At 45.5% G+C, this 144,179-nt stretch overlaps 2 protein-coding genes across 3 annotated transcripts in view; both read right to left on the bottom strand.

Annotated features, from left to right (window-relative positions):
* The window catches only part of LOC130340273 (zinc finger protein 436-like), a 17,073-nt gene extending 592 nt beyond the window's left edge, over positions 1–16,481 (bottom strand). Inside the window, exons 1-6 of the mRNA XM_056554165.1 lie at positions 16,337–16,481; positions 15,363–15,542; positions 10,769–10,895; positions 10,621–10,685; positions 9,893–10,454; positions 1–1,009 (exon numbers count right to left, since the gene is read on the bottom strand). The exon at positions 1–1,009 is cut by the window's left edge and continues 592 nt beyond it. Of these exons, the coding sequence (XP_056410140.1) occupies positions 1–1,009; positions 9,893–10,454; positions 10,621–10,685; positions 10,769–10,895; positions 15,363–15,542; positions 16,337–16,414 (2,021 nt within the window). The 5' untranslated portion in view covers positions 16,415–16,481. The remainder of the gene's footprint in view (positions 1,010–9,892; positions 10,455–10,620; positions 10,686–10,768; positions 10,896–15,362; positions 15,543–16,336) is intronic.
* Positions 16,482–74,335: 57,854 nt separating this feature from the next.
* Positions 74,336–129,313, bottom strand: LOC130340272 (gastrula zinc finger protein XlCGF26.1-like). Of its 2 annotated transcripts, XM_056554163.1 has the most exons (5): positions 87,417–87,606; positions 82,310–82,489; positions 81,140–81,266; positions 80,478–81,056; positions 74,336–76,984 (listed from the first exon to the last, which is right to left on the bottom strand). In XM_056554163.1, exons 1-5 carry the CDS (start codon positions 87,492–87,494, stop codon positions 76,083–76,085), a joined length of 1,866 nt encoding a protein of 621 aa, XP_056410138.1. In that variant the 5' UTR covers positions 87,495–87,606; the 3' UTR covers positions 74,336–76,082. The 2 variants fall into 2 exon arrangements, with proteins under 2 accessions (XP_056410138.1, XP_056410139.1); XM_056554164.1 differs by lacking the exons at positions 80,478–81,056; positions 81,140–81,266; positions 82,310–82,489; positions 87,417–87,606 and adding exons at positions 117,764–118,891; positions 129,258–129,313 and having other exon boundaries at positions 74,336–76,780.
* Positions 129,314–144,179: the final 14,866 nt, after the last annotated feature.

Below are 144,179 nucleotides of genomic sequence, written 5' to 3'. Positions count from 1 at the left end.
GAAAATGGCTTCTTGCCTTTGTGAGTTCTTTGATGCCTAACAAGATCTGATTTCTTAGCAAAACATTTCCCACATTCTGGACATGAAAATGGCTTCTCCCCTGTGTGAGTTCTGTGATGTTCAACAAGATGTGATTTCTTATTAAAACATTTTCCACATTCTGAACATGAAAAGGGCTTCTTCCTTGTGTGAGTTCTTTGATGTACTATAAGATGTGATTTCTTAGTAAAACATTTTTCACATTCTGTACATGAAAATGGCTTCCATCCTGTGTGAGTTCTTTGATGCCTAAAAAGATGTGATTGCTGAGTAAAACATTTCCCACATTCTGAACATAAAAATGGCTTCTCTCCTGTGTGAGTTCTGTGATGTTCAACAAGATGTGATTTCTTATTAAAACATTTTCCACATTCTGAACATGAAAATGGCTTCTTTATTGTGTGAGTTCTGTGATGTATTACAAGATCTGATTTCTTAGTAAAACCTTTTCCACATTCTGTACATAAAAATGGCTTCTTGCCTTTGTGAGTTCTTTGATGCCTAACAAGATGTGATTTCGTAATAAAACATTTCCCACATTCTGGACATGAAAATGGCTTCTCCCCTGTGTGAGTTCTGTGATGTACTACAAGATCTGATTTCTTAGTAAAACATTTTCCACATTCTGAACATGAAAATGGCTTCTCTTCTGTGTGATATCTCTGATGTGTAACAATACCTGATTTCTGAGTAAAACATTTCCCACATTCTGAGCATGAATATGGTTTCTTTCCTGTATGAGCTCGTTGATGTCCATCATTCTTTCTGTGACCTTTATTTTGCTGAACATCCTGTGATGACTGAGAAGACAGGACCTGTATATAAGGATGAGATGACAGATCTTGGCTGTGAAGGGCTGAGGGTGTATCTGGGATAATGGAATGTTCTTCATATGTATCTTGTGTGATATCATCATCTGCTTTATAATCTGAAGATAGAAGATTCTCCTCTGATCTCCTGCTACAAGAATCTGCAGAGAATAACACAGATTTTATTATCAGTATTAACCTCTTAACGACCCAGGACCTTTAAACTATTGCATTTGTCATTCTTCCTCCTCTCCTTAGAGCCATAACTCTTATTTTCCCGTATACAGAGCCGCTTGAGAACTTGTTTTTTTGGAGGGACAAATCTTACTTTGTAATAACACTTTTTTATTGTACCCTAAAATGTACGACAGAACCAAAATATTACTATTTGTGAGGAAAATGGAAAACAAACACTTTTGCTATTTTTGTGTGGTTTTGTCTTAGAAATGACATCTTCTCTTTATTCTGTGGTAAATATGATAAGTTTTACTATTATACTTTTTACAAAATGAGTTATTCATAAAATTGCCGTATTCCGACCCCTATAACTCTTATTTTTCCGTATACGGGGATGGATGAGGAGGATTTTTTTGCGCTGTGATTTGTAGTTTTTATCAGGACCATTACCCATCATATATCTGACTTTTTGATAACTTTTTTCAGATACCGTATATACTCGAGTATAAGCCGAGTTTTTCAGGGATTTTTCGTGCTGAAAACGCCCCCCTCGGCTTATACTCGAGTGAACAAAAAAAACTTTCTGGCTTTAGCTGTGAGGGGATGGTGCGGCCCGTCCATCTCTGCCTGTCAATACCTTCTCAGTGGTCTTCAACCTGCGGACCTCCAGATGTTGCAAAACTACAACTCCCAGCATGCTGGGAGTTGTAGTTTTGTAACATCTGGAGGTCCGCAGGTCGAAGACCACTGAGGCCTTCATCATCATCCAGACCCCCCTTTAGTTTTCTACTCACCTCCCCTCGGTGGAAAAGAAGGGTGAGCTGGTCCGGGCCATTATCTGTGCTGCAGGGACCGTCTGGTGGGGAGGGTTAGTCGTTCCGGGCTGTCCATCTTCACCGGGAGGCCCTCGGGGGGGGGATGACGGGGGGGGGGGATGATGACGGGGGCGATGATGACGGGGGCGATGATGACACGGGTGATGATGACACGGGTGATGATGACAAGGGGTGATAATGACGGGGGGTGATAATGATGGGGTGTTAATTACGGGGGGATGATGTATTGGATGATGACAGGGGGGGGGGATGATGACATGGGGGGGGATGATGTATTGGATGATGACAGGGGGGGATGATGACATGGGGGGGGATGATGTATTTCCCACCCTAAGCTTATTTATTGTCGAGTCAATAACTTTTCCTGGGTTTTTGGGGTGAAATTAGGGGCCTCGGCTTATATTCAGGACGGCTTATACATATGATGGACCCAAAAATCCGCATTTTTGGTGTTTGGTAATGTTTTACATTTATGATGTTCATCATGCGGAATCATAAACATTATGGGGGAGATTTATTAAAACCTGTGCAGAGGAAAAGTTCCCCAGTTGCCCATAGCAACCAATCAGATCGCTGCTTTCATTTTGCAGAGGTTAAAAATGAAAGAAGCCATCTGATTGGTTGCCATGGGCAACTGGGTAACTTTTCCTCTGGACAGGTTTTAAAAAAAATCGCCCCCTATATTTGAATACATAAAAATAAAGGATTCACTTAACCCCTTAAGGACCGGGGGTTTTTCCGTTTTTGCATTTTCGTTTTTTGCTCCTTGCCTTTAAAAAATCATAACTCTTTCAATTTTGCACCTAAAAATCCATATGATGGCTTATCTTTTGCGCCACCAATTCTACTTTGTAATGACGTCAGTCATTTTGCCCAAAAATCTACGGTGAAACGGGAAAAAAAATCATTGTGCGACAAAATTGAAAAAAAAATGCTGTTTTGTAACTTTTGGGGGCTTCCGTTTCTACGTAGTACATTTTTTGGTAAAAATGACACCTTATCTTTATTCTGTAGGTCCATACGATTAAAATGATCCCCTACTTATATAGGTGATTTTGTCGGACTTCTGGAAAAAATCATAACTACATGCAGGAAAATTAATACGTTTAAAATTGTCATCTTCTGACCCCTATAACTTTTTTTTTTTTTCCGTGTATGGGGCGGTATGAGGGCTCATTTTTTGCGCCGTGATCTGAAGTTTTTAACAGTACCATTTTTGCATTGATAGGACTTATTGATCGCTTTTTATTCATTTTTAAATGATCTAAAAAGTGACCAAAAATGCACTATTTTGGACTTTGGAATTTTTTTGCGAGCACGCCATTGACCGAGCGGTTAAATTAATGATATATTTTTATAATTCGGACATTTCCGCACACGGTGATACCATATATGTTTATTTTTATTTTTATTTACACTGTGGTTTTTTTTTATTGGAAAAGGGGGGTGATTCAAACTTTTAATAGGGGAGGTGTTAAATGATCTTTATTCACTTTTTTTTTGCAGTGTTATAGGTCCCATAGGGACCTATAACACTGCACACACTGATCATTATTATCCCATAGGGACCTATAACACTGCACACACTGATCATTGTTATCCCATAGGGACCTATAACACTGTACACACTGATCTTCTATGTTGATCACTGGTTTCTCATAAGAAACCAGTGATCAACGATTCTGCCGGATGACTGCTCATGCCTGGATCTCAGGCACTGAGCAGTCATTCGGCGATCGGACAGCGAGGAGGCAGGAAGGGGCCCTCCCGCTGTCCTGTCAGCTGTTCGGGATGCCGCGATTAGCCGCGGCTATCCCGAACAGCCCGACTGAGCTAGCCGGGAACTTTCACTTTTAGCCGCGCGGCTCAGCTCTGAGCGCGCGGCTGAAGGGTTAATAGCGCGCTGCGCCGCGATCGCCGCTGCGCGCTATTAGAGGCGGGTCCCGGCTTCACTATGATGCCGGGCCCGCCGTGATATGACGTGGGGTTACTGTGTAACCCCGCGTTATATCAGAAGAGCAGGACCAAGGACGTACCGGTACGTCCTTGGTCCTTAAGGGGTTAAACAACACAATGTAACTCCAAGTCACTGACACTTCTGTGAAATCCCACTGTCCACTCAGGAAGAACACTGACAATCAATTTCACATGGAACAGACAACAGGTGGAAAATTTAGGCAATTAGCAAGACACCCTCAATGAAGGAGTGGTTCTGCAGGTGGTGACCACAGACCACTTCTCCTTTCCTATGCTTTCTGGCTGATGTTTTGGTCACTTATAACTGTTTTGGCCACTTATGTAAAAAGCGCATAAAGCTTCTTCACTCAGGTACCATAATCCCTATAATATAAATCCCTCCTCCCCCAAACAAAAAATAGAAAAGAGCATAGTCTCTCAACGTCCTTGAAAAGTGCACTAAGGCATCTTAGGAGAAATTGACATCGATCACCACGCAGTCATCATCTGGTAAGAAATAGGTGTTGTCGATGGGGAGACAGAGTTACCAAATGCCTCCCCCGGCCCCAAACCATGTAGACAAGCATAAAGTGCAGCTCCTCGCTATGGGAGCCTCACTCGGACCCTGCTGGTGCTCCTCTGACTCCCAGGGCATCCAAACCGAGAGCCATAGTGCTCAAAATAAATGGTCAGCCTGTATTCAGTATTATGTATCTGGAAATCTTAGCGCCCCTAGAGAACCTCTCAGAGATTCCACATTGTACCATGTGGTTGTATCTAAATGGTCGTACAATCTCAACGATCCCCCGAGATTCAAAGTGAGCAACAAGAAAGGATTTCCATTTTTAGAAAAAACATTTAGTGCCAGTTTCTGAATGTCTCTCGGCATCTAAGTGATCTACGTCTAGAAACGATTTCAATTGGGCAATCAGCATAGGCAAATTTGGAGTGGTAGTATCTAACCATTTAGACAACGCATGGCAACTAAATGGACTATATGGACAAACCAAAGAAACCTCTCCTCCCCTTCCCCTCCTCCCTCCGGTGGGCGCAATTGGTGAAATAGGAGCGATTGCGGTGTAAAAGGGACCCGCACCTTCCAATGATCCCATATGTACGATTGTATGAGACTCCAGTATATCGCTGAGTGTGAGCACTCCCAGATGCCATGATACATGTTTGTAAGTGGGGTACTTCATTTAGGGCAATGAGTGATCCTATCTGGGAAGTTATGGGAGGGCAAGATGTTGAAGCCAGATGGGAGGGCAAGATGTTGAAGCCAGATGGGAGGGCAAGATGTTGAAGCCATATAGGGCAGCGTGAGCGACCTTGAAGTATAACTCAAAATTAATGATCACAAGGATCAATGACCCTAGTGAGGGGTGGACTAAACATATGTTTATTTATTAACCTCAACTCAGCCCAAAAGGACTGAGCAAAAAGTCCACTTTTTATCCCTCACTTTGATAAAACTTAACTTTTATTTTTAAATAGTTAAACAATAATGTGAATAAACAGAGCTATAGGTGATTTTAAAAAACCCAGCATTTTAAGCACCACATGTATTGATGTAACTTGTTGTCCCTAGGGACCAACTGGAATTATAGGATCTACTCAGCACATCTGCAGAATGTGCTGATTAAGGGTGCTATGCTGATATTTAAAATACTCTCACACTGTCCCTCCTAACATGTTTCGCCAGCAAAGTGACGTCTTCAGAGGTTAGGGAACAATGGTTCCCTAACCTCTGAAGACGTCACTTTGGTAGCGAAACATGTTAAAATGCTGTTTTTTTTTAAATCATCTATAGCTCTGTTTATTCACGACCTTGAAGTAGGTCTCCCTCCACCTCTCATAGATAAAAAATTTTCGTACAGATGCCCACCCGCTCAACACTACATCAGTAATGCTTGTGTCCCCTGTCCATCTTTCCCACGTCCGAAATACATGTTTAGGATCAAGTTTTAGGAAGCGTTTACAGAAGGCTGCTTACAGGTCAGAGATCGACCTTCTCTGGGGTTCATTGCCTATAATGTCATCTAAAATGTTGTTTGGGGCTTCCTTCGAGAGATTCCGATATCTAGAAGAACAAAAGACGTTACCTGATTGGCATAAAGAGTGTGGGACAGGGGAGGTCAAACACACGGAGCATTTCTCCAGGGTTGAGCCATCTATGGTCATCACTATGAATCAGTTACCCCACCGTCCGAGCCCCTCTAGAAAGCCACAATTTCAACCACAGAGAAGATTTACCCTGCAGGAATTCTGGGTGGTCAAGCAAGGGCATCCTTTTGGATACCAGAAACGGAAGGCCAAAAACTTTTCGCACTTACTTCCAGGTCACTATGGTATCTCGCAGTAGCACTGAGCCCCTGATCCCTACCGGAAGTATAGCTTATGAAGTGTGAAGCAGTGTCGGTAGAGACCATGGGGCGGCCAGTGCTGTTTCCACCGCTAGATTGGAGAAGTAGTCAGAGGAGTGCAGCCATTCAAGTGCTTGGCGAAACAAACAAGCCAAATTATAGCCCCTGATGTTTGGGAAATGAACACCCCCCCTCAACCTTGCTAAGCATGAGCTTCTGTAAAGCTATGCGCGGGCACTTGCCCTGCCATAGGAAGGATTAAAAGGCTGCGTTGAGGTGTCAAATGTCATCATGCCGAAGTAGAAGTGGGAGAGTTTGCAAGGGGTACATCAAGCGGGGGAAACTAATCATTTTAACGAGATGGCATCTACCCAGGAAAGATAAGGGCAAGGTCTCCCAGCGCTTCAACTCCACAAAAATACGCTGAAAGAGGGGTGTGTAGTTGAGTGAATAGAGCATGTCAGGAGTCTTCCCTATGCGAATGCTTAGATACGTTATGGAAGAAGAGGCCACTTTAGCACCCAAGGCATTCGCATCAAGAAGCCACCTGGGAGGAGTCGCACCCAAAGGCAGTAGCATACTCTTGGCGGCATTGACCCTGTAGCCCGTGAAGCTTCCGGTATAAGATAGAAAGTTCAGAATTTTAGGGACAGCCTCATTGGGGTGGTTGGGTAAAGTAATACATCATCGGCACACATGGACAATTTGATCTCCTGGGTGCCCACGGCTATACCCCTGTAGATATCAGAGGAGATCAAATAGCGGGCCAGAGGTTCAATCGCCAGATCAAACAATAAAGGCGATAAGGGACAACCCTGACATGTTCCTTTCGCTAACTGGAGGGGAGTGGATAAGATGCCTGGGGTATGTACCCTAGCCCTGAGACCATCACATAGGCCATCTATAAAGGAGCTAAATCGACCTACAATCCCAAACTTTGTCAGGACCAGCCGCAGCCAGTCAAACCGAACATTGTCAAAAGCTTTTTCAGCATCCAAAGCAAACAATGCGGGTTGGGTTGCTGTCTGGGACTGGCCCCAAACACTATCCAGTACTGCCGGTACCCTCCTAATGTTCATGACCGCTGAACGGGTTTTCACGAACCCCACTTGATGGTCAACAATAAGGGAAGGTAAAAATCTAGGCAGGCGATCTGCCAGGATCTTAGATAATAACTTCCCATCCTGGTTGATCAGAGCGATAAGAACCAGGTTCTAAAGGGTCCTTGTCAGGATTGGGGAGTACCTTAATATATGCTAGTTATGCAGCCGGAGAGTGTACGCCTGTGCCATTTTGTTAAAATATGCCATAAGGGGGAAACAACCTGATCAATCAGGGGTTTGCAAAACTTGCCAGGATAGCCGTCTGGCCCTGGCGCTTTCCCATTTGCCAAAGCGCGTATACTAGTGACTACTTCTTCCATTGGAACATCGCGTTGAGCTCCTGCTGCTGCTCATCAGATAAAGATGGTAGGGGGAGCCCCTCCAGAAACCGCGCCCCTTCCTCAGAGCGGGGGGAGAAGAATAGAGAGCAGCATAGTAGGAGTCCAAGACGCCATTAACTGAGTGCGGCTCATGCATTACTTGCTCCAATGAGTCACACAACGTCAGTACATGCGCAGGCACGCGTGACTCCTTCACTATACGCGCTAGCAAACGTCCCGCCTTATTGCCCTGCCAAAACATAACTACTTCAAAGTGAGACCTATGGATTCTCTCTTTCTTATCCAACCAGAGTTCATACAAGGATTTTGCTGCCTGCCACTTGAGTTTATGATCTACGGTGGGGGACTCTAAAAAGCAGGAGTAAGCTTCCGCTAAGGCTGCGCTTGCCATTGCATGACCCTCCAGAGTATTCCTTTTGACAGAATTACTATAACACATAATTTTATCCCCAAGTACCACCTTAGCAGTTTCCCAGTACAGAGAGGGATTGTCAGATGCATTGTCCGTTTGAAAATCCAGCTACCACCCCCTGAGAAGAGAAAAGATTAATCTTTCGTTAAATAAGACAAAAACCGCCACAAGATGTCAGAACCCTTTGTGCATGATGGCAGGAGCTCCAAGACCACCAGTGCATGATCCGAAATGACCAGGTTCCGTATGTCCACCTCTCCCAAGCGAGAGCACACAAGGGGACTGACTAGGAAATGGTCAATGCATGAACCCTGTACGTGAGAAGTGCGTGTACTCACGACCGTCCGGGTGTAAATGCCGCTAAGAGTCTATCAACCCCGTCTGTGTCAGGAAAGGTGGGAGGACCCTGTCACTCTGATGTGGGATGGTAGATATGTGAGCTGAGCGTCTATTCACTGTATTTAAGTCCCCTCCCAGGATGGTGTGCGCTCCATTAGAGCTATTGACTGTATCTGCTAAAGATGCAAAGAAGGAAGAATTATCACCACTAGGAGAATAAACATTATAAACGTGATATGTGGTACCATTATGGACTAGATGAAAATGAGAAAAACACCCCTCGTCATCCCTTTCGTGTGAGAGAATGTGGTACAAGAAAGACTTGTGAAGCAACGTTACAACTCCTGATTTGCCGTCCGCCGCTGCGCTGCCAAACACCTTGCCCACCCACAACTTCTGGAAATCCTGCTCCGTTAGATGTGTTTCCTGGAGAGGGACTATGTCCGGACGCAGGCGTTTCAAAAAGCGCAGAATTTTCATGCATTTTTGTAGGGAGCATAAACCCTTAACATTCCACGTCACCAACTTACACATGGTGCGCTAACGTCCCCCGGGGGGCAAGAGAATGCAGCGGGGAACATATACTGAGGAGACAATAGCTATGAGGGTGAGGAGAGCATGATGGACAAGAGGACCAAAGATGGGTGAAGGCGAGGAGGAAACATTGGATGGAACCAGAAATACAAGGAAGGTAAAACAGAAAAGGATCTGACATCATGAGAAGAACATGGGGGAGGGGGAGGCACAGAAACAAACAAAGACAACCCGAAAAAGGGCAAGAACAGAAAAATAAAAATCGACAGACAGACCAATCCACAGAATAGAATAGGGGCGGCCATAAATTGGGTAAAGGACTCCACTTTTTTCGGACATGTGGGTGGCTAGAACTCCCACCCCAGACCCCCGACATAAACCAATCAACTGGGCTTAAACGAAAGGGGAAGAATATACACGTAAAGAGGGGCCTCCAGGGGAATCCTACAGCAACTATAACTAGATGGGTACCTATAGGAAGGGGATCCCTCAGTGAAACACGGGGAAACTCATGACCGGAGGAGATTACCCAACCACTACCCTTAAACAGCAAGAATAGTACAAAACCGGGCAATCCCTAGAAGGAACCGTAGAGGTGCGGTGTAACACAACCATTGGCACAGAAGAACAACAAATGGCATTACATACGTTACAGTGAATAATAAATGACAATAAACCCCTAAACCACAGTGTAAAATGATCCCCTGGGACAGTTAAAGAGGTGCCTCGTGGGCCAACAGGAATTAAAACGATTCAAGAGTGGCATATCCCCCACATTAAGTCTATGGGAGCGGGTGTGATGGCCTCGTACACATAGGGATATTTCTTCTCCATATTCCAGCTGTAGTATCATATTAGTTTGCATTTTGGCTAAATAGAAGAATATACAGCAAGAGACAGGACAGAGAGATTAAAGAATTCTACACAATTATTACAGCAGAAGAATCTGTGACTCTGCTCTATATTAAGTTGTTACTACTCACCTGGGCGGTTACCTGTAGGAACGTCCTCCTTATACTGCTCATCACCACTCACATCTGTCTCTTCTTCTTCCTCCCTATCTGTAGCATTAATCTTGTTCAGATCTTTCCCTGTAGGAATGTCCTCCTTATACTGCTCATCACCGCTCACATCTGTCTCTTCTTCCTTCATATCTGTAGCATTAATATTGTTCAGATCTTTTCCTGTCAGAATGTCCTCCTTATACTGCTCATCACAGCTCACATCTGTCTCTTCTTCCTTCATATCTGTAGCCTTAATATTGTTCAAATCTTTTCCTGTTGAAATGTCCTCCTTATACTGCTCATTACCGCTCACATCTGTCTCTTCTTCTTCCTTCATATCTGTAGCATTAATATTGTTCAGATCTTTTCCTGTCAGAATGTCCTCCTTATACTGCTCATCACAGCTCACATCTGTCTCTTCTTCCTTCATATCTGTAGCCTTAATATTGTTCAGATCTTTCCCTGTTGGAATGTCCTCCCTATACTGCTCATCCCCGCTCACATCTGTCTCTGGAGCATTAATATTGTTCAGATCTTCACCCTGATTCATAAGATGTGGAAGAAATATAGTAAACGTCATTAGACAGTAGGATAAGTCACGTGGGATGTTATAGATGAGCAGGAGATGAGGAGTCATGGAGGGTGAGGGGACTGACCACAAGAGCTTCACAGCCCTTCTACAGATCATAGGGAATATCTCCATCTACCTGATCATCCTGTGGAAGAAGAGGACGGGGACACCTCTCTGGTGCTGTTCTCTTACTGGATCTGACTGTAGGGGACACATACAGAGACTGAATTCATTCTTTACATACAAATAATGAGAGGACGTGTGTATATAGTCATGTCTATTACCTGGTGATGTGAGGGGCTGCTGATCCTCCATCATCACCTGATCCTTGTACTGATCCTTGTGTCCTTCTACATACTCCCACTCCTCCATGAAGAAATAGACCGCCACGTCCTGACACCTTATAGGAACCTGACACATAATGATACAGTCATCACCCCGACCCCTCCAGTGGTGTTACTGTATAATGTCCCAGCATTCCCAGCAGTGTCACCTCTCCAGTCATCACCAGACCCCTCCATTACTGTATAATGTCCCAGCAGTGTCACCTCTCCAGTCATCACCAGACCCCTCCATTACTGTATAATGTCCCAGCAGTGTCACCTCTCCAGTCATCACCAGACCCCTCCATTACTGTATAATGTCCCAGCAGTGTCACCTCTCCAGTCATCACCAGACCCCTCCATTACTGTATAATGTCCAAGCAGTGTCACCTCTCCAGTCATCACCAGACCCCTCCATTACTGTATAATGTCCCAGCAGTGTCACCTCTCCAGTCATCACCAGACCCCTCCATTACTGTATAATGTCCCAGCAGTGTCACCTCTCCAGTCATCACCAGACCCCTCCATTACTGTATAATGTCCCAGCAGTGTCACCTCTCCAGTCATCACCAGACCCCTCCATTACTGTATAATGTCCCAGCAGTGTCACCTCTCCAGTCATCACCAGACCCCTCCATTACTGTATAATGTCCCAGCAGTGTCACCTCTCCAGTCATCACCAGACCCTTCCATTACTGTATAATGTCCCAGCAGTGTCACCTCTCCAGTCATCACCTGACCCCTCCATTACTGTATAATGTCCCAGCAGTGTCACCTCTCCAGTCATCACCAGACCCCTCCATTACTGTATAATGTCCCAGCATTCCCAGCAGTGTCACCTCTCCAGTCATCACCAGACCCCTCCATTACTGTATAATGTCCCAGCAGTGTCACCCCTCCAGTCATCACCAGACCCCTCCATTACTGTATAATGTCCCAGCATTCCCAGCAGTGTCACCTCTCCAGTCATCACCAGACCCCTCCATTACTGTATAATGTCCCAGCATTCCCAGCAGGGTCACCTCTCCAGTCATCACCAGACCCCTCCATTACTGTATAATGTCCCAGCAGTGTCACCTCTCTAGTCATCACCAGACCCCTCCATTACTGTATAATGTCCCAGCAGTGTCACCTCTCCAGTCATCACCAGACCCCTCCATTACTGCATAATGTCCCAGCAGTGTCACCTCTCCAGTCATCACCAGACCCCTCCATTACTGTATAATGTCCAGCAGTGTCACCTCTCCAGTCATCACCAGACCCCTCCATTACTGTATAATGTCCCAGCAGTGTCACCTCTCCAGTCATCACCAGACCCCTCCATTACTGTATAATGTCCCAGCAGTGTCACCTCTCCAGTCATCACCAGACCCCTCCATTACTGTATAATGTCCCAGCAGTGTCACCTCTCCAGTCATCACCAGACCCCTCCATTACTGTATAATGTCCCAGCAGTGTCACCTCTCCAGTCATCACCAGACCCCTCCATTACTGTATAATGTCCCAGCATTCCCAGCAGTGTCACCTCTCCAGTCATCACCAGACCCCTCCATTACTGTATAATGTCCCAGCAGTGTCACCTCTCCAGTCATCACCAGACCCCTCCATTACTGTATAATGTCCCAGCAGTGTCACCTCTCCAGTCATCACCAGACCCCTCCATTACTGTATAATGTCCCAGCATTCCCAGCAGTGTCACCTCTCCAGTAATCACCAGACCCCTCCATTACAGTATAATGTCCCAGCAGTGTCACCTCTCCAGTCATCCCCAGACCCCTCCATTACTGTATAATGTCCCAGCAGTGTCACCTCTCCAGTCATCACCAGACCCCTCCATTACTGTATAATGTCCCAGCAGTGTCACCTCTCCAGTCATCACCAGACCCCTCCATTACTGTATAATGTCCCAGCATTCCCAGCAGTGTCACCTCTCCAGTCATCACCAGACCCCTCCATTACTGTATAATGTCCCAGCAGTGTCACCTCTCCAGTCATCACCAGACCCCTCCATTACTGTATAATGTCCCAGCAGGGTCACCTCTCCAGTCATCACCAGACCCCTCCATTACTGTATAATGTCCCAGCAGTGTCACCTCTCCAGTCATCACCAGACTCCTCCATTACTGTATAATGTCCCAGCAGTGTTACCTCTCCAGTCATCACCAGACCCCTCCATTACTGTATAATGTCCCAGCAGTGTCACCTCTCCAGTCATCACCAGACCCCTCCATTACTGTATAATGTCCCAGCAGTGTCACCTCTCCAGTCATCACCAGACCCCTCCATTACTGTATAATGTCCCAGCAGGGTCACCTCTCCAGTCATCACCAGACCCCTCCATTACTGTATAATGTCCCAGCAGTGTCCTCTCCAGTCATCACCAGACCTCTCCATTACTATATAATGTCCCAGCAGTGTCACCTCTCCAGTCATCACCAGACCCCTCCATTACTGTATAATGTCCCAGCAGGGTCACCTCTCCAGTCATCACCAGACCCCTCCATTACTGTATAATGTCCCAGCAGTGTCACCTCTCCAGTCATCACCAGACCCCTCCATTACTGTATAATGTCCCAGCAGTGTCACCTCTCCAGTCATCCCCAGACCCCTCCATTACTGTATAATGTCCCAGCATTCCCAGCAGTGTCACCTCTCCAGTCATCACCAGACCCCTCCATTACTGTATAATGTCCCAGCAGTGTCACCTCTCCAGTCATCACCAGACCCCTCCATTACTGTATAATGTCCCAGCAGTGTCACCCCTCCAGTCATCACCAGACCCCTCCATTACTGTATAATGTCCCAGCATTCCCAGCAGTGTCACCTCTCCAGTCATCACCAGACCCCTCCATTACTGTATAATGTCCCAGCATTCCCAGCAGGGTCACCTCTCCAGTCATCACCAGACCCCTCCATTACTGTATAATGTCCCAGCAGTGTCACCTCTCTAGTCATCACCAGACCCCTCCATTACTGTATAATGTCCCAGCAGTGTCACCTCTCCAGTCATCACCAGACCCCTCCATTACTGTATAATGTCCCAGCAGTGTCACCTCTCCAGTCATCACCAGACCCCTCCATTACTGTATAATGTCCCAGCATTCCCAGCAGTGTCACCTCTCCAGTCATCACCAGACCCCTCCATTACTGTATAATGTCCCAGCAGGGTCACCTCTCCAGTCATCACCAGATTCCTCCATTACTGTATAATGTCCCAGCAGTGTCACCTCTCCAGTCATCACCAGACCCCTCCATTACTGTATAATGTCCCAGCATTCCCAGCAGTGTCACCTCTCCAGTAATCACCAGACCCCTCCATTACAGTATAATGTCCCAGCAGTGTCACCTCTCCAGTCATCCCCAGACCCCTCCATTACTGTATAATGTCCCAGCAGTGTCACCTCTCCAGTCATCACCAGACCCCTCCATTACTGTATAATGTCCCAGCAGTGTCACCTCTCCAGTCATCACCAGACCCCTCCATTACTGTATAATGTCCCAGCATTCCCAGCAGTGTCACCTCTCCAGTCATCACCAGACCCCTCCATTACTGTATAATGTCCCAGCAGTGTCACCTCTCCAGTCATCACCAGACCCCTCCATTACTGTATAATGTCCCAGCAGTGTCACCTCTCCAGTCATCACCAGACCCCTCCATTACTGTATAATGTCCCAGCATTCCCAGCAGTGTCACCTCTCCAGTCATCACCAGACCCCTCCATTACTGTATAATGTCCCAGCATTCCCAGCAGTGTCACCTCTCCAGTCATCACCAGACCCCTCCATTACTGTATAATGTCCCAGCAGTGTCACCTCTCCAGTCATCACCAGACCCCTCCATTACTGTATAATGTCCCAGCAGTGTCACCTCTCCAGTCATCACCAGACCCCTCCATTACTGTATAATGTCCCAGCATTCCCAGCAGTGTCACCTCTCCAGTCATCACCAGACCCCTCCATTACTGTATAATGTCCCAGCAGGGTCACCTCTCCAGTCATCACCAGACCCCTCCATTACTGTATAATGTCCCAGCAGTGTCACCTCTCCAGTCATCACCAGACCCCTCCATTACTGTATAATGTCCCAGCATTCCCAGCAGGGTCACCTCTCCAGTCATCCCCAGACCCCTCCATTACTGTATAATGTCCCAGCAGTGTCACCTCTCCAGTCATCCCCAGACCCCTCCATTACTGTATAATGTCCCAGCATTCCCAGCAGTGTCACCTCTCCAGTCATCACCAGACCCCTCCATTACTGTATAATGTCCCAGCAGTGTCACCTCTCCAGTCATCACCAGACCCCTCCATTACTGTATAATGTCCCAGCAGTGTCACCTCTCCAGTCATCACCAGACCCCTCCATTACTGTATAATGTCCCAGCAGTGTCACCTCTCCAGTCATCACCAGACCCCTCCATTACTGTATAATGTCCCAGCAGTGTCACCTCTCCAGTCATCACCAGACCCCTCCATTACTGTATAATGTCCCAGCAGTGTCACCTCTCCAGTCATCACCAGACCCCTCCATTACTGTATAATGTCCCAGCAGGGTCACCTCTCCAGTCAGCAGCTCCATCATCTTGTTGATGAGTTCTAGGATCTTCTGTTCATCCATTTCCTCATGTATCAGGGAGTGAGGTGGGGGCCCCGGGATTGGGCTCAGGGTTCTTCCCCATCCTTCACACACAGGGGCCCGACAGCGCCCACTAGAGGACTTCTTCACTACTGTGTAATCCTGTGTATGGAGAGACACATTAATATCACTACATACATTCCCAGAATCCCTCACCTCTCCAGTCATATCCATCTGTTATTACATAGATAAGAATGAGGTCATGTGACATCACTCCCAGAATCCCTCACCTCTCCAGTCATATCCATCTGTTATCACATAGATAAGAATGAGGTCATGTGACATCACTCCCAGAATCCCTCACCTCTCCACTCATATCCATCTGTTATTACATAGATAAGAATGAGGTCATGTGACATCACTCCCAGAATCCCTCACCTCTCCGGTCATATCCATCTGTTATTCCATAGATAAGAATGAGGTCATGTGACATCACTCCCAGAACCCCTCACCTCTCCAGTCATATCCATCTGTTATTACACAGATAAGAATGAGGTCATGTGACATCACTCCCAGAATCCCTCACCTCTCCAGTCATATCCATCTGTTATTACATAGATAAGAATGAGGTCATGTGACATCACTCCCAGAATCCCTCACCTCTCCAGTCATATCCATCTGTTATTACATAGATAAGAATGAGGTCATGTGACATCACTCCCAGAATCCCTCACCTCTCCAGTCATATCCATCTGTTATTACACAGATAAGAATGAGGTCATGTGACATCACTCCCAGAATCCCTCACCTCTTCAGTCATATCCATCTGTTATTACACAGATAAGAATGGGGTCATGTGACATCACTTCCAGAATCCCTTACCTCTCCAGTCATATCCATCTGTTATTACATAGATAAGAATGAGGTCATGTGACATCACTCCCAGAATCCCTCACCTCTCCAGTAAGCCGGAAGAGTATCTGTAGGGTGAGGTTTATGATCCTGTCGGCCATCTTGTTCCTGTCTCTCTCCATGGTTGATGGGTCATCCAGGAGAATTCTCTTATATAGAAGATATCAGCGGAGGATCCTGGATTGGAGAAACCTGAAGGGAAGAAGAGGAGACGATGATAAACCGCACCAGATTCTATGGAGAAATAAAATCCATTTCCTGGAGATAATCTGGGGAAACATCTGAGGAGACATTATAGGAGTTTTCACATTTCTCTATAAAACAAAATCCATTGTCCGAGGGCTGTAAAATAAGAGACTAGAGCGCACTCCCCTCTCCCGTCCAGTGGTGGCGCTCTGGTCCTCCAGGTCTTCTGAGGTCGCTCTCCCTGCTCTGCTGAAGACGTTGTGAATCCATTTCTCCTAATCTCTGAGGCTGCGGTGTATTCAGAACGTCTTCATCAGAGCAGGGAGAAGAATAGAGGGATTCAATATGACATTGTCCAATGAAGAATAGTGAAATGTGTCCACTAGGGGGCACAATATACATCACAATTACATCAGGATTTTATGTGAATTGTGATATGTCCCCCCGGAAGAACCTGCTATTACCTGCAGCAGAGGCCGAGCATCATATACCGTTACACACGCAGGGTCTGGGCCACCACCGGAGTCAGTGTTTCCCAAGCAGGGTGCCTCCAGCTGTTACAGCATTTGGCTGTCAGGGCATGCTGGGAGTTGTAGTTTTACAACAGCTGGAGGCACGCTGGTTTGGAAACACTGTCTTAAGTAATAATAGGGGTGCGGGAGAAACTTAAAAAACCTGATGCTTACATAGTCCTGTATGGAAGAAGTGGCTGATACCCGGAGAAAAGAGACTGATCAGGTGACAGGATGGGCGGGTAAGTGACCTGATACCTTCACCATCCAGACATCCCCTGGGGGCAGTATAGGTAGGAAATCAGGCAAACAACCGCTGGTCGGCACGGCGCTCCCTAGAAAAACAACCGTACAGCGCCATGTCTAAGCCACGCCCACCTACATTATTTTATTACAGAAATGGGATATAAACTTATTAGGGGAGGGGCTTCTATTACAAACCCTGAATAACGCTCTGCCATAGTGATCAGTGTTATCGGTGCTCGGCTTATACAGGCTGTGGAGGTGTCTGTATACTTAGAGCACCGATCTGAGCACAGAGCACGGTAAGGGGCCCTCCGGCCGTCATCTCAGCTGATCTAGACTCCGCCCCCCAACAACTGCATTTTACTAATATTAGATCCTGCAATCGATGTTGATCATGGAATCTAACGGGTTAATGATGATGAGCGTCATTAGTGGTGAGTCCTGGCTGCTTATAGCTCCTGAGCTCACCTCAAAGTCCCATATGGGGCACAGAATGTAAATATACATCGTGTCCTTAAGGGTTAATAATAAACATCCCCAATAATCCTGATCTGATGGTGACCGCACACACATACCTGTATCTGTAGAGGAGCCGTGTGCTTACAGGACCTGCGATGATGTCACCGTCATGTGATCAGTCACATGGAGATGGAGGAGTCACATGATCGGGGCTGCTGCTCTGAGAGATCTCCACACACAACACAACAGCAGTGACTGCCCCACCAGGACCTGCTCTGTATCCGCTACATGCTGGAGGTGTAGGACCTGTGATGATGTCACAATCATGTGACCAGTACATTTTGGGGCGAAGTTTAGCAGTATAGATGAGACTGTGGCTGAAGGACCTGTGGGGTGGATCATGTGACAGGAGTGGGCGGAGCTCAGAAGTGCAGGATAGAAGAGATTGTAGTTGAAGGACCTGTGATAATGGTCATGTGACAGCAGAGTCCTGCATACACTGAGCAGATGAGCCTAGAGCTGCAGCCCCTGATCATGTGACTCCTCCTCCTCCATGTGACTGATCACATGACGGTGACATCATGCAGGTCCTATAAGTGGCTCCTGTACAGCTCTGCAGGTGGAGGTATGTGTGTGGTCACATGTGGAGGCTGTCAGATGGGTTTTTGAACTATTAACCCCTTCAGGACTCGGTAGTTTTGAGTTTTAACCCCTTAAGGACACAGTGATTTCTCTTTTTAAATTTTTTTCCCTTCTAATAGCCATAATGATTGCAAATTCCTCCTTACAAATCCATATGAGGCTTCTTGTTGTTGTTGTTTTTTTTCACCACAGATTTGTACTTTGTAATGACATCACTCATTTTACCTCAAAATCTACAAGGGCCAAAAAAATATGAATTGTTGGGTGAAAGTTATTTTTTTAATCTGGGTTCTTCTGTTTGGACGCAGTGCACATTACGGTAATAATTCTCTTTATTCTGTAGGTCCAAACAATTACAATGATAAATGATTTATATAGGTTTTATTTTAACACTTTTAAAATATAAAAAAAATTCGAACTTTTTGTACAATAATGATTATGTATCAGATTGTCCTACCTTGTCCCCTATAACTCTCTTATTATTCCGTATACGGGGATGTATGAAAGTCATTTTTTGCGCCGTGATCTGTAATTTTTATCGGAACCACTTTAGTTTTGATGAGACTTTTTGATCGCTTTTTAAGAATTTTTTTCTGGTCCATGAAGTTGTATTTTTTTACGTTTACGCCATTGACCGTGCGGTTACACATATGTTTAGATTTATTTTTGTTTACATTATTTTATTTTAAAAATAATTGGTAAATGGGGAAGATTCAATCGTTTATTAGGGGAGGGGCTTATTCACAGTAAGTTAATGTTCTTTTTACCTTATTCCCAGTTTTTTAGTCCCCGTAGTAGACTATTACATGGAATCTATAGATTACATACACTGATCAATGCTGTGATGCTGAGGCTGCCTGCAGGATTGGAGCGTCGTTCAGACAGCGTGGAGCGAGGTTAGGGACCTCCACCCGTTCTCTCAGCTGACCGGGACCCCGCTATTTCACTGTAGGTGTCCTTATCAGCTCCACTGAGCTACCGGAAATAGATTTTTGGCATTGGTGATGTCCGGCATTAGCAATGAGTCCCAGATGCTGATAGCAGGTAGGACCTAGGGACTATGAATCGTGCTGAATTCCTGACTGTGCGTCATAGACTGGCAGCAGCCTACCTCCCTTCCAAATCTTATCACTTTAATGACAGGAGTCCCTGCTCTGAAAGGGTTTTCCTGCACAAGAGCAGAAGATATGCCAGATTTGATGCGTCTCCTGCTCCGGAGCTGGACCCATGGCTATACATTATATACCTCCTGCCCAGTCAGCCATGAAGGAGTTAAATGGTGGTGATGCATTGCCACTTAACTTTTTTGGGGCCACATACTATACAGATAGCTGCTTATTGTCCCTTTACTCGCTGGGATAAGAACAACCAGTCTAGCTAGGGTTAAGTGGCGCACAGCACTGCCAATTCTATCCTTAGGGGCCAGACAGTAAGCAGCCATCTATATAGTCCCGGGGGAGGGGAGCAGTGATACTATGAAATATCACTTAAATGGGCGCTGTCATGAAAAAAATGTTTTATATGTTGTAGTACTTAAGTACTACAACATATCTCTAATATACTTTAATTTAAAAAAGTGATTTTAAACCAGTTTAAAATCACTTTTAAATTCGGCCACTAGGGGTCGCCCTCCTAGTGGCCGAATGCATTCGGCAGTGACATCACTACAGAATTTCGACTCATTTAATCCTGGCAATGAGTCGAAATTCAGTGCGGTGCTCGCTCCCGCCTGTCAATCAAACAGAGAGCGAGCACGCTGATAGCTGGGGCTGCGCGCATTGGCCAGCTACACTGGCTTCGCGCGCAACCCCACACGCCCCCGTTACCCTGTCCGGAGGCAGCGCGCGCACTCATTGCTGCGCTGATCCTCCGGATGGGTAAGTCTGATCTGAGGTCTTATATTACTTTACAAACTTTACAAATTACGGCCGGAAATTGTTTTGTTTGGGATCTGGCATCAATTAAAATATTTACAAAGATTCTTCTTGTAGTTTGCCAACTACAACTCCCAGCATGCCATGATTGCCATTAGCTGTCAGGCCATGCTGAGAATTGTAGTTGTGAAACAGCTGGAGGCCCCCTATTAGATAACACTCATGCCAGATGTATATATAGTATATCATTACATACATACATACATATATATATATTTGGATATATTTGTATGTAATGATATACTATATATACATCTGGCATGAGTGTTATCTAATAGGGGGCCTCCAGCTGTTTCACAACTACAATTCTCAGCATGGCCTGACAGCTAATGGCAATCATGGCATGCTGGGAATTGTAGTTGGGAAATATTAGGAAATGTATCATGGCAGGAATATATAGTAGAATACACATATATATATATATATATATATATATATATATATATATATATATATATGTATATATGCATGTGTGTTTGTATATATGTGTGTTTGTATGTCTATGTATTTTCCTATATATTATTGCCATTATATATTTCCTAATAGGACGCCTAATGATGTTTCCCAACTACAACTCCCAGCATTCAGGGATAGCCAATAGTTTAGCCAATGCAGAATTTTTTTTATTGTGAAACAGCTGGAGACACACTTTAAGTAAAACACTCTGGGCATAGATATAAAACATAGTATATATCCATGACATGAGTGTTTTCAAAACCGTGTGCCTCCAGCTGTTTGACATTACAACTTCATGCATGACATCACAGCTTTTGTCTATCACTGAATGCTGGGAGTTGTAGTTGTGAAACAGCCTTAGGCGCAGTATTAGGAAATATATAATGGCAGGTATACCTAGAAGAATATATATATATACGCACACAATAATATACTACATATAATAGACATTATTGTTTTCTGTACAGGGTGCCTACATCTGTTTGTTCATGTATGCTAAAATAAATAGTGTAAAAACAACCTGACCTACAAGGCTACACCCTTTAATGTCCGGATGTCTAGTGAAGACTCTGTCAAGTCTGAGTCATGGTCAAAGAATCTACTGACCTAATGATAATTTATGGCAAGAAACATTACAGAATACTTTCTTATCTCGACTTGTCAAAGAATGATGAATTAGGGTCTAGTTAAAAATTCCAACTTGCTTACGTAGTATTTTTTTCAAAAGGAATTTACTTTAGTCCGCTATTTATTAACTGTGACAGTCGCAACTGCGCAATAAAAAGTCGGAACTACCTTAAAAAATTGACTAAATTTACTCCACCATTTTACTAACCCATTTTTCATGGTTTTTATTTTCTTCTCATTTCAGATCTGTGTATCCTGTGGACTTGTTCGGATTCGGTGGACTACTTCGATGAACAGCATTTATCTTTGTTAGATTTTAATAAAATGGTTAACGAGGGCTTGTGGGGGGGAGTGTTTTTTTGTAATAAATTTTTTAAACCTGTTGTGTTTTTTTCTTACTTTACTTTACAGCTTTGCAGTGGAAGCTGTCTTATAGACGGAGTCCATTACTAACCCAGGCTTAGCGTTAGCCACAAAAACAGCTAGCGCTAACCCCCAATTATTACCCTGGTACCCAACGCCACAGGGGTGCTGGGAAGAGCCGGTACCAACAGGCCCGGAGCATCAAAAATGGCGCTCCTGGGCCTAGGCAGTAACAGGGTCCCCCCTATTTTTATTCTTAGCCAAATACCAACCAAACAGTAACAGCCTGACGTTACCAGGGTGGGCGAGGACCATTGTTACTGGCCCTCCCCAGCCTAAATAACGCCAGCATGTTATCGCCTAGTCCCAGGAGCGCAAATTTTGACGCTACGGGCCTGTTGGTACCGGCTCTTCCCGGCACCCCTGTGGCGTTGGGTGCCGGGGTAATAATTGGGGGTTAGCGCTAGCTGTTTTTGTGCCTAACGCTAAGCCCCGGCTTAGTAATGGACTCCGTCTATAAGACAGCTTCCCCTACAAAGCCTGTAAAGTAACATTTAAAAAAACAACAGGTTTAAAAAAAAAAAAATTATTACAAAAAAACACTCCCCCCGCAAGCCCTCGTTAACCATTTTATTAACATCAAGCAAAGAAAAACGCCGGTCTTCAAAAGTAGTCCACCGAAGGAGTCCACAGGATACACGCATCTGAAATAAGAAGTAAAAAAAAAAAATTTAAATAAGTACATTTATGGAGAAAAAACAGTGTTAAAAATAATGTATTAAACACACACACACATGAATATATATATATATATATATATATATATATCCAAAAATGAGAAATCCAGCAGCTCACCAATATAGTGAAAAACTGTTTGTGAAGTTTATTCACCCATAGTAAGACTATATTGGTGTGCTGCTGGATTTCAAATTTTTGGATATCCGTACCAAAAAGCCTGTACCGGCTTGCATCTGGCATCTCTGAGTTGTGCGGCTTCTTCCCTTTTGTTTTGTGTGTGTGTATATATATATATATAGCACTTTTTTTTAAAAAAAGATTCAAAGTGGTGTTCTGTAGTCATTAATTGGTTTTTGCTTATCACCCCCTGTGATAGTATGATAAATGTCATACATAAGCAAAAGCAAGAAAAAAATGACTACAGAACTCGCTTATCAAAGCAACGATGATAAATGTCCCCGAATGAGTTTATAAATGCGGTCCACCCACAGTTCTGTAAGCCAAGTCAGTGCTGGTTTAGATTTGCGCATAGGTTACCAAAGTAGCGCCAAAAGGTGCGACTAACTGACATGATAAAGTCTCACATGATAAATTCATGACCACTGCATTATATCAATTGTAACCATGACTTGGTATACTCCATGTGAAAACCCTTATAAAGCAAACGTTGCGATGACTAGTCTAATAACAGCAACTGAGACAAACTCTGAGACAAATGTATGCTACAAAACCAGGGAAATTAAAATTCCTAACTTAACCCATATTTACAATGTCTAGTAACTTATCATATCAGTGCTGTAAATTGTGTATTATTATTATTTTATTATATTATATTTCATAGTATCTTTGGAAAATAATTTTCCTGTGTTGGATTTAGAGAAAGATTTTCAAAAACCTATAATTAATTTTTTTAATAAATACCGAGAGAAACAGAGAGACAGATAAAAACATGTACATATATATTTATATTTGTTATTCTATTTTTTCAGGTTAATATTGACTTGGATTTTGCTGTTTGGTTCTTGACGACCACAGATCTATACAGGTTGGTTTGCATACAAATACTAAATATATATATAAACTATATTTGAGTTGCCCTATTAGTTCAGTGATGCAAAATTCACAATCTTTTCATGTAGCAGTATCTTGTAATACCTTTTTATTGGACTATCATCATTTAGGAAAAACAAGTCTAAACCATTTCAGAACACACAATAAGGCTGGGTTCACATATGTCCGGCAATCTCGACACAACTTATACCACAACTGATGACAACTTGTCATCATCTGTGTGGCATCCGGTATACATTGATTCTGGGCAATGAACAGGGGAATGCAGCAAGCTGTGTTCCCATGTCCAGTGTCCTCAGGCGTGTACAACTATCTGGCGTCAAAATTGAGACGCCGGATGATTGTGAACAGTCCCATATAAAATAATGGGATCAGTTCTAGCATCACTTTCCCTCCTGACGCCTGATATATGTGATTGAACCCTTAGACAGTTCACAATCATCTGGCGTCTCAATTTTTAAGCAGGATGGTTGGACACGCCGGAGGGCACTGGACATGGGAACGCAGCTTTCTGCATTCTCCTGTTCATTGGCCATAATCAATGGATGTCGGATGCCACACAAATGATGACAAGTTGTCACCTGTTCTGACAACAATTGTGTTGAGATTTAGGCTGAGTTCCCCTATTCCGGACATATGTGAACCCAGCCTTAGTTGGCGATACAGCAGGAGTGACAGAAAACAATACGGACAATTTTTTTTCTCTTGTGTGATCAAAAATAGTTCATGTCATGATTCATTATTTCCCCCTCTTGGTATAAATTTATCTGTGATAAGTCACGAGTCCGTTTTGAGATTAATAAGTCCGGATCATTATGCTGGGTTTATATCTGACGTATTGGATAAGTTATTGGAACTGTTTCTCTCCAGTGCGCGCTAGAGGGAAACGGTGATGTCCAACAATGATATGTGAACCCAGCCTTACCTAAAAATAATAAATGTACACAGTGAACTCACCAGCAGAATAGTGAGTACAGCTCCTAAATGGGCACTGTCAGATGTAAAAACGTATGAGATGTTGTAAAGCATGCTAAATCAAATGCTTGTGTAATTGCTGTCATTAAAAAAATTCAGTATTTCATAGTGAAAAATCCAAAACCTGCCCCCTGCCTCCTAAGATACATTCCAGCCGGGCTGTGTCCCTGCATCAGCACCTATGTCATGGACTTGCCTCATGATTGACAGGTCTGCAGTGCCTCCATTTTCTGCAAAAATACAGCTCCCAGCATGCCCGGTTAGCCTTCTGACATGCTGGGAGTTGTAGTTTTGCAAGATCTGGATGCATCATGGTTAGAAACACAGCTGTAGGCACATGGTGACTGAGGAGAGTAAGGGAGGGGAGGAGGGGGAGTTGTTATAACAGTGAGAGACCCGCCCCCCCCCCCCTGCTTCTGTTGGGCAAAATTAAGTTATATCAGAAAAAAAAGCTAATTCTCAGAGAAATGTAGGTTGTATACACATAAAAAGTAAATGTACTTTATCAGGATAAGGTATTGAGCAACATAGAACATTGATCAGACAGGTACGCTGAAGTAAAATACAGGATATAACTCAGGATCAGTACAGGATCAGTAATGTAATGTATGTACACAGTGACCTCACCAGCAGAATAGTGAGTGCAGCTCTGGAGTATAATACAGGATATATCTCAGGATCAGTACAGGATAAGTAATGTAATGTATGTACACAGTGACTCCACCAGCAGAATAGTGAGTACAGCTCTGGAGTATAATACAGGATATAACTCAGGATCAGTACAGGATAAGTAATGTAATGTATGTACACAGTGATCTCACCAGCAGAATAGTGAGTACAGCTCTGGGGTATAATACAGGATATAACTCAGGATCAGTACAGGATAAGTAATGTAATGTATGTACACAGTGACCTCACCAGCAGAATAGTGAGTACAGCTCTGGAGTATAATACAGGATATAACTCAGGATCAGTACAGGATAAGTAATGTAATGTATGTACACAGTGACCTCACCAGCAGAATAGTGAGTACAGCTCTGGAGTATAATACAGGATATAACTCAGGATCAGTACAGGATAAGTAATGTAATGTATGTACACAGTGACCCCCACCAGCAGAATAGTGAGTACAGCTCTGGAGTATAATACAGGATATAACTAAGGATCAGTACAGGATAAGTAATGTATGTACACAGTGATCTCACCAGCAGAATAGTGAGTACAGCTCTGGAGTATAATACAGGATATAACTCAGGATCAGTACAGGATAAGTAATGTAATGGATGTACACAGTGACTCCACCAGCAGAATAGTGAGTACAGCTCTGGAGTATAATACAGGATATAACTCAGGATCAGTACAGGATAAGTAATGTAATGTATGTACACAGTGATCTCACCAGCAGAATAGTGAGTACAGCTCTGGGGTATAATACAGGATATAACTCAGGATCAGTACAGGATAAGTAATGTAATGTATGTACACAGTGACCTCACCAGCAGAATAGTGAGTACAGCTCTGGGGTATAATACAGGATATAACTCAGGATCAGTACAGGATAAGTAATGTAATGTATGTACACAGTGATCTCACCAGCAGAATAGTGAGTACAGCTCTGGAGTATAATACAGGATATAACTCAGGATCAGTACAGGATAAGTAATGTAATGTATGTACACAGTGACCTCACCAGCAGAATAGTGAGTACAGCTCTGGAGTGCTGACCAATTAGTTGCGGGTGTGGTCGTGCTTCAGCTGTGCTGTGTGTGTCTGCTGTGTCTCCTGAGCTCCAGGGAATTACCATCTGTTCCACCTGGGGCCTGCTTCCTCCTCCCCAGGGAGGGAGTGGGTTTCCAGGCATGAGTGAGGGAGGCGAGGCCCAGGCTTCTGCTCCTCGGAATAGGCCGCAGGGGAGCAGTAGAAGCCAGCAAGCGGCCGGAACATCGGAGGATTTGGGGGTGAGGCGTTCCACCAGGAGTCGCAGCAATGCTGCTCCAACTCCCCCCACAGAGGCGAGAAGCTCCAAGGCTGGATCCACCTCGGGAAAGCTGGGTGCTTCCAGCGGAAAGCTGGGTTCATCAGGAAGAAGGCAGAGTGCTCACGGAGGTGAAGCCGACCTCAGTGAGGAAGGCTGGGGAGTGCTGAGGACCCGGGAGTCTATTTCCACCTATACCTCCCGGGTAAAAAGTCACCTCCGTGAGTATGAAGACGCCTGTAAGGCCATCAGGAGGCTCCGAGAGGAACTGCGCTGTGCCCGTGCCAGGGCTAAGGTAACTCCAAAAAAGAAAAAGACGGAGATCCAGGGGCAGATAAAGACACTAATGTCTGAAATACAAGTTTTGGAGGAGAGGAGAGCCGAATTATTGGAGAAGAGTGGTCCATTTAAAGAGAAACTGGAAAATGAGGAGCGCTTCAGGGTGAAAGAAGAAGATAAAAATAAAAGGTTGATGGGGCTGCAACCTGAGAGCCAGGTGGATGATGTGGAGGAGATGGAGGAAGAACAACAGCCAGATCCACCTGGTGGCCTGCGGCAACAGCAGCAGGCCCCGTACAGTGGGCCCCCTGCACAGCAACCAGCAGTATCACCTGCCGACTCAGGGGAGGACAGTGACAGCAGCTACCAGGGAGGGGCGCTAATGGCCCAGATCCGCATGCTGGAACCTGATGTTTGGAGATGAGCTCCCAAATGAGGCACCTGGGGGTAAGAAGAAAAAGAAGACCAAGCCAAAGCAGCAATAAGTGGTGAGTTACATCTACACCCCCCTCCCTGTATACCCTGAGTCGGCCGCAGGGTCAGCTCATTGTGCAAGCCCCGTTACCCAGCCCAGCCCGTGTTCTGTGGTGGACTCGGTGCAAAGGTGCGGGGAGAGTACAGATACTAAAAGGGCGCAGAGCTCCATGCCTGTTTGCAGTAGCAGGGATGGAGCAGAGAAGGCATCGGCCGAAAGGCCGTACAGTGAGGGCAGCCCAGCGGTGGGCAGAGAGGCAGACTCCGGTGCTGTAGTTCGCTCCCCTGTGGGAGAGGGGGGTGACTCAGTGCCGGAGGTAGCAAAGGGCATAACGGACACTCCCAAAAGTGAAGAAAAACGTTTGTTTTGTATTGGTGCCGCTGATCCCATTGATCAGCGGCGCCATGAAAAGACTGGAGATGATGCTGATGAGGCGGAGGGCACTAATAAGAACAGGGCTGGGGCCTCCTCTAGACCGGGCAAGCATGCTGCCCGGTCCCTTAAAGGGCCAGCGGAGGTTGTCCCAGCCCTAGTGCCCCGTGATGCTGAGGCCGGATTATCTGTTTCTGGTCCAGCCAGTGTGAATGAGAAGGTAAATGGGGGTATGGGGTGTATGACTGGGGAGCGGATGGAGGTTAATATTATTGGAGAAGGTGATTTTGCTGTTGCTGAAATTAGGGGTGGTGATGGGACTACAGATGATGTTATTGGAAACAATGTTGTTGGGGGAAGTGCTAATGTTGTTATTGGGGGTGGTGGGGATGTTGTCATTAGAAGTGGTGTAGGTGTAGGGTCTGGTCCGGTTGCCCCCCCAGTGGTGACAGATCATAGGAGTTATGCCAATGTCACTGCTGGGGGAAGTAGAATACTTTCCTCGTCTCCTGACTCTAGGGACGGTTTATTGTAGCGACGTCTCCTGGAGGCTCTGAAAAAGGGGGAAAGGTCGATTAATGTAGAGGGTAGAGCAGTTGATCTGTCCTTCTGGATAGAGAGACACGGTCTCTCTGCCTTCCGAGAGGAAAGAGGGGGCGATACTGTGTGGTCCCTCCCAACAGCCGGGGCAGGTAGTAACCGTAGGAATGTGGTCCGCCTTCGGTGGCAGGGCGAAGATATGTGTCCTTCAAGGACCAAAGTGGTTGAGCTCTTGCTAAAGATGGGCTTCAAGGCAGTTGATATCTTTGCCTTGATACATCCCTACGGTGCTCCTGAATTCGATATCAGTTTTGTTCGGCCAGAGGGGCTTGAGCTTCTCTGGTCGAATTATGAATTGGTAAAGAATGAGCCCGGCTGGCGAGACTTTGCCGTACAGGCATTGTCTTGTCAAAACGAAATCAAGAGAGTGACCGTTTTGACCCGTAACGAATCACTCTCTTGTGTTGACATCATCACCTGGTTAGGACGGTATGGCGAGGTAATGGGGGTCCCGCAGAAGAACAGGGACGAGTTTGGCATCTGGTCAGGAGCCTGGACGTTTCTGGTAAAACTTAAACGTTCAGGAAATACAGTTACCCATATTCCATCCTCTGCCTTTCTCGGCAGGGATCGTATCCAGATTTTCTACCGGGGTCAGCCGAAGCTCCGTCACAGATGTGGTGACCCCACACACTTCAGTGCAAACTGTACGGTGCAGAAATGTGCCTTGTGTGGGGGTGTAGGCCATCTTGCCGCATCTTGTGCGGAGATTAGGTGTCACCTGTGTGGTGACTTAGGTCACCCATTCAGTCGTTGTCCTCGTTCTTTCGCTAATGCAGTCTTGTCCCCAGCGGGTGAAGATCACGAGCCGGAATCTGCTGGGGAGGGGACTAGCAGGGGTGGAGGAACTGAGGGGTCAGTGAGGAACAGCAAGAGAAAGACACCAGCCCAACTAAGACGTCTTGATAAACGCCAAAGGGATAGGGTGATGGGGAAAGCCCGGGTTACTGGGACGACCTCTCATTCTGTCCCAGAGGCCAACCTTGCTGCTGAGACCCTGAGGGATGGCGAGCTGAATGAGGAGGTCAGGAGGATCCAGAATGAGGAAGGTGCCATCTCCTCAGATAGCGTGGAGGAGGATGATGTGGGATGGCAGAAGGAGACACGAAAGCGGGGTACAAGTATAAAAAAAAAGGGAGATTTAAGATCTTCTCCCACCCTGGTCCAGGTGCCAAAGGAAGGCAAAACTGACTCCCCTCTGGTTGGCCTTTCCAATCGATTCCGACCCCTCAGGGACATCTCCTCCTCTTCTTCGGAAGGGGAGGATGAGGGGGATGTGGCAGAGGGGCTTCAAGGGGGCGCAGAGTCCTCTTCCCCTGGGGAGGTTATGTCCTCGGGGGAAGGGACTGGCCTAGAATCCGGAGACGAGGAAAGTAAAACGACGTCTGGTGAGATGGACACTTCCATTTCTTTAAAGAGGGTGAAGAGTTCTTCTGATATGGAGGGTGAGAAGGGGAGTGGGAAAAAGAAAGCTGTTTAACTCAATCACCCTTGATGGCGGCACCCTCTCCGTTGACGCTGGCGTCCATTAATGTCGCCAGCATTAAGTCAGATACAGCTCGTTTTGCTGCCTATGATTTTTTTGCCCATATTAATGCTGATATTTTATTTTTGCAGGAGACCAGGCTTACAGATATGTCATCTATCTACAAGGCTAAAAGAGAGTGGAGAAATGGGCCCTCCTACTGGTCTCTTGGGGCCGAGCCGTATAGCGGAGTGGCGGTCCTTTTTACCGCAGCGGTAGAATGCCGACGGGTTATCGAGTTAGAAATGGGGAGGTGCCTGATCTTAGATGTCCTCATGAGGGGACAAGAACTTCGCCTTATTAACATCTACGGCCCACAGTCTAAGTGGGACCGGAAGTGCCTCTTTATGAGGATCAAGCCCTATCTTTTTACAAGTCGGCAGGTGGTCTTTGGAGGGGACTTCAATGCTGTCACGAGGCCCCAAGACAGGGGAGGTTCCAGAGACAAGCTGACTTATGATAGCGTCGCCCTTAATAGCATAGCGAGTGAGGCTCGCCTGGTGGATGTCCACATCCGGCACACCCCAGGCCACGCGGGATTCACCTATCATAGGGGTAGTTGTAGGTCTAGGATAGACAGGTTTTATTTAAAGGAGGAAGCCGTCTCTTCAGCAGTGTCTGTTGTTGAGGTGGAGTTCTCCGATCACTGTTTAATTTTGTTTTCTCTGAATGTCACAGAGACCCCCCGGATGGGCAGAGGCTATTGGAAGCTGAATTCGTCTCTCTTGGAAGAAGCGGAGATAAGACAGTCCTTTGAGGATTTTCTTCAGAGCCAGGTACCATTGCTGGGCCTTTGTAACAGTAAGTCAGAGTGGTGGGAGATCTTCAAGGAAAGGGTTGCGAGATTCTTCCGCCAGCTCTCGGGCCTCAGAAGCCTAAACAGGTACCGCTTGTACCAGGGCCTGAGGAAGAAACTTGAGAACCTTGTCTCGACTGGAGGTAGCCGAGAGGATATCTCCAGAGTGAAGTCCTTGTTGATGAAGTGCCAGTACGATAGGCACGCATCTTTGGTTTTTGAGAGGGATTACGGGAAGTACCGCTCGCCCGACCCTTACAGAAACTGCAAGATGTCAGTGAGTAGTAAAGTGGTCTCAGGACTGATTGATAGTACGGGATCCTTGAAGAGGTCCAGATCAGGGATCCTGGAGGTCGTCAGATCCTTCTACTCGCACCTCTTGGGAAGGAAGGATCTAGATCGAGATAAGGTATCAGCTTTCTTGGCTGAAACCATCCCTGAACCAGGAGTAGACCCCTCTCTTGACGTTTTGACAGAGATGATCCGGGAAGAGGAAGTCAGGATGGCTATTGATGGGCTTGCCCTCAAGAAGTCACCCGGTCCGGATGGCTTAACATCTGAGTTCTATAAGACCTTTAAGGACCCTTTGGTTCCCCTCTTGACTGCGGTTTTTAATGAGTGTCTATCCTCGGGCACTTTGCCAAAGTCAATGAGGAGGTCAGCGCTGATCATCCTGTCAAAGGGTAAAGACCCGTCCCACATTGAGAATTGGCGTCCCATAGCACTTCTCAATGCGGACAGAAAGATTCTGGCAAAAGTGCTGTTTAACCGGCTGGTGGAGTTTGCACCCCGGCTCCTTTCGGGGGCTCAGCATTGCTCTGTTCCGGCCCGCAGTACATTTAGTGCTGTGCTCAGTGTCCGAGAGGCTGTGGAGCAGGGTAGGGCTGGCCACTGGAAGGGGTACTTGCTGTCCTTGGATCAGGCAAAAGCGTTTGATCGGGTTAACCATGAGTACCTCTGGTCTGTCCTTCTGAGATATGGCCTGCCAGGGGGTTTTGTTGATTGGCTTAAGACCTTGTACGTAGGGGCAGAGAGTTTCCCGCTTGTGAATGGTTGGATTGGCCGCTCTTTTGAGGTTGGGTCTGGTGTCCGTCAGGGTTGTCCTTTGAGCCCTTTGCTGTACGTGTTTGCAATCGATCCTTTCCTTAGAAGGATTGATTGTGGACCGTTGGCGGGGGTGAGAATGGACCTGGCGGTGCCGGATTCGGCTCTGAGGGCGGTAGCGTACGCTGATGATATCACCGTGTTTGTCTCCTCACAAGAGGAGGGCAGATGGGTGATGTCAGAGGTGGACTGCTACTCGGAGGTATCCGGGTCCAAGATCAATCAGGATAAGTGTGAGAGTCTCTGGCTGGGAGGGGGAGATCCTGATTTTAACCTCCCGGACGCCCTTCCAGAGCCCCAGGAATCTGCAAAAGTTCTCGGCATCGAATTTGGCCAAGGGGATTACCCCAAACAAAACTGGGACAGCAGGCTTAAGATCGCCGCTCAGAAGGTGGATCAGTGGAAGGGTTGGTCTTTGACCCTCGGGGAAAGGGTTAACCTGATCAAAACATTCCTGCTCCCTTTACTGATATATCTGGGCAGTGTATGCATGTTGCCAGAACCTCTTTGGACCCGGGTCTACAGTGTGTTCTTCCAGATGTTATGGGGGAACAGACTGAACCTAGTGAAGAGGGAGGTTACTTACCGTACGAGGAGACTAGGGGGGTTGTGTATGGTCAACCCTGTGGTGTTCCTAGTGAATACCTTTCTTAAGACCAATATAGCAAACCTCTGGTCAGAGAGGGCTCCTCCGTGGGTATCCTCCTGTAGGGGATGGTTTTGGCCTTTCTTCCAGGAATGGGAGACAGGAGGGCAAGTGAAGGATCTTCGCACACCACACGGGCATCTCCCGGCTTACACTACCCCGGTTCTGAAGGTTATTCGTCGGTGGGGTCTGGGGATGGGGGAGATTAGGACTCTGTCGAGGAAATTCCTTGACAAGAGGGTCCTGTCTTCTCATTTCCAGAGGCCATTGGCGCTCAAGGACTGCCCAAGTCGGGATCTGGAGGTGGGTTTAGAGCTTTTGAATTCTATCAGGATCCCCTTGAAGTTTTGGGACTTGACTTGGCGCTGCTTCCACGGGAAACTGTGTGTGAGGGACAATCTGAAGTGCAGGAGCTCTGATGACCGGGGATGTCCCCGCGAAGAGTGTGGAGGCATGCTGGAAAGCATGGAGCATTTTCTGCTTCATTGTCCCTTTAACACAGAGGTTTACACCAGGGTGGGCGCTTCCATTGGTTGGCCTTGGCTGGCCAGTCTCTCCTATGCGGAATGGGCCTATGGGGCATTCAGAAACCTTGGAGGCTGGGACCGGTGCACTTTATTCCTAGTCAGCTCAGTGGTTAGGTATTACACGTGGAACGCACGGTGTTTAGTGTCGACGCAGCGTAAAATCCTCCCTGTGGATGTGGTGGTTAGGAACATTCTCGGTGACCTGGTGAAGGTGCGTTCTCTGGAGTACGAGAGGCTGGGTGCTGGCAGGGCCTCTCGTCTATGGAGGGGCTCTGCCTTTAAAGTGCCTTAGCCTGTTGTCTCCCCCTGGTGGTGGGCTGATGCTGGCACATTAGTCTTTTTGTTTTGAGCAGTTGGTTTATGGTAATATAGGGCTTGCAGGCGCTGAACTTGAGCTTTAGGGGTTTGTTGTTTGGCTTATAGTGTTATATGTATTTGTTATTGTATTTATTGTTGTAGTCTATTTGTATACTTATGTATTGTATATATTGTTAGTCTGTGTATATTTTATGTAATGTATATATTGTATATATTGTGTGATGCCACCTGGGGTTTGGGTTTAGTTTAGGTTGGGTGGTGGGTTAAAAAGGGGGGAGGGGGTTTGTATGGGACTTTTATATATACAGAAAATCCTGGACTGGTTCATGGACGTCTGGTAACATGTACTGGGGGCATGGGATGCGGGACCAGCTCAGGGCCAAAAAAAAAAAAAAAAAAAAAAAAAAGTGGTGTTATTTTGTTTGTGTTGGTTTTTATTATTTTGTATATATTATTATTGTTGTTGTTGTTATTCTTTTTGGTATATTACTGGTATTGGGTTTTTGGTATTGCAACTGGGCCAGGAAATTCACATTTAGTATTAGTGTATATAGTTTATTAGTATGGTATGGGTATTATGGGTATTATAGGAATATGTCTTTTGTAAATATTGTATATATTTGTTTGTGTGCAGGAATGAGTGTGGGGTGGACCGGTGTTGTATTTTATGCTATGGTGTTGGTTTTATGATCATTATATTGATATGTTCTGTCGGATATGATATGTTTATGTTTTGTAATTTTTTTATTGTTATGTTTGAAATTTTAATAAAAGATCTACAGGATATAACTCAGGATCAGTACAGGATAAGTAATGTAATGTATGTACACAGTGATCTCACCAGCAGAATAGTGAGTACAGCTCTGGAGAGAGGTTGGGTGTGTCTGAGCTCCTGTTACTTCCAGACTCTTCCAGTGAAGCAGTGATTTCCATCCGCCCCTCCCCAGGTGTGTGGCAGATACCTGGGTAGAGGGTTTTCCTGCTATGGAGCCCCAGGAGGCTTCATCTTGCACTCCCCGTACCCGGCCGGCGGTGGGTGCAAAGGAAAATGCGACGGCCAGCAGCCAGGATGGGGTGAGACGATCCACCAGGGCCCATCGCCATGTGGGGCCCCCTCCCCCATCCCCAGCTGGGAGCTGCAAGGCTTCCAGCAAAAGTTCCTCTGGGAAAAGAAGCTCATCCAGGCAGAGGAGTGGAGTGAAGGCTTCTACCTCAGGCTCCTCAGAACCCCAGCAATGGGGGGTAAAGGAGCCAAGGGAATCCCTGGAGACTTTCGGATCTAGAATCCAGGCAAAGATGGCCCAATATGAACAGCTTGGGAAACAGCTACGAGGTCTAAGAGAAGACATTAAGTTTGCAACTTACCAGGCGGATACAGCAGCCAAGGGCAAGAGAGCAGCGTTCACTGCAAAGGTGAGAGCACTAAAGAAAGAGGTGGAGGAGATTGTGCAGCTGAGAGCGGACATTGTGGCTGGAGCCGGCTTCTTCAGTGAGAAGATTCTTAATGAAAAGAGGTTCCCCAAAAAGGGGGTCTCCAGAGGTGCAGAAAAAGATTGTCACCAAGATGACTGCCAGAGCGAGGAGGAGGAGATGGAGGGAGGTGAGGAGGGGGATGTGAGTGAGGGGGATATGGACACGGGTTCTGTTTGTACCACCACTGTTACCCCAGACCCCCCACTTACCCTCAGTGCGGACTACATAAACCCGGCTCAGGTGGCCTTACCTCCCTCCAGTGAGGATGATGAGGATGGCAGTGACTGCAGTGATGGCAGCAGCTCGGCAGATGGGGGTCTCCTGCGTGCGATTGTTATGCAGGAGTCCCCCACCCGTCTGGAGAACTTCACTTTTGGTGATGATTTGGGCCCAGAAGAGAAGGGGAAGAGGAAGAAAGTGAAGGGCAAGAAGAGGAAGAAGGCACAAGGAGTGAAATTTGTATTTTCTTCTTTCCAGCAACCTGGGTCGGCTGAGAAGTCAGCTCAGGGTGCTGGTTCCCCAATCTGCCAGACCCCGTTTCTGTAGTGGAGCGAGGCCAGCATGGGGGATACAGTAGTGCACCCAAAATGGCCGCGGGTGCTATAGAAAAAAAAGGGCACCCTCCTGTGAGGGGGGAGGGTGTCCAGGCGCCAGAAAATAGCGGCAGATTCACCCGTCCGGGGGGCGGTCCCTCGGTTGAAGTGGGCGGTACAGGTCCTGGCGCTGCAGGGCACTCCCCTGTGAGGGGGGGGAGTGTCCGGGCGCCGGACCTTGTTGGTTCAGGGGGCGGTCCCCTAGGTGACGTTGACGGGGCGGGAGTGCGTCTGGAGGGACTGCTCCCGCCAAGATGTACAGCATTTTGTGGGGGGGCGTGGCCACCCATGTCAGAGGCGGAGCCTGTCTCTGCATCCCAGGAGAGTGTAAGGAAGAACTCTACAGCGCCAATCCTAAAACCGGCAACCCTTGTACATGAAACAAAAGACCCAGCCAGCCCAGCCTGTAATACAAGGGAGAGTGTAGGCAAGAGTGAAAGTGAAAGCAAAAATGGTAATGTGCAGAATGTGAGTTATGGTAGTGTGCATGGGAAGAGTTGTGGTAAGTGGTGTACAAGAGAGGGGTGCAAGTGGTGTGCAAGGGAGGGGTGCAAGTGGTGTGCAAGAGAGGGGTGCAAGTGGTGTACAAGAGAGGGGTGCAAGTGGTGTGCAAGGGAGGGGTGCAAGTGGTGTGCAAGAGAGGGGTGCAAGTGGTGTGCAAGAGAGGGGTGCAAGTGGAGTGCAAGAGAGGGGTGCAAGTGGAGTGCAAGAGAGGGGTGCAAGTGGAATGCAAGAGAGGGGTGCAAGTGGAGTGCAAGAGAGGAGTGCAAATGGGGTGCAAGAGAGGGGTGCTAGCGAAATTCAGGTGAGGAGTGGTAGTGGAATGGCAGAGAGAGGTTTGGTGGCTGACACCTCTGTTAAGAATAAGGGTCCTGGTTTGGTTTCTGGTTCGACTGCCCCCCCGGTAGTGGCTGCTTCTCCCAGAAGCTATGCCAGCGTCACTGCCGGGGGATCAGGGGGATCCCCATCTCCATCTGGCTCTGGGGGTCACTTGCAACAGCGCCTCCTGGAGGCTCTACGTAGGGGAGACAGGTCGATCCAGGTAGAGGGGAGGGGTGAGGTTGACCTGTCTTTTTGGATAGAAAGACACGGCTTAGGCGCCTTCCGAGAACAAAACGGGGAGGTGGTCTGGTCCCTTCCGACATCCGGGCAGGAAAGTGGCCGTAGGAATGTGGTCCGTTTAGTGTGGAGGGGCGAAGATGCGTGTCCGCCTCGGGGTAAGGTGGTTGAGCTCCTCCTCCGGATGGAATTCAGGGCAAGTGACATCTTTGCCCTGATCCACCCCTACGGTACTTCCGAGTTTGACATCAGCTTCGTTCGGCCAGAGGGTTTGGAACTCTTCTGGTCGAACTATGAGGTGGTGAAAAGCGAGCCCGGCTGGCGGGATTTTGCCGTAAAGGCGATATCCCGTCAGAATTTGGTCAAGAAAGTGACCGTTTTGACACGTAACGAATCACTTTCATGCTATGATATCATGACCTGGCTCAGCAGATATGGTGATGTGACGGACATGCCGAAAAAGAACTACGACGAACATGGGATCTGGTCTGGGGCCTGGACGTTTTCCGTCAAACTGAAGCGTTCGGGGAGCACTGTTGCCCACATCCCATCAGCTGCTTTTCTTGGAAGAGACAGAATCCAAATTTTCTACCAGGGGCAGCCCAAGGTCTGTCACAGGTGTGGCAGCCCCACTCACTTTAGCGCAGCCTGTACCGTGCAGGTCTGTGCTCTGTGTGGTGGGGTAGGTCATCTTGCCGCATCCTGTAGGCAGATCAGGTGTCATCTGTGTGGTGTCTTAGGACACCCTTTCAGCCGTTGTCCTAGCGCCTTTGCCCGTGCGACGGTCACCTTGGCTGGGGAGAGCAGTAATGTTGCCTCAGCTGGGGAGGGCACGAGTGCAGGTGAAGGTGCAACAGGGTCAGTGAGGAGGAAAAGTCCCGCCAAGCTGAGGCGGGAGGCTAATCGGAGAAGGAGCAGGGAACTGGAGAGTTCCCATGTGGCAGGGGTAGCTTCTGGCCCTGCTCCAGAGGTTAGTCCTGAAACTGCTGAGGCCCTGGGGGAGAATGTGCTGGATGAGGAAATGGGGAGAATCTGTAGAGAAGAAGGCAGCAAGGCCGATCTTTCCGATTCCTCCCACTATGAAAGTGTGGATGAGGAGGGTGAAGAGAGGCCAAAAAAGAAGGGCAGTAAAGGGAGAAAGAAGAGGTCGGAGCCCTCTAGTCCCCGTGCTACGGACCAGGTCCCAAGCGGAAGCTTACCTGCCCCCCCTCTGATTGATCTGTCTAACCGGTACTCTGTACTCGATGCCATCTCCTCCCCCTCCTTGGAGGGGGGGGTCGAGGATGGGGTGCCTGAAGTGGGGGAGCCTCCAGGGGGAACTGGGCCCTGTCCTGATGGGGCTGTTTCCTCAGGGGATGGGGCCAAACCAGAGCCAGGCGGAGATGGGGATTCAAAAATGGACCAGTCAGAGTCTAAAAAGAGGTCCAAAGGGAAAGAAGCCTCCTCATCTGGGGATGAGGGGGTGAAAAAAAAACAGAAATGAGGGGTTAGGGCCGTCTAACTCAATCACCCATGATGGCGGCACTCACCCCATTGACGCTGGCATCTATTAACTGTGCCAGCATAAAGTCGGATACGGCTAGATTCGCAGCCTTTGATTTTCTCGGCCGTGTTGAAGCCGATATTTTGTATCTGCAGGAGACCAGGTTGTCAGATCTAGCCTCCCTGGTAAAAGCCAGGAGAGAGTGGAGGCGCGGGCTTTCCCACTGGTCTCTTGCGGCTGAGCCGTATAGTGGGGTGGCGGTCCTTTTTACCGCTCCGGTTGAATGCAGATGGGTTATTGAGTTAGAAATGGGGAGGTGCCTGATCTTAGATGTCCTCATGAAGGGACAGGAGCTCCGGCTCATTAACATCTACGCCCCACAAACCAAGTGGGGCCGCAAAGATCTCTTTATGAGGATCAAGCCCTTCCTTTTTACTAGCCGGCAAGTGATCTTTGGAGGGGACTTCAATACTGTCACAAGGTCCCAAGATAGGAGAGGTTCCAATGGTCCGCTGGCTTACGACAGCATAGCTCTCAATAATATAGTTAGGGAAGCTCGCCTAGAGGACGCCCACATCCGGAGCCCCTCAGGCCACGCGGGTTTCACCTATCATCGAGGTAGCTGCAGGTCTAGGATAGACAGGTTTTATTTAAAGGAGGAAGCCGTCTCTTCCGCAGTGTCCGTGGTTGAGGTGGAGTTCTCCGATCACTGTATGATTTTGTTTTCCCTGAATGTTTCAGAGACCCCTCGGATGGGTAAAGGTTATTGGAAGCTGAATTCGTCCCTCCTGGAGGAAGCGGAGGTAAGACAGTCCTTTGAGGATTTTCTTCAGAGTCAGGTACCTTTACTGGACCTTTGTAGTAGTAAGTCAGAGTGGTGGGAGATATTCAAGAAGCGGGTTGCGGGGTTCTTCCGCCAGCTCTCGAGCCTCAGGTCCCTGAACAGGTATCGCTTGTATCAGGGTCTGAGGAGGAAACTCGAGCTTCTCGTCTCGACTGGAGGTAGCCGGGAGGATATCTCCAGAGTGAAGTCCTTGCTGATGAGGTGTCAGTACGATAGGCACGCATCTTTGGTTTTTGAGAGGGATTTCAGGAAGTACCGCTCGCCCGACCCTTACAGAAACTGCAAGATGTCAGTGAGTAGTAAAATCATCTCAGGACTGATTGATAGTACGGGATCTCTGAATCGGTCCAGATCAGGGATCCTGGAGGTCGTCAGATCCTTCTACTTGCACCTCTTGGGGAGGAAGGATCTAGATCGGGACAAGATGTCGGCTTTCCTGGCTGAAACCATTCCTGAGCCAGGGGTAGACCCCTCTCTTGGCGTTTTGGCAGAAGAAATTAAGGAAGAGGAAGTGAGACTGGCGATCGAGGGGCTTGCCCCCAAGAAGTCGCCAGGTCCGGATGGCTTAACATCCGAGTGGTACAAGACCTTTAAGGAGTCTTTAGCTCCCCTCTTGACTGTGGTATTCAATGAGTGTCTCTCCTCGGGCACTCTGCCTAGGTCAATGAGGAGGTCAGCCCTGATTCTTCTCTCAAAGGGTAAAGATCCTAGCCGGATTGAGAATTGGAGGCCCATAGCTCTTCTCAATACGGACAGGAAGCTTCTGGCCAAGATACTGTTTAATCGGTTGGTGGAGTTTGCACCCCGGCTCCTTTCGGGGGCCCAGCACTGCTCTGTTCCAGGCCGAAGCACCTTAAGTGCTGTTCTCGGTGTCCGGGAGGCGGTGGAGCAGGGTAGTGCAGGTCTCTGGAAGGGGTACTTGCTGTCCCTGGATCAGGCCAAAGCATTTGATCGGGTGAACCATGACTACCTCTGGTCCGTCCTCCTGAGATATGGCTTACCGTGTGCTTTTATTAATTGGCTTAAGACCTTATATGCAGGGGCAGAGAGTTTCCCGCTGGTGAACGGGTGGTCTGGCCGCTCTTTTGAGGTGGGGTCCGGAGTCCGTCAGGGTTGTCCTTTGAGCCCGCTTTTATACGTGTTCGCAATTGATCCCTTCGTCCGGAGGGTAGATTGTGGGCCGTTGGCGGGAGTCGGGATGAGTCTGGCGGAGCTGGATGTCGCCCAGAGAGTGGTGGCGTACGCTGATGATGTCACCATTTTCGTGTCCTCGAGAGAGGAGGTCGATGTGGTGATGTCGGAAGTGGACCGCTACTCGGAGGCATCCGGGTCTAAGATCAACCGGGATAAGTGTGAAAGTCTCTGGCTGGGAGGGGGAGATCCCACGTTTGATCTCCCGGACACCCTCCCAGGGCCCCAAGACTCAGCAAAAATTCTGGGCATCACATTCGGCCAGGATGATTATCCCACCAAAAACTGGGACGGTAAGCTACAGGATGCCACTCATAGGGTGGATCAGTGGAAGGGTTGGTCTATGACCCTCAGGGAAAGGGTACACCTGATCAAATCATACCTGCTCCCCTTGTTTATCTATCTGGGCAGTGTATGTATCTTGCCAGAGGCTTACTATACTAGGATCTACAGCCTGTTTTTCCAACTGTTATGGGGGAACAGGATGAACCTAGTCAAGAGGGAGGTTACGTACCGCACAAGGAGACTAGGGGGTTTATCTATGGTAAACCCTGTGGTGTTCTTAACAAACACCTTCTTGAAAGCCAACATCTCAAACCTCTGGTCAGAGAGGGCTCCTCCGTGGGTACTCTCCTGCAGGGAATGGTTTCGGCCTTTCTTCCAGGAATGGGAGACAGGAGGGCAAGTGAAGGACCTCCGTACGCCCCATGGGCATCTTCCGGCTTACGCTACCCCGACTCTGAAGGCGATACGTCGGTGGGGTCTGGGAGTGTGGGAGATCAGGACCCAGTCAAGGCAGTTCCTTGACAAACGGGTTCTGTTGACCCACTTCCAGAAGCCTCTGGCGCTCAGGGACTGCCCAGGTCGGGATCTGAGGGTGGGGTTGTATCTCTTAAATATGAAAAGGATCCCCCAGAAGTTTTGGGACTTGGCCTGGCGCTGCTTTCAGGGGAAGCTATATGTGAGGGACAATTTGAAGTGTAGGAGATCTGATGACCGGGGATGTCCCCGAGAGGAGTGCGGGGACATGCTGGAAAGCATGGACCATTTCCTGCTTCATTGTCCCTTTAATATAAGGGTCTACAACCGGGTGGGCGCTTCCATCAGCTGGAGTCAACTTGCCGGCCTTACCTATCCAGAGTGGGCTTATGGGGCATTCAGGAACCTGGGTGGCCGTGATCGGGGCACTTTATTCTTAGTCAGTTTAGTGGTTAGATACTACACGTGGAATGCACGGTGTTTAGTGTCTAATCAGCGCAAAGTCCTCTCCGAGGTGGAGGTCTGTAGGAACATCACCGGTGACCTCGGGAAGATCAGGTCTTTGGAGTATGGCAGTCTTGGTACCAGTAGGGCTTCTCTCCTATGGAGAGGGTTTTCTTTTGATGTGCCCTAGGTACTAGACCTTTTGGGTAGAGTACCCTTGTTTTTGTTAGGGACAGTGATGCAGGGACAGGGTTAGGGTGATAGTAGGGTCAGTTTATCTTTAGGGATATTGGTAGGGAGAGAGGTAGGGTGCAGTTAGGGAAAGAATATACATTTTGTATGTATCAGGATTGCCATCCTTCTTCCTGGTGGTGGGCTAATGCATGTGCACCCTAGCTTTTTGTTTTGTTTTCAGATGCTATGGTTATGAAGGGCTTACAGGCACCGAACTTGGGCCTAAAGTGGGTTGTATTGTTTGCTTATGTATGTTAAAGCTGGTTATGGTTAAGTTGGTTGGGAGGAGTTCTAGGTTGGGAGGGTATATTTGTGGGTGGTGGTGGTCTTTTCTTTTGGTGGACCTGGCATGGGTCAGTTGTGTACTGGACATTGAGGACTATGAACTGTATGGAAAAAAACTCTGACCCATGTACAGGAGGGCGGGTGGTGTGGGTGAAGGGTCAGTTTAGTGTAGAATGTTCTTTTATATTTGTAGGTGTGTTTTCTGTTTATTTATAGGTGTATATAGTTTGTGTATAGTAGTGTATATAGGTAGTTATGTATATAGTATGTATAATGTATGTTATATTATTGTAAAATGTATTTTTATTTTTTTAATTTTTTTTTTTTAATTTTTTTTTTAATTTTTTATTTTTTTTTTTATTTTTTTCTTTTTATTTATTTTTTTATTTATTTATTTATTTATTTTTTTAAGTATATAGTATTTATAGTAGGGATAGACATGGCAGTCGAACCAGTTTTGTTTTTGTAGTAATGTTTCTTTAGTATCCCGTTGTGGATTTATTTTCTTTGGTTTATATATGTAGTATGTAGTAAAGATGTGTGTAAGCATGTGTGTATTGTGTTTTCTGTGATATTTTCCCGAGTTTGGGTATTTTGAGTTGAATTTAATTTATTTATTTATTTATTTTTGGTTTCTTGGTTAAATGTAGTTAATATATGGATATATATGTGTGCATGTGTGAGTGTGTATAGTGTTGTTATTATTATTTTATTAATATTATTATTTAAAAAAAAAAAAAAAAAACATGGTGTGCAGTGTGAGTGCTTGTTGTGTTTTCTATGTATGATTTTTCCCGAGTTTGGGTGTTTTGAGTTAAAGCAAAATAGTGCTATTTTTATGTTTCTTATGAGTGTGTTGTTTGGCTATGAAAGGTGTAGTTATAATATCTCTAGTAGTTATAATATTTCTAGTTCTAGTAGAAAAGCTGGGCTGGCCGGTTAGGCAGGATTTTTGTTCTTTTATTTAAATGTAAAGTTTGGGTTTATGTTATTTCATGTTGTTGTTTTTTTGTTATGGCAAAGTTGTGCTGGTTTATGTTTTGTTATGATTTATATTTTTCTAATAAAAGATTTACAGGATATAACTCAGGATCAGTACAGGATAAGTAATGTAATGTATGTACACAGTGACTCCACCAGCAGAATAGTGAGTGCAGCTCTGGAGTATAATACAGGATATAACTCAGGATCAGTACAGGATAAGTAATGTAATGTATGTACACAGTGACTCCACCAGCAGAATAGTGAGTGCAGCTCTGGAGTATAATACAGGATATAACTCAGGATCAGTACAGGATAAGTAATGTAATGTATGTACACAGTGACCTCACCAGCAGAATAGTGAGTGCCGCTCTGGAGTATAATACAGGATATAACTCAGGATCAGTACAGGATAAGTAATGTAATGTATGTACACAGTGACCTCACCAGCAGAATAGTGAGTACAGCTCTGGAGTATAATACAGGATATAACTCAGGATCAGTACAGGATAAGTAATGTGATGTATATACACAGTGACCTCACCAGCAGAATAGTGAGTACAGCTCTGGAGTATAATACAGGATATAACTCAGGATCAGTACAGGATAAGTAATGTAATGTATGTACACAGTGACCTCACCAGCAGAATAGTGAGTACAGCTCTGGAGTATAATACAGGATATAACTCAGGATCAGTACAGGATAAGTAATGTAATGTATGTACATAGTGACCTCACCAGCAGAATAGTGAGTACAGCTCTGGAGTATAATACAGGATATAACTCAGGATCAGTACAGGATAAGTAATGTAATGTATGTACACAGTGACCCCCACCAGCAGAATAGTGAGTACAGCTCTGGAGTATAATACAGGATATAACTAAGGATCAGTACAGGATAAGTAATGTATGTACACAGTGATCTCACCAGCAGAATAGTGAGTACAGCTCTGGAGTATAATACAGGATATAACTCAGGATCAGTACAGGATAAGTAATGTATGTACACAGTGACCTCACCAGCAGAATAGTGAGTACAGCTCTGGAGTATAATACAGGATATAACTCAGGATCAGTACAGGATAAGTAATGTAATGTATGTACACAGTGATCTCACCAGCAGAATAGTGAGTACAGCTCTGGAGTATAATACAGGATATAACTCAGGATCAGTACAGGATAAGTAATGTAATGTATGTACATAGTGACCTCACCAGCAGAATAGTGAGTACAGCTCTGGAGTATAATACAGGATATAACTCAGGATCAGTACAGGATAAGTAATGTAATGTATGTACACAGTGACCCCCACCAGCAGAATAGTGAGTACAGCTCTGGAGTATAATACAGGATATAACTAAGGATCAGTACAGGATAAGTAATGTATGTACACAGTGATCTCACCAGCAGAATAGTGAGTACAGCTCTGGAGTATAATACAGGATATAACTCAGGATCAGTACAGGATAAGTAATGTAATCTATATACACAGTGATCTCACCAGCAGAATAGTGAGTACAGCTCTGGAGTATAATACAGGATATAACTCAGGATCAGTACAGGGTAAGTAATGTAATGTATGTACACAGTGATCTCACCAGCAGAATAGTGAGTACAGCTCTGGAGTATAATACAGGATATAATCAGGATCAGTACAGGATAAGTAATGTAATGTATGTACACAGTGACCTCACCAGCAGAATAGTGAGTACAGCTCTGGAGTATAATACTGGATATAACTCAGGATCAGTACAGGATAAGTAATGTAATGTATGTACACAGTGATCTCACCAGCAGAATAGTGAGTACAGCTCTGGGGTATAATACAGGATATAACTCAGGATCAGTACAGGATAAGTAATGTGTACACAGTGACCTCACCAGCAGAATAGTGAGTACAGCTCTGGAGTATAATACAGGATATAACTCAGGATCAGTACAGGATATCTAATGTAATGTTTCACATACAATTGATAATGTCTATAATGTTGACTGATACAAGTTGTTTTTTGCAAACCATTATAAAGATATAATTCTAATTTGCCTATTTCCCATAGAGAATGCCTGCCTGTATTGTTACGGGATGTACTCCACGGTGCAGAGAAGGAGAAGAGGAATTTGCTCTCCATTCATTTACAAAAGCAAAGGATCGCATAAAGTTATGGCTGCTAGCCACCGGGCAAGATTTTGGAAATATCGACAAATTAGTGGATACTATATTCGAATCAAAAACCAGTGCATATCGTCTCTGCTCCTTGCATTTTTCAACATCATGTTACATTCGGAATCCTAAAACCGGAAAGAGGAGGCTGTTACCAACAGCTGTACCAAGTATTTTTACAAGGCATGCTGCACCATCGAGCAAGAGGAAAAGATTAGATGGGGATGGTGCATCATCTAGTCAATTTAATCCTGGAGAAATGTGTCCAACCTGCAATCAAGTGGTACCACATAAAAATCCAACCCAACCTGAACAAGCAGCCACTCGTTTCAGTACCACAGATTCAGCTACAAACTTTGACCGTTTCTGGGCAACATTTAATGAAGGCATTCAAGTAACCCCTAAAACAACATCAAGAAAAATTCAGTGTTCCCGACTATTGGACAGTAAAAAGGTTAATACAATCCAAAAGTAGGCCACAATTTGTTTTTGGATCAGTGACTTCTGTAGCAGTCCATGGACCCAAGATTTATACATCTACACCACAAAAAATGATACCAACAGGAAAAGGATCTTTGGCCTGTTCTAGTAATGCTCCTGAAACGCATAAAGCAACAGATCCTCCGAATTTACACACAACTTTACTGACAGAATTGACAATATCACCAATTCGGCCCATTCAATCTACTCAACCCATGGTGAGAAAAAAAAAATTACATTGCAACTATAATAGAAGAAAGAAGAAGAAGAAGAACCAATTTATTCTTCTATCACAACGGTTGAAGATGAGGAAGACTCTACTTTTCATGTGTCCAGGGAAGAGAGTCCTTCAAGCAGTGATGAAGGGTACTCACTGTGTTCATCCGATGATGATGAAGAAGAGGAGATGGTCAGTGACACAGAGACTGATCTAAATGTACAAAAACATCCATCTGAAGAAAGAAAATTTCTAGTATATGAAAGCTGCTTGGACAATCTAATTAAAATGCTTCCTTGTCCTGCCTATGCAAATTGTTCAGCAAGTATAGAAAGAATTATAAAAAAACAAATGGGTTCTTATGTAACTGTATATGTGGAATGCAAAAAAAATCATTATAGGCGACTATGGCAGAGCCAGCCGCGCCTGCAGAAAAAGCCTTTAGGTAACATCCAGATTGCTACAGCAATAATCACAAGTGGCAATATGGCAATTAGTCTACATATTATCGCATACAGAACCAATATATATTTCCTTCTATGGATAATGTGTGGATAAACCATCAACAAGAAGAGTTAAAAAAAAGTTTCCAAATGATCAATGTGTGTTGCAGGAGATGGCCAGTGTGACTCTCTTGGGCACAATGCGAAATATTGCATTTATACATTGATGGATGTAGAAACAAATAACATTTGATCATTTGACACTCAACAAATTGGCTCCGGGGTGTCCTCTGTTGGACTAGAGAAAATTGTTTGTAGAAATGCTCTTGATTATTTATTATCAAATTATGTCAAAATATTCATGATTTGTACGGATCGTCATGTTGCTATCCGCAAAATGCTACGGGAGGAATACTCGGATATAAAACATGAATTTGATGTGTGGCACCTGGTGAAATCTATTGGGAAAACATTACTTGCAGCCAGTAAACGCAAACAATGTAAAGATTTAACAGAGTGGATTTCCCCAATTAAAAATCATATTTGGTGGAGCGGAAATACATGCAAGAAATATCCAGACGAACTATTGGCACGGTTGAATTCGGTTCTGAATCATGTGAGAGACATCCATACATGGGAGGATGACAATTCACAATACACCAGTTGTAAGCATGCTGTTCTGGATGAAGAGGTAGAGACCCAAAAAATGGCTGGACGAAGAAGGTGCAAGTTTGAGGCTCTAAAAAAAAATGATAAAAGACAATAGGCTACAAAAGGACCTACGCCAAATAAGCTATTTTTGTCATACTGGAGACTTGGAAGTATTCCACAGCGCACTGACTAAGTACACACCAAAAAGGCTTCATTTCAGTGCGAATGGAATGATAGCAAGGACACAGCTTGCAGCTCTGGACCATAATTTTACTGTGAACAGATCACAAGCGGTGGTAAAGAAGCAAAGTGAAAGTAGTGGACCGGTTGGCACTCCGCGATACAACGTCGCTTACCAAAAGCTAGAAAGGAATGGTTCCTCCGTTCTATCTATGAGCCCACAAAACAGGATTTTATTTCCACAATAATGAAAAAAGTTTTTGATGCTGCAGCTGGGAACCTTCTGGGAACCTTCCATTAGAATAGACTGATAAAAGATCCTCCTTACTATCAAATATTGCACCAGTTGCTAAACCAGACAAGAAAGAAATGATTGCTACGCACCGTTCTAGATTTTAGATACAGTTTTGTTTTATATATAAAATATCTTTGACTTATAATTATCTTTGTTCCAGATATTATATTGTTTAATATATTTTGTAATGTTGAAGATTTATATTTCTAGTCATAAAAAACATTAATAATTTTTTTATGTTTAACCCCTTAAGGACCGGGGGGTTTTCAGTTTCTGCATTTTCGTTTTTTGCTCCTTGCCTTTAAAAAATCATAACTCTTTCAATTTTGCACCTAAAAATCCATATTATGGCTTATTTTTTGCGCCACCAATTCTACTTTGTAATGACGTCAGTCATTGTGCCCAAAAATCTACGGTGAAACGGAAAAAAAAATCATTGTGAGACAAAATTGAAAAAAAACGCCATTTTGTAACTTTTGGGGGCTTCCGTTTCTACGTAGTAAATTTTTTGGTAAAAATTACACCTTCTCTTTATTCTGTAGGTCCATACGGTTAAAATGATCCCCTACTTATATAGATTTGATTTTGTCGTACTTCTGGAAAAAATCATAACTTCATGCAGGAAAATTTATACGTTTAAAATTGTCATCTTCTGACCCCTATAACTTTTTTATTTTTCCGTGTATGGGGCGGTATGAGGGCTCATTTTTTGCGCCGTGATCTGAAGTTTTTAACGGTACCATTTTTGCATTGATAGGACTTATTGATCGATATAAATTCATGATATAAAAAGTGACCAAAATTGCACTATTTTGGACTTTGGAATTTTTTTGCGCGTACGCCATTGACCGAACGGTTTAATTAATTATATATTTTTATCATTCGGACATTTCCGCATGCGGCAATACCATATATGTTTATTTTTATTTACACTGTGTTTTTTTTTTATGGGAAAAGGGGGTAATTCAAACTTTTAATAGGGAAGGGGTTAAATGATGTTTGTTCACTTTTTTTTTTCACTTTTTTTTTTGCAGTGTTATAGCTCCCATAGGGACCTATAACACTGCACACACTGATCTTTTACACAGATCATTGTTATCCCATAGGGACCTATAACACTGCACACACTGATCTTTTATACTGATCATTGTTATCCCATAGGGACCTATAACACTGCACACACTGATCTCTTATACTGATCATTGTTATCCCATAGGGACCTATAACACTGCACACACTGATCTTTTATACTGATCATTGTTATCCCATAGGAGGCTATAACACTGCACACACTGATCTCTTATACTGATCATTGTTATCCCATAGGGACCTATAACACTGCACACACTGATCTTTTATACTGATCATTGTTATCCCATAGGGACCTATAACACTGCACACACTGATCTCTTATACTGATCATTGCTATCCCATAGGGACCTATAACACTGCACACACTGATCTTTATCATTGATCACTGGTTTCTCATAAGAAACCAGTGATCAATGATTCTGCCGCATGACTGCTCAGGCCTGGATCTCAGGCACTGAGCAGTCATTCGGCGATCGGACAGTGAGGAGGCAGGTAGGGGCCCTCCCGCTGTCCTGTAAGCTGTTCGGGATGCCGCGATTTCGCCATGGCTATCCCGAACAGCCCACTGAGCTAGCCGGCATGCTTTCGGTTTCACTTTAGACGCGGCGTTCAACTTTGAACGCCGCGTCTAAAGGGTTAATAGCGCGCGGCACAGCGATCAATGCCGCGCGCTATTAGCCACGGGTCCCGGTGGTTGTTAGAGGCCGGGCCCGACCCGTTATGACGTGGCCCCGCATTATAGATCGGGAGTGGACACATGACGTTCCAGTACGTCATGTGTCCTTAAGGGGTTAAAACTCAAAAGTGTGACTTTCTTCTTTTTTTTTACTAGTAGATTAATTATTGTAGTTTTTCAAAAGGTGGATTCACCCTTGGAAACACTAATGTGTGTATACTAGCCTTCCACAAACAGGGTGCCTACAGCTGTTGAAACACTACTATTGGGCATGCTTGGGATTTTAGTTTTGCAACAGCTAGAGGCACACTTGGAAACACTGGTTTATAATATATATTTACACATTCAATTCCCTGGTACAGGTAAAGAGTACAGAACATGTAATACCTCCCTGTACTGTAGGGGGCGCTACCAGACACCAGTCAGTGCATACACTTCAGTAATACAAGTAGAGTACAGAACATGTAATACCTCCTGTACTGTAGGGGGCGCTACCAGACAACAGTCAGTGCATACAATTCAGTAATGCAAGTAGAGTACAGAACATGTAATACCTCCTGTACTGTAGGGGGTGCTACCAGACAACAGTCAGTGCATACACTTCAGTAATACAGGTAAAGAGTACACAACATGTTATACCTCCTGTAGTGTAGGGGGTGATACCAGACAACAGTCAGTGCATACACTTCAGTAATACAGGTAAAGAGTACACAACATGTTATACCTCCCTGTACTGTAAGGGCGCTACCAGACAACAGTCAGTGCATACACTTCAGTAATATAGGTAAAGAGTACACAACATGTAATACCTCCTGTACTGTAGGGGGCGCTACCAGACAACAGTCAGTGCATACACTTCAGTAATACAGGTAAAGAGTACACAACATGTAATACCTCCCTGTACTGTAGGGGGCGCTACCAGACAACAGTCAGTGCATACACTTCAGTAATACAGGTAAAGAGTACAGAACATGTAATACCTCCCTGTACTGTAGGGGGCGCTACCAGAAACCAGTCAGTGCATGCACTTCAGTAATACAAGTAGAGTACAGAACATGTAATACCACTCTGTACTGTAGGGGGTGCTACCAGACAACAGTCACTGCATACGCCTCAGTTAGGGCTCATTCACATAGTTCAGCCGTCCGGCACGGTTTACCTCCGTCGTGCACGGGAAGGAAACTGCTGCTAGAACTCATCCCATTCATTTGAATGGGACAGTTCACAATCATCTAGCGTCTATAATTTTACGCCGGATGGTTGGACACGCTGGAGGGGACCTGATAGGGGAACGCAGCTTGCTGGGTTCCTCTGTCCGTTGCCCATAAACAATGGATGCCAGATGCCATACAACTGATGGCAAGATTTTGGCTGAATTCACATATTCCGGACCCCGAACATATGTGAACACAGCCTAATACAGGTGTTTTAAAGGGGTTGTTCGCTGTCCTGCGTTTCGGAGCTCCGCTCACAGCGTCCGGAAGTTCATTACTCTGAACGCTGTGTGCGGGCTTCCGTGTTTGCGGCCCCCTCGTGACGTCTCGCCCGCCCCCTCGATGAAAGTCTATGGGAAGGGGGCGCGACCGCTGTCATGCCCCCTTCCCATAGACTTTGGTAGAGGGGGCGGGCTAGACTTCACGAAGGGGCGGGCGTGACGTCACGCCCGGCGGCCGCGAACACGGAAGCCCGCACACAGCATTTGTAGTATTGAACTTCCAGACACTGTGAGCGGAGCTCCGAAAGGCAGGACAGCGGACAACCCCTTTAACTGTGAAATGCCCATTATATTTGGTCGGTTCTTCAAGCCATTGACAAGTGTTACAGATCTGGACTGTCCATAGAATTTTTTCACAACCAGTGTGCCTCAAGCTGTTTAAAAACTACAACTCCCAGCAGTCCCGGATAGCCAAAGGCTGTACAGACATGCTGGTTGTTGTAGTTTTGCAACAGATGGAGGCATGCTCGTTTTGATAAACTGGTCCTTAGTATTTTATTTTGAGTATGGTTTCAAGTTACAATGGTCCAGAAAACATTGTTGGATGAAACTATTGTATGTTGAGTACATTGTAAGTTGAGGGATCACTGGATTCATTCAGTGGGTGGTACTACATACTTCGTACCACCTAAATATACAAGATGCTGGTACGATGTATGTAGGAACACCCACTGAATGAATCCAGTATTTCCTGCACTAAAATAATTCAAATAATTTGAAACAATACATCAGTGAAGATAAATAACCATAAATAACTTTCATTTATATAATAAATATAGTAACATAAATAACATTGAAAACAATTAAATAACAATGTAAACAAAATAACTTAGAACATTTATTATTAGTAAATAAATATTGTGTCTAACAATGAAAATTTGAATCAGACGTCGGACGCCATGTCACAGGCTGCATATTCCCCCGCATATCGAAAACCTGTATAAAATCCGTCCGGGTCAGGAAACTCTTTTCTGATGTATTTTACCACACAAGACGGTATTGGGTTTTCTTCTCCGTGGTCCAAGAACATGCAAAACATGAGAAGGAACGGTATCCCGCTTTTCTTATGACCCTTAAAAATTTTTTTTATAAAACTTACAAGAAATAAAGATTAGTTACAATACAGTTATATACATAGTTTACTACATTTTTTAATCAAAACAAAGCTTCAATAATACATAGATAGATAATTAGAAATAATAAACATAGCCCCCAAAAAAATTATATTTCTTTTACCAGTTGCGATTTGCTAACATTTCTTTCCTTGTAATTCTTCCAGCGAATTCTGCCATAATTTCTAGTATTTTTTCATTGAGTCTAAGATGAACTAATTCTTCGTGTTCTAAGATGCACTTCAGACCTTTATCAAATTGTTGATTTAGTGCATCTTCTTCTTGGCAGCAGAAGCTTTCATCCCGGGTCTTCATGACTTTACAATTAGAACACTTGCACCAATTTGCGTTACCTATTCTGGGATGATTGCTATTGCTGTCCTGAGGTATCTCCTGCAGGCTCGGCCATTCAGGATCCTTTTGAAAACAATCCTCTTCTAGCTCTCCATGTTGCTTTCAGGTGTAAACGTTCCATGAGAGCTTGTACTTCCTAATTTAAAAAAAAACATGTACATGTGCTAAATATTGTTAAAGGAGTCCTCCGGAGCGCTGGTACTTAAAAAAAAGTTTACCTAATCCGATAGCTCTTTCAAAGACCTTTCCAACGATGCCTCATTTGTCAAATTTGGCCCAGCCATTCTCTTGTAATTGCCACCTGTAGCAGTAAGCAGCCATATCATAAAGACTACATTTCCCATGACTCCCTGCACCAGCTTCCTGTTAGCTGCTGCTCTCTCCCCCTCCTCTCCCCCCCCCCAGGAAATGATAATAAATTATAATAAAGTGACGCCCACAGCTCCTTCCCTTGTGTTTATCTCCTCCCATCCTCCCGCTCCCAGCTCATCAGCCCTCTCCACCCTCACCACATGTACTGATAGGCTGCGGCCACAAGAATGCCTCCCATGTCACAAGAATGCCTCCCATCGCTACCATCACCACTAGCGGGATCCATGTGCCCACTAGCGCAGTGTTTCCCAACCAGGGTGCCTCCAGCTGTTGCAAAACTACAACTCCCAGCATGCCCGGACAGCCGAAGGCCCTGTGCCCACTAGTGGTGTCACAAGAATGCCTCCCGCGACCGTTACCATCACCGCTAGCGGGGTCCCTGTGCCCACTAGTGGTGTCACAAGAATGCCTCCCGCGACCGTTACCATCACCGCTAGCGGGGTCCATGTGCCCACTAGCGGTGTCACAAGAATGCCTCCCGCGATCGCTACCATCACCGCTAGCGGGGTCCCTGTGCCCACTAGCGGTGTCACAAGAATGCCTCCCGCGACCGTTACCATCACCGCTAGCGGGGTCCCTGTGCCCACTAGCGGTGTCACAAGAATGCCTCCCGCGACCGTTACCATCACCGCTAGCGGGGTCCCTGTGCCCACTAGTGGTGTCACAAGAATGCCTCCCGCGACCGTTACCATCACCGCTAGCGGGGTCCCTGTGCCCACTAGTGGTGTCACAAGAATGCCTCCTGCGATCGCTACCATCCCCACTAGCGTGGTCCCTGTGCCCACTAGTGGTGTCACAAGAATGCCTCCCGCGACCGTTACCATCACCGCTAGCGGGGTCCCTGTGCCCACTATCGGTGTCACAAGAATGCCGAGCGCGGCTCTGTTCCCCGTCCCTGTCAGCTCTCAGGGTACGAGCCTCGCACGCGGCTAATGTAGTACTGCGCAGGCGCAACACTACACAAGTAACGTAGGGCTAACATAGGCAGCGATAGGAGCCTAGCGTTAGCCCTACGCTATTTGCGTAGTACTGTGCATGCACAGAATAAATTAACTTTGGGGGAGTAGCCGACTCCTGGCTGGGAGGCCGGCACAGCCCGCAGTGACCCATGGGAGCGATGAGTCACCGGGCAAAGATGGCGCCGAATCGTGAGGAAGACGCAGTCGAGCGTCATCAAAAGACCCAGCTTCCGGCCAGATGGAAAAGCGAGGAGAAGACCAGGAAGAAGCCGACATGGACAACGTGAGTACATTACAATGTTATATAACTTTGATTCATGCTTCATTTCCCCCCTAATAGGTTACCATCGGAGTACTCCTTTAACTCCCTGGAATAATTATGACATTACATGGACTGTAGATTCATCAGGGAGACAGAGAGTGGCGTTAGAATGTAGTTTAGCAGAATATGACGCTTGCTTGTCAGGGTTAGAAATATATAAAACTACCGTATATGACGGCATATAAGACGACGGGGCGTATAAGACGACCCCCAACTATTACAGATCAATTAGAGTTTTTGGATATACTGGCCGTATAAGACTACCCCTCCTACGGCGATGTACAGTACATTGTAGTCCCCCTACATTAGGTAGGCAGTATAGTTCCCCCCATATTGGTAAGTAGTATGTTCCACCACATTAGGTTGTAGTTTCCCCACATTAGGTTGTAGTTCAACAAAATTAGATTGTAGTTCCCCCACGTTAGGTCAGAAGGTCCTCCACATTAGTAGACAGCTCCCCCACATTAGGTGAGCAGTTACCCGACATTAGTAGACAGCTACCCCAACAGACATACAGCCTCCAGCCATATACAGTATACGGTTGTATGTCTGTGTGCTGCCCCCACAGTGATCCGATCCGATCTGGCCCGGAGTCACAATCTACTGCTAAGGCCTATGGACCGTAACAGTAGGTACCGGGCCTGTAGGAGCGTTGACCGGAACACTGAAGATAGCGCGGCCGGTCACTCACCAGGCCCCGGACGGCGTGCGTCCTCCTGCGCTCCTCCTGCGCTCCTCCGCCGACATCACTGATGTCCCGTGTGTACAACCATAGAGGCGGAGGATTGCAGGAAGATGCGTGATGGCCATGGAACGGTGAGTGACCGGCGGACATCCTTATGTCCGGAAAAGATTTTTCGGGACACAGGGATGTCCGGGATAGGAAAATCGATGATTATCTGTCCAGGCCGTCTCCTCTGTGCGTCTGCAGGCGGGGGCCGGCCAGAGCAGGTAAAAACAAATTACTGTATACTAAAAACCAGCGTGCCTCCAGCTGTTGTGAAAATACAACTCCCAGCATGCCCGGATTTCCACTTTTTTTATTATACATTTTATAGTTATTCTATAAAGTATTATAAACTTTATATATATAAATACATTAAAAAAAATGATAGTGAATATTAGATGTTAATGTATAATTATATAACTTACCGGGGTTTCTTCTCTTGTGGGAGTAGTTGAGGAAATAGTTGTTTCTTCCTCACTATCCTCAGTGTCAGTACCAGAATGAGGATTGTAGTCCTAAAAATATATATATATATATATACAGTGACCCCCCGACCTACGATGGCCCCGACATATGATCAAATCGACATATGATGCTTTTTTATGTTGGGGCCATCGCATTAAGTGCTATCCGGAAGCGCAAAATGCTTAAGCTGCTGCCGGATAGCAGCTTAATGTTCCCCGTGTGGTGCGGTAAGTATTACTTACCCCTCCACGATGCTCCGGGGTGCCCTCCGGGTCCAGCGCTGGTCTTCAGGTGTCTTCTCGGCCCTCTCCGATGACGTCAATACGCTGCTGCGCACGTCATCCAATAGGAATGGCGTACGCAGCGGCGGAATGACGTCGCTACACAGGCCCAGTTATGCCTTGCAGAAGACAGCAGAGGACCGGAGAAGACAGAAGAGGACCGGAGAAGACAGCAGAGGACCGGAGAAGACAGCGGAGGACCGGAGAAGACAGCAGAGGACCGGAGAAGACAGAAGAGGACCGGAGAAGACAGCGGAGGACCGGAGAAGACAGCGGAGGACCGGAGAAGACCAGGAGAGCCCAGCGGAGGCCCAGGGTCACCATCGGGAGCGGCGGGGAAACCATCTGAGCGGCGGGGACAGGTGAGTACAGCTTCCTATACTTTACATTGCACGAATCCCTCAACATACGATGGATTCGACAAACGATGGCTCGTTTGGAACGAATTACCATCGTATGTTGAGGGACCACTGTATATATATATATATATATATATATATGTTATTACGTTACAATTCAAGCAATATTTTTTTGATTTTTTGTAATTTTTTTTATCTAATTATAGAGTATTACCTCATCTGAAGAATCGCTGACATGGTAGAATTCTCCTCTTTGCAATTCTTGTTTACCAGAAGCCTTTTTTTTAGAATAATTAGTTAGAAATAATAAATAAAATATAGTAAATTTGTTATATATCAATTATTAGTATATTTTTATAGAATTATTTAGTGTGATGTTACTTGATGTTATAAGGTTATAGGACAGAATCATGTACCGTACTATAATAAAACGTATTTATTTCTCCATGATATTCATCCCCAACATGATATGGAAGGTGTAGATCTACTATAGAGTTCGCTTTCTCAGCATGTGATATTATTATCAAACATATGGGGGAGATTTATCAGAGCCTGTGCAGAGGAAAAGTTGCCCAGTTGCCCATAGCAACCAATCAGATCGCTTCTTTCATTCTTACCAAGGCCTCTGCAAAATGAAAGCAGCGATCTGATTGGTTGCTATGGGCAACTGGGCAACTCTTCCTCTGCACGTGTTGATAAATCTCCCCCATTGTGTTATTTATGAAGCATTTTTCTCTGCTTTTCTTGGATAAATTTGTCTCAACAATTTTACGTACTTTGATGTTCCTGTGTTTTTGTTTGTTGCTGTGGTAGACGGGTTTTTGGTAGATTTTTTTGTAGTGGTCATGGATTTTTGAAAATGATACTTTTTATAAAGTCACATACACAACCCAACAAAATGGGCGCTAACCCCCACCAAATAAAAGAGCACTTACAACTAACTGTGGACAGTAAGTCGCATAATTGTCGCCAAAAAAGTCACGAAAAAACACCAAAGTGGAGAACTGATGTAATGTGATCAGCGACAGATTTATCACACGCCCTGCACCAGGTCATAAATTAAGTGCAGGTACACAGTTCCCACCACATGAATGAATGGAGTAAAAAGACGTTCACCTACTCCACTTTCCTACCCAAGAACGGCCATCCCTAAACAATGCTGTGAGAAATGCAGATGGATGCGGCGTACGTGAGACATTGCCGCTTCATAAACGGAGGGTGAAGTTTGGTCATTGCCATGGACTGTATATATATATATATATGTTCTATTATATAGTGTTTTACTCTTTATATATTGTAGTGTTTGTCGGCTACATTGATATGGACGTTACGTCAATGAGACTTTCCCGCTTTGATATTGCGCCGCATTGAAAAATTAGCAATAGGTCAATATCCAAACTAGTAAATCAATGTGATCTGATGCTAAATAATGTATCCTGTATATTTATGTGTGGGGGATGGGAGCACATCTATACATTATCTGTACTCAGAGATATCACTGTTATCTGTGGTGTTACATAGGACTGCAGGTCACATCTACTACATTATCTGTACTCAGAGAGATATCACTGTTATCTGTGGTGTTACATAGGACTGCAGGTCACATCTACTACATTATCTGTACTCAGAGATATCACTGTTATCTGTGGTGTTACATAGGACTGCAGGTCACATCTATACATTATCTGTACTCAGAGATATCACTGTGTTATCTGTAGTGTTACATAGGACTGCAGGTCACATCTATACATTATCTGTACTCAGAGATATCACTGTGTTATCTGTGGTGTTACATAGGACTGCAGGTCACATCTATACATTATCTGTACTCAGAGAGTTATCACTGTGTTATCTGTGGTGTTACATAGGACTGCAGGTCACATCTATACATTATCTGTACTCAGAGAGTTATCACTGTGTTATCTGTGGTGTTACATAGGACTGCAGGTCACATCTATACATTATCTGTACTCAGAGTTATCACTGTGTTATCTGTGGTGTTACATAGGACTGCAGGTCACATCTATACATTATCTGTACTCAGAGATATCACTGTTATCTGTGGTGTTACATAGGACTGCAGGTCACATCTATACATTATCTGTGCTCAGAGAGTTATCCCTGTTATCTGTGGTGTTACATAGGACTGCAGGTCACATCTATACATTATCTGTGCTCAGAGAGTTATCCCTGTTATCTGTGGTGTTACATAGGACTGCAGGTCACATCTATACATTATCTGTACTCAGAGAGTTATCACTGTGTTATCTGTGGTGTTACATAGGACTGCAGGCCACATCTACTACATTATCTGTACTCAGAGAGTTATCACTGTGTTATCTGTGGTGTTACATAGGACTGCAGGTCACATCTACTACATTATCTGTACTCAGAGATATCACCGTGTTATCTGTGGTGTTACATAGGACTGCAGGTCACATCTATACATTATCTGTACTCAGAGATATCACTGTTATCTGTGGTGTTACATAGGACTGCAGGTCACATCTATACATTATCTGTACTCAGAGATATCACTGTGTTATCTGTAGTGTTACATAGGACTGCAGGTCACATCTATACATTATCTGTACTCAGAGATATCACTGTGTTATCTGTGGTGTTACATAGGACTGCAGGTCACATCTATACATTATCTGTACTCAGAGTTATCACTGTGTTATCTGTGGTGTTACATAGGACTGCAGGTCACATCTATACATTATCTGTACTCAGAGAGTTATCACTGTGTTATCTGTGGTGTTACATAGGACTGCAGGTCACATCTATACATTATCTGTACTCAGAGTTATCACTGTGTTATCTGTGGTGTTACATAGGACTGCAGGTCACATCTATACATTATCTGTACTCAGAGATATCACTGTTATCTGTGGTGTTACATAGGACTGCAGGTCACATCTATACATTATCTGTGCTCAGAGAGTTATCCCTGTTATCTGTGGTGTTACATAGGACTGCAGGTCACATCTATACATTATCTGTACTCAGAGAGTTATCACTGTTATCTGTGGTGTTACATAGGACTGCAGGTCACATCTATACATTATCTGTACTCAGAGAGTTATCACTGTTATCTGTGGTGTTACATAGGACTGCAGGTCACATCTATACATTATCTGTACTCAGAGAGTTATCACTGTTATATGTGGTGTTACATAGGACTGCAGGTCACATCTATACATTATCTGTACTCAGAGAGTTATCACTGTTATCTGTGGTGTTACATAGGACTGCAGGTCACATCTATACATTAACTGTACTCAGAGAGTTATCACTGTTATCTGTGGTGTTACATAGGACTGCAGGTCACATCTATACATTATCTGTACTCAGAGAGTTATCACTGTGTTATCTGTGGTGTTACATAGGACTGCAGGTCACATCTATACATTATCTGTACTCAGAGAGATATCACTGTGTTATCTGTGGTGTTACATAGGACTGCAGGTCACATCTATACATTATCTGTACTCAGAGAGTTATCACTGTTATCTGTGGTGTTACATAGGACTGCAGGTCACATCTATATATTATCTGTACTCAGAGAGTTATCACTGTGTTATCTGTGGTGTTACATAGGACTGCAGGTCACATCTATACATTATCTGTACTCAGAGAGTTATCACTGTTATCTGTGGTGTTACATAGGACTGCAGGTCACATCTATACATTATCTGTACTCAGAGAGTTATCCCTGTGTTATCTGTGGTGTTACATAGGACTGCAGGTCACATCTATACATTATCTGTACTCAGAGAGATATCACTGTGTTATCTGTGGTGTTACATAGGACTGCAGGTCACATCTATACATTATCTGTACTCAGAGAGTGATCACTGTGTTATCTGTGGTGTTACATAGGACTGCAGGTCACATCTATACATTATCTGTACTCAGAGAGTCATCACTGTGTTATCTGTGATGTTACATAGGACTGCAGGTCACATCTATACATTATCTGTACTCAGAGAGTTATCACTGTGTTATCTGTGGTGTTACATAGGACTGCAGGTCACATCTACTACATGATCTGTACTCACAGAGTTATCACTGTGTTATCTGTGGTGTTACATAGGACTGCAGGTCACATCTATACATTATCTGTACTCAGAGAGTTATCACTGTGTTATCTGTGGTGTTACATAGGACTGCAGGTCACATCTACTACATTATCTGTACTCAGAGAGTTATCACTGTGTTATCTGTGGTGTTACATAGGACTGCAGGTCACATCTATACATTATCTGTACTCAGAGAGTTATCACTGTGTTATCTGTGGTGTTACATAGGACTGCAGGTCACATAGACTACATTATCTGTACTCCTAGTTATCACTGTGTTATCTGTGGTGTTACATAGGACTGCAGGTCACATCTATACATTATCTGTACTCAGAGAGTTATCACTGTGTTATCTGTGGTGTTACATAGGACTGCAGGTCACATCTATACATTATCTGTACTCAGAGAGTTATCACTGTGTTATCTGTGGTGTTACATAGGACTGCAGGTCACATCTATACATTATCTGTACTCAGAGAGTTATCACTGTGTTATCTGTGGTGTTACATAGGACTGCAGGACACATCTATACATTATCTGTACTCAGAGAGTTATCACTGTTATCTGTGGTGTTACATAGGACTGCAGGTCCCATCTACTACATTATCTGTACTCAGAGTTATCACTGTTATCTGTGGTGTTACATAGGACTGCAGGTCACATCTACTACATTATCTGTACTCAGAGAGATATCACTGTGTTATCTGTGGTGTTACATAGGACTGCAGGTTACATCTACTACATTATCTGTACTCAGAGAGTTATCACTGTGTTATCTGTGGTGTTACATAGGACTGCAGGTCACATCTACTACATTATCTGTACTCAGAGAGTTATCACTGTTATCTGTGGTGTTACATAGGACTGCAGGTCACATCTATACATTATCTGTACTCAGAGAGTTATCACTGTGTTATCTGTGGTGTTACATAGGACTGCAGGTCACATCTATACATTATCTGTACTCAGAGATATCACTGTTATCTGTGGTGTTACATAGGACTGCAGGTCACATCTATACATTATCTGTACTCAGAGATATCACTGTTATCTGTGGTGTTACATAGGACTGCAGGTCACATCTATACATTATCTGTACTCAGAGAGTTATCACTGTGTTATCTGTGGTGTTACATAGGACTGCAGGTCACATCTATACATTATCTGTACTCAGAGAGTTATCACTGTGTTATCTGTGGTGTTACATAGGACTGCAGGTCACATCTATACATTATCTGTACTCAGAGAGTTATCACTGTGTTATCTGTGGTGTTACATAGGACTGCAGCTCACATCTATACATTATCTGTACTCAGAGATATCACTGTGTTATCTGTGGTGTTACATAGGACTGCAGGTCACATCTATACATTATCTGTACTCAGAGAGTTATCACTGTGTTATCTGTGGTGTTACATAGGACTGCAGGTCACATCTATACATTATCTGTACTCAGAGAGTTATCACTGTTATCTGTGGTGTTACATAGGACTGCAGGTCACATCTATACATTATCTGTACTCAGAGAGTTATCACTGTGTTATCTGTGGTGTTACATAGGACTGCAGGTCCCATAGACTACATTATCTGTACTCAGAGAGTTATCACTGTGTCATCTGTGGTGTTACATAGGACTGCAGGTCACATCTATACATTATCTGTACTCAGAGAGTTATCACTGTTATCTGTGGTGTTACATAGGACTGCAGGTCACATCTATACATTATCTGTACTCAGAGAGATATCACTGTTATCTGTGGTGTTACATAGGACTGCAGGTCACATCTATACATTATCTGTACTCAGAGATATCACTGTGTTATCTGTGGTGTTACATAGGACTGCAGGTCACATCTATACATTATCTGTACTCAGAGAGTTATCACTGTTATCTGTGGTGTTACATAGGACTGCAGGTCACATCTATACATTATCTGTACTCAGAGAGTTATCACTGTGTTATCTGTGGTGTTACATAGGACTGCAGGTCACATCTATACATTATCTGTACTCAGAGAGTTATCACTGTTATCTGTGGTGTTACATAGGACTGCAGGTCACATCTATACATTATCTGTACTCAGAGATATCACTGTTATCTGTGGTTTTACATAGGACTGCAGGTCACATCTATACATTATCTGTACTCAGAGAGTTATCACTGTTATCTGTGGTGTTACATAGGACTGCAGGTCACATCTATACATTATCTGTACTCAGAGAGTTATCACTGTGTTATCTGTGGTGTTACATAGGACTGCAGGTCACATCTATACATTATCTGTACTCAGAGAGTTATCACTGTGTTATCTGTGATGTTACATAGGACTGCAGGTCACATCTATACATTATCTGTACTCAGAGAGTTATCAGTGTTATCTGTGGTGTTACATAGGACTGCAGGTCACATCTATACATTATCTGTACTCAGAGATATCACTGTTATCTGTGGTGTTACATAGGACTGCAGGTCACATCTATACATTATCTGTACTCAGAGAGTTATCACTGTGTTATCTGTGGTGTTACATAGGACTGCAGGTCACATCTACTACATTATCTGTACTCAGAGTTATCACCGTGTTATCTGTGGTGTTACATAGGACTGCAGGTCACATCTATACATTATCTGTACTCAGAGAGTTATCACTGTGTTATCTGTGGTGTTACATAGGACTGCAGGTCACATCTATACATTATCTGTACTCAGAGAGTTATCACTGTGTTATCTGTGATGTTACATAGGACTGCAGGTCACATCTATACATTATCTGTACTCAGAGAGTTATCAGTGTTATCTGTGGTGTTACATAGGACTGCAGGTCACATCTATACATTATCTGTACTCAGAGATATCACTGTTATCTGTGGTGTTACATAGGACTGCAGGTCACATCTATACATTATCTGTACTCAGAGAGTTATCACTGTGTTATCTGTGGTGTTACATAGGACTGCAGGTCACATCTACTACATTATCTGTACTCAGAGTTATCACCGTGTTATCTGTGGTGTTACATAGGACTGCAGGTCACATCTATACATTATCTGTACTCAGAGAGTTATCACTGTGTTATCTGTGGTGTTACATAGGACTGCAGGTCACATCTATACATTATATGTACTCAGAGAGTTATCACTGTGTTATCTGTGGTGTTACATAGGACTGCAGGTCACATCTATACATTATCTGTACTCAGAGATATCACTGTGTTATCTGTGGTGTTACATAGGACTGCAGGTCACATCTATACATTATCTGTACTCAGAGATATCACTGTTATCTGTGGTTTTACATAGGACTGCAGGTCACATCTATACATTATCTGTACTCAGAGATATCACTGTGTTATCTGTGGTGTTACATAGGACTGCAGGTCACATCTATACATTATCTGTACTCAGAGATATCACTGTTATCTGTGGTGTTACATAGGACTGCAGGTCACATCTATACATTATCTGTACTCAGAGTTATCACTGTTATCTGTGGTGTTACATAGGACTGCAGGTCACATCTACTACATTATCTGTACTCAGAGATATCACTGTGTTATCTGTGGTGTTACATAGGACTGCAGGTCACATCTACTCCATCATATGTGTTTTGGCTGGAAGTATAGGTGTGTGACTGGTCGCATGTGGGAGCTCTGGGGGATGGGGGGGATGTTGTCGAGTTGGGGGGGGGAGGTTTGCGCCAAAATGGAGCTTCACTTGTGTAGGCAGAAATCCTTGCACCGGCCCTGGCTGTAGGCACACAGATAAACACTTATGTGCAATCATCAGGGTGCCTCCAGCTGTTGCAAAACTACAACTGCAAGCATGCCAGTCCAGCCAGCAGCTTTCAGGGCATGATGGGAGTTGTAGTTTTGCAGCAGCTGGAGGCGCACTGTTTGAGAAAGTGTCATGTGCAATCAAGAGGGCGACTCCAGATGGTGCAAAACTCCCAGAACGCCGTGAAAGCTGATGGCTGTACTGACATGCTGGGAGTTGTAGTTTTGCCGCAGCTGGAGGCACCATGAAAATGATACATGAGTGTTTCTCAAACAGTGTGCGTACAGCTAGATAGTTAGTATGGTTGAAAAAAGACAGACGTCCATCAAGTCCAACCAGGGAATTGAAGGGTGTAAGGGGATAAGGGAAAGGGATGTAGTTTTATAATTCTGCATAAGCATTAATGTTATTTTGTTCCAGGAATGTATCTAACCCTGTTTTAAAGCTGTTAATTGTTCCTGCTGTGACCAGTTCCTGAGGTAGACCGTTCCATAAATTCACAGTCCTCACGGTAAAGAAGGCGTGCCGCCCCTTTAGACTAAACCTTTTCTTCTCCAGACGGAGGGAGTGCCCCCTCGTCCTTTGGGGGGGTTTAACCTGGAACAGTTTTTCTCCATATTTTTTGTATGGGCCATTAATATACTTATATACGTTTATCATATCCCCCCTTAAACGTCTCTTCTCAAGACTAAACAATTGTAACTCCTTTAATCGCTCCTCATAGCTAAGATGTTCCAGGCCCCATATTAGTTTAGTCGCGCGTCTCTACACCCTTTCCAGCTCCACAGTGTCCCTTTTATGGACAGGTGCCCAAAACTGAACAGCATATTCCAGGTGAGGCCATACCAATGCTTTATAAAGGGGGAGTATTATGTCCCTGTCCCTCGAGTCCATGCCTCTTTTTATACATGACAATATCCTGCTGTTGAAGAACTACAACTCCCAGTATGCCCATACAGCTGTCAGGGCATGCTTGCTGTTGTAGTTTTTCAGCAGTTGGAGGCACACTGTTTGAGAAACACTCGTGTAATTATTAGGGTGGGTGCCTCCATCTAACGCAAAACTACAACTCCCAGCATGACCATACAGTCATCAGCTTTCAGGGCATGCTGGGAGTTGTAGTTTTGCAGCAGCTGTAGGCACCCTGATTACACATGAGTGTTTCTCAAACAGTGTGCCTCCAGCTGCTGAAAAACTACGACAGCAAGCATGACCTGACAGCTGTATGGGCATACTGGGAGTTGTAGTTTTTCAACAGCTGTAGGCACATTTATTTTAGAAATACTGATGAATAATCATCAGGGTGCCTCCAGCTGTTGCAAAACTACTACTACAAGCATGCCCTGACAGCTAACAGCTGTCTGTGCATGCTGGTAGTTGTAGTTTAGAAACAGCTGGAGGCACCCTGATGATTATTCATCAGTATTTCTATAATAAATGTGCCTACAGCTGATTCTAAACTATTTCGGGGCATAATTTAGATCATTGGGGGGGTTTCTAAAGTTTTTCATTGTATTGGTAATTATTTATAATATCTACCATTATTGTAATCGGTCCCGGGTCTCGGCTGTAATATCGTGCACTGCAGGCCGGCGATGCTCCTCTACTCCTCCTCCCTGGATAGCACATGCACAGGTAAACAGGGAGGAGGAGCCCCGGAGCTGCCTGCCGTGCTATTGGCAGATCATCTATGCGCGCTCCCGACAGGAGCGCTGCATAGACAATCTGAGGGCGGAAGTAAGCACCCAGCAAGGCGTCAGTGACGTCGCGCCTTTTGGGAAGTGCTGCTTCCTGCCCTGATTTATAGAGCAGATATACAAGCACTAAATCTGCTCTACTAAAGCGATTACATTTTTTTTTAAGCCAGGTCGGGGGTTGGGGCCAGATTACTACTAGGTAGGGACATATTAGATTATTTAGTACTTGGTGGGAGCTACACTTTAAGCACTATTTAGAAATGAAGCTAAAAGAAAAGACAAGTAATAAAAAGGGAATGGGAATGCTGCCGCCGAACGAACCGCCTCATGTCAGCACAATCACATAAGACAGGAACATATCTAGGAACCAACATTCACCATATGTGGATCAGATAAACCACGCACTGACTCTGGGGAGTCAGGGGGGAGGAACACCAGGCGCCCCACACACCCTCAAATATAGCATTTCCTATTTTTATACACCATCTTAGAGAACGGGATAATAGAATTTACCAGCTTCTTCCATTTAGTACAGGTGGGGGTGGGGGGGCTAGGATCCATCCACCGTAATCCTATCCCTTTCCTCTCCAGGAACAGGGCTTCTCCAAGAAAAGTACATAATGGGGCCACACCTCCTCATCCAGGATACCAAATAAATCAGGGGGTTAGCCGGGGGAGAGGGGGCCACTAAAGAATCTAAGAGCTGTAAGACCTCCCTCCAAAAGGACACCACATAATAGCAGTGCCATATAGGGTGCCAGATGGCCACCTTAGGGGCAGAACAAGAACCGTAACCCCCCTATCAGTGGATATGAAGAGACTGGAGAACTGCGCCTCCCTGGCATGTCACAATTTATAAAAGGCCTCCCGCAGGACCCCATAATCAGTCTGGATTTGTAGAAAGGACAAAACTTTATCTGTATATAGACGCTCCAACATGGTCACCCCACACTCAGTCCAGAACTGGGAGTCCAGAGAACCCAGCAGATGTGAAAATTGAGGATTATGCCAAAGCGGTAAATCAGAAGGAACATCTGTGAATGGGTAGGTCTGCTCGGCTGCCTTCCACACCTGGATAGCTAATTTATGGAGGGCGTGTAAGTCCCCCACTGGGGGCCCCTCCAACAAAGGACTAACGGAGGGAAGGTTGACTTATCGTGTAAGTGATCGCTCCGCATTCAGCATAGGGTCAGGGAGCACCCAGTATCTAAGGTATCTAAGCTGACCAGGTAGGTAATAAAGGTGAATGTCAAGCAAGGCCACCCCTGCCTCTACTGTCGGACATTGTAACAAAATTACAAAATAACCATTGGATAGAAGAAAAATAACAATTCCGTACTATGATAGGGACGGACTGTAAAAATATAAAATATTATTGGTAAATATTAAGATTTAAGAACCTTTTTCCTTCGACATATATGGGAATTTACGAGCGTGTAACTGGGTCTTCAATCCGTGTAATAATGGCGCAAAGTGTGAAGTAAAGAGATCTTGTACCAGATATGATCAGATCTCTAGGGATTTTATACCCCGGGGAGGACAAAGAAAAGGAAAAGAATTACACCGATGTTTACTGAACCCGGGGGACGCTGAGATATTGACGACTTCTCATATAGAAAAATGGATTTTATGATCTGAGACCGAAAATAGACGGAAAACGCTGGTCTAGGGTTTGTGATAAATAAAAGTATCTGCAGCGTCTTATGTTCAGAAGAGACGATCTTCAAGGGAGACGCGCGGATCCTGTCTGATGCCTTGAATTAAAGTCTCTATAATCATAATGAGAAGGGGGCGGGGACAACACTGACGCGTTACATTCCCTATATACAATGTCAGTGTCAGGATTCGGCAGGCTGGAGGTGGATCCTCTGTGTCAGAGAGAGATTGGCGTGGACCGTGTCGGTGGACCGGTTCTAAGTTGCTACTGGTATTCATCAGAGCCCACCGCAAAGCGGAATGGACTTGCAGCGGCGGTAGCAACCAGGTCGTATCCACCGGCAACGGCTCAACCTCTCTGACTGCTGAGATAGGCGCGGTACAAAAGGAGTAGACAAGAGCAGAGTCGGACGTAGCAGAAGGTCAGGGCAGGCAGCAAGGATCGTAGTCAGGGGCAACGGCAAGAGGTCTGGAACACAGGCTAGGAACACACAAGGAAACGCTTTCACTGGCACAATGGCAACAAGATCCGGCAAGGAAGTGCAGGGGAAGTGAGGTATAAATAGGGAAGTGCACAGGTGAAGATACTGATTAAAACCCATGCGCCAATCAGTGGCGCACCGGTCCTTTAAATCGCAAAGACCCGGCGCGCGCGCACCCTAGGGAGCGGGGCCGCGTGAGCCGGGACAGCACAGACGGGGAACGAGACTGGTAAGCGGGTCGGGATGCGCATCGCGAGCGGGTCTGACCCGGGCGCTGTGAACAGGAGAACGCTGTGAGTGCTCCGGGGAGGAGCGGGGACCCGGAGCGATCGGCGTAACAGTCAGGGACAATATTACATTTATTATAAGTCCAGTGTGCGGAGATGAATATAAGAATAATAAATAATATAATATAGAGAACTTCTTAAAAATTGATAACAAGTTTGGAGATGAAGCATATATTATATAAATATATATAAGTATGTATGTGTCAACTATCCTATGTACTTGGTTAATATATAGATGTGTGAGTTCTTTTATGTTTAACAAGATGTAATTGCTGAGTAAAACATTTCCCACGTTTAGAACATGAAAATGGCTTCTCCCCTGTGTGAGTTCTTTGATGTTTAACAAGATTTGATTTCACAGTATAACATTTCCCACATTCTGCACATGAAAATGGCTTCTCCCGGGGGGCGTGGCCTGGCTGCCTTGTTGTATGGTCGCGCATTAGCTGAGCTCCTGCTTCATCTTGCTCGGTAAAGCGGCTACACTGCATCCACAGACACCTATCCACCACATTCAGATGTGGGAACACCTGGAGAACATACGAGGGAAGAAAAAGAGGCAAGCTCTCCAAGGAACGCTCTGCAAATTCTATTTCTCCCGAGCGCCGGCCACCGATGAAACCTGCGACTGGGAACACGCGCACTCTCTCCCTGCTGCGCAGGCCCCGGCCTTACCTCTCAGACGTGCTTCCTCAGACCCGATGCTGCGAGACTACGGCTCCCAACACCTCCGTACAGGTCAGCAGACGCGCCATCGCAGGAGAAGGGTGTCCCGCCAACCGACCACCAAACCCGTGAGTACATACCTGCCACTTGCGGTCCTCCGTCCACTGGCTTTCCGCCCTCGCCATCCGGAAGTCCTCTGAAGCAGAGGCCCCGTTACTCCTCGCCTGCAGCGAACTCCCTGAACTCGGAGTGAGGATTGGATACCACGCTTCCCTTAGAGGCACTGAGCTCCTTGCCGGTACATAATGAATCTCTCACGGACACTGCTATGAGAGACATGCTGTTGGTGCTCCAGAGGTCCTTCAGGAAGGATATGCAGGCCATGATATCTCCTCTCTCAGCTACGGTGGATAATTTGGGCAGCAGAGTAAACCACATTGAACACAAGTTCGGCGAATTTGCTGATTCTCATAATACGCTTATTGATCTACAAACTACGGCGGAGGAGGAAATTGAGGCCCTCAAAGCCAAAGTAGACGATCTGGAGGACCGCAGCCGCAGGAACAATGTGAAAATCAGGGGTATCCCTGAATCTGTACCGCCTGCGGGCATCATGCAATAAGTCCGCACTCTGCTGGAAACGGTGTAACCCTCCTGCTCACCCACAAAATTGGAGATTGATCGGGCTCACCGGGTACCGAAGCCACATCATTTAGATGATTTCGTGCCCCGGAATGTGTTGGCCCGGATCCATTTTTTCTCTACTAAAGAACGCCTCATGGAGCTAGCCCGCAAAAATGATGGCTTGCCAGCCCCGTACCACCATCTCTCCTTATATGCGGACTTGTCTGCTGCTACTCTACAACTACGTGGGAACCTGCTCCCGATTACCTCTGCCCTGAGACAAGAGAAGATCCAGTATAGATGGGGATTCCCGGTATGCCTTCTCATCTGCAAGGACAACCAGGTCTCGGTGGTCTGGAATCTGGAGGAAGGTAAAGACCTTCTGCACCGCTGGAGCATCCCCATGGAAAGACCACGGAACTCCCCACAAGGAACTTCCCACAAATCCCAAGAAGATTGGGACACAGTAAGGTGACTTTTGTACTAATTACATCTCCGTTGCACACCTGAGCTGATGTCTTCCTACTTGTTTGGCTTCGGCATGACAATTCGCCCCACCCGTGCCTTGTGGCTGGTGCCACGATTATTCCTTTATTTATTTTGTTACTATTTCCCTTACTTTGATTTGTGTCAGTTTTTTGTTGTTTGTCCTGTTACCTGTTCTTCTAGGTGGAAATACTACCAAGTGTCCATTAGGTGTTGCCCCTTTAATATGTGACCTGTGCGTGCTGGCTGGGAGACGCAACAGGTCCTCCAACTTTCTGACGTATAGCTATGTTATATCTTCCATGGTACTGATTTATGGTTCTTAAAATACTTAGTCTGAATGTAAACGGTCTTAACAGTCCGCAAAAAAAGAGCCTTCCTTTGGAAAGAATCCTTGGCCTTGGGGGGAGACATTATATGCGCACATGAGATGCATCTTCTTAGTACAGACGCACTTAGGCTGAAACACAAAGCATTCCCTAATGTGTTCCACTCACACTTTACATCGAAGTCCCGAGGGGTCCTAATTGCGGTCAGAAACACAGTAGCCTTTTCCACCACTAATGTTATTACTGACCCTGCTGGTAGATATGTACTCCTTACGTGCTCCATTAACAATGTACCTTAAACCATTTTAGCGCTATACGCCCCCAACGTTGGTCAACAGTGCTTTTTGAGGCGTACCCTTAAACTAGACTTTAAACAAAGTTGGACATATGATTGTTTGTGGGGACTTTAATTTAGTTGCTGACCTATCTTTGGACACCACTACCTCACATCGCCTTTCAGTTTCATCTCTGGCTCCACTAATGGGCTCATCAGACCTGTATGATGCGTGGCGGGTACTGCATTCCAATGAAAGGGATTATACTCACAACTCCATCACCCACATACATACTTGAGACTGGACATGTTTTGGATAGACCGAACTGCATTAGATTCTCTGAGTAGATCTACTATAGAGCTGATCAAATGTTCGCATCATGCCGTTATCACTATCTCCCTAAGTGAAACCTTTTCCCAGGCTCCCGCATACTTGTGGAGAGCGAGTCCTTACTTTCTCATCCGAAACATGTCCAGTCTTTGAAAAAGGATCTAACGAATTACTTTCTGGCTAATGCCTCCCCAGACATGGAACCAGCCAAAATCTGGAACTGACATAAGGCCTATATGAGATTCTTTATAAAATATGGTGCAATTTGTAAGCCAGAGAGAGACAAACAGCTCTCAGATGTGTTGTCCAGATTAAAAAGTCTGGAGCAATTTAACAAGACAGCCCCCTCCCCCTCTACATCTGCCCAACTGGTCTCTGCTAGACAGGAACTCAGGAGTTTATTGCTATTCTCTTATGAGAAAAATCTTAGGGGCATCAAAGTGCAATATTATTCACAAAATGATAAAGCGGGGGCCTTGCTGGCCAATAGACTAAAAGTTACTCATGCTCGCTCCCGTATTGCCCAGCTTGTCCACCCTTCCTCTGTTAAATCCCTCTATACTCCCAAAGACATAGCTAACGGCTTCCAGGACTTCTATTCCTCACTATATAACCTGGGTGACAACTCCTGACCCTCTCAATCTCCCTGACGCTATCCATTCTTTCCTCTCTTCTCTCAACCTCCCACACCTCACTGACCAACACTTGTTAACATTAAACAGCGCCATTACCCCTGATGAGATTCAAAAAGTGATTCTCTCTTCCCCCTCACAAAAGGCCCCGGGCCCTGACGGGTTTCTCAACCTCTATTATAAAACATTCAAAGATGCTCTGATTCCCCATTTGCAACTGTTCTATGATTCAGCTATGCTCAAAGGCTCTTTTCCCAAGGAAAATGTTCAGGCCCTGATTATCGCCCTTCCTAAACCGGGCAAATCACCATTGGCCCCTCAAAATTACAGGCCAATATCATTACTTATTCAGAACGAAGATGAAGAAAAGGGAGCACATACCAGAGATGTTGAAATGCAGTATTCGGCTTTATTTCATCTTGCTGGGGTCAAAACGGTGCAGGGTAGAAGGGAGGGCGGACGAGTTCAGGGGGAACTATAGGCAATGTCATGGTATATAACAAATTAAAAACAGATCCCACTTTAATGATTATGAACAAATTATGAGATCACATCTGCAAAAATATACAAGAAATTTCAAATCGACCGAAAAAACTGCAGAAAAACTTATTCCATCTGATCCGATCCAAAAAAAAAAAAAAAATGGTATTACCAAAAGTCAACAAAGGCATTGTCCCTCCTCCCTGTCGTCCCATAGTGGCGGGTATTGGGGCCCTTACCCAGTTCCTGTCTAGCTATGTGGACTGGTTGATTTCTCCTTTACTAAAACTTACCCCTACTTACCTCCGTGACACTGGTGATCTTATTACTTCCCTTTGCGATTTCTGTTGGCAAGAGGGTTTTTCTCTGGCATTCATAGACGTTGAGAGCCTGTACACCCGTATCCCACATGATGCGGGTGTGCAGGCTCTCAGGGAATTCTTGGATTGCTCAGACAAATCCAGTGAATTTATCGATTTTGTATTGGAATCTGCAAAATTAATTTTGAAGAACTACTTCCAATATGAAGGTCAATGGTATGCCAAAACGCAAGGAACAGCGATGGGTACACCCATCTCTTGTTCCTATGCAAACATCTTTTTAGCGATGCTGGAAAAAGATTAAATTTTCACTGTTAATAATCCGTTTGTGTCAAAAATAAAATTGCTGTTGGGATTTGTCGATGACATTTTTGTTATCTGGGATGATTCCCAGGAAAATTTTTCTTTATTTGTCGACTATCTCAACAGCAATAATAAAAGGTGAACATGTGGTTCTCTTTTCAGTTCGGAGGTTTATCACTTGAATTTTTGGATACCAAAATCAAAATAAAAAATACTACCATTCACACTTCTGGGTACAGGAAACCTAATTCAAAAAATTAAATTCTTCATTATCATTCATCTCACCCTAAAACTGTTAAAGATAGCATGCCAGTTAATCTGATTAAAACGCATAAATACAGATCGAACAGCAAGCTCAAGAACTGGGTGAGCAAGCTCAAGAAAAAAGCAAGCTCAAGAAAAAAGTGAATAAAATTCCTCGTAACAATTTACTCAGAAAAGTAAAAAAGAAAAACTTAATATGACAGTATTCACATTTAAAAATTCACCAATTAACAACATTGTAAAAAACGCTATTTTCAAAAATTCGCCAATGTTACAACGTGACCAAGATTTGAAAAATTTTACAGAAATTAAACCGATTGTAAATTACAGAAAAAACGGAACCATTCATGATTATTTGAAAAGAAGAAAAAACAAAGGCAGAATTAAAAAAGATTGGTTATCTACATCAAAACCTAAAGGTCTGTTCACATGTGGAAATTGTTCGGTTTGCGATTTTAACTAAAAATTTAATTAAATGAATTTGGGAGGCACAAGGGTTAAATTCAAACAGTTTGCCACATGTAAAACATCCTATGTGGTATATGCCCTCATATGTTTATGTGGGAGATACTACATAGGAAAAACAAAAAGACCTTTGTATCAAAGAATTAGAGAACACATACGGTCCCTAGTAACCAAAAAAAGCTGTACTAGATTCATTCAACACGTGTTCTGAACATGAGAATAACCCAAGAGCTTTCAAATTTATGGTTCTGGAGAGAATTGAACACTCTCCAAATGGCGGAGACATGCATCAACTTTTATTATTACAGGAATCCAGATGGATTTTCCGTACTAATGCAACGGGCCCTTTGGGCCTTAATGAGTACAACGAAATGGGAGTTTTCATATAGAAAGATATTATGTTGCATTGTACGATACTCGCAGACACGATGTTTTGTTTTTATCATCACTTTGTTTTTGTATTCTTACCTTTTGTTTGTCATTGTATCCCTCCCGATCCTGATCCATGTAAACGTCACTGTTTGTCCATGTTACCTCCCGTGATGTATAAAACACTCCCTCTAGTTCAGTGACGTAGGGCCTGATGAAGTGCAGACCAGCGTGACACGGACCGTTGCCTGTAGTTCCCCCTCAACTCGTCCGCCCTCCCTTCTACCCTGCACTGTTTTGACACCAGCAAGATGAAATAAAGCCGAATACTGCATTTCAACATCTCTGGTATGTGCTCCCTTTTCTTCATCTTCGTTCCGAATGATTGCTTTGTTCTCATACTTTGTGGAGTGAGCACTACTGAAGTTGAAGTCTTTCAAGGGGTTTAATTGTCCAGGTGTGCTGAGCGTACAGATTGAGTCCTTGCCGGGATCTCACTGCAGTTAAAGTGGTGCCGATATACATTTTGCTAGTACATTGACAATATCATTACTTAACCAAGACCTAAAGATTTTTGCAAAACTCATAGCCAACAGGCTCACCAAATTTCTCCCCAGTTTGATCCACCCTGATCTAGCAGGGTTTGTCCCAGGCTGTCAAGCTTCGGACAATACCCGCCACCTTCTACATGTTTTACACCATGTTGAAACCCATAAAACCTCTGCTTTGATCCTAGCTCTTGATGCCGAGAAGGCATTCGACCGGCTCCGCTGGCTGTTCGTCGTCTCGGTCCACCGGCACCTGAGATTTAGTGGAACCATTTATAGTGCGATCACATCGCTGTATACCGAACCCTCTGCCAAGGTCTTTGTGAACGGCATCCTTGCGGAAGCCTTTGGTATCACCAATGGAACCAGATAGGGGTGCCCCCTTTCACCCATTATATTCATTCTATGAATTGGCCATTGGCGCAGGCGCTGAGGCAGGGAGACTCCAAATCTCTGCAGTCTCCATTGCAGGACAACATCACCTCATCTCATTATATGCAGATGATATTATTTTATCACTTACTGATCCCTCTGTATCTGTGCCGGCTGCCATGACCTCTATACTTCACTTTTGTCAGCTTTCCTATTACCACCTTAATGCCACTAAAACTCAGGCCCTTCCTCTAAACCTTCACCCCGCCCTGGTAGATACCCTTAAAAACGTGCATCCCTTTGATTGGCAAACCACTAGTGTTAAATATCTAGGAATCAAACTAACATACCCTCATAACCTACTATACTCCAATAACTATGAACCTTTCCTACAGACCATCGGCGTTGAAGTGGACAGACTAAGCTCTATCGACATATCTTGGACAGGCAGAGTAGCAGCCTTTAAAATGCTTCTTCTACCCGCTTCCTCCATCTCTTTAGAACCCTCCCGATTGCTGTTCCTAAATCCTTCTTTTCTAAGGCCCAAGCCCTTTTGTCATCCTTTGTGTGGTCAGGCAACAGGCCCAAATTGTCCGCATCCATATTGACTAAGTACAGAGACATGGGAGGACTTGGAGCACCAGATTTGTGGTGTTATTATCTTGCCGCCCTGGTGGGGATGTTGAGAGGTTGGTGCAAGGAAGATTTGACTACTGCTTGGGTCCATATAGAAAACTCCTTGGTTTCCCCATACTTACTTAAAGACGTTCTTTTTCTGCCATACTGGTCTCCACACCGCCCCCTCTTCCAACGCTATTGTGGCGGCCTCATTTAAGGCATGGGTAACAAACCTCTCTCTAGTGGACACAACCACGGACAAAACTCTCATTCCCATATCTCTTATACAAAGCATGAGCCCTGACATATGGCTGGTCCCATGGATTCACAGTGGGCTTACACATCTCCACCAACTTTATTTATCTGAAACCCTACTACCCTTTTCAGAATTGCACTCTACCTTTTCTATTTCTCATTCTGACGTCTACAAGTTTCTGCGCTTGCATCATTTCTTACTTCATACTCCACCATCTTCCATCCAGTTACATAAACCCTCTTACATTTTTCTCTCTAGCAACCTAAAGGGCCTTCGCCCCTTATATTCTAATGTATCCCATACTTCCCAATTTCGCAAATCACACCCCTTTCGTTCCTGGGAAAACGAGCTGGGCAAATCTATCTTTGAATCCCAATGGTGAGCGGCTTTCCAGAATATACGTAGAGCCTTTCAATGTGTTTCACATGTTGAGTCTGCTATGAAGACCATATTGAGGTGGTACTACACTCCTGAGCCCCTGTCCCACATCTACTCAGAAATGACTGGACTATGTTGGCGTGATTGTGGACAGAGGGGCACATTGTTACACATTTTGTGGGAATATCCCTCCATTAAAGCCTACTGGCTTGCCTGCAAACAGCTCTTGAATGAGGTTTTAGGGGAGGAGAGGGCCTGGACCCCACAACAGATTTTATTGTTTCTCGATTTATCTGATATACCTAGACCCGAGAGAGACTTAATATGTATTATCCTAATTGTGATGAAAATTTCACTTACCAGCATGTGGAAATCACCCAACACCCCATCTATAGACATGGTCATTAATAAAGTAAATACCACCTACACATATGAACGCATCATCGCCTATGGTAACGGCTCATATTTCACAAGCGATGGAATAGGTGGTCTTCCACAACACAGGCTACTGGTACTATATAACCTGCTGAGATCACTTACATTCCCTTTGCGGGTCCTTTTCTACGATCCTCCACCCCCCCCCTTCTCCTACCTGCCTATCCTTTCAACACCTTCTCCTGACTCCTTACACCTCTTACCCCTACACCCTCCTACCCCTACCTGTTCCTCTATTACCCTCCATTACCGCTCCCATAATTTCCTACTGAGATAGATATCAGGATGTAGACTGTTTACATGCCACGCAGAGTAACTAAACTCTTGACACTCAAACCCTGTAGTGGGTCAACGCTAGCTATTACTATATGACTAGCCCATTAGAGTTCAAAGACACATTGCCATATATTCTTGCAATTGTACAAGTCAACTTATTCCACCTTTGTTCTTAGGTTCTTTTGATTTTTTTTACTTGTATGTTTACCTGTTTATATACTTGCTTGACTTCTACTTAGTCCCCTGCAAGGGACTTGCATTGTTCTTTTAGATTGTCAAAAAATATTCAATAAAAACTATTGAAACAGAAAATGGCTTCTCCCCTGTGTGAGTTCTTTGATGTTGAATAAGACTTGCTTTATCAGTAAAACATTTCCCACATTCTGCACATGAAAAATGGCTTCTTCCCTGTGTGAGTTCTTTGATGTTGAATAAGACTTGATTTATCAGTAAAACATTTCCCACATTCTGCACATGAAAAATGGCTTCTTCCCTGTGTGAGTTCTTTGATGTTTTTACAAGATTTGATTTCACAGTATAACATTTCCCACATTATGCACATGAAAATGCCTACTCCCCTGTGTGAGTTCTTTGATGTTGAATAAGACCTGATTTCTGAGTAAAACATTTCCCACATTCTGCACATGAAAATGGCTTCTCTCCAGTGTGAGTTCTTTGATGTAGAATAAGACTTGATTGATCAATAAAACATTTCCCACATTCTGGACATAAAAATGGCTTCTCTCCAGTGTGAGTTCTTTGATGTTGAAGACGACTTGATTGATTAGTAAAACATTTCCCACATTCTGGACATGAAAATGGCTTCTCTCCAGTGTGAGTTCTTTGATGTTGAATAAGATGTGATTGATTAGTAACACATTTACCACATTCTGGACATGAAAATGGCTTCTCTCCAGTGTGAGTTCTTTGATGTTGAATAAGACTTGATTGATTAGTAAAACATTTCCCACATTCTGGACATGAAAATGGCTTCTCTCCTGTGTGAGTTCTTTGATGTACAACAAGACCTGATTTAAAAGGAAAACATTTCCCACATTCTGAACATGAAAATGGCTTCTCCCCTGTGTGAGTTCTTTGATGTTCAACAAGATATGATTTCTGAGTGAAACATTTTCCACACTGTGAACATGCAAATGGCTTCTCCCCTGTGTGTATTCTCTGATGTTTAACAAGACTTGATTTAGAAGTAACACATTTCCCACATTCTGAGCATGAATATGGTTTCTTTCCTGTATGAGCTCGTTGGTGTCCAACACCCCTTCTGTGACCTTTCTGTGATGACTGAGAAGACAGGACCTGTATATAAGGATGAGATGACAGATCTTGGCTGTGAAGGGCTGAGGGTGTATCTGGGATAATGGAATGTTCTTCATATGTATCTTGTGTGATATCATCATCTGCTTTATAATCTGAAGATATAAGATTCTCCTCTGATCTCCTGCTACAAGAATCTGCAGAGAATAACACAGATTTTATTATCACTATTAACCCCTTAACAACCCAGGACATTTTTGTATTTCTAAGCAATAGTACTTTGTAAATCCACCCTTCATTTTTAAATAAGATTTACTGCAAAACTGAAGAAAGATAGTTGCTATGATGGCGGAGCAGCCATACAACAGTGGTTTCAAACTGTGGCCCTCCAGATGTTGCAAAACTTCAACTCCCAGCACACCCGTGAGTTGATGTTTTGCAACATCTGGAGGGCCACAGTTTGACACCACTGCCTTACAAGGAGCAGGGACACCTGTCTTTGACAATCATGTGGACGCAGCCTCAGGGAAAATCACTGCTATGGGGCCCAGTCAGGGACCAAATGACCGTGCCCCCCAATCCACCTGACCCCGCAGGTTATAATGGAGCAGTCATCCAAACCGCCCCCTTTATAATCCTCATGCCAGCCAGAGAATTACGGCAAAGGATAGGGGATACATAATAGATCACGGGGGTCCGACCCTTGGGACTCCCTGCGATCTCCTAAACGGGGCCCTGGCAGTCTGCTTGAAGGGGGCGGACCGACCCTGCATGGAGCGGCGGCCGACACTCCCCCTCCATGTATCCCATAGAAATACATGGAGGTGGTGTGTCGGAAGCGGCATCCTGTAGGGGTCGGAACGGCCGATTTAGGCAGACTGCCAGGGTCCCGTTCAGGAGATCGCGGGGAGTCCCAAGGGTCGGACCCCCGTGATCTATAACCTATCCCCTATCCTGTCTAGGCAGACAGTATCACATTTTTTGTCTTTTGTCTATTAATGTGTATAGAAAGACTTATGTCCTAATAAAGTTAGTGAAATTTTCCTGGAACCAAGTTAAAAGAGGAACCTTTATTTTTAATGATTTTGGCTCACAGCTCACCAGCCGCACCTATACCTCCATTTGGACCCACACAGGTGACCCAAACCGGAACATTTCCGTATCAGAGGGAAAGAATGAAGGGATATAAAGGGGTACTCTACTGCTAGACATCTTATCCATTATCCTAAGGATGGGGGATAAGATGTCTGATCGCGGGGGTCCGGCTGCTGGAGCCCCGAGGATCTCCTGCAGCACCCCCCGTTCTAAACAAAAGCCAGATTCCAGTGGTTGTAACATCACTACTGGCCACTACTTCACAATCTCTGCCTCTGGCTCTAAAGTACCCCTTTAACCCCTTAAGGACTCAGCCCTTTTGGACATTTTCGTTTTTTCCTCCTCACCTTAAAAAAATCATAACTCTTATATTTTCATCCACAGACTAGTATGAGGACTTGTTTTTTGCGCGACCAGTTGTCCGTTGTAATGCCATCACTCACTTTACCGTAACATGTATGGCGCAATCAAAAAAGTACTATGTGTGGGGAAATTAAAAAGAAAACCGCAATTTAGCAAATTTCCTTTTCACGCCGTACAAGTTACAGTAAAAATGACGTGTTCTTTATTCTTTGGGTCAATACGATTAAAATGATACCCATCATAACATACTTTTCTATTACTGTTGCGCTTAAAAGAAAATCGCAAACTTTTTAACCGAATAAGTAAGTTTAAAATCCCCCTATTTTGAAGGCCTATAACTTTTTCATTTTTCCATATAAGTGGCGGTATGAGGGCTCAATTTTGCACCGTGATCTGTACTTTTTATTAAGGGGGTATTCCAGGCAAAAACTTTTTTTTTTTATATATCAACTGGCTCCAGAAAGTTAAACAGATTTGTAAATTACTTCTATTAAAAAATCTTAATCCTTCCAATAGTTATTAGCTTCTGAAGTTTTCTGTCTAACTGCTCAATGATGATGTCACGTCCCGGGAGCTGTGCATGATGGGAGAATATCCCCATAGGAACTGCACAGCTCCCGGGATGTGAGTCATCAGAGAGCAGTTAGACAGAAAACAACAACTCAACTTCAGAAGCTAATAACTATTGGAAGGATTAAGATTTTTTAATAGAAGTAATTTACAAATCTGTTTAACTTTCCGGAGCCAGTTGATATATAAAAAAGTTTTGGCCTGGAATACCCCTTTAATACCATATTTGCTTATATAAAACTTAAATACATTTTTTATAATTTTTTGGGGGAATAAAATGTTATAAAAAAGCAGCTATTTTGGACTTTATTTTTTTACGTACACGCTGTTCAGCGTACAGTATCATTAACATTTTATTTTAATAGTTTGGATATTTACGCACGCGGCGATACCAAATATGTATATAAAATATATATATATATATATTTTATTTTTACACTTTTTGGGGGTGAAATAGGGAAAATGGGACAAGTTACGTTTTTATTGGGGGAGGGGATTTTTCACATTTTATTTTAGTTTCTTTAAATACTTTTTTTTACTTTTATTTTTACACTTTAATAGTCCCCAGAGCAGACTATTTATAGCAATCATTTGATTGCTAATACTGTTCAGTGCTATGCATAGGGCATAGCACTGATCAGTGTTATCGGTCATCTTCTGCTATGGTCTACTCGATCGCAGACCAGAACAGAAGACCCGTGGAAGGCAGCAGAGGCAGGTGAGGGGACCTCCGTGCGCCGTTCTGGATGATCGGATCACCGCGGCAGCGCTGCGAACGATCCGATCATCCCTTTTAGTGTCCGCAATGCTGCAGATGCCATGATCTGTATTGATCACGGCATCTGAGGGGTTAATGGTGGGCATCCGCGCGATCGCGGATGTCCGCCATTACCGGCGGGTCCCTGGCTGCGATCAGCAGCCGGGACCTGCCGCGCATGATCCGGGCATCGCTGCGATGCCCGCGGTTATGTATAGGACGTAAATGTACGTCCTGGTGCGTTAAGTACCAGCTCACCAGGACGTACATTTACATCCTGCGTCGTTAAGGGATTAAAGGAAAATTCTAGTACATGAGTCCTTATCCCCTACTGTGTATAGGGATATATGCCTGATCACTGAGGGGGGGGGGCCCGACCACTGAGACCCTCGCGATCTCCTGCCTGGCATCCCATTTGTGTATCTCCGTCTCTCCCATAGAGATTCATGGAGAGACATGTCGGGCACCTCTTGGTGCGGTGGTTGACAGTAATCCCTGCACGGAGCGGAGGTCACCTGTGCCTGGAGAGATCTGGGGTGCTGGGCAGGAGATCACGGGGGGTCCCGGCGGTCGGACCCCCCACGATCAGACACTTATCCCCTCTCCTCAGGATGAAAAAGGAAAGATAGCGACTCCAGAGAGACAGAGAGCTGGTATCTACTGCAATATGGAGTAATATTAGTCTGTATATAATGTGTTTGATTCATAAACAGTATGGCGGTATTATTCAGTCACTATGTAGTGGTGATGGGATCAAGTCGACTGCTATAGAGTCAATATAGGGGGAGGGGGATAGTATTTACCCTGGAGATTCTAGTTACACCAATACTTCCCGAAAATATTATTGCAACCGGTGACTGAATAGAATCTGTGACCCTTCTCCGTATTTAGTGGTTACTACTCACCTGGGTGGTTACCTGTAGGAATGTCCTCCTTATACTGCTCATCACTGCTCACATCTGTCTCTTTTTCTTCCTTTATGTCTGAAGCATTCATATAGATCAGATCTTTTCCTATAGGACTGTCCTTGTCCTCCTTATACTGCTCATCACCGCTCACATCTGTCTCTTCTTCCTTTATGTCTGTAGCATTAATATAGATCAGATTTTTCCCTGTAGTAATGTCCTCCTTATACTGCTCATCACTGCTCACATCTGTCTCTTTTTCTTCCTTTATGTCTGAAGCATTCATATAGATCAGATCTTTTCCTATAGGACTGTCCTTGTCCTCCATATACTGCTCATCACCGCTCACATCTGTCTCTTCTTCTTCCTTTATGTCTGTAGCATTTATATAAGTCAGACCTTTCCCTGTAGGAATGCCCTTGTCCTCCTTATACTGCTCATCACCGCTCACATCCGTCTCTTCCTTTATATCTGTAGCATTAATATAGATCCGATTTTTCCCTGTAGTAATGACCTCCATATTCTGCTCATCAAGAGGACGGGGACACCTCTCTGGTGCTGTTCTCTTACTGGATCTGACTGTAGGGAACACATACAGAGACTGAATTCATTCTTTACATACAAATAATGAGAGGACGTGTGTATATAGTCATGTCTATTACCTGGTGATGTGAGGGGCTGCTGATCCTCCATCATGACCTGATCCTTGTACTGATCCTTGTGTCCTTCTACATACTCCCACTCCTCCATGGAGAAATAGACCGCCACGTCCTGACACCTTATAGGAATCTGACACATAATGATACAATCATCACCCCGACCCCTCCAGTGGTGTTACTGTATAATGTCCCAGCATTCCCAGCAGTGTCATCTCTCCAGTCATCACCAGACCCCTCCATTACTGTATAATGTCCCAGCAGTGTCACCTCTCCAGTCATCACCAGACCCCTCCATTACTGTATAATGTCCCAGCAGTGTCACCTCTCTAGTCATCACCAGACCCCTCCATTACTGTATAATGTCCCAGCAGTGTCACCTCTCCAGTCATCACCAGACCCCTCCATTACTGTATAATGTCCCAGCAGTGTCACCTCTCCAGTCATCACCAGACCCCTACATTACTGTATAATGTCCCAGCAGTGTCACCTCTCCAGTCATCACCAGACCCCTCCATTACTGTATAATGTCCCAGCAGTGTCACCTCTCCAGTCATCACCAGACCCCTCCATTACTGTATAATGTCCCAGCAGTGTCACCTCTCCAGTCATCACCAGACCCCTCCATTACTGTATAATGTCCCAGCATTCCCAGCAGTGTCACCTCTCCAGTCATCACCAGACCCTCCATTACTGTATAATGTCCCAGCAGTGTCACCTCTCCAGTCATCACCAGACCCCTCCATTACTGTATAATGTCCCAGCAGTGTCACCTCTCCAGTCATCACCAGACCCCTCCATTACTGTATAATGTCCCAGCATTCCCAGCAGTGTCACCTCTCCAGTCATCACCAGACCCCTCCATTACTGTATAATGTCCCAGCATTCCCAGCAGTGTCACCTCTCCAGTCATCACCAGACCCCTCCATTACTGTATAATGTCTCAGCAGTGTCACCTCTCCAGTCATCACCAGACCCCTCCATTACTGTATAATGTCCCAGCAGTGTCACCTCTCCAGTCATCACCAGACCCCTCCATTACTGTATAATGTCCCAGCAGTGTCACCTCTCCAGTCATCACCAGACCCCTCCATTACTGTATAATGTCCCAGCAGTGTCACCTCTCCAGTCATCACCAGACCCCTCCATTACTGTATAATGTCCCAGCAGTGTCACCTCTCCAGTCAGCAGCTCCATCATCTTGTTGATGAGTTCTCGGATCTTCTGTTCATCCATTTCCTCATGTATCAGGCAGTGAGGTGGGGGCCCCGGGATTGGGCTCAGGGTTCTTCCCCATCCTTCACACACAGGGGCCCGACAGCGCCCACTAGAGGACTTCTTCACTACTGTGTAATCCTGTGTATGGAGAGACACATTAATATCACTACATACATTCCCAAAATCCCTCACCTCTCCAGTCATATCCATCTGTTATTACATAGATAAGAATGAGGTCATGTGACATCACTCCCAGAATCCCTCACCTCTCCAGTTATATCCTTCTGTTATTACATAGATAAGAATGAGGACATGTGACATCACTCCCAGAATCCCTCACCTCTCCAGTCATATCCATCTGTTATTACATAGATAAGAATGAGGTCATGTGACATCACTCCCAGAATCCCTCACCTCTCCAGTCATATTCATCTGTTATTACATATATAAGAATGAGGTCATGTGACATCACTCCCAGAATCCCTCACCTCTCCAGTCATATCCATCTGTTATTACATAGATAAGAATGAGGTCATGTGACATCACTCCCAGAATCCCTCACCTCTCCAGTCATATCCATCTGTTATTACATACATAAGAATGAGGTCATGTGACATCACTCCCAGAATCCCTCACCTCTCCAGTCATATCCATCTGTTATTACATACATAAGAATGAGGTCATGTGACATCACTCCCAGAATCCCTCACCTCTCCAGTCATATCCATCTGTTATTACATACATAAGAATGAGGTCATGTGACATCACTCCCAGAATCCCTCACCTCTCCAGTCATATCCATCTGTTATTACATAGATAAGAATGAGGTCATGTGACATCACTAGTAATAGTATAGAGAATTTTGGGTATCTCCCAACCGAATAATAACAATACTCCCAGTCAATTATGCAATGAAAAAGGGGGGGGGGGGGGAGAGGAGTGACTAAGACTTAACTTTTAATCAAGTAATCTTAAAAAATATATATAAATTATATGTGAATGTACAGTGTGGGGTAGATCTGATAATGTCTCCCCACCATAAAGACGCAATAATTACACACTGTTAAATGACCACGAGTGTTTAGTATTGTAATTTTAGCATCATCAATTATTTCCCTTAATGCCCGACGCGTTTCGGTCACCATCCATGACCTCCTCAGGGACAGGTAGGGTGTTATTTCATATACCAGATGAGCCCTGCTTATATGTGGTACAGTCCTAAGCCACGTCTACATATAGCAGGGAACAAAACACTCATCACAAGCAGGCAGTGATACAGTACCGCCTCTTGATATTACTTAGAATCCAGAGTCATAAATAGACAAATAGCAGACCCTGGAGCGCCTTGGATATGGTCAATCCCTGGAAAAAAGCACATATAGACACAAGCTGCTGTCAGGTCACGTCTCATAATCATTATTAACCTGAAAGAAAAAACAGCCGTGTTACTTACAGTTAGGCGTCTAACGATAGTCTCCATGTGCATACCCGCTTGGTTGCGGGGAGCCGTACAGTCCTGTTGGCTTCTACAGTGCACATGGAGAGACACCGCGGCGTTCTGTGTAATATCCGATCGCCGGGCGGAAGGGAGGCGGGGCCCGGGTGACGCAGCTTCCGGTTTACGCCGCCGATCCGGAAATGCGTAGCCGCTCTGTGTTAGAGAGCGGTAACTAGGCAACCCGATTAACTCCACTGTGCCCGGACAAAAGGACAAGGTTTACAAGAATGAGTAGAACCGAAGGTTTTTAAACTAGCTCATACTGCAACAATGTAGCCTTACTTGTCAACGTGTTACTGTAGGTCAAAAGTGAAGAGTAAATCTGAAACTATTTGGGACATGTGTGGAGAAAATTGGAGGGGCTTATATAAATATCCATGTGATATAGGGACATTTTATTTTATGACGGATCTTGTCTAAGTTGGATGGAATAGAGGTAGACACCAATACACTTTTAGGAGGGATTGATGTGGAAGCACTCTATTCATCAATCCCGCACCAGAAAGGCCTTATAGCAGTTAACTACTATCTTTCCACATGTCCCACCTATATGTTAGATCACAATAGGTTCATACTTATCCTGATGGAATTCATCCTCAGCCACAATTACTTTCTCTTCGACGGACGCTATTACCACCAACTAAAAGGGACTGCCATGGGCAGTCCCTGTGCGCCTACATACGCAAACTTGTATTTGGGCTGGTGGGAGGCCACAATAGCGTTCGTCGAGGAGAGGGAGTGGCTGAGTGATCTGGTACCTCTGTGGGTTAGATATATCGATGACGTCCTTGTCCTATGGACGGGATCGGAGATTCAATTCAAGGAGTTCATGGAATCCATCAACAGGAATGATATTGGGCTGACCTTCACATACACGTTAGACAACCGTACATTAGACTTTCTGGATGTAACTATCACTAAAAATGGAGAAGGAGGCCTTTACACCAATGTGTATAGAAAGGCCACATCCACGAACAGCCTCCTGAGGTGGGAGAGTTGCCACCCGGGCCCCCTGAAAAGGGGGATTCCAAAGGGGCAGTATCTCCGCCTCAGGAGGAACTGTTCACAGGAGACGGATTTTGAGGCGCAGGCACGGGACTTGAGGGGGAGATTTCGCGATAGGGGATACCCCGACCATGTATTAACCTTGGCATATAAAACGGCAAAGGATACCCCTAGAGAACAGTTACTTGTCCCCAAGCAACACACGGAAGAATCCAGGATATGCAGAATTATTGGCACATTCGACAATATGTCAGGCCCAATTAGAGAAATTATTCAGCGCCATTGGAGTGTTCTGCTTATGGATGAAGATCTACGTACCTTAATAGGAGAATATCCACAAATTACATACCGTAAGGTCAAAAGTATAGCCGACATGGTGACTCAAAGCCATCTTTCACCTATTCCACCTACCCCCACATGGCTCAACCGGACCACACTAACTGGCTCACATGCGTGTGGTCACTGTCGAGCCTGTACACACATGAGTAAAACTCTTCAAATATCACTACCAAGGCTCAACAGAATGTATAGAATTAAAACCTTTATCAACTGCAGTACCAAAGCAGTCATCTACATAGCCGAGTGCTCATGTGGTCTGAAATACGTGGGAAAGACTATTCGTGAACTCCGTAGACGAGTCCTCGAACATGTTGGCGATGTGAGGAACAAGAGAGACACAGCTATTTCCAGACATATCCATGAAGTCCATGGGGGCGACATTAAACACCTGCGCTTCTATGGCATTGAGAATATGCGTCCATCTATACGCGGTGGAGATTTAGACCAACTATTATTACAACGCGAAACGCGTTGGATTTATACGCTTGACAACGTTACACCACACGGCATGAATGAAATGCTGTGTTTCACTAGTTTCATTGAGACACAGTGACGGGGAATAGGCAGGGGGATATTTTGGAGAGGTAGCTAGTGGGGGTTGTAGTCAACCCATGATGCAGTATATCCCCCCCCTTTTTTATTTTAGGGACTACTAGGGTTTGATAGACTAGGTTCCTGTGCGGGACCGCCCTTCTTAGGGCGGCCACCCCGCCTAGGTTTAGGGAATAGTATAGACTGCATCTAGGCTTCACACTAGGTCCCCTAGGCCCCTGCAAACCCCCCCCCCCTACACCCCCCCCTTCCTCTATATCTTTTAGGAGGTGACCCTTCTTTTTTCCCATTTGTCACTGTGTCTTGATTACTCCTCTCGCCTGATCTCCCCATGCGTGTCTCTATGCCTGTGCCCATCCGTCATAAAATAAAATGTCCCTATATCACATGGATATTTATATAAGCCCCTCCAATTTTCTCCACACATGTCCCAAATAGTTTCAGATTTACTCTTCACTTTTGACCTACAGTAACACGTTGACAAGTAAGGCTACATTGTTGCAGTATGAGCTAGTTTAAAAACCTTCGGTTCTACTCATTCTTGTAAACCTTGTCCTTTTGTCCGGGCACAGTGGAGTTAATCGGGTTGCCTAGTTACCGCTCTCTAACACAGAGCGGCTACGCATTTCCGGATCGGCGGCGTAAACCGGAAGCTGCGTCCCCCGGGCCCCGCCTCCCTTCCGCCCGGCGATCGGATATTACACAGAACGCCGCGGCGTCTCTCTATGTGCACTGTAGAAGCCGACAGGACTGTACGGCTCCCCGCAACCAAGCGGGTATGCACATGGAGATTATCGTTAGACGCCTAACTGTAAGTAACACGGCTGTTTTTTCTTTCAGGTTAATAATGATTATGCGACGTGACCTGACAGCAGCTTGTGTCTATATGTGCTTTTTTCCAGGGATTGACCATATCCAAAGCGCTCCAGGGTCTGCTATTTGTCTACTTATGACTCTGGATTTTAAGTAATATCAAGAGGCGGTACTATATCACTGCCTGCTTGTGATGAGTGTTTTGTTCCCTGCTATATGTAGACGTGGCTTAGGACTGTACCACTTATAAGCAGGGCTCATCTGGTATATGAAATAACACCCTACCTGTCCCTGAGGAGGTCATGGATGGTGACCGAAACGCGTCGGGCATTAAGGGAAATAATTGATGATGCTAAAATTACAATACTAAACACTCGTGGTCATTTAACAGTGTGTAATTATTGCGTCTTTATGGTGGGGAGACATTATCAGATCTACCCCACACTGTACATTCACATATAATTTATATATATTTTTTAAGATTACTTGATTAAAAGTTAAGTCTTAGTCACTCCTCTCCCCCCCCCCCTTTTCATGTGACATCACTCCCAGAATCCCTCACCTCTCCAGTCATATCCATCTGTTATTACATAGATAAGAATGAGGTCATGTGACATCACTCCCAGAATCCCTCACCTCTCCAGTCATATCCATCTGTTATTATATAGATAAGAATGAGGTCATGTGACACCACTCCCAGAATCCCTCACCTCTCCAGTCATATCCATCTGTTATTATATAGATAAGAATGAGGTCATGTGACATCACTCCCAGAATCCCTCACCTCTCCAGTCATATCCATCTGTTATTACATAGATAAGAATGAGGTCATGTGACATCACTCCAAGAATCCCTCACCTCTCCAGTAAGCCGGAAGAGTATCTGTAGGGTGAGGTTTATGATCCTGTCAGCCATCTTGTTCCTGTCTCTCTCCATGGTTGATGGGTCATCCAGGAGAATTCTCTTATATAGAAGATATCAGCAGAGGATCCTGGATTGGAGAAACCTGAAGGGAAGAAGAGAAGACGATGATAAACCGCACCAGATTCTATGGAGAAATAAAACCCATTTCCTGGAGATAATCTGGGGAAACATCTGAGGAGACATTATAGTCACAATGATTTCGGATGAGTTCTCCTCTATGATGACGTCCTCGGAAATTTACCAGAAAATCTTTCAGAATCTTTGGCGGCAAAAAATCAAATACAGAAGAACAAACACGAGAACACGAAAAGAAAGACAAGAAGGTAAACGTAAAGAAAAGAGAAGGAAAAGGGAGGATAGAGGGTGAAGGGAAACAAGGGGGGAGGAGCATAAGGCGGGAATGGACGACCAATCACATGACCCAGCAATATAGCAGAGAACACGCTGGAGGACACAACAGGACGGCGACTCCACAGGATCCTGGAATCACATCCACAGGGGCCACGTCTGGTAGAATCTATCATGAGACTCATGGATGGCGACTAATCTATCACCTTGGACACCAGAGCCGGAGGAGATGGGAAGATTTATAGGATGTGGGAGATGAAGGGTTAATGTATCATTTTACTATATTTTATCTATAGATCAATGTCTGTCCCCTCCCCCAGAGAGAGGAGAAGATGTCTGGGGGCGGAGTCACCTTTATAGGGCTTCTCTGGGGCTCCAGTGTTCTGAACATTGTGCACAGGATGAGGGGATCGGCCTCTATATAGGGGAGGGGGGGCGATTAACCCTTGTAAGGTTTTATTGTCAGTACAATGCATGGGTCATACCAATGTGCGGGGGGAGGAATATACCATCTGTGCTACTGGAGGGACGTAAGAGAATCCTGACAGGGAGAGAACACACACACCTGTATCTGTAGAGGAGCCGTGTACTTACAGGACCTGCGATGATGTCATGACCATGTGACCAGCCATGTGACCAGTCATGTGACTAGACTGGAGTAGGCGGAGCCAGTGTGGAGTCTGTAGGAGAACAATAGATTTGGCGGTTATGAGTGATTTGCTGGTGAGAAGACAGAACCTTTATTATCGGGGGAGGTAATAGTCTGCAGGGGCCAAGTAATAGTCTGCAGGGGCCGAGTAATAGTCTGCAGGGGCCAAGTAATACTCTGCAGGGGCCGAGTAATAGTCTGCAGGGGCCGAGTAATACTCTGCAGGGGCCAAGTAATACTCTGCAGGGGCCGAGTAATAGTCTGCAGGGGCCAAGTAATACTCTGCAGGGGCCAAGTAATAGTCTGCAGGGGCCAAGTAATAGTCTGCAGGGGCCAAGTAATAGTCTGCAGGGGCCAAGTAATAGTCTGCAGGGGCCAAGTAATACTCTGCAGGGGCCGAGTAATACTCTGCAGGGGCCAAGTAATAGTCTGCAGGGGCCAAGTAATAGTCTGCAGGGAGCCAAGTAATAGTCTGCAGGGGCCAAGTAATAGTCTGCAGGGGCCGAGTAATAGTCTGCAGGGGCCGAGTAATAGTCTGCAGGGGCCAAGTAATAGTCTGCAGGGGCCGAGTAATAGTCTGCAGGGGCCGAGTAATAGTCTGCAGGGGCCAAGTAATAGTCTGCAGGGGCCAAGTAATAGTCTGCAGGGACCAAGTAATAGTCTGCAGGGACCAAGTAATAGTCTGCAGGGACCAAGTAATACTCTTCAGGGGCCAAGTAATACTCTGCAGGGGCCGAGTAATAGTCTGCAGGGGCCAAGTAATACTCTGCAGGGAGCCAAGTAATAGTCTGCAGGGGCCGAGTAATAGTCTGCAGGGAGCCAAGTAATACTCTGCAGGGACCAAGTAATAGTCTGCAGGGGCCAAGTAATAGTCTGCAGGGGGCCAAGTAATACTCTGCAGGGAGCCAAGTAATAGTCTGCAGGGGCCGAGTAATAGTCTGCAGGGAGCCGAGTAATAGTCTGCAGGGACCCGAGTAATACTCTGCAGGGGCCAAGTAATAGTCTGCAGGGGGCCAAGTAATACTCTGCAGGGGACAAGTAATACTCTGCAGGGGCCAAGTAATACTCTGCAGGGGCCAAGTAATACTCTGCAGGGGCCGAGTAATACTCTGCAGGGGGCCGAGTAATAGTCTGCAGGGGACCGAGTAATACTCTGCAGGGGGCCGAGTAATACTCTGCAGGGGGCCGAGTAATGATCTGCAGGGGGGCGAGTAATGCTCTGCAGGGGGCCGAGTGATGCTCTGCAGGGGCCCGAGTGATACTCTGCAGGGGGCCCGAGTGATGCTCTGCAGGGGCCCGAGTGATGCTCTGCAGGGGCCCGAGTAATACTCTGCAGGGGCCAAGTAATACTCTGCAGGGACCGAGTGATACTCTGCAGGGGGCCCGAGTGATGCTCTGCAGGGGCCCGAGTAATGCTCTGCAGGGGCCCGAGTAATGCTCTGCAGGGGCCCGAGTAATACTCTGCAGGGGCCCGAGTAATACTCTGCAGGGGGCCCGAGTAATGCTCTGCAGGGGACCCGAGTAATGCTCTGCAGGGGCCCGAGTAATGCTCTGCAGGGGGCCGAGTAATGCTCTGCAGGGGGCCGAGTAATACTCTGCAGGGGCCAAGTAATACTCTGCAGGGGGCCAAGTAATACTCTGCAGGGGACAAGTAATACTCTGCAGGGGCCAAGTAATACTCTGCAGGGGACAAGTAATACTCTGCAGGGGCCGAGTAATACTCTGCAGGGGGCCGAGTAATAGTCTGCAGGGGACCGAGTAATACTCTGCAGGGGGCCGAGTAATACTCTGCAGGGGGCCGAGTAATGATCTGCAGGGGGCCGAGTAATGCTCTGCAGGGGGCCGAGTGATGCTCTGCAGGGGCCCGAGTGATACTCTGCAGGGGGCCCGAGTGATGCTCTGCAGGGGCCCGAGTGATGCTCTGCAGGGGCCCGAGTAATGCTCTGCAGGGGCCCGAGTAATGCTCTGCAGGGGCCCGAGTAATACTCTGCAGGGGCCCGAGTAATACTCTGCAGGGGGCCCGAGTAATGCTCTGCAGGGGACCCGAGTAATGCTCTGCAGGGGCCCGAGTAATGCTCTGCAGGGGGCCGAGTAATGCTCTGCAGGGGGCCGAGTAATACTCTGCAGGGGGCCCGAGTAATGCTCTGCAGGGGGCCCGAGTAATGCTCTGCAGGGGGCTATAGAGCCGGTCTGGAGTCTGCAAGAAGCACAATTCATATCCCCAGAGGCTTATGAGTTGTTGTTGTTGTAATGCTCTGCGGGGGGGGGTTGTAATGCTCTGCAGGGGTTGCTGTAATGCTCTGCGGGGGGAGGGGGTTGCTGTAACGCTCTGCGGGGGGGGGTTTGCTGTAACGCTCTGCGGGGGGAGGGGGTTGCTGTAACGCTCTGCGGGGGGAGGGGGTTGCTGTAACGCTCTGCGGGGGTTGCTGTAACGCTCTGCGGGGGGAGGGGGTGCTGTAATGCTTCTTGCAGACACCAAGAGAACCTCTGCAGATCATTACAGCAACCCCCATCCCCCCCCCCCCCGCAGAGCATTACAGCAAGCCACTCATAAGCCTCTGGGGATATGATCTGTGCTTCTCGCAGACTCCAGACCGGCTCTATAGGCCCCTGCAGAGTATTACTTGTCCCCTGCAGAGCATTAGTCGGCCCCCCGGCAGAGTATTAGTCGGGGCCCCCGGCAGAGTATTAGTCGGGGCCCCCGGCAGAGTATTAGTCGGGGCCCCCGGCAGAGTATTAGTCGGGGCCCCCGGCAGAGTATTAGTCGGGGCCCCCGGCAGAGTATTAGTCGGGGCCCCCGGCAGAGTATTAGTCGGGCCCCCGGCAGAGTATTAGTCGGGCCCCCGGCAGAGTATTAGTCGGGCCCCCCGGCAGAGTATTAGTCGGGCCCCCGGCAGAGTATTAGTCGGGCCCCCGGCAGAGTATTAGTCGGGCCCCCGGCAGAGTATTAGTCGGGCCCCCGGCAGAGTATTAGTCGGGCCCCCATGCAGAATATTAGTCGGGGCCCCCTGCAGAGTATTACTCGGCCCCCCGCAGAGTATTAGTCGGGGCCCCCGGCAGAGTATTACTCGGGCCCCCTGCAGAGTATTACTCGGGCCCCCCTGCAGAGTATTAGTCGGCCCCCCTGCAGAGTATTAGTCGGCCCCCCTGCAGAGTATTAGTCGGGCCCCCCTGCAGAGTATTAGTCGGCCCCCCTGCAGAGTATTAGTCGGCCCCCCTGCAGAGTATTACTCGGCCCCCTGCAGAGTATTACTCGGCCCCCTGCAGAGTATTACTCGGGCCCCCCTGCAGAGCATTACTCGGTCCCCCCGCAGAGTATTACTCGGTCCCCCCGGCAGAGTATTACTTAGGCTACATTCACACTATGTGGCTTTTTTTCTCTTTGACCTTTGCCCTTATCGCCCGTTATTGTAACGGATCCTAACGGGAGTCGCCATAACGGGTAAAGAGGATCCGATCACATGACTGTGATTCCTGTAACATCCGTTATAATTCATAAAGACGTCACATGTCACATTCTTCTCCCGCTATCCTCCTAATGGACGTCACCTACCGGACACAAACGGCGCCAAACACCCCCCAAGAGAACCCCTCCCCCGCTACTAAAGGTCTTCTGCCCCTCCCCCACAAACCGCTCTAAGGGGATTTATTATTAGTGGGAGGAGATTTCTCTTTTCTATCTGTAGCGCAATTGTTTGCGCAGTGAGTTATTTTGCGTCTTTTTTGATAGAGCAAAAAGCAAGGACTCGGTATTTGTGTATTGTGGAATGTATTGTGCGGTGGAAACTAATTTATCGTGTGCGTTTTTATTGTTTTGACGCATTTTTTTATTTTTTTTTTTAACTGCAAAAATACAAAAAGGACGCGTAGGAAAGTGTTCTACCGAGACACCGGGGGATGCAGGAGCCGTCCTCAACACTGCTAAACTACAACTACTCCCATCATGGAACATAGTCAGTCCCATGATGGGAGTAGTTGTAGCAGCGCTGAGGGACGGCACTTGCACATCCCCCCCAGACTCTTGGGACAGTTAGGACTACTACTCCCATCATGGACAGACTCCGCCCATAATGGGAGTTATAGTACAGGTGCAGGTCATTCTATAGAGACGCTGCGATCCGCATTTATTAGCTGCACAAGCCGGCAGCACATGTGACTCCACTGCGCTCCCCACCGGCTCCTGTATACGCTGTCATAAGTCCTAATCCCCGCCGCCGGGAGCTCTGATTGGTGGATAGCTATTGACCAATCAGAGCTCCCATCTCCCGGCGGTGGGGATTATGAATTATGACAGTGTATACAGGAGCCGGCGGGGAGCGCAGTGGAGTCACATGTACTGCCGGCTTGTGCAGCTAATAAATGCGGATCGCAGTGGGTCTCTATAGAATGACCTGCTGTGATCGGCCCCTGGACTATAACTTCCATCTTGGGCGGAGTCTGTCCATGATGGGAGTAGTAATCCTAACTCTCCAAAAAGAGTCCCGCACCGGGGGATGTGCAAGTGCCATCTCTCATCGCTGCGGCACAACTACTCCCATCATGGGACAGACTCTGGCCCCTGATGGGAGTAGTAGTCCAAGGGCAGAGGGACAGATCGAAAGGGGGTCTCACTCCTGAGACCTTTACTGCTCCGCCCCCAAGTGATGTCATTAGGGGGCGGAGCTACACAGTCCAGGCCTGACTTTGTTCACATTATGCATTTTGCATAATGAGAACAGAACCTTTCTGGCAGTGTGTTACCAAACAGGGAGACTCCAGCTGTTGCTTAACTACAGCCCCCATGATGGGAGTTGTAGTTTAGCAACAATTGGAGGCTCCCTGTTTAGGAACACGCTGCATTATGTGCGCTCTCTCCAGGGGAGAGTGCAAAAAATTTACTAACCTATATTTCTTTTTCTTTTCATCTTCTTTAGGATACGTGATGGCGGAGGACTGCGACGATGACCAGCGTTTTTTTTTCTTTCAATAAAATAGTTAACAAGGGCTGTGGGGAGTGTTTTTATCTTACAATGTCTTGTGTCAGGCTGTTGCTACTTGGTTGGTATCTGGTTGATACTGAAAATATGGGGGAACCCTATGCGGTTTTTTTAAGTAAAAAAAAAAACGTGGTTCCCCCTATTTTCAGTATTAGCCAGATACCAACCAAGCAGCAACAGATGTTACCAGGGTGAGCAAGTACCATTGTTACTGGCCCTCCCAGCCTAAATAACACAAGCCTGTTACCGCCTAGGCCCAGGAGCGCCATTTTTGATGCTCCAGGCCTGTTGGTATTTGTTCTTCTCAGCACCCCTGTGGTGGTGGTGGGTAATGGGGTAATAATTGGGGGTTAGCTCTAAGCCCCAGCTTAGTAATGGATTCGGTCTACCAGACAGCTTCCACTACTAAGCCCGATAATTCAATTATAAAAAAAAAACGGCACCTTGCAAAAAAAAAATCTTAGTTAAAAAAGAAAAAGCTGCTCATCGTCACAATCCACCGAATCTGACGTAGTCCTCCTCATTCACGTATCTGATATGAGAAAGAAAAAAGGTTAGTACATTTTTGGCGCTCTCCCCTGGGGTGTTCCTAAACAGGGAGCCTCTAATTGTTGACGTGTGCCTACTGTATCCTGTATATACAGTCATCTATAGATGGCTGTATATACAGGATAGCACACAAAGACTTAACCCAGAACTGCTCAGCAGCAGCGTGGGTTAACTCTTTTCTTGCTGGGCTCCTGTATAGTATACATGGGTACACTATGCAACCCTGTAGACTATACAGCCAGCAGAGGTAAGTAGTGATGCTCTGCTATAGGTATATACTATACATCACTCATTACGTCCTTACACTCTGTGGACCGGGCGCTCTGCATCTGACCCACAGAGCGGTACCTGAAGGCAGTGAAAAAATTGCCACAGGGTACAAAAATGACCAACCAAAATGGCGGCATGAACAAGTGTGACAGAGGATCGGGAGTAGCTGTGGCAGCGAGCGTTGGTGGCGGAGACAGCGGTAGCAGTGGCTGTCTGGGTATGCTGGGAGTTGTAGTTTGCAACAACTGGAGACACACTGATTGGGAAACAGTTAGGGTCTATTTCCTAACTCAATGTTTCCCAACCCGTGTGCCTCCAGCTGTTGCAAAACCACAACTCACAGCATCTGCTGAAAGACCGTGCATGCTGGGAGTTGTAGTTTTGCAACAGCTGAAGGCTTGCCCAGCCCCCTACAATCACACGGTCAGGTTTACAGAGAGTTTCCAGCTTCAAGTTTGAGCTGTGGCAAATTTTCTGCCACCAAACTTCAAGCAGAAAACTCGCTGTGAACCCGACTGTGTGACTGTACCCTAAAAACACTACACTACAACAACGACCCCATAGAAATGAAAAATGTCTTGTACGGCACTGTTTCCAAAACATAGTTCATAAGGTTGAAAAAAGAGCAGAGTCCATCAAGTTCAACCTATAACCCTAATGAGTCCATTCTGCGTTGATCCAGAGGAGGCAAAAAACCCTCAGACTAGAGGTAAAAATTCCTTCCCGACTCCAAATATGGCATCAAAATAAATCCCTGGATCAACGTTCTGTCCCTATAAATCTAATATACATAATCTGTAATGTTATTATTCTCCAAAAATACATCCAGACCCCTTTTATATTCTTTTACAGAGTTCACCATGACCTCCTCCTCCGGGAGAGAATTCCACAGTCTCACTGCTCTTACAGTAAAGAACCCCCGTCTGTGCTGGTGTAGAAACCTTCTTTCCTCTAGACGTAGAGGATGCCCCCTTGTTATAGATACAGTCCTGGGTATAAATAGATCATGGAGAGATCTCTGTACTGTCCTGATATATTATATATATTATTAGGTCACCTCCTTGTTATAGATACAGTCCTGGGTATAAATAGATCATGGAGAGATCTCTGTACTGTCCCCTGATATATTATATATATTATTAGGTCACCTCCTTGTTATAGATACAGTCCTGGGTATAAATAGATCATGGAGAGATCTCTGTACGGTCCTGAAATATTATATATATTATTAGGTCACCTCCTTGTTATATATACAGTCCTGGGTATAAATAGATCATGGAGAGATCTCTGTACTGTCCTGATATATTATATATATATATATTATTAGGACGCCCCCTTGTTATAGATACAGTCCTGGGTATAAATAGATCATGGAGAGATCTCTGTACTGTCCTGATATATTATATATATTATTAGGTCACCTCCTTGTTATATATACAGTCCTGGGTATAAATAGATCATGGAGAGATCTCTGTACTGTCCTGATATATTATATATATATTATTAGGTCTCCTCCTTGTTATAGATACAGTCCTGGGTATAAATAGGTCATGGAGAGATCAATGTACTGTCCTGATATATTATATATATATTATTAGGTCACCTCCTTGTTATAGATACAGTCCTGGGTATAAATAGATCATGGAGAGATCTCTGTACTGTCCTGATATATTATATATATTATTAGGTCACCTCCTTGTTATATATACAGTCCTGGGTATAAATAGATCATGGAGAGATCTCTGTACTGTCCTGATATATTATATATATTATTAGGTCACCTCCTTGTTATATATACAGTCCTGGGTATAAATAGATCATGGAGAGATCTCTGTACGGTCCCTGATATATTTATACATAGTTATTAGGTCGCCCCTAAGTCTTCTTTTTTCTAAACTAAATAACCCTAATTCTGATAATCTTTCTGGGTACTGTAGTCCTCCCATTCCCCGTATTACCCTGGTCGTCCTTCCAGCTGTTGCAAAATAAGAACTCCCTGTATTTCTGGACAGTCATTGACTGTCTAGGCCTGCTGGGAGTTTTGCAACAGCTGGAGGCACCCTGTTTGGGAAACACTGCCGTAGGGTATTTTTGGGTGAAGGAGACAAGCGCTATGCAGGCATCCGGGTCCACCCTTATGAAAATTAACTTTTGCTCTCTCACTCTGGAGCTCTGTCATATTTCGAAGCAACAGTTTAGGGCCACATATGGGGAGACATTTTTGGTGGCTTTTTCTCCTTTTACCCCTTATGAAAAAATAAACCTGGGGTCTACACCAGCATGTTAGTGTAAAATGTTTTCCTTTTTTACACTAACATGCTGGTGTTGCCCCATACTTTTCATCTTCATAAGAGGTAAAAGGGGAAAAAAAAGACCCCCAAAATTTGTAACACAATTTCTCCAGGTGTTTGACAAATTTTCCTTAAAGTTGGACTTGAAAATGAAAAATGTTATTTATTTCAGTTAAATGCTGGTGTTACCCCAAAGTTTTATTATTATTATTTTTTATTCAAACAATATTTTATTTTTGTCAAATAACATTGAAGGCATCAATACAATAGTCAAGCTGTATATATCACAGCGCAGAAAGCATCAACAGCAAAACATGAACATATATAATAGTCTGTAGTGGAGAAACAGTCTCCTAGGACCCGTAGACGGTGACCAAGGTCACAGAACAGGGGGAGGGGAGGGACACAACAAAGGAGGGGGTGAGGGCACGGAAAAGAAGAGAGATCCAGAGGTACAAGAAGGGGTACAATGCTCCAGAAGACACAGCAATGAGGTCATCCTAATCATACCCCAAAGTTTTCATTTTCACAAGGGGTAATAGAAAAAAGCCTCCCAAAATTTGTAGCAATTTTTCTTCTGAGTTAGGGTATGTTCACACTGAGGAATTGGAGAGGAATTTCCATGAGTAATTCTGCTCGCTTTTTTCCTCTCCAAATCATTCAGCAGTGAAATCCCCATAGAGTTGTACAGAATTTCTGCCCCTCAGTTCACACTGAAGAATTTCCTCAAGCAGAATTATGACGAGGACGTCTGTTGTGCTTGAAGAAAGAACATGTTCTTTCAGGCGGAATCAGCATCGTTCTCCCATAGAGATCAATGTAATTTTTTTTTTAAGTCAGAAGCATTTCCGCACGGAATTTGCGTGTAATTTCCGCATGAAAAAAAAAAGAGGAGCATTTATGAATAAAAAAAAATACATATATTACGCCCACTCTCCGCCCACTTTTTATTCAGCAGCCATTTTGAGATTCTCATTTCTGATTCTGTGACTGTATTCAGAGTCTGTGAATAATCTCTCTGAGAAAAATGCTAAATTTTCACTAAAAATGAGTGGAAACGCCCCTGAAAATCAGTCTGTGGAAATGGCCACTGGAACTCCTCCCACTCTTGATACTCCTCCTCTTCATGAAACCTGCATTTCCGCGCGAAATCGCTGCTAATTCTGAGCGGAAAAAAAACTATTTTGGGGTGGAAATCTTCAGTGTGATTTCCGCCCCAATTCGTCAGTGTGAACATAAAGGAAATACCCCATGTGTGGACGTAAAGTGCTCTGCTGGTGCACTACAGGGCTCAGAAGAGAAGGAGCGCCATTGGGCTTTTGGAGAGAGAATTTGGCTGGAATTGAAGGCCACGTGTGTTTACAAAGCCCCCATACTGCCAGAACAATGGACCCCCCCACATGTGACCCCATTTTGGAAACTACACCCCTCACAGAATGTTACAAGGGGTAAAGTATTTATGCCCCACAGGTGTCTGACAGGTTTTTGGAAGGGTAGTCCGTGAAAATGAAAAATGTTCTCTTGGGGGTTTACAGATGCTGAACTACAACACCAGAGATGAAAACTTATCATCTAGGGACGAGCGAATCGACTTCGGATGCTTCATCGGGAGTGGATTCATATAAAACTTTGTTGTAATATTGTAAGGAGCGGGAGCATAAGCTATATCCTAATCATCAGATGCACCAGGTCCTTTATCCTATAGTATCAGCCTTTTTATGTATTATAAGCTATTTCCTAATCATCAGATGGACCAGGTCCTTTATCCTATAGTATCAGCCTTTTTATGTATTATAAGCTATTTCCTAATCATCAGATAGACTAGGTCCTTTATCCTATAGTATCAGCCTTTTTATGTATTATAAGCTATTTCCTAATCATCAGATGGACCAGGTCCTTTATCCTATAGTATCCAGCCTTTTTATGTAGTATAAGCTATTTCCTAGTCATCAGATGGACCGGGTCCTTTATCCTATAGTATCCAGCCTTTTTTTTTTTACTTTTTCAAAACAATTTATTGAAACAAAACAGAAAACAAACAGATGGACAGTACATCAGTAAATAAAAATGAAGACAAAAAAAGAAAAACAGGGCAGCGGCCCCCAACGCATACATTAGAGTAGTGACAGCACATGTGAATGAGAATACAGCTATTAAAATGTGGCAAATAAGTAGTAAGCGTCACCAGTACGTAGTCTAGTAACCAAGCATCCGCTCAGCTGCAACAATATGAAGGCACAATGTAACGCACATTAACAATGATAGAACATGGGTGAGAGAGCCGTTAGGGACAAGGAGATATGCTATACCATCCATTCTCAATCATTGAGAATGGACCACAGACACAGCCGGGAAGGAGGGGAAAGGATTGGGGAGGGGGGGGGGGAATCGGGACCTACGGAGGGAGCTCAGCGGCGTTAGGACAGGAGCCTAGGAACAGGGCGCTAAATTCACCTTCTGTATCACCTGCAGCACCCCTGTCCAGAAAGGGAGAAGAAGGGAGCAATCCACCCAAACATGGGACATCGTCCCAGGGGCCGTGCCACACCTCCAGCACACCTCAGGGACCGCAGGGAAACACCGATGCAGCAATGCAGGCACACGGTACCACCGCAAAACAATTTTATAGTTGGTTTCTTGCAATTTCACAGAGACAGAAACCCCATGGCAAAGTGCTTAGATTTTAGTCCAATCTTGTGCGCCAAAGGTGAGGCCCAGCTCCCGCGACCACCCCCCCTGGTGGGCCAGCAAGGGCGCCCCAGCACCGGACAGTAAAATGGCATAGATCACAGACACTAAGTGTCCAGGAGCCGCCGGAGCAAGGCACAGAGACTCAAAAGGTAGGGGGGACCTATGAAGATCCAGTGACTGTTTCCAAGTAGCGTAGAAGTGTGAAAGTTGGGTGTACTGCCATGAGTGAACAGGAGTGGGGGAACCACTCTGGAGAACCTCCAGTAAGGACTTCAGGGAACCCGAGTGAAGAACATGGGTAAACAGAAACACCTCCCCTTTAACCCTATCCAGGAAGGGGCGTGGTAAGTTACCCGGAGAGAAATCAGGATTGTCACGAATAGGCGTCGGGACCGTTGGGGCGCAGGAGACCCGCTCTACCAAAGGAGGGAAGGCACACCCTGAGCACAGATCGTGCCACAAAAGGGAGGCTCGCCATACGAGCAGTCGACCAATACGACATGCGCAGCCATGGGAGCGAAGTCAGCGGGATAGGTGAGAGCAGGGCCTCCAAACGAACCCAAAGTTTCCCCTGCCGGTGATGGAACCAGTCCACCACCCGCGTCGCGACAGCCGCTAGATAATAGAGGTGAGAATCCGGGAGGGCAAGCCCTCCTTCAGATTTGGGACGCACAAGAGACTTGCGAGCCACACGGGGCCCCGTAGTACCCCAGACATATTTAGTAAACAGCCTATCCAGGGACAGGAAAAACGACCTCGGAAGGGGAATGGGTAAAGTCTGGAAAAGATACAGGAGGCGAGGAAGAAGGTTCATTTTAATAATGTTAACCCAGCCCAATCCAGGAGAAATCTCGCCTATCCCATTTAGACAGATCAGCCGAGAAAGAGGAGAGCAGTGAACGGTAATTCAGGTCATATATGCGAGAGAGGTCACCCGGGACCTGGATCCCCAGATAACGAAAGGAGGAGGATTCCCATTTAAAGGGGAAGAGGTGGCGAAGGGAGGAGACTCTAAGAGGCCCTAAGGAGACATCAAGAGCTACACTTTTAGTAATATTCAGCTTAAAGTTACTAAATCTACCATAATCTTCAAGGAGAGAGAGAAGCGCAGGCAAGCTTGCTTCCGGTTCTGTAATATACAATAAGAGGTCATCGGCAAAAGCCGCACATTTGACCTGCATCCCCCTGATCTCAATCCCCCGAATCCCTTCACAAGATCTGATGGCCTGTATTAAATGCTCCATAACAAGTACATATAAAAGGGGTGAAAGGGGGCATCCCTGTCTAGTCCCATTCCCAATAACAAATGGGAAAGACAAAGACCCATTAATTCGTACTTTAGCTTGGGGCGAGTGATATAAAGCCATAATGCGCTGTAACATCAAATGGGCCTAGACGCCTTTTCGGCATCCAGAGACAACAGCATGCACTGAACACCAGCGGACAGCACATGATCCATCAGAGAAAAGGTCTTAAGTGTATTATCCCGTGCTTCTCTAGCAGGGACAAATCCAACCTGGTCCGGGTGGACTAGGGTCCCCAACAGGGGGGAAAGTCGGAGGGCCAGCATTTTGGCATACAGCTTGGCGTCAACATTAATCAGAGAAATTGACCTATAACTCTGGCAGAGATTCGGGTCCTTCCCTTCTTTAGGCATAACTGAAATATATGCTTGGAGAAAAGAGGGGGGGAAAGGGGAGGCCTCTGAAACGGCATTAAACGCCCGGAGCAGGCACGGAGACAAATCAGAGCTAAGAAGCTTGTAAAATTTGGATGTGTAGCCATCCGGGCCAGGAGCTTTGCCCGAGGGTAAGCCAGAGATAGCTGCCGACACCTCCTCGAGCGTGAAAGGCCGTTCCAGATCAACCAGGTCCTCATCTGACAGAATAGGCAGTGCAGTGGATTGGATATAGGAAGAAAGGTTCAACTGAGGGCCCAAGGGGGGGGGGGGGGGAGTCCAAGTTATAAAGATTCGCATAGTATGACCTAAAGCGTCCAAGATATGAGAGGTAAGATGCACGAGGTCACCAGAAGGGGATTTGACAGATGGAATGTACAGGACAGCCCACTTATCCCTAAGAGCTCTAGCTAAAAACCTCCCTGCCCTGTTACCCCACTCGAACGAGACACTAGAGCAGATCTGACGGTACCGATTGTATTTCTTATCTGTGCGTACCTGAACGTCCTTCCGCACTTTGATCAAGTCTCGGAGGACACTCTCAGAAAGAGTCGCCTTATGCTGAGACTCAAGAATGTGTAATTGTGCGAGAAGGTCTTTTAGTTTTTGGGACGCTTCTCGCTTCAGGCGGGACCCATGTTGGATCAGGACTCCACGCAGTACACACTTCAATGCTTCCCACTGGCACTGAGGCGAGGTGGAATCAGTCGAGTGGTCTATGACGAAGTTAGAAATCGCTGCTTTCAGATCAGCAAGGCACAGCGGGTCGGAGAGAAGCGATTCATTGAGTCTCCACATAAAGTCCCTCCTCTGGCTATTGGGGAGAGAAAGGTCACAGAATTCCGGGGCATGGTCAGAAAATATTATAATGCCTATAGAGGTAGAAAGGACCTGTGGGAGAAGGCAATGGCTAACAAAAATTTGGTCTAATCGTGTGTAAACCTGACGGGCATGGGAATAAAAGGTAGAGTCACGTGTATCCGGGTGTGATAATCTCCACGGGTCAGCCAATTGCATAGAAAAAAGAAGGCGACGGATCTTGTTCAGTTGCACGCGGGACAAGGTGGAGGTCCCAGAGGAGCAATCTAGGGAAGGAAGCATAGATACATTAAAATCCCCGGAGACCAGCAGAACCCCCTGGGAAAATAACAGTAAATCATCCAGGGTCGCTTGTAATAAGGACACCTGACCATGGTTTGGAGCATAGATATTAGCTATGGTGTAAGTCCTACCGAGGATAGAGCATTTGACAAAAACGTAGCAGCCTTCATTATCAGTCTTGGAATCTAAAACCTCTACAGCAAGAGACTTGTGAAACAGAAGCGCCACCCCCTTAACTTTATGGGACGGATCACAACTAGTGAACCAAGTGGGGTAATATCTATTACGGAGGACTGCTTACATGGTCCTTAAGGAGGTGAGTCTCCTGGAGACAAACCACCGCCGCCTTCTGTTTATGCATGGAATATAATATCTTTGCTCTCTTCTCAGGGACATTAAAACCCTGAACATTCAGGGACGCAATGCATAGGGAGGCCATCAATTAAGGACAGTATCCAAGAGGAGAGCAAAGAGGCAAGTAACACTGCTATCCCCCACTATAGAAAGGAGTATGTGGGTAGGGAAAGGGGTTAGGAGTATGTGGGTAGGGAAAGGGGTTAGGAAAGACGGGAAGGAGCACGGTAAGACAAGGATGGAAGGAGGGAAAATAAGGGGGGAGCACTGAAAACGGGAAGGGAAGGTAAGAGACTAAGAGGAAAGAAGAAGGGAAAATAAACCAGCAGACTACAGCAGTGTCTGCAAAGGCAAACTAAGATAAGTAGCACACGGCTAACACCAGGTAGGGGATAATCCTACCACAACCTATTGGGGGCAACAGGATAGCACAACAAATCAGTGAGAAAGGGAGCAGAACAACAGTAAACATGGAAAGGTAGAGAGCTCCGAGGACACACACCGAAGAGGAGGAGGCGAAAGAAAAAAGGGGGAAAAAGTGAGATGTAACCACGGCAGAAGGAGAAGACAAGGAGGACAGTCCTGCAGAGTATAGTAGAATAATGAAGGACTACCAGTCAGGAGGAGAGCAGGAGCCAAGTTATCAACAACCTCAAACAGGAGGGGAGCAGTAGCCCAGACAAAAGCAACCTGAGGGAGGGAATAATAAAAATAAAAAGGTAGTGAGAGTACAAAATCAATTGCATATGTCAATATGTAAGATCAAGGCAAGACAGTCAACGGTCCCTAGAGCCTCCAGGACCCTCATCAGAGCCCGATCTACTTCGAGGGCGGCGTCAGGAGCGCTGGGGCCGCGGTGAAGGTCCATCCTGCTGCGATGAACGCAGCCGAGGCGGTGGGGGCTTCAATGAGGAGAATGGGTCAGCAGACAGTTCCTTCCATCCCGGGAGAGTAAGAAAGGGCAGTCCAAACACCTGAAGGAACTGGGGAAGGTCCTCCGGGGTGCGAAGAGTAGCCGATTTGTCCACGTGGTGTGCGTGGAGCGCAAACGGAAAACCCCAGCGGTATAAAATGTGACGAGATTGTAGTTCCTGTAGAAGGGGCTTCAATGAGGCTCGCAGTCTGGACAGGTCAGGGAATAACTGCAGTTTAGCTCCATCAAAGTTAATGTCCCGCAGGTGGTGGGCTTTTTGCATAATGTCCTCCTTGACAGAATAATAGTGAATGCGGCAAATAACATCACATGGCCTAGCCAGATCCGAACTGGGAGGGCGGAGGGCTCGGTGAGCCCTATCAATAGCAATAGGAGATTGGGCTGGACGGCCTAGTATGGAATTGAATATATCAGTTATAGTGGGTAGGAGTACATCTGCTTTTGTCGCTTCCAGGAGCCCCCGCAGTCGAATATTATTGTGCCGGTTGCGGTTTTCCTGATCATCCATGTGAGAATGTAGCAATTTCTGATTGTTCGCTTGTCTAGTTACAGCGTCCCGCAGCTCGGCAATAGAGGTCTGGGTGACAACACGAAAGGAATCCAGAGCACCCACTTTGGCAGAGAGGGTATCCACCTCAGACTGCACCACCTGGATATCTTGTCGCCAGGAAGCGTGGAGATCCTCCTTAAGGGCCAAAATATCATGTTTTGTAGGTAAAAAGGACAGCAGAGCTTGCAGTTCTGAATGGAATTGTAGTATGCGGGCAGCATCAGAGCTAGAGGCAGGTAGGGTCATAGTCTCTACAGTCAGAGGCCGCGTGGTTGAGGCCTGAGGTGGGTGTGAAGAATCTCCAACAGTGTGCATAGCAGGCTCCTCCACCATAGCCTGCAGGGGCCAGGGGCTCCCCCCTGAGGAGGACCAGGAGGGGCTCGGAGAAGCAGGGGGATTCTCCATAGAAACAGCTGGGGGCTCAGGTGGCACCTGCGGTAGAGGTGAGGGGGCCACCATTGCAGAATACAGGAGAGGGGACCCCTGGGGAGGCAAGCTGGACACCATGACAGTGGGGACCAGCGCCAGTGGAGGGAGAGTCCCGACTGATTGGTGAGGCAGAGTCACAGAGGGGTCCCCCAGAGGAGAGGGTGGGGGCTCCACTGCCCAAACTGTGTCCGGCCGGGGGCTGGATTGGGGGGTCACAGGAGTGTACGGCCGGGGCTGGAGCGGGGTGTGCAAGACGTGCAGGCCTGCTGAGGAGCGCGTCCCCGGCTGCAAGGAGGACGCGCAGGGCGGTGTCTGGGCCAGGACCGGAGCGCTGAGGTCCGCGGCCTGCAAGTCAATCAGTGGGAGAGAAGAGGGGCCCCGCTCCACCTCCCCACACTCACCGGCTCTCCTCCGCTGCTGCTTCACGAGGTCTGCTTCCGGAGATGAAGATGGCGCCCAGGCATCAGTGCAGCACTCGTCCCGCTCCTCTAAGCTGCGGTGGGCGGGGCCTTACGCTGCAGTGAAGGAGCAGAAGATGGCGGCGGCCCAGGGTGGGCCTTCCCCGAGGACTCCGGCAGGCCGATCAGCGGGGCAAAAAAGTTAGAGATGGGCGTAGGGGATGCTCTGGGGCCTGCTGCACCCCTGGGTCCCCTGCCCTTCGTCCTCCGTACCATGGCACAGGATAATAAGTCCTCCTAGCGTCGGGTGGACACGGAGCTCCTCTGGAACACGTCTACCCTGCGTGCATAGCTAGACACGCCCCCGTATCCAGCCTTTTTATGTAGTATAAGCTATTTCCTAGTCATCAGATGGACCAGGTCCTTTATCCTATAGTATCAGCCTTTTTATGTAGCATAAGCTATTTCCTAGTCATCAGATGGACCAGGTCCTTTATCCTATAGTATCAGCCTTTTTATGTAGTATAAGCTATTTCCTAGTCATCAGAGGGACCGGGTCCTTTATCCAATAGTATCAGCCTTTTTATGTAGTTAAACTCTTTCCTAATCATCAGATGGACCGGGTCCTTTATCTTATAGTATCCAGCCTTTTTATGTAGCATAAGCTATTTCCTAATCATCAGATGGACCGGGTCCTTTATCCTATAGTATCAGCCTTTTTATGTAGCATAAGCTATTTCCTAATCATCAGATGGACCAGGTCCTTTATCCTATAGTATCAACCTTTTTATGTAGCATAAGCTATTTCCTAATCATCAGATGGACCGGGTCCTTTATCCTATAGTATCCAGCCTTTTTATGTAGCATAAGCTATTTCCTAGTCATCAGATGGACCGGGTCCTTTATCCTATAGTATCCAGCCTTTTTATGTAGCATAAGCTATTTCCTAATCATCAGATGGACCAGGTCCTTTATCCTATAGTATCCAGCCTTTTTATGTAGCATAAGCTATTTCCTAATCATCAGAGGGACAAGGTCCTTTATCCTATAGTATCAGCCTTTTTATGTAGCATAAGCTATTTCCTAATCATCAGATGGACCAGGTCCTTTATCCTATAGTATCAGCCTTTTTATGTAACATAAGCTATTTCCTAATCATCAGATGGACCAGGTCCTTTATCCTTTAGTATCCAGCCTTTTTATGTAGTATAAGCTATTTCCTAATCATCAGATGGACCAGGTCCTTTATCCTTTAGTATCCAGCCTTTTTATGTAGTATAAGCTATTTCCTAATCATCAGATGGACCAGGTCCTTTATCCTTTAGTATCCAGCCTTTTTATGTAGTATAAGCTATTTCCTAATCATCAGATGGACCAGGTCCTTTATCATATAGTATCCAGCCTTTTTATATAGCATAAGCTATTTCTGTAACGCCGAGTGCTCCGGGTCCTGCTCGCAGCGCCCCGGTCAGACTCGCTGACCGGGAGCGCTGCTCTGATTCCCCCGGCGGGTCGCATCACGTTCTGTTTACCTGCCCTGTTCCCCGTCTGCTCAGTCCCGGCGCGCGGTCCTGCTCTCTAGGGCGCGCGCGCCGGGTCTCTCAGATTTAAAGGGCCAGTACACCATTAAGTGGTGTCTGGTCCAATCAGTTCTAATCACTCCTACTCTATATAAACCCACTTCCCCTTCCTGTCCTCGCCGGATCTTGTTGCCTTGTGCCAGTGAAAGCATTTATTGTGAGCCTATTGCCTGTGTATCCAGACCCTTTGCCGTTGCCCCTGACTACGAACCGTTGCCGCCTGCCCTAACCTTCTGCTATGTCTGAACTTGCCTTGCCTTGTCCTTGTGTACCGTGCCTTGTGTACGACAACAAGACCCTTGTGTACGACAACAAGGCCGGCGGCGTGTGACGTCACGCTCCGCCCCTCAATGCAAGCCTACGTGAGGGGGCGTGATAGCTGTCTCGCCCCCTCCCGTAGGCTTACATTGAGGGGGGGAGCGTGACGTCACATGCCGCCGGCCTGGTGGTGATCCGTAATCAGACCCGGAGCGAACACGCTCCGGGGACCGATTACAAACGGGGTGCCGCGTGCAAGATCCCGGGGGTCGCCAGTGGCGGGACTCCCGCGATCAGGCATCTTATCCCCTATCCTTTGGATAGGGGATAAGATGTCTAAGCACCGGAAAACCCCTTTAACCGTCTCAAGGCCGCCTTCGCCTCTGCATTGGTCCTGTCCAGGCCTGATCCTATGAAGCCTTTTTTCCTTAAGGTTGACGCCTCCTCGATCGGATCGGGAGCCATTCTTCTTCAAAAAAACGCTTCTGGAAAAAACATCACTTGCGTTTTTTTCTCCAAAACCTTCTCTCCTACAAAAAAAAACTATTCTTTTGGAGACCGAGAACTTTTGGCCTTTAAGTTGGCGCTTGAGGAGTGGAGACATCTCTTGGAAGGATCCATTTGTCCCATCACCATCTACACGGACCATAAAAATGTATCTTATCTCCAGACCGCCCAGCGGTTAAATCCTCGCCAGGCTAGATGGTCGTTGTTTTTTGCCCGCTTCAATTTTGTAATACACTTCTGTCCTGCTGACAAGAATGTCAGGGCTGATGCTCTGTCACGTTCCACCGATGCCTCCGAGTCTGAAGCTCCTCTACAGCACATTATACCACCTGAGTGCCTGATCTCTTCTGCCCCAGCCTCTCTGGTGCAAATCCCTCCTGGAAAGACTTTTGTCCCTCCACGTCTTCGCCTCAAGATCCTCAAATGGGGGGGCGGAGCATGGCCGCAGACTTAGATGGACGCGTGAGCCTGCAGCTCTCCGTTCTAGCTCGCTCCTAGCACCTTTTACTACACTCCTTTTAGCGTGAAAATGGTCAAAATCGGCAGGGGAGCGCACAGTGAGCCTGCTGACTCTCCTAAGTCGGGCAGGAGCCAGGCAGACATGACCAAATTCTGGAAGAAGAAGAACGCCACCTCTCCGGCCAGACCTCTTAAGATGGCGCCTGAACCTCCTTCCCGCCAGACCAGGGAGGATATGGCAGACTCTGAGGACTCTGAAGAAGAGGTAGCCTCACCGATGGTGACACAGCACTTCATTGAAGCCTTCATGAAGAAAGCACTCTCGATGCCCTAAAGCCTGTGATCTCTGAACTGACTGAAATCAAGACGGATGTACGTTCTGTTGGTTATAGGACGGAGGCACTGGAAGCGGCGTGCACCAGCATTTCCACGCACTCTGAGACTCTGGCGAACAGGCAAGCTAAACTGGTTACCCATGTTAATTCCGCCCTATCTCTCATAGAGGACCAAGAAAATAGGAGCTGCCGTAAAACATTCGTGTTAAGGGGCTCTCGGAGTCCTGGGCTCCGGAGGCATTGCGAAAAGTGACGATGGAGATATTCGCCATCCTACTGGGTCCTGAGAGAGCAGCACAGATTATTATTGAGCGGGTGCATCGCGCACTGCGACCGAAGCCGAAACCCTCAGAGCCGCCGAGAGACATCATTTGTGGCTTGCTCTCATTATGTGGCTTGCTCTTCATTATGTGGACACTGCAGCAGTCCTGCAAGCAGCGAGAGAGCACAGACCCCTCACTTATGGGGAGGATGAACTTGCCTTGTTCCAGGACTTATCACCCTCCACCATGGCTAAATGCAGGATCTTAAAACCCTTACTGGAGACACTGTGGAACAAGAATCTTACCTATGCTTGGCTTTTTCCCTTCAGGCTGTCCATTAATCACAATGGAAGAAGGCTTACTGTGCGCACACCGGAGGATTTGGAGACGGTGTGGTCGACCCTGGACATTCCTCCGTTGAACATTCCGTCCTGGCTACCGGTGACAGATTTACAGTCTCTCCCGCCTCTACCGCAGCAAGAGGAGTGGAGGCTAGTCGGCAGACAGAAATCCAACAAAACGAAGAAGACACCGGTGAAGGATCAGCCTCCCCCGCGCTGAGAGACTCTGCTGGATGGACTGGCCTGCTGGCTGTCTCAGGTTTTCCTATCTGACAGTTACCTGATTTACCTGTTTATTACTGACCTTCACTCTGACATAGTCCTTCAGAGTTTGTGTGGACATTAGTACAACCATTTCATGATTCATAGTTATCTGTGCATTGCCTACCTTGTGTCATCTAGGGCCCTATTAGGTGCTGAGTTAGGCATGTGTTTGATATTGGGGTTGGCCTTCCTGCCTGTGGTTTGCTACTCACATAGAATGTCTTTGGTGCTGCTTGGTATGCATGATGAGACTAGCGGGGAGGTCTCTGCTCCTCTGGTGAGTGATTGCTGCTTGCATTTTGCCTGTCTTTTGCTCAGTTTTAGTCTTCCTTGCCCCTACTTTGTCTTTGTTCTCTCTGGGCTTCTCCTTGGCCTCCTCTCCTATCTTCTTCTTTCCCTTTCTCTTCACCCTCTTCTACCTCTTTTCCCACCTACACTCATTTTCTCCACCCAGCTCATTGACTTTCCCCCTAGTCTTCACACTTTCTCTTTCTCATTTACCTCTTCACGGGCTAGGAATATTGGTCTAACCGTTGACCGTTTACCTCTCCCCCAGCACACCCTTATGTGAAATTTTTTTTTTCTTCCTCGCTATACTGCTAGGGAACATATTATTGGTGCCACTTTGCACTACAATTATCTTTTAGTTCGATCCATTGAAGTTGATTCGGTTTTGTTTGCTTCATCTGTTGACCCTTACCCGTACCTTCCCTACCCCCTCACACCCCTGAGTGCACTTCAGTCCGTCTGGTTACCGCCATGCCTAACATAAAACTCATGTCTTATAATGTGAGAGGTTTTAATACATCCAATAAGAGGCATCACATAATAGAGCTGGCCAGGAAACAGGGAGCGAATGTGCTGCTAATACAAGAAACCCACTTTAAAGAATCAAAAATACCAAGGTTGCCTCTGAGACACTTTGATAGATGGTTCCATTCCTTTCAAGAGTCATGAGCATCTAGGGGGGTCTCTGTAGCGTTACATAGATCCCTGCCACTGTGCGTCCTGGATATGTTCAGGGACTCAGAGGGTAGGGCTCTTTTCCTGAAAGTTCAGATACAGGCACTAAAATTTACTATAGCAAATGTGTATGTTCCTAACCAACACCAGGTCAGCTGGTTATTACAGATCCTGGACAAGCTAGCTTTGTTTGCGGAGGGTCCTATTGTGTTAGGGGGTGATCTGAATATTACTTTAAACCTGATTCTAGACTCCACCTCAGGGAAATCCCACATTTCCTTTAGGGCACTTGCCAAATTGCACTCTAAACTAACTGACATGTCTCTTTCAGATGCCTGGCGCCTTCTCCATACCATGGAAAAAGACTACTCGTATTTCTCCGCTGTTCATAATTCATACCAACGTTTGGACTATTTCCTGGTACACTACAAGTTTTAACAGGACCTCAGAGCCGCAGGGATCTCTTCTATTACCCTGTCTGATCAAGCTCCTGTCTCTATTTCCCTATCCCTTTTCTCCTCTCCTCCTCTGCCCTCGAGATGGCGAATAAATGAATGTATTCTGGAGAATAGGGAAGCTAAGGGAGATGTTGAAAAACAGCTACACATGTATTTTGACATTAACACCAAGTCAGGTCCTTCAGCACCCATGGTGTGGGAGGCCCATTAATCATATATACGTGGTATATTTATTTTGTGGGGAGCTAGGCTTAAGAAGGAAAGACGATTGTCAGTTTCCAACCTGCTGTCCCAGATCTCGTCCCTGGAAAGATCCCATAAACGCTCTAGGGCGCTACTCTTACAGGAGCAACTTAAATCTCTTAGAGAGCAACTTCTACAACTCCTTCAGGACAGATCCTCGAAACCATATTTACACTATAGACACAAACTGTATGCTCACGGGAATAAAGGAGGAAAACTTATGTCGTCCTTACTCAAAAAGGCTAAGGCCAAAAGTCACATCTACGCCATTAAGACCCCTTGAGGGCTTACCCACACAAACTCACTTGACATGGCTAAGGCATTCAGAGACTTTTATGACTCACTTTACAATCTGAGAGGAGCTGACACATGCTCACAGTTGGAAGGCCGCCAATGGCTCACGGATGAATTCTTGGCGGATTTGCATCTCCCTGAGTTAACACCAATGATGGCACAGGAACTTCTACTCCCCATAACTCAAGAAGAGGTAAAAAGGGTCTTATCCTCTTTTCCCCCAGGTAAGAGCCCAGGTCCAGACCGACTTCCTCTTGCCTACTATAAAGCCTTCCTACCCACATTGCTGCCCCACCTCACCGACTTTTGCGCGGCGCTCTTCCAGGGGACATTGCCTCCCAAACAAACGTTAGAAGCACATATTACGCTGCTCCCTAAGGAAGGAAGAAACCCTGAGGAATGCGGCAGTTACAGACCGATTTCTCTTCTTAATCTAGACCTCAAAATCTGGGCGAAATTACTCTCCATGCGTATGAAGAGATTTCTGCCCCACCTCATTGGTGCTGGTGATGGAGAGCCTACTACAGAAAGTAAGGCAGATGTCGGAAATAGCAGGGAGCCATACTTCGAGGGGCGAACTCAAAGTATTGGCATTTGCAGACGATCTCCTGTTTTTGCTGAGCAACCCTACGGAAAGCCTACCCTGCCTGGTTCAGTTGTTTGAGCAGTTTGGATCGGTATCCAATTTTAAAGTAAATTGTCTAAATCGGAACTCCTCAATGTATCCTTACCCTCCGCTTGTCTTTCTAAGCTAAAAGGCTTGTCCCCATTTCCCTGGTCTGCCTCATACCTGAAGTACCTAGGGGTTAATATTACTGCCTCAATTGCCAAATTATATGGAGCCAACTTTAAACCTTTGCTTAAAGAAATCAACCAAATACTGAATGAATATGACCACCCGATGATTTTGTGGTTTTGCAGAAAGAATGTAGTTAAGTGCTATGTGATGCCTAAAGTATTATACAAAATGAGGATGCTTCCTATCGCTTTACCTCTCACATTCTTCCGCCATATGAGAATCAGTATTTCAAGATACGTCTGGAAACAAAGCAAACCTAGACTGACACATAGCTTATTGACCAGACACCCTAGGGAGGGGGGTATAGGCCTTACGGATGTCAGAAACCATTATAAAGCTATTCAGCTCCAAAGATGGCTAGATGAAGTTAGATCGTACTCTCTTACTAGAGAGGTAGCACTCGCGCCACAAGGGGAACCATCTAGAGAACTCCTCCGGACTCTCTGGTTGCCCTCTCCTAGGAGATATCTCCACATCTTTTGTATCAGGGTATGACCTCTGTCTAGCTTGAACTCTCCCCTCTTCTATCCCCTGCCCTCTCCCCTTTCTTTCCTGCTAGCCTTATACCTGCGGCTGTGGACCTGGAGGAACCAACCTTTACAGCTATGTGGTCGAAACTAAACCATATCCCTATTGCTCAGCTCTTTGGGGGTGGAGAGGTGCCAGGTGCTCACACCCTGCAATCATACATACCGTTTCAGAGGTTCTCTTTTCTGCATGTCAGTCACTTCATTCATTGCTGCACTCTATTTGCCCAAAAGTATAAAACGAATAGGCCTCTCACGAAGTTTGAGGAGCTTATCACCACTACCAACTACAAGAATTGTAATTTGTCTGCGTGCCTGAAGTGGGTGACTCATGCCAGAGAACAGACTCCTCCACACTACATAGCGTCCTGGGCGAAAGAACTGGGTGTAACTTTCACTGATGAGGAAGTGACCTCTATACTTACCCGATCTCATGGTCACTCGAGGTGTATTAGGCTACAGGAGTTGCATTATAAAATTGTGTCGAGGTGGTACAAAACCCCTGAATTTCTGTACAATCACCAACTGTCGGAAACAAATCTCTGCTGGCGTGGTAAATCACAGATTGGCACTCATCTGCATGTCTGGTGGACTTGCCCCATCATTGCCTCCTTCTGGAAGGAAGTGGATATGCAGATCTCTCATATCCTGCAAAAACAGATCACTCTTACACCCTCATTAGTCCTGCTAGGTCTGGCTTCTCCAGATTATTCCCCCCACAGACACTCCCTAGCCACCCACTAAATTGCAGCAGCTAAATCTCTAATACCTCTATATTGGTTACAAAATTCCTCACCATCCCTTTCAGAGTGGAAAAAGAAGGTGCACGAGATATGCAGATTTGAGGAACTTTCACACAGGGCACGATGATCCTATGATAAGTATAAAGTCATATGGTCTCCCTGGCCAACCTTTGCTAAAACATGATGTCACTCTTAGCGAAATATAATCTGAGTTATGCATTGACCTGAATCCCTGATATTGCACTCCCCTCCACTTCCCCTCCTTCTCCCCCCCCCCCATACCCTATCTTGTCCTAATCTCATGTTAAAAGGGTCCCTGTATTAACATCGGGCTTATGCTCGTTCTTGTATTGGTTGCGCAATTTTGTATGCTAACACTAATTGCTGTTCTCACTTTCTATGATTCGCTTGGTTGGCTGCTGCTGCACCTGCCAAACTGCACTTACGTTACTTTATATGCCTTAACCACCTTTTGTTTTCCTGCATGTTTGTTTACTTATTCAAGAAAAAAATAAAAAGAAATTTGACAAAAAAAGATCCTCAAATGGGGTCACTCCTCTCACTTAGCTGGCCACGCTGGAATCAAAAAATCCATTCAGTTAATTTCCCGACAATATTGGTGGTCCTCCGTGGAGAAGGATGTGGCTGATTTTGTTCGGGCTTGTACAGTTTGTGCCCGTGATAAAACTCCTCGCCATAAGCCTGCAGGCTTTCTCCTTCCTCTGCCAGTGCCCGAACAGCCATGGTCCCATATTGCTATGGACTTTATCACTGATCTTCTACCTTCTCACGGCAACAGTCATTTGGGTGGTCGTTGATCGTTTTTCTAAAATGGCTCATTTTGTCCCTCTGCCTGGTCTTCTTTCCGCGCCACTGTTGGCGAAACAAGTTTTTTCTTCAAATTTTTCGTCTCCACGGGCTTCCCACGCACATAGTCTCTGACAGAGGCGTTCAATTTGTTTCAAAATTCTGGAGGGCACTCTGCAGTCAATTAAAAATCTGATTAAATTTTTCATCTGCTTACCACCCACAATCCAACGGTCAAGTGGAAAGAGTTAACCAGATACTTGGTGACTACCTGCGACATCAAGATGATTGGGTCGACCTTCTGCATTGGGCCAGATTTTCTTACAATTTTAAAAACTCTGAATCCTCTTCCAAGTCTCAATTTTTTGTGGTATACGGCCGTCACCCTCTTCCCCCCCTCCCTATGCCCACTTCTTCTGGAGCTCCTGCCGTGGATGAACTGACTCAAAATTTTTCCTCTATCTGGCGTGACACTCGAAAGTCTCTTCAATTGGCATCTTCCCGTATGAAGAGACATGCCGACAAGAATAGAAGGGTTCCTCCTGTTTTTTCCCCCGTTGACAAGGTATGGCTTTCTGCTACGCACATATGATTCCGGATACCCAGTTACAAGTTGGGTCCTCGATTTTTAGGCCCATTCAAGGTCAAAAAACAAATTAACCCTGTCTCTTATCAACTTCATCTTCCTCCCTCTCTCCGCATCCCTAATTCTTTCCATGTTTCGTTGCTCAAGCCTGTTGTTTTTAACCGTTATTCTGTTTTTCTCCCAAGGTCACTTTTCCTGCTCCTGTCTCTGGCTCCTTTGGTCCAATCAGTTCTAATCACTCCTACACTATATGAACCCACTTCCCCTTCCTGTCCTCGCCGGATCTTGTTGCCTTGTGCCAGTGAAAGCGTTTATTGTGAGCTGGCAGAGGAAGGAGAAAGCCTGCAGGCTTCTGGCGAGGAGTTTTATCCAGACCCTTTGCCCCTGACTACGAACCGTTGCCGCCTGCCCTGACCTTCTGCTACGTCTGACCTTGCCGTGCCTTGTGTACCGCGCCTGTCTCAGCTGCCAGAGAGGTTGACCTGGGGGTTACCTGCCGCAGCAAGTCCATCCTGCTTTGCGGCGGGCTCTGGTGAATACCAGTAATCCCTAAGACTCCGTTCTCCTGGTACGGCCCATGTCATCGCCTCTCTGGCACAGAGGATTCACTATCCGTGTCCTCCCCGCATACCAGTCCAGATCCTGACAATTTCCTAATCATCAGATGGACCAGGTCCTTTATCCTATAGTATCAGCCTTTTTATGTAGTATAAGCTATTTCCTAATCATCAGATGGACCGGGTCCTTTATCCTATAGTATCAGCCTTTTTATGTAGTATAAACTATTTCCTAATCATCAGATGGACCAGGTCCTTTATCCTATAGTATCAGCCTTTTTATGTAGCATAAGCTATTTCCTAATCATCAGATGGACCAGGTCCTTTATCCTATAGTATCAGCCTTTTTATGTAGCATAAGCTATTTCCTAATTATCAAATGGACCAGGTCCTTTATCCTGTAGTATCCAGCCTTTTTATGTAGTATAAGCTATTTCCTAATCATCAGATGGACCGGGTCCTTTATCCTATACTATCCAGCCTTTTTATGTAGCATAAACTATTTCCTAGTCATCAGAGGGACCAGGTCCTTTATCCTATAGTATCAGCCTTTTTATGTAGCATAAGCTATTTCCTATGCTAATTTCATTCGTGAATATCGCATATTCGCGAATTCGTGAATATAGCATTATATATTCGTAATTACGAATATTCGTTTTTTGTTTTATTTCTTCACAGTACACATAACAGTGATCATCCCTCTCTGCTTCCAGCTTGTGTGGTGTAAAGAAGGCTCTAATACTACTGTGTGAGACTGGCGTGGGAATTTAAGCTTATGCTAATTCTTGTATATGCTAATTTTCCGCATATGCAAATTTTTGCATACGCGAATTTTCGCATATGCAAAAATAAAACGCGAATATTAAGAATATGCAAATTTAGCGAATATATGACGAATATTCATCCATATATTTGCGAAATATCTCGAATTTGAATATGGCCTATGCCGCTCAACACTAGTCATCAGAGGGACCAGCTCCTTTAACCTATAGTATCCAGCCTTTGTATATATTATAAGCTATTTCCTAATCATCAGATGGACCAGGTCCTTTATCCTATAGTATCAGCCTTTTTATGTAGTATAAGCTATTTCCTAATCATCAGATGCACCAGGTCCTTTATCCTATAGTATCCAGCCTTTTTATGTAGCATAAACTATTTCCTAATCATCAGATGGACCGGGTCCTTTATCCTATAGTATCAGCCTTTTTATGTAGTATAAGCTATTTCCTAATCATCAGATGGACCGGGTCCTTTATCCTATAGTATCAGCCTTTTTATGTAGTATAAGCTATTTCCTAATCATCAGATGCACCAGGTCCTTTATCCTATAGTATCCAGCCTTTTTATGTAGCATAAACTATTTCCTAATCATCAGATGGACCGGGTCCTTTATCCTATAGTATCAGCCTTTTTACGTAGTAGAAGCTATTTCCTAATCATCAGATGGACCGGGTCCTTTATCCTATAGTATCCAGCCTTTTTATGTAGTATAAGCTATTTCCTAATCATCAGATGGACCGGTCCTTTATCGTATAGTATCCAGCCTTTTTATGTAGCATAAACTATTTCCTAATCATCAGATGGACCAGGTCCTTTATCCTATAGTATCCAGCCTTATTATGGAGCATAAACTATTTCCTAGTCATCAGATGGACCAGGTCCTTTATCCTATAGTATCCAGCCTTTTTATGTAGCATAAGCTATTTCCTAATCATCAGATGAACAGGGTCCTTTATCCTATAGTATCAGCCTTTTTATGTAGCATAAGCTATTTCCTAATCATCAGATGGACCAGGTCCTTTATCCTATAGTATCAGCCTTTTTATGTAGTATAAGCTATTTCCTAATCATCAGATGGACCAGGTCCTTTATCCTATAGAATCAGCCTTTTTATGTAGCATAAGCTATTTCCTAATCATCAGAGGGACTGGGTCCTTTATCCTGTAGTATCAGCCTTTTTATGTGTCATAAGCTATATCCTAGTCATCAGATGGACCGGGTCCTTTAGCCGCCCAGGATTTTAGCTGCCTCGTCTAGGGTTTGTAATAAATAAAAGTATCTGCAGCGTCTTATGTTCAGAAGAGACAATCTTCAAGGGAGATGCGCGGATCCTGTCTGATGCCTTGAATTAAAGTCTCTATAATCATAATGAGAAGGGGGCGGGGACAACACTGACGCGTTACATTCCCTATATACAACGTCAGGGACAATATTACATTTATTATAAGTCCAGTGTGCGGAGATGAATATAAGAATAATAAATAATATGAGAAAGAAAACTTTATTAACAATTGGTAACAAGTTTGGAGATGCAGTATATCAGGGGTCTCAAACTGGTGGCCCTCCAGATGTTGTATAACTTTAACTCCCAGCATGCCAGGACATGCCCGGACAGCCGTTGGCTGCAGATAACCGTTGTCGGCCATGTTAAGGAATTTAACCCATTCCTTCAGGTACATTTGCTGTTCGAGGCCAAATTGGAAATGTTTTATCAATCAGGCCTGATAGATTGGAAGAAATGACACAGACTGGGATCTGTATACAGCGTCTGCTGACGTTTACTACATACAGCAGAATTCTTATAGGCAAAGATGAAAGGACGGCAAACTGCCCAATGATACCTGGTTACAAACAGGCGTCTTATCTCTAAGTAGGAAGGACGGGAAGTGTGAACGTCTTCAGACTCAGTAGCCTTGGAGTTTTCTGTACACTCAGCAGTTGTGGTTCTTGTTTACAAGTTTCCTGGTTATAATTCTGGTAAAGTTCACACTCAGTTCATAATGAAGGAGCATAGACAAGATGGTGGACTATAGACAACATAGTGATGATATACAAAATGGCGTATAATCATATAAAGGATTATTATAAAAGGTTATATAAAAACCTATAACAAGCTGACTCCCCTCACAGGCATGCTGGGAGTTGAAGTTTTGCAACATCTGGAGGGCCGCCAGTTTGAGACCCCTGCAGTATATGATATATGTCAGATATCCTATGTACATGGTTAATATATAGATGTGATATCTGCATCATGTATTGCTCTGAATTGGCTTGTCTCCTGTGTGAATTCTTAGATGTCTGTTAAGTGTTTTTTTCTCAGTAAAACATTTCCCACATTCGGAGCATGAAAATGGCTTCTGTCCTGTGTGAGTTCTTTCATGTTTAACAAGATCTGATTTATGAGTAAAACATTTTCCACATTCTGAACATGAAAATGGCTTCTCTCCTGTGTGAGTTCTTTGATGATAAACAAGACTTGATTTAATAGTAAAACATTTTCCACATTCTAAACATGGAAATGGCTTCTCCCCTGTGTGAGTTTTTTGATGATGAACAAGAATTGATTTCTCAATAAAACACTTTCCACATTCTGAACATAAAAATGGCTTCTCCCCTGTGTGAGTTTTTTGATGATAAACAAGACTTGATCTCTTAGAAAAACACTTTCCACATTCTGAACATGAAAATGGCTTCTCTCCTGTGTGAGTTCTTTGATGATTAACAAGACTTGATTTTGCAGTAAAACATTTTCCACATTCTGAACATGGAAATGGCTTCTCTCCAGTGTGAGTTCTCTGATGTCTAACAAGTTTTGATTTACAAGTAAAGCATTTTCCACATTGTGAACATGGAAATGGCTTCTCTCCTGTGTGAGTTCTCTGATGTTCAACAAGATATGATTTTTGAGTAAAACATTTTCCACATTCTGAACATAGAAATGGCTTCTCTCCTGTGTGAGTTCTCTGATGTTCAACAAGATATGATTTTTGAGTATAACATTTTCCACATTCTGAACATGGAAATGGCTTCTCTCCTGTGTGAGTTCTCTGATGTTCAAAAAGATATGATTTTTGAGTAAAAAATTTTCCACATTCTGAACATGGAAATGGCTTCTCTCCTGTGTGAGTTCTTTGATGTATAACAAGACCTGATTTAAAAGGAAAACATTTCCCACATTCTGAGCATGAATAGTGTTTCTTTCCTGTGTGAGCTTGTTGATGTCCAACATTCCTTCTGTGACTTTTCTGTGATAATTGAGAAGACAGGACCTGTATATAAGGATGAGATGACAGATCTTGGCTGTGAAGGGCTGAGGGTGTATCTGGGATAATGGAATGTTCTTCATATGTATCTTGTGTGATATCATCATCTGCTTTATAATCTGAAGATATAAGATTCTCCTCTGATCTCCTGGTATAAGAATCTGCCAAGCATAACACAGAATTTATTTTAACCCCTTAACAACTCAGGAAATTTAAGCTTTCCTCTGAGAGCCAAAACTCTTTATTTTGCCATAACATTTTTTGCGGCGCCGATCCTTCATTCACTGTGCGGTGAAATTATTTCTCAGGTGAATACAATCACAAGGATACTCAGTTTGCATAGTTTTTGTTACTTTGTAACCCCTTAACCAACCAACAACACCACCCTGCATGCCCTCATACAGCCTATACCTCTGCAGCAGACCCAAAAATGCGACTACCAGCATGTTGCACAATTACTTTTACTATACTAGTATATGGTGAAACATGCTGGGAGTAGTTTTGGGTTAGGTTAGCTGCAGAGCCATAGGCTGTATCAGGGCATGGTGGGTGATGTAGTTTTGGGTTGGTCAGCTGCAGAGCCATAGGCCATATCAGGGCATACTGGGAGTAGTTTTGGGTTAGGTCAGCTGCAGAGCCATAGGCTGCAGGGGCGTACCTAGAGCATTTGGCACCCGGGGCGGACCCTTTGTTTGGCACCCCCCTCTAATTACACCTCCCTCCCCCCACTAATTACACCGCCTCCCTCCCCCTCCCCCTTAATTACACCTCCTGCTTCAGCGCATTCTGATCCTCTATATGAAAACAATTATTATCATAACCCTGCCAGACACTCTCTCTGAATATAATACTGCCACACACTGTGCTCTCTGAATATAACACTGCCATACACGGTCCCCTTTTAACATAATACTACCACACACTGTAACCTATGAATATAATAATACCACACACTGTACCCTATAAATATAATACTACCACACACTGTACCCTATAAATATAATACTGGCACACACTGTACCCTATAAATATAATACTACCACTTACTGTACCCTATGAATATACTACCACACACTGTACCCTATAAATATAATACCACACACTGTACCCTATAAATATAATACTACCACACACTGTACCCTATAAATATAATACTGGCACACACTGTACCCTATAAATATAATACTACCACTTACTGTACCCTATGAATATACTACCACACACTGTACCCTATAAATATAATACCACACACTGTACCCTATAAATATAATACTACCACACACTGTACCCTATAAATATAATACTGGCACACACTGTACCCTATAAATATAATACCACTTACTGTACCCTATGAATATACTACCACACACTGTACCCTATAAATATAATAATACCACACACTGTACCCTATAAATATAATACTACCACACACTGTACCCTATAAATATAATACTACCACACACTGTACCCTCTGAATATACTACCACACACTGTACCCTCTGAATATACTATCACACTTTGTACCCTCTTGTAACACACTGTACCTTATAAATCTAATACTACCACACACTGTACCTTATAAATATAATACTACCACACACTGTACCCTCTGAATATACTACTATACACTGTACCCTCTGAATATAATACTACCACACACTGTACCCTATAAATATAATATTGGCACACACTGTACCCTATAAATATAATACTACCACACACTGTACCCTATAAATATAATACTACCACACACTGTACCTTATAAATCTAATACTACAACACACTGTACCTTATAAATATAATACTACCACACACTGTACCCTCTGAATATACTACTATACACTGTACCCTCTGAATATAATACTACCACACACTGTACCCTATAAATACAATACTACCACACATTGTACCCTATAAATAATATTGGCACACACTGTACCCTATAAATATAATATTGGCACACACTGTACCCTATAAATCTAATACTTCCACACACTGTACCTTCTAAATATAATACTACCACACACTGTACCCTCTGAATATAATACCACACACTGTACCCTATAAAAATAATATTACCACACATTGTACCTTATAAATATAATACTACCACACACTGTACCCTATAAATATAATACTGGCACACACTGTACCCTATAAATATAATACTACCACTTACTGTACCCTATGAATATACTACCACACACTGTACCCTATAAATATAATACCACACACTGTACCCTATAAATATAATACTACCACACACTGTACCCTATAAATATAATACTGGCACACACTGTACCCTATAAATATAATACCACTTACTGTACCCTATGAATATACTACCACACACTGTACCCTATAAATATAATAATACCACACACTGTACCCTATAAATATAATACTACCACACACTGTACCCTATAAATATAATACTACCACACACTGTACCCTATAAATATAATACTACCACACACTGTACCCTCTGAATATACTACCACACACTGTACCCTCTGAATATACTATCACACTTTGTACCCTCTGAATATAATACCACACACTGTACCCTATAAATCTAATACTACCACACACTGTACCTTATAAATATAATACTACCACACACTGTACCCTCTGAATATACTACTATACACTGTACCCTCTGAATATAATACTACCACACACTGTACCCTATAAATATAATATTGGCACACACTGTACCCTATAAATATAATACTACCACACACTGTACCCTATAAATATAATACTACCACACACTGTACCTTATAAATCTAATACTACAACACACTGTACCTTATAAATATAATACTACCACACACTGTACCCTCTGAATATACTACTATACACTGTACCCTCTGAATATAATACTACCACACACTGTACCCTATAAATACAATACTACCACACATTGTACCCTATAAATAATATTGGCACACACTGTACCCTATAAATATAATATTGGCACACACTGTACCCTATAAATCTAATACTTCCACACACTGTACCTTCTAAATATAATACTACCACACACTGTACCCTCTGAATATAATACCACACACTGTACCCTATAAAAATAATATTACCACACATTGTACCTTATAAATATACTACCACACACTGTACCCTCTGAATATAATAATACCACACACTGTACCCTATAAATATAATACTAACACACATTGTACCCTATAAATATAATACTACTACTACCACCACACACTGTACCCTATAAATATATTAGTACCACACACTGTACCCTCTGAATATAATATTGGCACACACTGTACCCTATAAATATAATACTACCACACACTGTACCCTATAAATATAATACTACCACACACTGTACCCTATAAATATAATACTACCACAAACTGTACCCTATAAATATAATACTACCACACACTGTACCTTATAAATCTAATACTACAACACACTGTACCTTATAAATATAATACTACCACACACTGTACCCTATAAAAATAATATTACCACACATTGTACCCTATAAATATAATACTACCACACACTGTACCCTATAAATATAATACTACCACACACTGTACCCTCTGAATATAATACCGCACATTGTACCCACTGAATATAATAATACCACACACTATAACCTCTGAATATAAAACTACCACACACTGTACCCTATAAATATAATACTACCACACACTGCACCCTCTGAATATACTACCACACACACTGTACCCCATAAATACTACCACACACTGTGCCCTCTGAATGTACTACCACACACTGTACCCTCTGAATATAATAATACCACACACTGTACCCTATGAATATAATAATACCACACACTGTACCCTATAAATATAATACTACCACACACTGTACCCTATGAATATAATACTACCACACATGTACCCTATGCAGGGATGTGGAAATCCTATCGCCCGACGCCCGGGACAAGTAGTTTTGGGCGCCGGGCAGGTGAATTGTTCATAGATTTAGCCCTGTATCGGGCTAGCAGGGACAGACACACTTCCCCTTTATTTTTCTTTAATGTCGGTGTGAGGCGCAGAAGCCGATGGAAGTCTACACCTCCCACCGGCGCTCAGAGTGCATGGAGGGGGCGGCAGCCTCCAGCTGACTGCAGAGTTCCCTTATCTCCCCTCCCGGAGGATGGACGGAGCTCAGAAGACACAGCAGGGTGAGAGAAAGGATATAGACAGCTCCGTGCACAGCTCCATCCCCCGCACATAGCTCCATCCCCCGCACACAGCTCTATCCCTCCCCCTCTCCTGATCTGTCTCCACAGGACCTAATCCACCACATGGAGGTTGCTTGTTTGTACGGGGAAAACACAGAGCAGGGGGGGGGGGTGAGGGGGAGGACGGAAATCTCACCTCACACCAGCGGTTACTACAGCTCTGATGTCCACTCATGGCGGCTCAGGTGAGGAGGCCGAGAATACAGGTGGCGGCGGCAGGAAGGGTGGCTGTATATGTATGGTGTGAGTGTATGTGTGATGTGTGTATGTAATGTATGATGGGGGGACAGCGGCAGGTGTATGTATGATGTATATCAGCGTTTCCCAACCAGGGTGCAACCAGCTGTTGCAAAACTACAACTCCCAAAATGCCCTGGGCATGCTGGGAGTTGTAGTTTTGCAACAGCTGGAGGCACCCTGGTTGGGAAACACTGGTGTATATGTATGGTGTGAGTGTATATGTGATGTGTGTATGATGTCTGTCTATGTGTGATGTGTATGTAATGTATGATGTGTGTATGATGTCTGTCTGTGTGTGATGTGTATGTAATGTATGATGTGTGTATGATGTCTAAGTGTGATGTGTATGTAATGTATGATGTGTGTATGATGTCTAAGTGTGATGTGTATGTAATGTATGATGTGTGTATGATGTCTAAGTGTGATGTGTGTATGTATGTGATGTATGATGTGGGGGGGCAGCGGCAGGTGAATGTATGATGTGTGCATATGTATGGTGTATATGTATGGTGTGTGTGTATGTAATGTATGATGTGTGGGGTGGGCAGCGGCAGGTGTATGTATGATGTGTGCATATGTATGGTGTATATGTATAATGTGAGTGTATGTAATGTATGATGTGGGAGGGGGGCAGTGGCGGGGGTGTGTGTGTATGTATGATATGGGGGCAGTGGCTGGTGTATGTATGATATGTGTATGCATGAATGTTTTGTATAGGAGCGGACTGTCACGTCGGGCATTAGGGCAGTTGTGCCATCTAATTTTATTTATTTTTAGTGGCACCCGCACTGAAATGCACCCCCAGAATCCTCCCCTTCATACTCACCCGCCAACCAAGAGCCCCACGGATGCACACAAACACGCCCGAACCAAAACTACAACTCCCAGCATGTTACACCATAACCTAAACTGTAGAACTATAAAGTGTAACATGCTGGGAGTTGTAGTTTTGGTTCGGGTCAGCTGCAGAGCCATAGGCTGCATCAGGGCATGCTGGGTGTTGTAGTTACTAACTGTAATTCCCAGTATTCCTTGACACAGACTATGGCTCTGCAGCTGACACAAACTACAACTCCCAGCATGTTCCACAATAACCATAACTGTACTACTATACAGTACAACATGCTGCAACACCCACACAACCATAGGCTGTATCAGGGCATGCTGGGTGTTGTAGTTATCTAGTAACTAAATGCAACTTCCAGCATTTTCTGACACAAAATGCACCATATAAACTGGAGAAGCAGAACCCCCCCCCCCCCCAGTAACACATAAGTCCCTATTGAGACGGAAAAATAGTGATTAAAATATTTTAATAAGTGCGTATATATGTGAATAAGCCCCTTTCCTAATAAAAGTTTCCAATTTTCTTTAAATAAAAATAATGTACAAAAATAAACATAAGTGGTATCGCTGCATGTGGAAATGTCCAGACTAATAAAATATGATGTTAATTAAACCGAACGGTGAACGGTGTAAATGTAAATAATAGTCCAGAATTGTTCATTTTTGGTCACTTCATATGAGAAATTTTTATACGGTGATCAAAAAGTTACATCTAGACTTTTCTGGGCTTGTCTGGGGTGTAAGAGGATCTACAGCTCTCCCCCCGCTAATACCCTGACATACTGCGATCGCCTATTAACCCATAAGATCACCGCTGTCAGCAGTGTCTAAAGGGATCTTATATCCATCCCTGGTGGTCTAGTGGGGGGATCAGACTATTTTGGTTGAAATTATTTCATCTACCAGGACAAGTGGATTTTCTTGAGGGACAAGTAGATTGTGTTCCGCTTTAGTCCCTTGGACAAGTAGTTTTTCTTTTATTTTCCACACCCCTGCCTATGAATATAATACTAACACATATGTAGTGATGTCAAAACTGTGGACCTCCAGATGTTGCAAAACTACAAATCCCAGCCTGCCCAGACAGCTAATGTAGACGGCTGTTGTAGTTTTGCAACATTTGGACAGGTAGCCCATAAAACAGCGATGATGCAGACATGAGGAAGGAACAGTAATGAGATGGTTGGGGGGGGGGGGTGATGATGCAGACATGAGGAAGGAACAGTAATGGGATGGTTGGGGGGGTGATGATGCAGACATGAGGAAGGAACAGTAATGGGATGGTGGGGGGGATGATGATGCAGACATGAGGAAGGAACAGTAATGGGATGGTGGGGGGGGGTGTTGATGTAGACATGAGGAAGGAACAGTAATGGAATGGTTGGGGGAGTGATGATGTACACATGAGGAAGGAACTGTAATGAGATGGTTGGGGGGGTGATGATGCAGACATGAGGAAGGAACAGTAATGGGATGGTTGGGGGGTGATGATGCAGACATGAGGAAGGAACAGTAATGGAATGGTTGGGGGGCGTGTTGATGCAGACATGAGGAAGGAACAGTAATGGGATGGTTGGGGGGGTGATGATGCAGACATGAGGAAGGAACAGTAATGGGATGGTTGGGGGGGGTGATGATGCAGACATGAGGAAGGAACAGTAATGGAATGGTTGGGGGAGTGATGATGTAGACATGAGGAAGGAACAGTAATGGGATGGTTGGGGGGGGTGGGGTGTTGATGCAGACATGAGGAAGGAACAGTAATGGGATGGTTGGGGGGGGTGATGATGCAGACATGAGGAAGGAACAGTAATGGGATGGTTGGGGGAGTGATGATGTAGACATGAGGAAGGAACAGTAATGGGATGTTGGGGGTGATGATGCAGACATGAAGAAGGAACAGTAATGGAATGGTTGGGGGAGTGATGATGTAGACATGAGGAAGGAACAGTAATGGGATGGTTGGGGGGCCTGTTGATGCAGACATGAGGAAGGAACAGTAATGGGATGGTTTGGGGGGTGCTGATGCAGACATGAGGAAGGAACAGTAATGGGATGGTTGGGGGGGGGTGTTGATGCAGACATGAGGAAGGAACAGTAATGGGATGGTTGGGGGGTGATGATGCAGACATGAGGAAGGAAAAGTAATGAGATGGTTGGGGGGGTGATGATGCAGACATGAGGAAGGAACAGTAATGAGATGGTTGGGGGGGTGATGATGCAGACATGAGGAAGGAACAGTAATGAGATGGTTGGGGGGGGTGATGATGCAGACATGAGGAAGGAACAGTAATGGGATGGTTGGGGGGGTGATGATGCAGACATGAGGAAGGAACAGTAATGGGATGGTTGGGGGGTGATGATGCAGACATGAGGAAGGAACAGTAATGAGATGGTTGGGGGGGGGGTGATGATGCAGACATGAGGAAGGAACAGTAATGAGATGGTTGGGGGGGGGTGATGATGCAGACATGAGGAAGGAACAGTAATGGGAAGGTTGGGGGGGGGGGGGGTGATGATGCAGACATGAGAAGGAACAGTAATGGGATGGTTGGGGGGTGATGATGCAGACATGAGGAAGGAACAGTAATGGGATGGTTGGGGGGTGATGATGTAGACATGAGGAAGGAACAGTAATGGGATGGTTGGGGGGGGTGTTGATGTAGACATGAGGAAGGAACAGTAATGGAATGGTTGGGGGAGTGATGATGTAGACACGAGGAAGGAACAGTAATGGGATGGTTGGGAGGGTGTTGATGCAGACATGGAGGAAGGAACAGTAATGGGATGGTTGGGGGGGGTGTTGATGCAGACATGAGGAAGGAACAGTAATGGGATGGTTGGGGGGTGTTGATGCAGACATGGAGGAAGGAACAGTAATGGGATGGTTGGGGGGGGGTGTTGATGCAAACATGAGGAAGGAACAGTAATGGGATGGTTGTGGGGGTGTTGATGCAGACATGAGGAAGGAACAGTAATGGGATGGTTGGGGGGGTGATGATGCAGACATGAGGAAGGAACAGTAATGGGATGGTGGGGGGGGGTGATGATGCAGACATGAGGAAGGAACAGTAATGGGATGGTTGGGGGGCCTGTTGATGCAGACATGAGGAAGGAACAGTAATGGGATGGTTGGGGGGAGTGTTGATGCAGACATGAGGAAGGAACAGTAATGGGATGGTTGGGGGGGGGTGTTGATGCAGACATGAGGAAGGAACAGTAATGGGATGGTTGGGGGGGTGTTGATGCAGACATGAGGAAAGAACAGTAATGGGATGGTTGGGGGGTGTTGATGTAGACATGAGGAAGGAACAGTAATGGAATGGTTGGGGGAGTGATGATGTAGATATGAGGAAGGAACAGTAATGGGATGGTTGGGGGGGTGATGATGCAGACATGAGGAAGGAACAGTAATGGGATGGTTGGGGGGCCTGTTGATGCAGACATGAGGAAGGAACAGTAATGGGATGGAATGGGGGGGCGTGTTGATGCAGACATGAGGAAGGAACAGTAATGGGATGGTTGCGGGGGTGTTGATGCAGACATGAGGAAGGAACAGTAATGGGATGGTTGGGGGGTGTTGATGCAGACATGAGGAAGGAACAGTAATGGGATGGTTGGGGGGGGTGTTGATGCAGACATGAGGAAGGAACAGTAATGGGATGGTTGGGGGGGGGGTGATGATGCAGACATGAGGAAGGAACAGTAACGGGATGGTTGGGGGGGTGATGATGCAGAAATGAGGAAGGAACAGTAATGGGATGGTTGGGGGGGGGGTGATGATGTAGACATGAGGAAGGAACAGTAATGAAATGGTTGGGGGAGTGATGATGTAGACATGAGGAAGGAACAGTAATGGGATGGTTGGGGGGGTGATGATGTAGACATGAGGAAGGAACAGTAATGGGATGGTTGGGGGGGGTGATGATGCAGACATGAGGAAGGAACAGTAATGGAATGGTTGGGGGGGTGTTGATGCAGACATGAGGAAGGAACAGTAATGGGATGGTTGGGGGGGTGATGATGCAGACATGAGGAAGGAACAGTAATGGAATGGTTGGGGGAGTGATGATGTAGACATGAGGAATGAACAGTAATGGGATGGTTGGGGGGTGATGATGCAGACATGAGGAAGGAACAGTAATGGGATGGTTGGGGGGGTGATGATGCAGACATGAGGAAGGAACAGTAATGGGATGGTTGGGGGGGTGATGATGTAGACATGAGGAAGGAACAGTAATGGGATGGTTTGGGGGGGGGGTGATGATGTAGACATGAGGAAGGAACAGTAATGGGATGGTTGGGGGGTGATGATGCAGACATGAGGAAGGAACAGTAATGGGATGGTTGGGGGGTGATGATGCAGACATGAGGAAGGAACAGTAATGGGATGGTTGGGGGGGTGATGATGTAGACATGAGGAAGGAACAGTAATGGGATGGTTGGGGGGGTGTTGATGCAGACATTATGCACAGTAATGGGGGGGGGGGGGTTGGGGGATGATGAAGACATGAGGAAGGGACAGTAATGGGATGGTTGGGGGGGGTGATGATGCAGACATGAGGAAGGAACAGTAATGGGATGGTTGGGGGGGTGTTGATGCAGACATGAGGAAGGAACAGTAATGGGATGGTTGGGGGAGTGATGATGTAGACATGAGGAAGGAACAGTAATGGGATGGTTGGGGGGGTAATGATGTAGACATGAGGAAGGAACAGTAATGGGATGGTTGGGGGGGTGATGATGCAGACATGAGGAAGGAACAGTAATGGGATGGTTGGGGGGGTGATGATGCAGACATGAGGAAGGAACAGTAATGGGATGGTTGGGGGGTGATGATGTAGACATGAGGAAGGAACAGTAATGGGATGGTTGGGGGGGTGATGATGCAGACATGAGGAAGGAACAGTAATGGGATGGTTGGGGGGGTGTTGATGCAGACATTATGCACAGTAATGGGGGGGTTGGGGGATGATGAAGACATGATACACAGTAATGGGGGTTCAGCCTCATCATCCCCCCACCCCAACTCCCACATTACTGTGCCACATGTCTGCCTCATGTCAGTCTCTCAAACAACAACAATAACACCACACCACCCCCTCTCCTCTCTTCTCCCCCCTCCCCTCTCCTCTCCATCCCCCTGCCCCCCCATAGCTCTCCCAGCAGGGTGCACCACTCACCCCTGCTGTTCCTGATCATCCTGCTCGTTCCTCATACACGCTTCACTGAACTGGTATGCCTGGGACCAGTCCTGACAGCTGACATAATAGACGTCAGGGCAGCTCCGCCGTCCGACACATTCCACCCACGCCCCCTCGGCGTCACGTATCAGTGACAGATTGACTCCAGGCACAAATTAACCCCTTCGGAGTCCAGCAGGGGGGGGGGGCACAGGGGGGGGGGGGCACAATTGGGTGGGTATAACAGTATTTCACAGTGAGTGACACCGACGGTCGGACGCATGGCAGGGATGGCACCCCCCTTGTGAGTGGCACCCACCCCTCCCCCTCCCCCCCCTGGTACGCAACTGATAGGCTCTATCAGAGCATGCTGTGTGATGTAGTTAAAAACTTCAACTCCCAGCATTCCTTGACACAGCCTCTGGCTTTGCAGCAGACCCGAAACATGGTACAACTCCCAGCATATTGTACCATGTTCTATACTACTATAAAGTGCAACATGCTGGGAGTTGTAGTTTTGCAGCAGGCAGAGAGCCTTAGGTTTTGGATCACTGATTTATAGCATTAAAAAAATAGCAAAAAAAAAAAAAATAAAGAAAATTGAAATAAATGTGAAAAAGCCCCTCCCCTAATAAAAGTTTGATTACACCCCCCCCCCTTCCTTTTCCCATTTTTGGAATAAAATAATGTAAACAAAAATAAACATATTTGGTGTAAATATCTGAACTATTATAATATAATGTTGTTAATTAAACCGCACAGTGAATGGCGCAAATGTTAAAAAATAGCAGAAAAAAAAGGATAAAAAGCGAAACAAAAGAACAATCTATACAAAAACTACAAATCAGGGTGCAAATAAAAACGATCCCTCATACAGGAAAATAAAGTGTTATGGGGGCAGAAATATTACAAAAAAATTACAAAAAGTTATAATACAATATAATACAATAATAATATAATACAATAATACAAAACCTATATATATTGGGTATCGATGTCATTGTTTGGACACAATAAAGAAGGCGGGTCATTGGTACCGAAAAGTGCTCTGCATAAGAATGGAAGCCACACATTGTCCCTCATTTACTAAGAGTGGAGTGTCTGTTTGTGTTTTTGCAAGTCCTTTACTCCTTTTTTTTCTGATGCTATTTACGAATCTGTCCCCAATTTCCCTTTCTTTCTGTCGCAGGTTTTTTTCTGTAGCACAAAATGTATTCTCTGCGACAGAAAAAAAGTCTCTGCAAATTCTGACTACATTAGTGCTTGTACTACTACCCCCATCATGGAACAGGGTCTGTTCCATGTTGGGGGTAGAAGTAGAGGGGCTGAGGGATTGATCGCACCGGGCCTCACTGGTAAAACCCCTGTATTACTGAAGTGTATGCACTGACTGGTGTCTGGTAGCGCCCCCTACAGTACAGGGAGGTATTACATGTTCTGTACTCTTTACCTGTATTACTGAAGTGTATGCTCTGACTGGTGTCTGGTAGCACCCCCTACAGTACAGGGATGTATTACATGTTCTGTACACTTTACCTGTATTACTGAAGTGTATGCACTGACTGGTGTCTGGTAGTGCCCCCTACAGTAAAGAAAGGTATTACATGTTCTGTACTCTTTACCTGTACCAGGGTTAGCTGCTCCTTTGGACACCAGGTGAGGGCGGCTCCATATTACTTTTTTAGGACATTGCATGTACTGTACAGGACCCTGAAGAAGCTCCTGTCCTCTACATAGGCCAGTGTTTCCCAAGCAGGGAGCCCCCAGCTGTTGCAAAACTACAACTCCAAGCATGCCAGGACAGCCTTTGGCTGTCCGGGCATGCTGGGAGTTGTAGTTCTGCAACAGCTGGAGGCTCCCTGCTTGGGAAACACTGACATAGACAGTGATTACAGTTCCCAGCAGATCTTTATTACTTTTATATGGAAGAATTTGCTTTATCTATATCAGTTATCTACTTATTTTTCTTTAATCCTCACTTTTTCCTATTTTTGGATGACATTTTGGTGCCTTTAGAACCAATTACCAGGTTTCCATAGAGTTCTGGCCTCAACATACAATGGTTTCAACATACAATGGTCGTCCCAGAACCAATTAATATTGTAACTTGAGGGACCACTGTATACTGACCCCCGCTGCGCATATTTATATATATATACTCCCCCCCCCCCAGCTGCGCATATTAATATTCATGCTCTCCCTCCCCTGGCTGCCAATGAATGAAAACTCTATTAGCGAGAGAGCGGAAGGCTGCTGCCCGCTCACGCTGCTAAGAGTTTGTCATTCATAGCAGGCAGCAGCTGCATATCATGCTGTGGGGGTCAGACATATGGATATATGTCTGACCCTCACATCATACATATACTAATGCCGGCTCACAGCTATGAATGACAAGTACAGCAGTGCAGGGAGGCTCGCGCTGCCGGTCCTAATAGCTTACTTGTCATTCATAGCGGTGAGCCGGCATTTATATATGTATGATGTGAGGGTCAGATATATATCCATATGTCTGACCCCCACAGCATGATATGCAGCCTTCTGCTCCCCCACTAATAGAGTTTTCATTCATTGGCAGCCAGGGGAGGGAGAAGATGAAGATTAACATGCGCAGCTTGGGGGGGGCAGTATATATATAAATATGCGCAGCGGGGGTCAGTATAGATATATAATAGCGCTGGGGGGGCAGTATATATATAAATATGCGCAACTGGGGGGGGTCAGTATATATATAAATATGCGCAACTGGGGGGGGGGTCAGTATATATATAAATATGCGCAGCGGGGGTCAGTATAGATATATAATAGCGCTGGGGGTCAGTACATTTATTGAAGCGCAGCGGGCACTAAGTTTGATATAGCGCAGCAGGGGGAAAGATATATAGAAATGCTGGAGGGGCCAGATATATACCCCCCCCCCCAGCGATTCTATACATCTTTGCCCACCACAGCGCTTCTATAGTAAAACTCTGCCAGGAGCCCTGATTGGCTCCTCGGTCCCGGCCATTCAGGGCTTCTGGTGGGAAATTTAAAATGAAAGTTTACTGTACATTGCAGGGGATCAGAACATGCCGCCCGCTCCCCTGCTTAATAACATCTGATCGGATCGGGTCTCAGAAGTGAGACCCGGTGCGTTCAATCCCTCAGCCCCTTTACTACTACCCCCAACATGGAACAGACCCTGTTCCATGCTTGGGGTAGCAGGATTCACTCTCTGAGCTGTAGGTTTTCCTGTGAGTTTTCTTCACACTCGGAGGGTTTTTTCTGTTTTTGGCGGGAACACGCCCCTTTTGTCGGGAAAAACGCCCCTTTTGTCGGGAAAAACGCCCCTTTTGTTCTTTTGTTTTTTCCCTCTGAGTGATTTTGATTTTGTCGGGTTGTGCGCAAGATTCTAGCGCAAATTCTGGCGCAGACAGAATTCTGGCGCAAAACCTGACAAAAAAGTGTCGGGATCCTGTTAGTAAATGAGGGCCAATTTTTTTTTTTTGTTTTTGTTTTTGTGGTAAAATTATCTATCTACTTACCACCAGTACCTACCTACACCGTCTACCTATCAACGCTATCTATCTACTGCCAATATCTGCCTTCATACTGGCATTATCTACACTATTTAGGGCACTGAGGAAATAATTGGGAAATGTGCTGGAAACGTGCGGTGCCTAACATGTTTCTCTGGCAGATTCTGTGGGGACGAAAAGGAAAGAGAACGACTTCAGGAAGACGCCCCCTGTGATTCACTACATGTAACTGCACTGTAATCACTTATATGGTCTGCAGTGCCTGTGTAGAGCCAGGGGCACTGTATGGGGGATATTAGTCTGTGTACAGGGGTATTATTCAGTATCAGTATGGCAGTATTATCCCGTCACTATATGGTGGTGGTCATGATGTGGTGCAATTATTCATCCCTTTTATTCCTTTATCACGACAAAATCCTGATGTCCCGATCAGCTGAGAGGATGGTGGGAGGGTCCTTACCTGCCTCCTCGCCGTCTGATCAGTGTTCTATTACTCCAAGCCTGAAGCAGCAGAGCACTGATAACAATGATCAATGTTATGGCATAGCACTGATCAGTATATACAATCAGAAGATTACAGGTAATAGTCCCCTATGGAGGCTAAAAAAAAGTATAAAAAAGAAAGTTAATAAATGTGAATAAGCCCCTCCCCTAATAAAAGTTTGAATCCCCCCATTTCCATTTTTTTAAAAATAAATGTAGTAAAAAAAATCCCATGTGGTCCCTTTATATACCATAAAAATATTAATGAAGTGTGATTAAAAAAAAGTCCCATCAAAATACAAATAGTCCCGATAAAAACTATAGACCATGGCGCAAAAAATGACCCTCATACAGACGCGTATACGGAAAATAAATAAAGTTATGGAGCTCAGAAGAGGAGAATTTTAAACATATTAATGTTGGTGCATGAATTTTTTAAAGTAGTAAAATAAAATAAAACCTATATAAATTGGGTATCCTTGTAACCGTGTGGACCTACAGAATAAAGATAAGGTGTTAATTTTACCGAAAAGTGCACTGCATAGAAACGGAAGCCGTACAACGTGGTAAATTAGCGATTTTTTATTTTATTTCACCCCACAAACAATTTTTTTGTGTTTCGCCGCAGATTATGTTATAAAATAATTGCTGTGATTACAAAGTACGATTGGTGACACAAAAACAACAAGCCTCATGTTTGTCTGCAGGTGCAAAATTGAACACATTATGATCTTTAGAAGGTCAGAAGGAAAAAAAAAGTGCAAAAACAAAAACTTCCTGTGGAGCAAACAGCAGCTGATAAGTACTGGAATAATTAGGATTTTATAATAGAAGTCATTTACAAATCTGTATAATTTTATGGCACCAGATGATTTAAAAAAAAAAATTCCACCGGAGTACCCCTCAACGTTTTTCCACTTTCGTTTTTTTTCTCCTCACCTTTAAAAAATTATGACCCTTTCAATTTTGCACCTACAGACCCATATGAAACTTGTTTTTTTGCGCCACCAATTGTACTTTGTAATTACATCAATCATTTTACCCCAAAATCTACGGCGAAACCAAGAAAAAAAATATATTTGTGGGACAAAATTTAAAAAAAAATTAAAAACGCCATTTTGTTACTTTTGGGGGCTTCCGTTTCTACGCAGTACATTTTTCTGTAAAAATAACACCTTATTCTGTAGGTCCATACGATTAAAATGATCCCCTACTTATATAGGTGATTTTGTCGCACATCTGGAAAAGAATCATAACTACATGAACGAAAATTTATGTTTAAAATTGTCATCTTCTGAACCCTATAACTTTTTTCTTTTTCTGTGTACGGGGCGGTATGAGTGATAATTTTTTGCGCCGTCATCTGAAGTTTTTAACATTCAAACCAAGAGTCTTTTATTGAAAAGATTAATGATGGCAGTACAAAAGTAAAATAGTAATGATGCCCTTTATGCGTTCACCAAATAAATCCACCAATACCGTATGAACCCTTCTCCACAATTGTGCCACCTTAGGACAACTCCACCAAATATGGTGCATGGAACCAGTAATCTGACATCCTCTGAAGCAAAGAGGTGACACTGACGGGTAAAGTGTGTGCAACCTAGAGGGGACCATATAGACTCTGTGTAGAATTTTAATAGACGTCTCCATTAAGGAGACCTGCCAGCTACCCTTACTAATAGCCGTGCAACAGGCATGCCATTGGGGTAAAGATATGGTCACACGAAGGTCACGCTCCCAGGCTTCCATGAAGCGTAGTTTTGTATCAGCGGGAGGGGCATTTAGATGGGCATAAATGCGGGAAAGCAAGCCTGGTAACGCAGGGCCGTATAGCAAGGCCGACTCATAGAATGTAGGATTCACCTTATAGCCCTTAGGACCCAACGAAGAGTAGTATGATAGGATTTGCATTGCACGGAAATGTTCCCCAGGCGGGGGCTTATGTATAGAGCAGAGTTGTGCCATGGTAATCAATTGTTTACCCACCAGCAGGTCAGATAATTTAGCCAGTTTAGCAGAACGCCACCACGAATAGGGAGCAGTGTAAATGCCAGGTTGAAAAGCAGGATTAGAAAGGAAGGGGAGGAGAGGAGGTATAGGGGACTGCAGGAAGAACTTGAAGCGGACCAGATGCCAAAGAGACAGGGAAAATAGAGTGATCTGCACAAAGAGGAGAGAAGAGCTGAGACAGGACAAGAGGACCACATCAAGGTGGAGAAAGAGTAAGGAGAGATAAGGGATTCTTCCAGCCCTACCCATCTAGGGGCACTCTGTGTGGCGTATGAAAGAGCCAGTTGGGCTAGTTGAGCAGCGTAGTAATATTTCATTAGGTTGGGAATCGATAGACCACCCACCCTTTTATGGTAATGCATAACAGTCTTATTCATGCGGGGCCGTCTACCATTCCAGATGTAGTGGGAAATAGTGTGTTGAAGAGAGCATATATCTTTTTTCACTACCGGGATGGGGAGGGAGCGAAACAGGTACAGGATACTTGGAAGAATAACCATTTTGTATACATTTATGCGGCCTACCCACGAGATATGAGGCCCTGTCCACCTTGTCAGATCCGCTCTAATAGAGCAAAATAGAGGAGGATAGTTCGCTGCATATAAAGTTTTAAGGGATGTAGTAAGATTAACACCCAGATAGGACAGGCCATGTGAGGAGTCGTGAAACCCCAAATTTTGTGATATCAATTGTCGTGTCATGGGCGGGACATTGCAATACATAACCTCCGATTTAGCCACATTCACCTTCAACCCCAACAGCCCAGCAAATCTGTCTAATAGCGTGATTAAATTAGGTAAAGTAACCAAAGGATTTGTTAACGTCAGTAAAAGGTCATCTGCAAAAAGACTAGTTTTATATTCTGCCGAACCCACCACAAGGCCCTTAATATTAACATTATCTCTAATAGCAACTGCCAAGGGTTCCATCACAAGCGCAAAAAGCACTGGTGAGAGGGGGCACCCCTGGCGCGTTCCCCTCCCTATAGATATAGATGAGGGTGAAGTGGAAGGCAGCTTTAAGTAGGCCGTCGGAATTGAATTAAATGCTATGCAATGTGCGAACAAAGGGACCGGAGATGCCAAACTTTGATAATACCTGAAACAGGTACGGCCACGAGACCGTATCAAAGGCCTTTTCTATGTCTAATGCTAGGGCAAGCATGGGAGTTTTAGTAATATCTGAATGGTGCCTGTCGGCCTGGGATGAATCCCACCTGGTCTAGGTGGACAAGAGAGGGCAAGAAGGAATTAAAGGGTAGCTCCCACCATCATGTTTATTTTTTTTCTGTCCCTGCCTATTGCTCTTCTATCCCCAAGACCCCCCCTGCCTTTATTTTTTTTTTTTTTACTATTTTAAAAATGGCATTTAGACTTCCCCAGCAGGCACCACGTCACTGATGCCTGCTGGGGGGGGGGGGGGGGGGGCAACTTCCGCCCTTAGTTCTCCTAACAGGGTGCCTCCAGCTGTTTCACCACTACAACTCCTAGCATGCCCTGACATCTATTGGCTGTCAGGGCATGCTAAGAGTTGTAGTGGTCAAACAACTGGAGGCACCCAGGACAGGAGCTTCATGGGGGAAGGAGTGAGTCGGGAGCCGATGCGGGAGGGACAGGTGCGGGGGAGCCTCTTCCTGCCGCTCGGTGAGTAACACCCAAGCACCCCCCCCCCCCCCCCCCCGTACCTTGCAGGAGGGTGACCCCCTAGTGGCCGGATTTCAAATTGCTTTTAAAATGTTTTAAAAGCATTTTTTTTTTAATATAAGTATTTTAGAGATATGTTGTAGTACTTGAGTACTTCAACATATCAAAAATAATTTTTCATGACAGTGCCCATTTAAGTCTATAAACAAGAATAGAAGTAAGTAGTTTAGAATCGACATTAAGAAGAGCGATAGGACGGTATTTAGAGGGTAAAGAGTGGTCCTTAGAGGGTTTAGGTAAGACAGGGGGAGGTTTGGCGCCAGACAAAAGAGAATTGGAGACAAGATGAGGAATTAACAGAGGAAAAGGTTTTAAAGTAAGAGGCATAAAATCCGTCCGGGCTGGGAGACTTGCCCAGTTTGAGATGGTCAATAGCCCGTTCTACCTCCTCCGCCGTGATGGGACCATTCAAGGCCTCCCGGTCCAGAGCGGATAAAGAGGGAAGAGACAACGGAGATAAAAAGGCATTTAAAGAAGAAGAATAATTAGAGGGAGTAGGAGGGGCTAAGTAGAGGTGAGTATAGAAGGAAGAAAAAGCCTCATAAATACGGTCAGGGTGGGAAGTGCGGAGGCCAGATTTCAACTGAATGCTATGCACCCGATTAAACGAGGAAGTTTTCTTGAGCATAGCCGCTAGCAGCCTGTCAGGCTTATTCGCCAACCTATAATAAGTTGCACCTGTCCACCTCAAGGCTTTCTCTACTTTTGTGGAGAGCAGGGCATCCAATTGCAATCTAGTATCCGCAATAGACTTATAAAGAAAGGGGGTAGGATCCTGCTGATGGGCAAAAAACAATCTAGACAGTTTGGCCTCCAAGGCCTCCTGGACTCTAGTCCTATCTCGCTTAATTCCCGAGGCCGTAGAGATCAGGCGTCCGCGGATGTAGGCCTTGTGAGCCAACCATGTCCAATGTGGAGACAATTGTGGGGAACTATTCAAAGAGAAGTTGGAGGCTATATCACCCTCCAGTTTGGTTTTTATTCTCGGCATAGTCAGTAAAGACTCGTTAAGTCTCCACCTAAATGGCAATGTGAGAGGGGACATAAAATTAAAAACTGACAGCACCACATCATGGTCCGATCACGACACGTGGACATGACGGGAAAAGACCAGCTGAGGTACTGTTGCAGCGTTGACCAAGATCCAGTCTATTCTCGTGTAATGGCGTTGGACCAGGGAATAAGTGTAGTGACCTGAAGTTTTTATCGGTACTATTTTTGCTTTGATCTGACTTTTTGATCGCTTTTTATAAAGTTTTTTATGGTATAAAAAGTGACCAAAAATACGCTATTTTGGACTTTGGAATTTTTTTTTTTTACTTATTCGCCATTGACGATATATTTTTATAGTTCGGACATTTACGCACGTTTATATTTATTTTTCTTTATTTATTTTTTTTATGGGAAAAGGGGGGTGATTCAAAGTTTTATTAGGGAAGGGGTTAAATCAAATGTATTAACTATATTTTTTATAGCCCCCATAGGAGACTATTACATACAATGCTTTGATTGCAGACACTGTTCTGTGCCATAGCATAGCATTGATCAGTGTTATCGGCGCTCCACTGCTCCTGTCTGGATCTACGGCATGGAGCAATAGAGCGACGATCAGACGCTGAGGAGGCAGGTTGGGACCCTCCACGTCCTCACAGCTGATCGGGACACCATGGTTTCACCACAGTGTCCCTGATCAACCTGACTGAGCTGCCGGGAAGCATTTTTTTAAATATTAGATGCGGCAATAAACTTTAATCGCCGGATCTAAAGGATTAATACCGGGCATCACCGCGATCAGTGATGTCCGGTATTAGCCACCGGTCCCTGCTAGGTGCCGGGCCCAACCCGCGTGACCCTGTGTTACAGCATGGGAGCGGACACACCCTGTGTCCTTAAGAGGTTAAGTTGATAGTGGTCTGTGTACAGGGGTTTTATTCAGTAACAGTACGGTAGTATTATCCCATCACTATATGATCGAGAGAGGCATAAGAGGCGATGGAGGCATGGGAGGTGAGGGAGACATGGGAGGTGAGGGAGACATGGGAGGTGAGGGAGACATGGGAGGTGAGGGGGGCATGAGAGGTGAGGGGGGCATGAGAGGTGAGGGGGGCATGAGAGGTGAGGGGGGCATGAGAGGTGAGGGGGGCATGGGAGGCGTGGGAGGTGAGGGAGACATGGGAGGTGAGGGGGGCATGAGAGGTGAGGGGGGCATGGGAGGTGAGGGGGGCATGGGAGGTGAGGGGGGCATGGGAGGTGAGGGGGGCATGAGAGGTGAGGGGGCACATGGGAGGTGAGGGGGCATGGGAGGTCAGGGGGCATGGAGGTGAGGGAGGGAGACATGGGGGGGTGAGGAAGACACGGCAGGTGAGGGAGACACGGCAGGTGAGGGAGACACGGGAGGTGAGGGGGACACGGGAGGTGAGGGAGGGCATGATAGATGGCCTCCTCAAAGGGTTCCAAAATGGTGATCTCTCTCTCTCTCTCTCGGAACCTAGTGTCTATTAGGATGGTGAAAGACAAAAGTTCCTCGAGATCTCTGATCACAATCTCATCTTGTATAATATGGGAGAGTCCACGAGAGAACGTGTCCACCAGCGCTTCCTTATCCCAGCACACTTCTGCTGCTAGAATACACAACTCTATTGAATTCTTGGCCACAGTTCTCGTCCCCTGTTACATGGACATGAGCTGCTCTGCCGCAGAGGGAGAACGGACAGGGAGATTAAAGGGGTACTTCACTGCCCCAGCGGTCAGAACATTTAGTTCCAAACGCTGGGTGTGGGCTGCGGGGTCATGATGTCACACCATGCCCCCTCAGTGGGAGCGGTCGTGATGGCCTTGTACACATTGGGATATTTCTTGTCCATATTCCAGCTGTAGAATCACATTAGTTTGCATTTTGGGTGAATAGAAGAATATACAGCAAGAGAAAGGACAGAGAGATTAAAGAATTCTACACAATTACTACAGCAGAAGAATCTGTGACTCTGCTCTATATTAAGTTGTTACTACTCACCTGGGTGGTTACCTGTAGGAATGTCCTCCTTATACTGTTCATCACAGCTCACATCTGTCTCTTCTTCTTCCTCCCTATCTGTAGCATTAATATTGTGCAGATCTTTTCCTGTCGGAATGTCCTCCTTATACTGTTCATCACCACTCACATCCGTCTCTTCTTCCTTTATGTCTTTAGCATTAATATAGATCAGTTCTCTCTCTGTAGGAATGTCCTCCTTATACTGCTCATCACCAATCACATCTGTCTCTTCTTCTTCCTCCCTATCTGTAGCATTAATATTGTTCAAATCTTTTACTGTCGGAATGTCCTCCTTATACTGCTCATCACCACTCACATCTGTCTCTTCTTCTTCCTCCCTATCTGTAGCATTAATATTGTTCAGATCTTTCGCTGTAGGAATGTCCTCCTTATACTGCTCATCACTGCTCACATATGTCTCTGGAGCATTAATATTGTTTGGATCTTCACCCTGATACATACGATGTGGAAGAAATATAGTAAAAGTCATCAGTCAGCAGGAGAAGTCACATGGGATGTTATAGATGAGAAGTCATGGAGGGTGAGGGGACTGACCACAAGAGCTTCACAGCCCTTCTACAGATCATAGGGAATATCTCCATCTACCTGATCATCCTGTGGAAGAAGAGGACGGGGAAACCTCTCTGGTGCTGTTCTCTTACTGGATCTGACTGTAGGGAACACATACAGAGACTGAATTCATTCTTTACATACAAATAATGAGAGGACGTGTGTATATAGTCATGTCTATTACCTGGTGATGTGAGGGGCTGCTGATCCTCCATCATGACCTGATCCTTGTACTGATCCTTGTGTCCTTCTACATACTCCCACTTCTCCATGGAGAAATAGACCGCCCCCTCCTGACACCTTATAGGAACCTGACACATAATGATACAGTCATCACCCCGACCCCTCCAGTGATGTTACTGTATAATGTCTCAGCATTCCCAGCAGTGTCACCTCTCCAGTCATCACCAGACCCCTCCATTACTGTATAATGTCCCAGCATTCCCAGCAGTGTCACCTCTCCAGTCATCACCAGACCCCTCCATTACTGTATAATGTCCCAGCATTCCCAGCAGTGTCACCTCTCCAGTCATCACCAGACCCCTCCATTACTGTATAATGTCCCAGCAGTGTCACCTCTCCAGTCATCACCAGACCCCTCCATTACTGTATAATGTCCCAGCATTCCCAGCAGTGTCACCTCTCCAGTCATCACCAGACCCCTCCATTACTGTATAATGTCCCAGCAGTGTCACCTCTCCAGTCATCACCAGACCCCTCCATTACTGTATAATGTCCCAGCAGTGTCACCTCTCCAGACATCACCAGACCCCTCCATTACTGTATAATGTCCCAGCAGTGTCACCTCTCCAGTCATCACCAGACCCCTCCATTACTGTATAATGTCCCAGCAGTGTCACCTCTCCAGTCATCACCAGACCCCTCCATTACTGTATAATGTCCCAGCAGTGTCACCTCTCCAGACATCACCAGACCCCTCCATTACTGTATAATGTCCCAGCAGTGTCACCTCTCCAGTCATCACCAGACCCCTCCATTACTGTATAATGTCCAGCAGTGTCACCTCTCCAGTCATCACCAGACCCCTCCATTACTGTATAATGTCCCAGCATTCCCAGCAGTGTCACCTCTCCAGTCATCACCAGACCCCTCCATTACTGTATAATGTCCCAGCAGGGTCACCGCTCCAGTCATCACCAGACCCCTCCATTACTGTATAATGTCCCAGCAGGGTCACCTCTCCAGTCATCACCAGACCCCTCCATTACTGTATAATGTCCCAGCAGTGTCACCTCTCCAGTCATCACCAGACCCCTCCGTTACTGTATAATGTCCCAGCAGTGTCACCTCTCCAGTCATCACCAGACCCCTCCATTACTGTATAATGTCCCAGCAGTGTCACCTCTCCAGTCATCACCAGACCCCTCCATTATTGTATAATGTCCCAGCAGTGTCACCTCTCCAGTCATCACCAGACCCCTCCATTACTGTATAATGTCCCAGCAGTGTCACCTCTCCAGTCATCACCAGACCCCTCCATTACTGTATAATGTCCCAGCAGTGCCACCTCTCCAGTCATCACCAGACCCCTCCATTACTGTATAATGTCCCAGAATTCCCAGCAGTGTCACCTCTCCAGTCATCACCAGACCCTCCATTACTGTATAATGTCCCAGCATTCCCAGCAGTGTCACCTCTCCAGTCATCACCAGACCCCTCCATTACTGTATAATGTCCCAGCAGTGTCACCTCTCCAGTCATCACCAGACCCCTCCATTACTGTATAATGTCCCAGCATTCCCAGCAGTGTCACCTCTCCAGTCATCACCAGACTCCTCCATTACTGTATAATGTCCCAGCAGGGTCACCTCTCCAGTCATCACCAGACCCCTCCATTATTGTATAATGTCCCAGCAGTGTCACCTCTCCAGTAATCACCAGACCCCTCCATTACTGTATAATGTCCCAGCATTCCCAGCAGTGTCACCTCTCCAGTCATCACCAGACCCCTCCATTAATGTATAATGTCCAGCAGTGTCACCTCTCCAGTCATCACCAGACCCCTCCATTACTGTATAATGTCCCAGCAGTGTCACCTCTCCAGTCATCACCAGACCCCTCCATTACTGTATAATGTCCCAGCAGTGTCACCTCTCCAGTCATCACCAGACCCCTCCATTACTGTATAATGTCCCAGCAGTGTCACCTCTCCAGTCATCACCAGACCCCTCCATTACTGTATAATGTCCCAGCAGGGTCACCTCTCCAGTCATCACCAGACCCCTCCATTACTGTATAATGTCCCAGCAGTGTCACCTCTCCAGTCATCACCAGACCCCTCCATTACTGTATAATGTCCCAGCAGTGTCACCTCTCCAGTCATCACCAGACCCTCCATTACTGTATAATGTCCCAGCAGGGTCACCTCTCCAGTCAGCAGCTCCATCATCTTATTGATGAGTTCTAGGATCTTCTGTTCATCCATTTCCTCATGTATCAGGGAGTGAGGTGGGGGTCCTGGGATTGGGCTCAGGTTTCTTGCCCATCCTTCACACCCAGGGGCCCGACAGCGCCCACTAGAGGACTTCTTCACTACTGTGTAATCCTGTGTATGGAGAGACACATTAATATCACTACATACATTCCCAGAATCCCTCACCTCTCCAGTCATACCCATCTGTTATTACATAGATAAGAATGAGGTCATGTGACATCACTCCCAGAATCCCTCACCTCTCCAGTCATATCCATCTGTTATTACATAGATAAGAATGAGGTAATGTGACATCACTCCCAGAATCCCTCACCTCTCCAGTCATATCCATCTGTTATTACATAGATAAGAATGAGGTCATGTGACATCACTCCCAGAATCCCTCACCTCTCCAGTCATATCCATCTGTTATTACATAGATAAGAATGAGGTCATGTGACATCACTCCCAGAATCCCTCACCTCTCCAGTAAGCCGGAAGAGTATCTGTAGGGTAAGGTTTATGATCCTGTCGGCCATCTTGTTCCTGTCTCTCTCCATGGTTGATGGGTCATCCAGGAGAATTCTCTTATATAAAAGATATCAGCAGAGGATCCTGGATTGGAGAAACCTGAAGGAAAGAAGAGGAGACGATGATAAACCGCACCAGATTCTATGGAGAAATAAAATCCATTTCCTGGAGATAATCTGGGGAAACATCTGAGGAGACATTATAGGAGTTTTCAGATTTCTCTATAAAACAAAATCCATTGTCCGAGGGCTGTAAAATAAGAGATTAGAGCGCACTCCCCTCTCCCGTCCAGTGGTGGCGCTCTGGTCCTCCAGGTCTTCTGAGGTCGCTCTCCCTGCTCTGCTGAAGACGTTGTGAATCCATTTCTTCTTATCTCTGAGGCTGCGGTGTATTCAGAACGTCTTCATCAGAGCAGGGAGAAGAATAGAGGGATTCAATATGACATTGTCCAATGAAGAATACTGAAATGTGTCCACTAGGGGGCACAATATACATCACAATTACATCAGGATTTTATGTGAATTGTGATATGTCCCCCCGGAAGAACCTGCTATTACCTGCAGCAGAGGCCGAGCATCATATACCGTTACACACGCAGGGTCTGGGCCACCACCGGAGTCAGTGTTTCCCAAGCAGGAT

Source organism: Hyla sarda, unplaced genomic scaffold (assembly GCF_029499605.1).
Source record: "Hyla sarda isolate aHylSar1 unplaced genomic scaffold, aHylSar1.hap1 scaffold_580, whole genome shotgun sequence".
NCBI classification, from domain to species: domain Eukaryota; kingdom Metazoa; phylum Chordata; class Amphibia; order Anura; family Hylidae; genus Hyla; species Hyla sarda.
This window is presented reverse-complemented; position numbering and strand designations above follow the sequence as displayed.

Coding starts and splice junctions, on each gene's coding strand:
- LOC130340272 (XM_056554163.1), bottom strand. CDS start 87,494: ATGGAGAGAGACAGGAACAAGATGGCTGACAGGATCATAAACCTCACC. Junction 82,490..87,416: donor TCTTCCGGCTTACTGGAGAG/GTGAGGGATTCT, acceptor CTCCATACACAG/GATTACACAGTAGTGAAGAA. Junction 76,985..80,477: donor TCCTACAGGTAACCACCCAG/GTGAGTAGTAAC, acceptor TATTCTCTGCAG/ATTCTTGTAGCAGGAGATCA.